General features: G+C 39.6%; 8 protein-coding genes across 12 annotated transcripts in view; 4 read left to right on the forward strand and 4 right to left on the reverse strand.

The window, feature by feature from the left end:
* The window catches only part of LOC143292470 (gastric triacylglycerol lipase-like), a 16,859-nt gene extending 3,693 nt beyond the window's left edge, over positions 1–13,166 (reverse strand). Inside the window, exons 1-7 of the mRNA XM_076602782.1 lie at positions 12,842–13,166; positions 10,444–10,561; positions 8,704–8,905; positions 7,629–7,872; positions 4,878–5,033; positions 3,922–3,993; positions 2,742–2,813 (exon numbers count right to left, since the gene is read on the reverse strand). Of these exons, the coding sequence (XP_076458897.1) occupies positions 2,742–2,813; positions 3,922–3,993; positions 4,878–5,033; positions 7,629–7,872; positions 8,704–8,905; positions 10,444–10,561; positions 12,842–12,970 (993 nt within the window). The 5' untranslated portion in view covers positions 12,971–13,166. The remainder of the gene's footprint in view (positions 1–2,741; positions 2,814–3,921; positions 3,994–4,877; positions 5,034–7,628; positions 7,873–8,703; positions 8,906–10,443; positions 10,562–12,841) is intronic.
* A 9,797-nt stretch (positions 13,167–22,963) lies between these two features.
* Positions 22,964–42,256, reverse strand: LOC143292472 (MOB kinase activator 1B). The gene is made up of 4 exons (XM_076602785.1): positions 42,080–42,256; positions 36,346–36,512; positions 33,188–33,415; positions 22,964–32,480 (listed from the first exon to the last, which is right to left on the reverse strand). Exons 1-4 carry the CDS (start codon positions 42,091–42,093, stop codon positions 32,230–32,232), a joined length of 660 nt encoding a protein of 219 aa, XP_076458900.1. The 5' UTR covers positions 42,094–42,256; the 3' UTR covers positions 22,964–32,229.
* Positions 42,257–42,429: 173 nt separating this feature from the next.
* Positions 42,430–59,459, forward strand: LOC143292474 (heterogeneous nuclear ribonucleoprotein F-like). 2 transcript variants are annotated; one of them, XM_076602786.1, is made up of 10 exons: positions 42,430–42,522; positions 45,053–45,143; positions 46,770–46,925; positions 47,517–47,660; positions 52,790–52,928; positions 54,962–55,131; positions 55,491–55,666; positions 56,212–56,347; positions 56,652–56,954; positions 57,476–59,459. In XM_076602786.1, the coding sequence occupies exons 2-10, from the start codon at positions 45,068–45,070 to the stop codon at positions 57,565–57,567; spliced, it is 1,392 nt and encodes a 463-aa protein (XP_076458901.1). In that variant the 5' UTR covers positions 42,430–42,522; positions 45,053–45,067; the 3' UTR covers positions 57,568–59,459. The 2 variants fall into 2 exon arrangements, with proteins under 2 accessions (XP_076458901.1, XP_076458902.1); XM_076602787.1 differs by having other exon boundaries at positions 42,458–42,522; positions 45,057–45,143.
* A 24,952-nt stretch (positions 59,460–84,411) lies between these two features.
* LOC143292475 (heterogeneous nuclear ribonucleoprotein F-like) lies at positions 84,412–103,563 on the forward strand. Its single transcript, XM_076602788.1, has 10 exons — positions 84,412–84,448; positions 90,570–90,696; positions 91,363–91,518; positions 92,165–92,305; positions 93,550–93,688; positions 96,417–96,634; positions 97,054–97,223; positions 98,027–98,162; positions 100,236–100,562; positions 101,497–103,563. Exons 2-10 carry the CDS (start codon positions 90,615–90,617, stop codon positions 101,550–101,552), a joined length of 1,425 nt encoding a protein of 474 aa, XP_076458903.1. The 5' UTR covers positions 84,412–84,448; positions 90,570–90,614; the 3' UTR covers positions 101,553–103,563.
* An 8,616-nt stretch (positions 103,564–112,179) lies between these two features.
* On the forward strand, positions 112,180–120,042 carry LOC143292476 (proliferating cell nuclear antigen-like). Its single transcript, XM_076602790.1, has 6 exons — positions 112,180–113,114; positions 115,439–115,536; positions 116,143–116,210; positions 117,495–117,639; positions 118,653–118,826; positions 119,491–120,042. Exons 1-6 carry the CDS (start codon positions 112,894–112,896, stop codon positions 119,568–119,570), a joined length of 786 nt encoding a protein of 261 aa, XP_076458905.1. The 5' UTR covers positions 112,180–112,893; the 3' UTR covers positions 119,571–120,042.
* Positions 120,043–123,822: 3,780 nt separating this feature from the next.
* On the reverse strand, positions 123,823–125,261 carry LOC143291839 (translation machinery-associated protein 16-like). Its single transcript, XM_076601956.1, has one exon. It carries the CDS (start codon positions 125,194–125,196, stop codon positions 124,609–124,611), a length of 588 nt encoding a protein of 195 aa, XP_076458071.1. The 5' UTR covers positions 125,197–125,261; the 3' UTR covers positions 123,823–124,608.
* Positions 125,262–125,488: 227 nt separating this feature from the next.
* LOC143292478 (large ribosomal subunit protein bL12m-like) lies at positions 125,489–134,998 on the forward strand. Its single transcript, XM_076602795.1, has 5 exons — positions 125,489–125,644; positions 130,129–130,321; positions 130,623–130,688; positions 131,789–131,926; positions 132,843–134,998. Exons 1-5 carry the CDS (start codon positions 125,586–125,588, stop codon positions 132,957–132,959), a joined length of 573 nt encoding a protein of 190 aa, XP_076458910.1. The 5' UTR covers positions 125,489–125,585; the 3' UTR covers positions 132,960–134,998.
* A 487-nt stretch (positions 134,999–135,485) lies between these two features.
* Positions 135,486–144,179, reverse strand: part of LOC143292477 (clusterin-associated protein 1-like) — a 17,241-nt gene continuing 8,547 nt past the window's right edge. Inside the window, exons 10-13 of one of the 4 annotated variants that reach the window (XM_076602792.1) lie at positions 143,913–144,005; positions 142,188–142,243; positions 139,466–139,498; positions 135,487–136,951 (exon numbers count right to left, since the gene is read on the reverse strand). In XM_076602792.1, the coding sequence (XP_076458907.1) occupies positions 136,787–136,951; positions 139,466–139,498; positions 142,188–142,243; positions 143,913–144,005 (347 nt within the window). In that variant the 3' untranslated portion in view covers positions 135,487–136,786. Of the gene's footprint in view, positions 136,952–139,465; positions 139,499–142,187; positions 142,247–143,912; positions 144,006–144,179 lie in introns of all 4 variants that reach the window. The other 3 variants (XM_076602791.1, XM_076602794.1, XM_076602793.1) reach the window with 3 other exon arrangements.

Raw genomic sequence — 144,179 nt, forward strand, 5'->3', positions numbered from 1 at the left:
ACTTTAAACAGTAATTTACTGACATATTTTGTGTTTTTGATGACGTCACTTCATTATGGCTGCACTACAGAAAAATCCTATTAACTGGAATACTAAGAACCTTTGTGACAAATGACAGGTTTGAAAAAATTTGCTGATCTTGTTTCTAAAGGACCACTCAGATTAGTAAGATCCACATATCTGCTGATCTGGGTTGGAGAAATAGGAAGAAACATTTTTAATTCACAGAATTTGTCTAAAGAAGACAGCAAAACTGTTGCTGTGCTCACAGACAAATTCAAAGAAATTGTCAAAGACAGCAGATATGATACACCTGACAAGATGATGTATGACAAAATTGTTTCGAGTATTCTCTATCAACACAGGTGATATGCAATGGACACAGCAACAGAAATAGCCACCACACATGAAGCCATGAAACCGTTCTTACAATCAATGGAGAATGAACAAGCATCAGCAGTTGCGGTCTCAAATTCAAAACAATGTTCCCAAGACAAATCCTTTCCATACCAAAAATTTACCAGAACGGACACAACAAAACAATCGGCTGCAAACATGGACCATGAGAATGCCTTGCTTTTGGACAAATTTGCTTAAGTACAACCAACGGTTTATAGTTTGCATGGCAAGGAAAAGACCAAAGCAATCCACTTTAAAGAGAACAGTCCGCACTATGGAGGAGAGCAATAGAGAGGAAGAAAATCTGTTCAAAGCATTTACTAGTCGGATAATACAAAGAAGACAATTTATGCAACCAACGCAGGTGATTCTATTAGGCTCTAGTCACTAGCATACAGGTTGATAGCCCTTGGCTATGTACAAATAATGACAAATCCACCACCAATGAAGCGCTGTTCTGATCAACCTGGATGGTTGCATAAGTCAACCACTGAAAATCAGTGTCTGCATTTCAATGAAGATGATGTACAAAGGAAAAATATATCAAGGTCTGATTCAAGTTGCTGACACCATCACTGAAACAAATGATTATCAAGCTTGTCCTGTCTGTTGAAAACAATCCAGCTACGAAAGTAATCTACGGAAATCAAAGTATTTTCAGGATTAAGATGCCCTGGAAGGTGAGATATCTATAGATCTGAAGCCCAAAACTACACCTTGTGACCAAGCATCCATCCAAGACGTTTACCACATGCAATAAACTCGAAACAGAACAACACAAGATAAGTTTCACAAAAGTGACCGAACCCACTGATTGGGTCAATTCGCTGATCATTGTTGAGAAACCCAATGGTAAACTTAGAACATTCTTGGACCCAAGGATTTAAACAATGCAGTCAATCCCAATGCCTACACTGTATGATGCACCTTCCAAAACAGCAGGAAATAAGTACTTCAGTAAGCTTGAGAGTCAATCCAGTTACTGGCAACAAACTGGATATGAAATACTCATACCTTACCACTTTCAACACACCATTTTGTACGCTACAGGTTAAACAGACTTCCATTCCACATCATCAGTGCCCAAGACAAATTTAAGAGGAAATGGATGAAATATTTCAAGAAGTCCCAAGCGTATCACCACTTGATATCATCATCAGAGGCAAAACAGTGGAGGAGCATGACAGAAATCCGCAAGCTGCACGAGACAAAATCACACCAGCAGATTTGAAATGGAATGCTGAAAAACTGTTGGACAGAAGAAGTTGAATACTTCGAACATGTCATCTCTGCAAAAGGCCTCAAACCTGATCCCTTCAAACTAAAGGCAATTCAGGCAATGGCTCCACCCAAAGACAAATTCAAACCATGATGGGTGTGATAATGTATCTTGCCAATTTGCACCAAAACCTCTAACTCACAAAACTGATCAGAGATCTCAAAGATATAGAATTTCTCTGGGACAAGCCACACGAAGATACACTGAAGAAAACAAAGGAGACTATACTCAGTCAACATATTCTGGCATACTTTGATCCAGAAAAGCAAGTGACACAGCATATTGACACCAGCAAGCATGGTCTTGGAGTTGTAATCCTGCAACAAGGCAGACCAGTCACATTCGCTTCAAAATCCCTCACCTCCACAGAGCAAAACTATGCCCAAATAAAACAGCTAGATGCAATTGTCTTTGGCTGCAAGCATTTTTATCTATTTCTTGAGAATCAAAAAGTCATCATTCAGTCAGACCACAAACCATTGGAAAGAATCTCAAAGAAGCCATTTCCCAAAGCACCACCTAGACTCCAGAGAATGCTCCTTTGATGGTCGGACCTATAGAAGAAATTGATGTTTCCTGAGACTGAACCAGACCCCATCCTAGACATACGTGCTATGCAACTTTTAAAAAAAAAACTTGTACATGAACAGAACCAGAGCCAGATGAGGATCACAATGAAAGCAAAACCAGCCCTTCACAAATAGAAAATGTGACAGTTTCATGTAACATCTTCAAAATAACATGTGGCCAAACTGTGAAAAAAAAGAAAAGAAAAAAGATCAAATTAGCCATAAAGCCCATTCTATTTCAATGATTCATGGTTTGTTGACAATGAATGGTTGATATAAAACAACTGCAATCTGCAAAGATCTAGTTAATACACTTGCACTTACCTAGTCACCCAAACAACAACACATTTTTAGAGCTCCCATCCCAGCTCAGTCACCCCTGACCTCCATAACAGCCCACTTTGTCAACAGGCACTCAACAACCCCTTTCCTCCCCCTCCACATATCACAGATCAACCCCTGATTAACAATCAAAACAGGAAAAATTACCATACCTGATGGTAGTGCTCCATGTTGGCTCTGGCTGACCCATAGTCAAACTTCTGGAAAGCATCAGAATTCACGCCCTGCAACCCATTTCATTATGCGTTACTCCATGCATTTATTTCATTTATTCACAAGCCTGACATGAAAATGCATCTTGTATGGACAGGAGTACTACAACTAAAATTGTGGTCTTAACAATATATCCTTTTATTTTTCACTTTTAATTTTCAGACTGTCGATATTCTCAATCACAACTGAACTTAACCCTTACATCACCAGCTATGTTCAAGCTGCTAACATCTGCTAGCTGGCTAAGTCAACTGCACAGTACAGTTGAAAACCGGCTGTGCAGCAGAGCAGCCAGTGGGGAATGTGGGGTACTCGTTTTTTCGCTGCCATGTGGCACAAACTTTTCCACTGTCACTGTCAGCAGCAAAATCATTTTCTGCCAAATACCTTTTAATTTGACTTGCAGTTTGCCGTCCTGTACAGTGTGGTCTAAAGCGAGACTGCTATTTACAATCTGAACTGGTTGAAGAACTCACCATCATTCAAACTAGTTTAAAAAAGCCGCAGAAAATCGCTCCAAACTGCATGAGAGTTCGTTCAACAATGAGAAGGATGTTTTTGGTACATGTAGCAGGAAGTGCTGACAATGTTTGTTATTATTTTTTGAAGAGTAGCGCAAGTTTGTTAACTCTAATGCTCAAGTCACCGACCAGTGACAGCAGCGTTCTCCCTTCAAGTTGCCGTGCGGCAACTGTGGTGTTCTCGCTGCAAGTCAGCGAGTGGCGACAGCAGCGACCAAAGGATTAACATCTGCTCCTCTTCGAAGTGAATCTAACATCTCATCAATCACAAGGCAAAATAAGTTAAACAGTTTAGTCCAAATGCTGTTATATGAAGAATGTTCTACTTTTTTAGTGTTGTGTGTGTATGTGTGGGTGGGAGGTGCTGCATGTGTGTGTGTGTGAGTGTGTGTGATTGTAAGCTGTGGTGTGTGTGTGTGTGTGTGTGTATTCTCAGTTGAAAGAAAACAACTGAATGGAAAAAAAAAAGAGTTAAAATCTTAATGTGAGAAACCCATCTGCAGTTACGGTCTTTATTCACAACAGTGATTTTACCCACAGCCCATTGCTACCCATGACACCATAAATAAAACAATTCTAGTAAACCAGACAAACTCACCTGAGCGAAATGCAGTATGTTCTGTACTGATGTACCCCCAGGGTTGTGGGCAACATATACTGGGATTCGAGTCTGAAACAAATGTCTTTTTCCTCCAGACACAAGCATATGCACCGGTAGCACTAACAACATTTTAACCTGACAAAACTGCAGAACACATTAGCGCCAAATGTTCCCTTTTGCCTTCATCAACAACAAACAGCACAGAACAATACTGTCAATCTTCATAACAATGAAATCATAACAAGGCAAGTAATGTTACATGGTAAACAATTAAAAAAAATATATATTTAATTGTAATTTTTGCTTCTTAAAATATACAGGCACACAACTTCAAGCCACTGCTATTCGCTACCCATTGTCAGCTTGCACATGAATGAATAAAAGGGGCAGAGAAAAAGAACATGAAGCCCCTATTTCATATGGATACTGTTATTTTTCATGTGCACACACCAACAACAGCAGAAGTTTATTCAAGACTGACATTGTCATTTGGGCCTAACACGCCAGACTTAAACAAACAAAACTAAACCAGCACACGCGCCGCTTCAATGTGCTTGACAATGAACCAAAATATCAATGAAGCAATGAAGAAGATAGACTGAAAGGGAACAAAGGGAGAAAAACAGGGGGAAAATGGGTGAAATATCCATCCCCTAACATACAAAAAACAAAAGACACTCAGCACATAAAAGATATCAATAATAACAAATTAACAAATAAAACTGAACTCTGCCTACACTACAAGATATATGGGTTAAATACTGTGATCTGAAGAATGAAAGGATTCAAAATCGAATTTGCCTTCTTTCTGTTTTTTTTCTTAATGGTTATATGACTATACAACTTCCCATACATGTTAGTTTGTTACACACTAAAACCATTTTTTTTCTCCTTAAGCAGACAACAAGCATAACACTGCTGAGAAAACCTTTCCTTCCAGCTCATCTTCTCACCTCATTTAAATGCGTTCGGTCAAAGCCGCCAAGTATGAACAGGATGTTCTCACAGAGGATGTCACTGAGGTCCTCACAGACGTCCACAGCCAGGAAATCCATGATCTTCTTGTTATACGACAGAAAGTCGTAGTGACCCAGAAGGTCAAAGGCCAGCTGCAGAATGAAAAAGGTATCAAGAAAACAATTTTTCATCTCAAATTATAAGGTTTCTTTTTTTTCTTTTTTTTGGGGGAGGGGTGGGGGGGGGGGGGGGTGATGGTGGTGGTAGCAGTCATTTATTTTGTTTGATATTGTGAAATTAACTATATGCTCATCTCCAATTGCTTGATAGCATGAAGGTCAGTGACATGTCATTTACCTGAAAAGTATATAAACCTGATATAAATTATAAGCTAGTTCAAGTGTAATCCTTTCTAAAAATCCAGTACCTCCTTCCTCCGCCTTTTTCTGTTTACTTTTAACCTCTTGACTGCGCTGTTGACGTACGGCGTACGTCATGAAATGTCGCTCAGCAATGCTGTATTGACGTGCGCCGTACGTCATGTTACAACGTTCTATGTTTCGAGTCCCGCATTACAGAAAATACAGTCTGCTAACCATTAAATTAGCTCCCCTGATAGCTCTTTATCTCCTGAGTTCCATAAGCTAAAATTATTCATTGGATTGTCATATTTATGGCGAAAGTTTTGCAAGTTTGTACGAAGCTCAAGTTGTGTTTGCAAAGCCATGGCTGAACGCAGACAAACCCCAACACTTGCACTTGTATTGAAAGAATTCTTTCGTGATGCAAACAGTAGAGATGAAGATTGTGGACTGAATGAGACAGAACTGCGTGAAGTTGATGCCGAAGACGCTGATTTTGACAGTGCAGGGGGGTGGGAGGTGGAGTTATTGACGAAACTGAAGACAGACAAGCTCAGCTGATTCAAGATGCAGGTGGGTGTTTTCGAGGTTTGTCAGTTTATTGTTTGCTTTCTGTTTGTTGTAACAATGAATATGACTGCATTGTGTGTGTTTTGAATGTGTTAGCTGTGGTAAGTGGCTTCGTCAGTCACTGATCAGTGAATGTGAGTGAGAGTCAGTCAGTCACGTGGGTACTGTGACCATCACAGCCCAGGGGGGCGTGGCTTGCTGGCTGGCTCATTGTTGATGACAGCGTGTGTCGCTCGCCTGCAGCTTTCTGTGTGTTCGTTCCTGAGTGTGTATTGGTTTGTTGTTGTTGTTATTGTTGTTGTTGTTGTTGTGTGTGTGTGGTGTGTGTGTGAGTGAGAGAGAGAGAGAGGGGGGGGGGGAGATGATGTTTATAAAACTGAAATCAGAGAATGATATACAGAACTGTATGCCTAAATTACTTTGTAAATGCAACACTTGTAGAAGTGTGTGTGTGTGTGTGTGTGTGTGTGTGTGTGTGTTGTCATTTTGTTTTGTATGAGAAAGAGAGAATGAAGGGGGTGTGGCATACCATGAACCAGTTTCAGTGTGTGTGTGTTTTGGGGGTTTGGGGTGGGGGGTGGGGTAGGTATGTGTGTGTTTGTATTTCAGCTTCTGAAAACAATGCTTCTGAAAACAATCAGAAATAAAATGGTACCATTTCATGATCTTTTTATATGTAAAAACCAAAAACCAAACCCAAAACCCAACAAACTTAGTCTTTTATGCAATGTGTTTCAGGTATGCAGCATGGTGATGATCATGATGTTCATCCTGGATCATCTGGAGTTGACAACTTGCCACAAACCTACAGCTGAAGACCAGCAGCAGCAAGACCAAAGGGCAGTAAACAAGCCTCCAGCAATTCTGGATTACAACAAAAACATGGGTGCCATGGACCATCATGACCAACAACTGCATCCCTACAATGTCACAAGGAAAACCCTGAAGTGGTACAAATAGCTGTGTGTGCATTTTCTACAAATTGCCATGCTGAATGCACACATCCTCTACAAAAAAGCAGGCAACAACAGTACACTCCTGGACTTCAGAAGGATGTAATTAGTGCCATGATTTTTGGTGACCAAGACACTGCTAAAGATGACCACGCTGTTTGTCTTGTGTGGACGACACTTCATCCCACCTACCCCACAGAAGGCCTGGCCACAAAGGAGGTGCAGAGTCTGCTGGAAGAAAGGACAAAGAAAGGATGTGGGGTTCTACTGCCCAGACTGCCCCAGCAAACCAGCACTGTGTCTTGAAGACTGTTTCTGCAAGTACCACACACTGGGTTTTTACTGGCGATAGATCCTGGGTGAGTACACCCTTTTCATTCTTTGTGTGGACTGTTTTGGTGTCTTATGCACCTGGACACTGTTGCTCAGCCTTGACAGTGTGTGTGGTTGATCACAACAGTCACAAGAAAGACAGATTGAGAACCTGGTTGATATTGTAGCACCTACATGGTGGAATGACAGTCCCAATTTTTTTTTATTAATGCATTTTATGGAATTTTTCTGTTAGATTGACTCATTATTTGAACATGTGAGTATCAAAAACAAAATCTTGGTTCATTTTCCTTTCATTTGATATATACTTTTATGCACTTATCTTCAGTACTTTTTGAAATATAAGCAAATTAAAATCATTGGCGTGTTTTTCTTGTTTTTCTGAAAATTTTCTCAGCATACGCCATAGCAAAACGTACTAGCAGTGAAGGGGTTAATGAAAAGCCAAACAGAAAAACACGCGCATACACACGCGTGTGCACGCACACACACAAACACACACACATGGACACACACACACAACACTCACAGCTATATCTTTAGCGATGGGGGAGAGAAGTCTAAGGGGGCTCTCAATGTGACGCACTTTGGCCACAGGGGCCAGTGCGTAGAATCGCTTGATGAAGGAAGCCAGCGTATGGTTGGTGCTGAAGCCAGCAAAGCCCATCAGAGTGCCCTGCGAGTGACCTGCATAATGCACCTGCTTTGCCCCTGTAGTTCTCACCACATGATCCACCATTGCCGGCAGATCAAAGGCTGCCATTTGGTCCCAGCTGAAATAAAACAATAAATAACTATAATAACAGAGATGGTCTGATTAACTGAACAGGTCTGGGAGTACACCGTACACATTTCAAATCAGTTCTGGCTTAGAGCACCTTAATCTCTACACTCAGGTTCATATCCAGATCAGCCTAAAAACAGATCACAAACTACAGAAGGAAAACCATTTCATACAGTAATAGAAATGTAACAGAAACCTGACAATATTATCATCTTTATTAATCAATAGAAATGATAATAATCCAAATTATAATAATATCATTTATTTTCAGTCTAATATCATCATCTTAGATGAACAGACGAAAAATAAATAAACGAACTGACTGTGGAAATATTTGGGTTTCTTTATATTTTTTTCTGCCCTTCCCAGAAGTGCATTATCAATAGAATGTGTGGAAAGAACTGATTTATTTTTTTGCTATTTGGAAGCATAATTTGATATTGATAAACTAAGTTTTTCCAGAAAAAATTAAAATTAAACTTTACGACACACAAATACAAACACAAACACATTCACAAACAAGCACATCAACACACACACACACACACACACAACTAAAATACTGTGTTGTTTCATAGATTCATGTTGTGTGTAAACACACAAGTGAGCTAAAAACTGCTTCAATATCGCAAATACCAGATGTGGTAGATAACTGCCAGCCATAAAAACCTTAGCGCCATTGCATTATACAAAATGTTAACTGAAGATCCACCATGCATATTTCTGTCAGTCACTATACAGCATAAAACACTTCCATTTTCGAGAAACTTATGACTTCTCTCATCCGTCCCTCAACACAATGTGAACTAGAGCCCTGTACCTCCATGCCCAAAACTCCTCCTGGTCAGGTTTGAGGTAGGTGTGATTGCTGGAGTACATGTTGCCTCGCACATTGCCCAGCCATACGTCAGCACCTGCGTCGGCAAGCATGTAGCCAAGGCTCTCATTGACTAGATTGTCCAGCCAGTTGGACGATGATGCCTCCAGCCCATGCTGGATTATCACCACTGGCTTCTCTTTTGCTGCAAAAAAACAACAGGTCATTATTTCCCACACCTACTGGAATGATACAAATAATAGATGATTATTTTCCACATCAACTTGATTATCATACTTATTTTTCACACCAACTGGAAAATGATATAACCAATAGGCAATTATTTTCTACATCAACTTGAATATGATACCAATAATAAGTAATTATTTTCCACACCAACTTGAACATGATACCAATAACAGGTACTTGTTTTCCACACCCACTGGAATATATACCAAAAACAGGTAATTGTTTTCTTGACAAACTGGAATATGTCCCCATAAGAGGTAATTAATTTCAACACCAAGAGGATTTTAATACCGACTTGAATTACATCCACCTTAGGCCAAAAACAACACACTAATGTAACTAGAGCAGCCCCAAAAGAAAGTCTGCATAAAAGTTAATCAACAGACTCATTTGCTCTTAATTTTTTTTTTTTTTTAAACAGACTTATTTGCTCTAGCAGACCTGGGCAAACCTCTATAGATATTAAGTGACCTGTCTGCCCTTTGCACAGTACACATCAGATTCAGCAAAGTTACCCAACATACAGTTGACTCCAAACCTAGGGACCATTGAAAATATTCAACTTCCACAATAGTCAACTTATCCACACCTCAAATAAGTTGACCCTTTCTTGCAGAAAGTTGACTTATCTGATGTATGTAAAGTTAGCCTCAGCTGCATGCATGCTGTTATAATTCCAATTTAGGTTTGGGGCATACAGGTTTGTTCTGTTTTGTTTGTTTGTTGTTGTTTGTTTTTGTTTTGTTTTTGGTTGTTGTTTTTTTGTTGTTTTTTTTGTTTTGTTTTTTTTGTTTGTTTGTTTGTTGTTGTTTTTTGTTTGGTTGTTGTTTTTTTTGGTGCTTTCTGCCTTTTCTTTTCCTTCCACCCACCCCTTTTTTCTTTTGTTGTTTTGCCCCCCAGACCCCATCCCTTGCATTTGTGTCACACTGGTTCATTGGTCCTTTTCTCTTTTTAGTTTTCAAATGCATACAGTGCTTGCACTTATGTGCAGTTTATTCATTTACTTGCAGCATGCAGAATTTACAACTCTCTCCCGTGGACAGTTTTGACTAATCTGACGTGGTTCACCATTTTCATTTACTAAATACAATGTATGTATGTACAAAAAAGAAACAACAAAAACTCTTTGTCTCTGTCTGTCTCTCTCTCTCTCTCTCCTCCCCCCTCTTTCATGAGTGTTAGGGTTTGATGCAGCAAATTTTCGCAAAATTTTTTTATTTTAGCTTGGTGCATAATGTCAGTGTTGACTTAACAGAGGGAAAACTTTACTGGGCACAAAAAATTACACTTACACGAGGTCAAGGGAAATTTACAGAGATAAAGAAGATTGTTGGCTGTGGTCAAAGCAATGTGTTGACTTACAAGATGAGTCAACTTAAAGCAAGGTCGACCAGAGCAGGGAAGACAGTATAAGTTTTGTATATAGCGCACATTCAATCATAACAGATGAAGAAATCTCCATAGCTAAAAACATGGGTCTGTGTACCAACACACCTGGTACAGATGTGGGATGGCGACCATGAGGAATACGCTGCATGTTGAGAATGAAGCCATCCTGGGTGGTAACATAGTGGTTCTCACAGGGGTACCCTTTGCTGGTGATCAGCTGTGTCTGTTTTCAAACACACACACACACACACACACACACACATCACTTTATAGTAATATAGGTTGTAATATTATTGCTAATATTGCCTTTATTCAAGAGATGTAAAATTATAGAACAACATATGTATTGGCAAAATCATGAATGTATATATATATATATATATATATATATATATATATATACATATTTGCATAAATGTATGCAGTATATATCACCAAGCACATGACCAAATATTAAACACCAGAATGTTAAAAAATACTATTTTGTGGTAATCAAAAGAGTAACACCTGTTGAATTTTATTCTTTTTGCTGTTTCAATTAATGAAACTAGTCTAAAATCCCTTAGAATTATTAAACAGATATAGGGGGGAAATATATACACAAACATTTCTCTTAAAATGCATGAAAATGCTAGTTTCCAATAATACTAACCAATATGAGAATTGGCTGACATAAAATATAAATTGCTCTGGCCTTATGCAATAGCAGCAACATCAAACAGCACTTGTATGCCTAGTAACAGTAATAGTAACACCATGAACAGTTGAGCAGACCAGGAGTGATTACAGCTTTTGTGGGGGAGGAGGGTTGGGTGGAGAGGCTCCCAACCAAATACCAGGGATATAGAGAATGTGATAACATTTTCATTGGTTTTACTATTGACACATCAACTTTATGAAAAGTTTCAGTTTTAAGTTTAATTACTTGATTTTTTTTTTTTTTTTTTTTTTTTTTTTTTAAAGAAGGTCAATAAGTTCATTTCTTTTAATCAGTTATGGTGAAACCTGTGAAGTCCTAACTGATAGCAATGGTTACATTAGCTAGTTTCACGTTCAGTTTCCTCAAAAAATGTCAGATGTCAAATACAGCACTGAACACTATACTGTAGTCATTCTTGTTGTAAGGCCAACTATAGTTTTATCTTCACATACCTAGCTATGAGGGCAAAGTCCACTGGATAACATATATATCTGTTTCAAAAGCACACTAATCTAGTACAATGTAGTCTTGCTCTATGACAGATTTATTGCATATGTGCACACACTAACTAACTAATTAACTAACTATAAACAGACACTCATAATCACATGAATAATGAATGTACAAACATATGCACCCACACAAATAAACACATGCCATAATACTGACTCAGTTAAGGTCTCATGGTATTTTATGGCCATTGGGGCAGTAATTTCATATCCACTGTGTATTAGGCTCCACACAGTAAAATCCTCTCCTTCCACCATTTTAATCTTCTCCATCCAAAGTCAGGCATCCATTCACGCCAGGGTGAAGTGAAGAAAACTAAAGTGCCTTTCCAAAGGACAAAAGACCAGGCTGTAACCGGGCATCGAAACTCCGATCACTGGTGAACAATGGATCAGATGTCCATTCACATGTGCTGAAGTTCATCAAGTTAGGCCTTATGGGTGTCTGTGGGGTACATATAACATGCGCGCGCATGTGTGTGTGTGTGTGTGTGTGTGTGTGTGAGAAAGAGAGAGAGAGCTCATGAACATGTGGCCAATGTGTGTGTGTGTGTGCGTGTGTGCGCTCATGAACATGTGGCAAATGTGTGGGGGGGGAGATGATCTGTGTGTCTGAGACTAAATTTGTGCAGTATTTTATGTGGCTTTGGAATGTGTGTGTGAGTGTGTTCTTCAGTTTAAAGTCTTCTCACATTGTGTGGTTTTTGACAAATATTAATTTTCTCCACTAGTCTCCACGCTTTGATGCCTTCTTGAAACTGAAACCGTATCCACAATCCCACACAGCATTCACCAACACCAACACACACACACATGCACATGCATGCACTGTACAACACAGTCAAGCATTGCTAAAGTTGTGCCCGCGGTATATCATATCATATCATATCAATATCAAGGCATGCAGGCCTGACAAGGCCTTTTGCCCGCTTGATGTGGGGAAGAAAAAGAGAGTCCCCACATATGTCTGGTGCATTTTTCAACATTGAGTGCGCAATGCTTGAAAAATTAATAAATATCAATATGTAAATGAGTTTTGTATTTAAATTTTTTTTAATGAATATCAAGTTAATTTTCAAATGTATTCACTGTTCACTGTTCCTGCGGAAACAACGTCTTGTGACAAATTATTCCAAACATTTGTCACTCTGTTAGTAAAGAAATGTGCAAATCTGTAAGTTTTTACTGAAACTTTTAATAGTTTGTAGGAATGGCCTCTTGTGGCACTATTCTCATTCAATGTAAACAAAGAGTTTATAGTTCTGCTGTCGTATAATCCCCGCGTTTTACGTACCGAATCCATGTACACCTCCGGGTCCACATATTTCAGCAGACGATCAGGAGGCCACTTCAACAAGGCGCCATCCACAACCACCAGCAAGGCTGCACAGTACAACCACCACAAGCACGTAGAATGCGACATCCTCTCAGCTCTCTGCGCTCTCGCCAACTGGCTGACAACAAACCAGTGTGCGAGCAGCTTGGCGAAGGCCGATCAGTCGCCTGATATCAGTGTTGCTGCTTTGAATCATGATCCGGCACGACGGCGGACTTTCACTGTTTTCCGCGTGCATTGTCATATCTCTACCAAGTCATTTTGACCGACGTTCACATGACCGGCATCTGCTCTCGTTGTCGGCAATAGTAGGTGGGGTCAAGGTTTACGACCTTTGCTCTTTTGGCTACACACCTTGTTTAAGGCAGAGGTCAATGCTACACACCAGTTCCAGTTTAAAGAAGGAGTGATAATGTGCTGATTTTAAACACTGTTGTAACCGGATCCCAAAGCTCCCGTTACTAACCCCGTTGTTTAGTGCAGCAGATTCAACTTAATGTCGATGGTAGAGTGGAGTTAAACGACCTATCGGCTTTACGCCCTTAAGGTCAATTAATGTCGATGTTGTCCCAAGAATTTATGTGGGAAAAAGTTGACTGAGCCAATATATATAGTTATCAATGATCACTCACTGGGTACAAATAGACTGGCTGTACCTGTGTAGTAACGATATTAAACATATCTATATGACTAAGCGCGTTGGGTTACGCTGCTGGTCAGGCAATTGCTTGGCAGATGTGATGTAGCGTATATGGATTTGTCCGAACGCAGCCGAGTGACGCCTCCGTCCATGAGATACTGACTAGTACTGATATGAGGCCTTTTCTATATGAATACAGATTTTGTAACTGATATTAAGCACAGCAATTATGGGGTTACTTCTCAGCCGGTGATTATATATAATTTTACATAGGTTTTTCAGTTTTTTAAATGGACAATAGACATTCATAACTATGGACGTGCAGCTCCTTCAGTCTTTTTTCCTTCAGTTCCTTCTCAGTTCCGTTACACGACCAACATCGACTTGCCGATGACTCTGTCTTGGTTCAGTCATGCATGCTGGATATTTTCGTGTCTCAATAACTACTGATGTTAGTGGAGTCTCCCGTCGGACCGACGGATGAGTAGGCAGGCGGCAGGCTTATCTGTCGGTGTGTGTCCTCATCGTATGGGAGAAGAGGCCGATTCTGGATGTGTAGCACTTCCCACAGGTGTTGCAAGGGAAAACTGACGTCTCCAGAAGTTGAGCCCTGCTTCTTTTGCTCACGCTTCTCCTTAATGGCCAGCGTTCTCTGCTTGTTTTCAAACGTCTCTATGCCACTAGAGCACAGCATTCTCCAGCGAGAGCGGTCAAGGGCATCAGTTTCCCAGGAAGCGTTGTCCGTGTGTCACACGGGCTTTGAGGTTTGTCTTCAAAGTGTCCTTGAAGCGCTTGCGACAGGGTCTTCCAAGTTCGCGGTGGCCTTCCTTCAGCTGGCCATACAAAAACATCTTTGGGATCCTGCTGTCTGTCATGCGGACAACGTGTCCTGTCCAGCGTAGCTGGCACTGGATCAGCAGGCTTTCGATGCTGGGCAGGCCGCTCCTCTCTAGGACCTAGAGGTTGGAGACCCTGTCTTGCCACTTTATGCCGAGGATCTTTCGTAGGCATCTCTGGTGAAGCTGCTCAAGTTGTTGAATGTGACGGCGATACGTCGTCCATGTTTCACAGCAGTACAACAAAGTGGTCAGCACAACAGCTCTGTAGGTTTTGATTTTGGTGCTGAGCCTGATGCCTTAATTGTTCCACAGCCTGTTGTTGACTGAGTCTGCCAAAGGCGGAGCTGGCCTTGGCGATGCGCACTGCGTCACTTCTGCATCAAGGACTCCGTTGCTGCTCAGGGTGCCGCCCAGGTAGCAAAACTTGTCAACTGACTTGATCTCTGTGTCATCGATCTTGATTGCACTGAGGTGGGGGGGAGGCACTGGCGTTCTGTGAGCTAGCTGGTTGGTACATGGACTCGGTCTTGCTGAGGCTCAGTGATGGTGAGTCCAAAGCTCCTGCATTGAGGAGGTTGAAAACCTGCCCATAATGAACTATATGTCCTCATAGGTGTGTACAGCAAGCACACAGTCATCGGCGAAGAGGAACTCTCTCAACAGTGCCTCAAACACCCTGGACCTGGCGTGGAGTCGCCGCAAGTTGAAAAGTTTGCCATCTGTGCGAAACTAAATGTAGACTAGTGCCCTGGTCACAGTCTTGGAAGGCGTCAATCAGCATGGCAGAGAAGAGAATGGAGAACAGTGTGGGTGCCAGGACGCAGCCCTGCTTCACTCCATTTACCACAGGGAACGGATCCGACATGTCAGTATTTTCCTGTACTCTCGCCTGCATGCCTTCGTGGAATGACGCAATCAGCTGGATTAGGCTCTCTGGGCAGCCGAACTTTAGGAGGATCTTCCACAGACCATGGCGGTTCACCGTGTCGAAGGCCTTAGCCAGGTCTACAAAGACCATGTGGAGCTCCTTGTTCTGTTCACGGCACTTCTCTTGCATCTGGCGTACGGCAAACACCATGTCATATGTTCCCCTGCCTGAGCGGAAGCTGCACTGTGCTTCAGGGATGACTGTGTTGGAGACTTGGTCAACCAGTCTGTTCAGTATGATGCGGGCGAAGATCTTGCCGGCGATGCAGAGGAAAGAGAGTCCACGGTAGTTATCGCAGGATGTCAGGCACCTGACACACTATAACAAGTACATGGTTCAAATATTGGCATATTGTGGTGGGTCAGGGTGAAATTTGTTTTCTCATGGTCAATTTCAACATGTATACAAACTTGTCAAATACATAATGCCTAGTGAATCCATTTGTTTACATGCCCTGCAGTGGCAGAATCCCTTGATCTTTCTCAGTGTTCTATGGGTTACTTTTGGGAATACAAACATATCCACTGGTCACAACCCCAAAACATGAGTGTATCAGCCGAAAATGTGGCAGTCATAAAACCAATTGAAAAGCTACATGTGAGCATAGTATGTCAGCAAGAACAGGTAGGGCCCTTGTGTGTGTGTGTGTGTGTGTGTGTGTGTGTGTGTGTGTGTGTGTGTGTGTGTTGTGTTGTGTTGTGTTGTGTTTGGTTGACGTCTTTTCACTGTTTAGTGATATTAGACAGGTAATAATAAAATTAAAAAAATTTGAAGTATGTGCGCATTGGAGATGAAGCATGGGGTACATGAGAAGAGGTGATGGGATGACTATGGTGAGTAGTGGAAAACGAAGAGCTACGAAGGACTGCGCTGACTAACAGTGAAATATAACATGAATTATAACAGTGAGTTAAACATCTACATAACAGTAAAAAATAAAAAAATAAAAATAAAAATAAAAAAAGCATGCTGATGATAATAAATACGTTACATAATTATCTCCTTTATACCCCAAAGGGTGTTGACAGCACTAAATTCAAGTTTACAGTTCAAAGTGGCACACATACACACACATAGTCAGATCTGACGTGTAGCTCATGACCCACTTAGACAATGAGGAAATGAAGCGATATCAGACAGACTGAAGTGTATTGTTAGAGATGATGATTGTGGTATGATGAATTTGTAAGCATGATCTGATCACCTCACTGTGACAAGTCATAACTAACAACCCCATACTGTCTGTGTACTCAATCCCCGTTCTCCTCTCCCCACCCATTCACACCCAGTAAAGAAGGGACACACGGACGGGACACCATTTATATCATATTATTGGAAATTGTTACGTACCATCAGTGGTAATTTATTACCATTGCCATTTGGAACAGGGTCTCTCTGGGTCTTCCCACTTTCAGCAGACTTAACAACATGCTGGACATTTATGGCAATGATCTTTTCCCACCTTCCTTGCAGAAAATGTGTGGCAGTATGTGTATGTGTGTGTGTGTGTGTGTGTGTGTGTGTGTGTGCATGCCTGTGTGTCATGTGAGTTGTGTGTGTGTCTATTGTGGGAGCTGCAGAATTTTGGAATGTGTATGTGTGAAATAAAGAGATGAGGAATGTTGGAACGTGTGTGTCAGTGTATGTGCACAAGTGTGTTGTATGTGCAATCATATATAAGTTTGTGGGTGTCTGAATATGTGGAGGCATAATCCCACTGAGTGACACTGAATGTTATGCGCGTGGTGTGTGTTCGCATTTGCCTGCATGTTTGTGTGTGTGTGTGTGTGTGTGTGTGTGTGTGTGTGACACTTTTGTCGGTGTGTGAGTGTGTTCGTTCGTTCGTTCTTTTGTTTAGCGTCTTTTCACTATCAGTGATATTAGACGTTAAAAAAAAAAAAAATTAAAGAAAAAAAAGGGGGGGTGGGCATGGGGTATAACTAACATGCAATTACATTTAACAGTAACAATTCAATAATAATAATTATAATAATCAGAAACCATTAACACAATTCTGAAGTGCATTAAAGGAATGTAGAAATAGGGCTATGAACTAATGCCTGTGAAAGTTCGACCATAAGAACCTCGTCAGAAATAACTTTACAAAAATCATCTGCAGAATTATTATTCTCTTTGAAATACTTGGGCAAGAAGGTACGTAACTGCTGGCAGTGAAACAAACAATGATGCAAGCTGAACTGCTTACCACAGATGCATGTAACATTTTTACTATACTTTATCTTCAGCGCATCAAGTTTTATACGGAAGAAAGTAGAGGTTATTAATCTTGTATAGCAAGCTGATGGACTGATTCGGTATCTTTTCTTTAATAATATTCTCGGGGAATAATGTTCCTTTATGGTTTAAAAACTTTAACTTCCATCGGCTATGAAATCGACCCCATGCTGATTTTTCTAACAAAGTGTATGCCTCTTTTACGGAGAGACGGACATGTATTTTTGTCGATTTTTCTGAATCGTGCGCTCCTCTTTTAGCTGCTTTATCAACAGTTTCATTGCCAAGAATGCCCACATGAGAAGGCACCCAACAAAAACTGACCTCAGTCCCTTTAATCCTTAAACAATGTACCAAATGATTTGTCTCAATAACTAAGTCAGGTCTTGTTTCAAGGCTGAATAATTCTAGAGCATAAAGTACTGATTTGGAATCAACAAAGAATGCTATTTTCGAGAAAACTATTTGATGGCTCACTAAGTAGTTCAGAGCTTGTATAATAGCAATTAGCTCAGCTGTGAATATGGAAAGGTGTTTTCCAATAAAGTAAGATTTTTCAACTTTAAAGGCAGGAATATAGAAAGCCGCACCAGCGTTTTTGTCATCAAGAACAGATCCATCTGTAAATATATGGAGATGATTCTGATATTTTTGTGTTATATGAATTCTGGCAGTACTTGTCGTGATATTGATGTTTTCTTCCTTTTTTGTTTCAGAATAAGTGATATCAAAATCTGCTTTCAACATTTCCCAAAAAGGAACAGGAGAATGATGTTGTTTTGCAGCTAACTCTTTCATGTTAACTTCAGATTCTTTTAACAGATTTGAAATGTAAGTTGCAACTGTTTCTTGTGATGAAATGACTTTAGCTCTTTTAGGAAAACCAATGTCTGATCTTACTGTCAGTTCATCAGCAATGAAATTTTTTGTCATTGAAGTGTACCTCACAGCGAATTTTGCTGTTGCTAACTCACGATGTTCATTTAAGGGAAGAATTCCGGCTGTTTTGTATGTTTCCTGATTGGATGCATGAGAGGGCACTCCGAGGGCAATTTTGATAGCCTTACAGTCTACACTTTGAATCTTTTGTAATAGATATTTAGGTGCACTGAAAAATATTTCTTGTGCATAGGTTATCTTAGATCTTACAAGGGCCATGGCAAGATGAATCAATGTTTTTGTATCCATTCCCCAGGCGGGGTAAGCGGCTTATAATTTTCATAAAATTGATTTTTTTCTTTGCCTTTGTTAAGATGTAATCAAAGTGAATGTTCCATGTCAGCTTTGAAGTAAGATAAACGCCTAAAAAGTTCACTACCTGTTTATAATCAATGACGTCACCAAGTAATTTAAAAATGGGTGTGCTAGATGGGTTACCACCTGAATTAAACAACATCATACATGTTTTTTCAGTCGACAAAGCTAGACCATTTTCAAACGTATAGTTACCAATGTTATCGAGATCAGACTGATACAAACGACGTATGTAATTCTGTGCTCTTTGTGGGGTTGACTTTTTTAGATTGACACCCATCCACATACATATATCATCAGCATACTGTACTAAAACTACACGATTTGACAATGCCTTTGGTAGATCCTGAATAAGAATATTAAAGAGAATAGGGGCTATAACTGAGCCCTGTGGAATTCCCATGTCAAGTTTATGTGGCAAAGAATAATGTGTTCCCACCGTTGCTTGAATAATTCTATTAGATAAAAAAGCTTTTAATATACTCATAGAGATTACCAGATATTCCAACTGATTTCAGTTTGAATAAAAGACGTTTGTGCCAAACCTGATCGTAGGCTTTTTTTACGTCAAAAAACGTTGCGAGGACACTTTTTCTGCGGGCAAACTGATGTTTTATTTGAGTTGTAATCTTTACTAGGTGTTCGACCGTTGATCTTCCTTTTCTAAATCCAGCCTGGTTCACTGGAATGATATTGTATTTTTCGCAGTAAGTTATAATTCTAAACAGGACTATTTTTTCCATCAATTTACTGACATGCGAGGTCAAAGCAATAGGCCTGTAACTATTTTTATTACGTTTAGGTTTTCCTGCTTTTAAAACCGGTACAACTATTGATGTTTTCCATATCTGTGGTACAGTTCCAGATGTCCAACATTTCTGATATATTTTGTGTAGGAAAACGATACAATTTTTTGGGATGTGTTTTAGCATCATAGTGCATCGATGCCAACTGAACTTTTTTTTTATTGCTAAGGGAAGCTATAGCGGTTTGTAACTCCTCATATGTAATAGGAGAATTAAACCACAAGTCATTTTGCGGAATGGGATCACTGTATAAAGCACTATTTTCTTCCCTGTCTCTGTGTGTTTTACACGCAGGTGATAAGCCTTCGTATTTGCTATTTTTCGCAAACATTTCAACAAAGATTTCTGCCTTTTCCTGATCTGATAGAAACTTGCTTTGTGAGTCATTTGATATTGGGCAACTTGGTAACTTTATTCCATTTTTCATTTCTTTCATTTTTGTCCAAACTTTATTAAAGCCTTTATGATCTGAAATTTCTTGTGAACAAAATGATGACCAATGATCTTTTTTAGCTTGGGCTACAGTCATATTACTCTGAGTGTTTGCTTTCTTCATTTCTTTGTGGTTTGGGGGCTTACTGTCCGCGAGGTAGTTCTTAAATGTTTCTTTCTTGTAATTAACTGCCTTTTCACATGCATCAATCCACCAGACATTGCCTGAACGGTCACCTGACTTCACAGCCTTTACTTTTGGGATCGACATATCAGCTGCTGATAACACAGCTTCTGTAACATTTGAATACATTACATCTACACTCTCATTCTCAAGTTTTTCAAAATCGTGAGAGGTAAGAATGTTTTGAAATAAATCCCAATTTGCATTTTTATATTTATATTTTGGAATTATGTCGACGTTATTATCAGGCTGATTATCATCATCAGCGATTGTAATGATGATAGGCACATGGTCGCTTCCCAATGTGTCTTTATGTGTTTCCCAGGTACATGATGGGACTAGCTCCGGGGATATTAGTGTCAGGTCAATTGCTGTTGGTCTGTGTTTTGAGACGTCAGGAATTCTAGTAACACTACCATCATTCATAAGATAAAAGGGGCTGTCAGTGATGTTTTCTATTAACCGATTGCTTGTCACAGTTTTACAGTCCTTTTCCCAGAATGGAGCGTGAGCATTGAAATCACCAGCTATTACTCATTTACCAGGCTGTTGTTCTTGTAATTTTCTAAGCCACTCAGTATTTCGATCGTTTGGACCTTTCGGAAGATAAACGGAAAGTACGTTAAGAATTAGCTTGTTGCTAAATTTTACTGTAGCTGCACAAGACTGTATGTCAAAGCTTGCAATAGTTTTTAAAACAGGAGACTCACATAGATTATACTGTAATTCCCTAAGTATATAAATAGCAGTACTTATCTTCTTGCCCTCGTTCCCAGTTTCATATACTGGTGGAAAATAATAATTTGGAAGTTTGGGAAGCTTACATGCACTGATATTAAGTGACTGCAGAATCAAAACATCACACTTACTTGATGCTAGAAAATGTTTCAAATAGGCCAGGTTAGATAGAATAGATCTGCAGTTCCACTGGAGCAGCCTAATTTGCAATTGCGTTTGTTTTTTCATTACTGATTATCTTTCCTATCAGATAGGAATATAATGTTATTAATACTATGAATAAATCAAACTGTATGATGGTGAAAATAAACAGTAAATGAAAGGAAACGGGGAAACAAAAATAATAGGCTAAATATTGTCAACGAAAAATGCACTTGCAAACAGCAGGAAGAAAGGTCACTCAGCAAAACAAGAATATCGCTCAGCACAAAAGTTTATCAGTGCCAGGCAGAAGTTGACGCAAATGTTAATAGAACACTGGCCAGTCCATCAGTGCGTCGTAAGGATTGTACCAGCCGTGATGAAAGGGGGCGGGGTTCTGGTGATGGTGGAACCTGGCTCTGCGTGTTGATTTCTTCGGTGTTTCCCAGAGAAGATCTCGAACATGTCGCCCGATGTTTCCTGCGAGGATGCTGGCTCCTCTGCCGTTGGGGTGGACAGCGTCTCTGAGGGCGTTGGTCTTGAGGTTGTTCTTTATAAATGATATGTTTTTTTCGTCAAACAGTTCCGAAGCCACCATTGCGTTGAACAGTTGTCTCTTGACCTCCAGTTTTGAATCTTTGACAGTGGTTGCTGAACTTACGATGAACTTTTTTGTTGGATTTTTCTTTGCAGTGTCTTTCAATGTTGAGGTAAAGAAATTACTGACTTCTGTTGTATCTTTTGATCTTAAGTCGTTGATGCCACAATGAATGACAACAGCTTCAGGATTTTTCTCTGTGGTGGTGACAGCTTGAGTGTGTGTGGGTTGGCATATGTTCACTGAATGCGGCCCATTTTCTTTCATGTTTTATCTTAATCTTTTGCCTTTTACATATTTTCCCCTTTACTACATTTCAATGTATTCACCTATTTTGTATTATTTCCTTGCATTCATTTTTTAATATTTTTATCTTCATTTTAGATCTATTTTAGCTGCTTCTTGTTCTTCTTTATAATATCTAGGATAGTTTTTTAAGGATTGATTGGTGCATTGGGTTATGGGAGGATCAGGCATTTGCTTTTTTTTTCCATTTCTTTTCAGCAGATGTGATGTTGTGTCTATGGATCTATCCACATACTCTGACACCTAAAAACTGAAATTATCACATGACATTAGACCAATTTCATCCACTGTCAGAAACAGACTGTTATGTCACTTCTGAAATCACAATTCCATGAACCACATTTGCTGTCACTGAAGGGTTTGATATTCATGTTCTCCTATCCTCCTCTTAACCACACTTTTAACCATTGTTATTTGCAGTGATTCAGTGGTGGTTGGTCCCCTGTGACAGTCAAGGGAAAATGTTTTCTGCACTTTTAATACTTATCATTGTTTATTAAAAGCATGTTGCAACTTTTCCCAAAAGGTGTGGGAAACTACTTCCACACTGGATCATAATTTTGTTACCCTTATGATGTCTCTGACATTTTGGTTTAAGTCAACACTACCAGTCTAGAAGATTTGGAACATGTTTATCTTCAAGACCATACAGTTAATTCAATGGAAAACTTCCATTTTCCTGTCCATCTTGAATGCCTTCTTGGTGTCATTACAGTCCTCATACTAACAATTAATGACGTTACATGGAGCCAAATTCAGTGAACATAATCTGTGCAAAAGAAACCATTACCATATTCATTCAACGAGTCTCCATGTAAATGCCAGCAACCGTGACAGACATAAGCTCATCCCTACCATGTTTGTCCAAAAATATAATACAAACAGAGCAAGAGTGACAGCCAGAGAAAGCGAGAGAAGAACAGCGACTGAGACTGACAGAGAGAAGTTCTAAAACAAAATCAACAAGTAGCATACAGGATATAGTTGCAGCTTTATTTTTTACAGGAGATAAAATCATCCTACCATTCTTTTTTTAATATGTGGTCAATCTACACAATTTGCATGCATAATTAAACATGAGAGATGACCAATGCAGTATGAAATGGAATTCATGCAACATAAAAAACAAAAATCATCAGTTCTCATTTAACTAAGACTGCAGAAATAGCACCCATATCCAAAGGCACACAATGGATCCACAAAACACAACTACGCATGCACACACATTCCGCACCCATGTGTCACTCTCAAGCAACCCTCTTTGGATGTGGGTGTCATTTCACAGTACAATCAACAATAACTAAGCACCTACTGTCTAATCAGTTCACAATAAAACTGTGTCTACATATGGCTGAGAAACCTACCGAATCAAGGACACTGTTGCAGACACTGCTAAAACCCTTCCATCCAAAACAGTTACTGTCCAGTGACACCTCAAAAATGCTTAAGCAGGCCTCAAGCAGCTTATCACACACAGTACAACCCACATTTTATCCAACACCACCACCCTACCCACCCATCCCTGATAGAGCAGCACCAAAAAAATACTCCATTTCATGAGTGAACTAGCAGAGGATCATGGAAAACCTATTGTTAAGTTCATTTTAGCAGTCTGTATGACAAGTCAAAGTTGACAGAACAGCCAAATTTTAGTTGCCCCAATTCCCCTCCCAGACATTGTCCCCCCATTTACACACGAGGCTTGAAGGGAGGCAGCGGAATTAGAAGACCTCAATTTGTGAAATGAATAGTAGCAGACAGACATGGCTGGTTGGTGCAGCATATTTATAGATTTATTACTTAAAAACCTCAAACACACTCATCCTAATGGAACTAAAAATAATCTAGTACAATAGAACATTCACGATCATATGGGGTTTGTGGTATAATCCCCCAGACAGCAGTAACTGTTTCAGTGGCTACATACACAGCAAGCCTATGGACAGTTTTTATATGCATTCTATACATAATGTATTGGATGAGAATGATAATGTATGGTAACTGATTTGAAGTTAATGTTTATCACTAATGTAAGTAAATGGATTATTATATTATCATCTTGTTTATCAATCAAGTTAAGGACTAACAAATAAATTACACTGCTTACTGATGATTTATTGTCAAATATATATCTCTTTGTTTTTCTTTATAGTCCAGCACAGCACACTGATTAGCAATGGCTGTTTATTCTACTGAATGGTCGAGACAATGAGCTCATAAATCACAGTTTGTTTTTGCCATGGAAGGACAGTTGAGGTGTGACATACAAGCCACAATTTGTACACAGTTGTACAACCCCTGACAGAGATGATCCCACAAGCTGACTACTGTGCATTAACTACAGCTTGGTCTCTGAGTATGGAGTGGTCGTGGTGGGAGTTTGACAACGTTTGGTTCAGCATATCATCTCCCATAAGAAAAGCAGGAAAAGCAAAGCAAATACTTAATCTGGTGACCTGAAATCATGGAATACAATGTAGGTAGAATTTGTCAATCAAATTCATACAGACAAATGTCATGTTCACATCCACTGCTCATCATGAGATATATATAGTACATACCAATTGGTGTTTTTTCTTAAAAGCCATCTGAAGATGCATAATGTGAGCTGAAAGTGATATGCCACAATAATTATTCATGACATGCGAAAAAGTCAAACCATACACTTTCCAAATCAAAGACACTGCACAAACAGGATACATCCATCCTATCAAAATTTTGAGTAGTTGAGGACACAGCAAAAGGTAAGGACAGAAAAAAGAACACTGATTCACAGTATCTATGGGCCTTAATGCATTTTGGGACACCCAACACAGCGAAGCTGTCAAATTAGATATAAATTTATGTGTACTTTGGGCAACCATATAAAGACAAAGTGAGGTCTGCTACATCTAAAATGTGACATGAACTATCCACAGACCTTACGATAAGAACCAAAAAAACTAAAACCGATACACTCTGATTTGTAGTATTCTCTGACCTTTTACTAGGAAGTCATCTAGGATGACTCCCCTACCCCAGAACAATGTTCAAGCTGTTTGATGATGAAAGGAATCCAACTCATCTGTGCTGTTTATAACCTGGCCATTCAAATGATCAGTCTTCAGGCTGGAGACACCAAAAATAGAATAATGAAGCTAAAATTAAACAATATAAAAATGTCAACATGCTTAAAGTGACCATACACACACAAAAAAAGACCAACCCAAAACTAAGTGTATCCTGATAATCACTTAAAAGAAAAAAAACCCACCTAGGTTTTTCTTTACTGTTTAATAACAAAATTAAAACAAAACAGCAGGTAATGAACAATTTTCATGTTTTTGTTTTTTTAAAACTGAAAACAAAATTGTCTTGGGAAGAACATCATGAAAGGGTCTCCTGAAAGCCAACAGTTATGTGCAGGTACGTGATATGTCACTCACCAAGATCAATGACATTCCAATCAATAGTGAGACAGGAATCTAGTCTGCACCTTCTCCAGTCCAATTCACAGTACATCATCTTCTTAACTTAACTCCATGATAATACAGACTGCAAATTTTAAAGAATCTGACAAATCTTAATTCTTATGTCCATCTGTTTCATCAATCTGGACACTGGCATTGACCGAGTCTGACCACTGGTATAAATGGTGTTTGTACACACCAGCCATATCAGTTTAAAAGAGACAAACCTTTCAACAACAACAACAACAACAAAAAAGCAAGCCAAACCATACTAGTTATACTGTCGTGACAGAACTGTTCTGCTACCAGCCAGCATTAAACAGTATTCATTACAACATTATCATGTGACTGCATTGTTTAGAGTGACCAAAGGTGGTTCTTTGTATTGTTTTAATTTGCCCTTTTACACAGTAACTGGGCTTCTATTCAACACAACAGATTCATATCAGCTTAACTGGTTGAACGAAAGCACAAAAAACAGGCTTACATGCTCTGAAGGGCCAAAAGAGTTATCACTCTCAGTCCCTCAATGTCAAATGTAAGGCATGAACCCTTCGAAAAGTAAATGCAAGGAGAGAGTAAGCATTATGATTATCCCCATTACGTAACACCATCATCAGACAGGGGCCTTCATAGGTCTGTGGTGTATTTTTAGCCCTGTTTACATGGTAAGTAGTGCAGAAATTTTTCATTAAAGAAAGCTTCAGGGTGACCTTCCTGGTTCACTGGGTGTGACCATGATCTGAACCAATCTAAATTTTTCTGATAAGATTGTAACAGCCTGGCAACATCACCAATCAGGCCTGAAGACACTACAGTAAACCTAAGGAGCAATTCTTCTGCATTAGCTATAACTATCAACAAAAGGTCAAATAGGTAATGACTGTACTATCAACAACAGGTCAAATAGGTAATGACTGTAAGATGCTCACATGTATCAGCAAACCATGCCATGCTTGGTATGTTGTTGAAGCACACACTGCTTGCTCATGCATAATAATTTTTCAGAAATTTTCTGCATAATTGAACAATTCATGTGCATCCACACTCACTCACAAGACAAAACAAAATAAAAATACAATCATTTAGCCAAGGCATATTTTTGGTGACCAAAATTAGAAAGCAAGAAAAGAAAAAGGAAACAAAAATAAAAGTCCACTCTTTCAAAGGCATCCACTTCGTTGCTGCTCATATGGCCAATGATGATCACCAAATCTACATCTTTATATTTTTTTTAGTCTACTGTGGGAAAACACAAGTGGGATGGAGGGAGAGATGGACTGAAGTTGAATGTACGTTCGAAAAATACTCTCTTCGGTTTTGTTTGAAACAGCTGAAAATATCAATTATAACCATAAGCTAAAGGCGTGATTCTGGGTGCTGGAATGTTGAACAGATGCTGAAATCCACTTTGCATAAAGAACTAAGGCAGAAAAAATGCATGTCAAATCTAAGCCAGTCAAGCAATACAACTTGCTCTCAAATGAGTATGCTGTCAATGATAGCTAAAATACAGTTGTGCTTTAAGTGCAATGCTGCTTCACTGTTGCAAGTAAACATGATTCTTGTTCACAGGAAAAAAAAATGTCAACATGAATAGAAATCAAACAGGAACAGAGAATCAGCATCCCAAATACTTCACAATTTTAAGCACACTGTACACATAGACAAGAACACATAGGATTTTCTTTCCCTATGGACATATTAACCAGTTCAGCGCCAAGAAGATGTTAGCTGACATCCAACAAAAAATGTTGCCAAAGTGCCTGTAAGACGTCCACTGACATCCTGCATCTGTCCTGATTTTTCCTTCATCAGTCTGGTTCAATGAACACAAACACAATCCTGCATCTGTCCTGATTTTTCCTTCATCAGTCTGGTTCAATGAACACAAACACAATCTGAACAGTTAGTTTAATGTGTCTGGATTCACAAACTGGACTTTGTTGAGCACACTGGAAAAGTGGGTTTGCGACATATGCGAAAAGAACATCAGAAACTTTGTCCAGCTAAGACAGTGGTCCCAGTCAATGGACCTACACAACTCTGCAGGCTGTGTAGATGATTATTTATGGCAATAATGATGAGAGATGAATTTATCTAGTCTGATGATTGGTTTGAATTCGAAGGTGATGACAACGACAGTGACGAAACTGACAACAATGTTCAACGCTATGTCCATTCTATCTTTCCAATCAGACATCAATTTTTAGCAGGTGACAATGACTGATGGTAAAGGTGCAGTACTTTTGTATTTTTAAAAAGAGGGCCAGGGGAAAGTGGAGTGGTGTAAGATGATTGGCTGAAGACTGGAACAGAAGGTGTGGTATGACTTCACTATACTGTCTCACAGTGTTTACCTGGCAGGAACTGGCCAACAGCCTATCATCCACAATTTTCATGACAACCAGGGTTGACAGACAGTGGACGGGAATCTCGTGAATTTTATTTTTTCGCGTTTTTTTGTCACTGATTTGTTGACCAATTCCTTTATAGAGCTGGCAAACTGGATGCACAGGTGACACTTTAACGGCTCATTACAACCAGGAGGGAGAAAGTATCATCAAAGAAGTCCCCCCTCTAAAGGGGGAACGCTCTTTGCTGTTAAAAAACTTAACTGCTCAGTTTCTGAGAACATGATTGAATTTTTATATTAATGGAACCCTGTTTTTCATTGTTTGGAGTAAATTCACTTTCATGTTTATAAGCGTTATGATTGTTATCATAAACATCTCACCTGTTTTATTTTCTTCTACAGGTGTACTGACTGCAAGCATGCTGCTTCCAGTTGTGTTTTGTTTGTTTTCTTTTGGGATGTCATCCTATGGAGGTGGTATTTGACTTTCTTGGTGCACAAAAATTATCAACATCAATTTGAAATGCCTGAATAGTTATCAACAATCAAAATAAATGGGAATAGAGCTCAGATTCAGAATCCATATTAATTGTCCTTCACAAAAGTGTTTCCTTTGTTTCTGCATTTTGTATAGTTTTTGCACTAGTAATATAAAAAATAAAAATAAAAAAAAGATTGCTCAGAATTCCCTGGCAAGTGGAGAGCACTTTTTTTTCTTTTTCTTTTTTAATACAAAATTTCCGGGCACTGAACTGGTTAACAAGACAATTAATGACAGTTACGAACTGAACTAACATTTTATCACTTTTAAACACTACAACAGGGCTCAAATGATTCTTTTCTCAAACACTGACTGTCCATATGTATTGAAATTTATTAGTAGCAGGCTTGCACACTGCTTTCAAAACCACATCCTAAAACAATCAACATAATTATATGCCTATGTTAAAAAAAAAATTTCTAAAAGAAAAAAAAAAAGAGAAAAATTAAAAGTAGAATTAGTCTCAATCACTATTTGTGGAATACAAAAATGAAGCACATTATCCAGTGATCTGTAATGTAAACTTTAAACAATACTGGAATGGTTAGCAAACCCATTCAAGGTTATTTCAATAATATTGTTTCAATGACATTATCTTGTCATGTTGCTATTCACTTGAAGACAATGGACCCGCCCTACCACATCCCAACAATGATAGCGGATACATAAAAAATAAATAAATAAATAATTTTTTTTTTTTTTTAAAGCAACAAACCTGATTCTGCAATATACAAATATCTGCAGTCTGTTGTACTAATTCACACCAACTATCAACATCACCTCATTTTCTCCAGCCAAATTAAAAGTAAAGAATGAAAGTAAAACTGATCTTAAAGGGAATAGTTTCATTTTCGCACAATGTAAAAGTACAATAAAAACAGGGCAAGAACTTCACTGTGTGCACAGCTTCTCCCCAAGTCTTTGACATAGACAGGGCTTAACGATTTATAGACCAAATTAATCAGTTTTACCATCTCTGACATCACTTTTCACTTTTAACTCTTTTCCTTTTTGAAGCTGACTGAATAGACTAGCTACACTGACAGTTGGTAAGAATTAGTGTCAGACTCTACAAAAGGTTTATTTCCTTCCTACTCTTTATGCTGAAGTATGCTGTCACTCTTTATTTCTTCTTTCACCAGTCCTCCACAGTCCATCTTGCTTCTTCACTGATTAGCTTACCATGTAACGTTCAATGATGTCTTCAGGTTTTTATAGCTAGGTATCTGTTTCACCAGAGCCCCACCCCACCCCCCTCTCTCAACTTATCCCCATGAAATCACTTTAGAGATCAAAGTCTGCCATCAAGTGAATCAACAATATATGATGGCATCCATCCTTTAATTAAGTTGAAGTTCACAACTGGCATTAACAGATACAATCTCCAACTGGCTAGCAAATGACTAGAAATTACCATCTACACAATGGACAGTTCACAAAACAGATCTTTTGTTCCATGATAATTGTTAGCATCAGACCACATCTCATAACTGCGGAACATTGAATATTATGGCTTCTGCCAAGATAATACTTTACAGCTGCAGCCACAGAAAATAACCAAAGTAAAAAGTTTTGTCAGATGCTGACACAAACACACTTTATACAAACATGCTCACACTGAAATAACACAGGTCAGACAGTGTAAAACTGCACAGCTTACAAACACACTTCTAATTCTGATCCAAAACAGAAGACTGTACATACAATGCCAATAAAGACATCTAACACGTGGTGTACTTAATGGCTGATAAAACCCAGACTGTAAATCATAATCAGCGATTAAGTAATAATACTTCATAGGAATTTTTTTCATTTTCAATCTTTATTAAATTAGTTTGCTAAAGCAGTATACAAGCAACATTGCAGAACAAATGAAACCAAGTGTTGGCGCATGCTCACAATTGTACAAAAACCAAACAAAGGAGGTATCATGTCTGAAGGCTGTGAAAAGATTATCTCTTTTTTCTTGAGCCAACAGTCAATCACATTTTACTAGCATAAGCCATGGTTACTGAACCACAGTTAGATTTTATCTGATAAATATTAGTTAATCACACTTTCTAAAAATCTACCTTGAAATCAATTGTATAAAAACTGAAGCCTGTTATTAGTATGATATGTATCCATTATGTTTGACTGGTTTACAAATCTAACATTTTGGTGAATTTTTTAAGCTTGACATTAAACAGAAATAATGCTGTTAATTCCAATAATGTATTTCTTGATCAGCCTTCTTCATTCTTATTCACACAGGTAAAATAATAAATTTACACACACACACAAAAAAAAAAAAACGATTCAATAGAGATAAACACTCACTGATTTTCCTAATTTTCTTTGTGGTATAAAAAATACAGCACAGATGCTCTTGCCTTCATGAAGTTCTTGTGATTGTCTCAACTTATTTTTCTTGTTTTGAACTCATACTCTTTAAGTTAAATAGGAAATTACAATGTACTATGCACAAATGATTTATTTTGTTTATCCTTTATGCACTGCACAGCAAACCAACTTCATCTGTGTGTAATTTTGGACAGGAATTGTGTGAAATGAAATTAAACACCACTGCTGGAAATGTAAGCAACAAATACTACACTCTTTCTACATGCTGTTTCACCAAATCTGTTGCAGTCTCCCTCAGTGAGCATACAACAAAGCTGCAACTATATGCAAGCAGTGTAAACTTAAGAATGAGAGTGTGGAACAGGGGACCCTATATGACATAGAAAACTACCATAAGTAGGCTGAGAAACATACAACTGCAAGTGTCAAAACCCCATTTAAATGAAGATGGCAAAGATTTATGAGGGGTCAAATGAAAAGGGAAGGGTAAGAGATACCAGGTGTTTGACCAATAGTATATACAAAAGTTGCAGGGGGTTGGGGGAAATCACTACAGACTGAAGACAATTTTGTGATACCACAATAGTAGGTCTGATATGAAAATTACATGTAAATCATTGCTGTTCATGGTCTCACAGTCTGTTATAAATAAAAAGTCAGAAAGAAAGTTGACCTGATGATTGTTCCCATCAACAGCATGATGTGTGTTGGATGCAGCTTGCTGTGATATCCCTGAACCTAAGATTACTAACTTTAATGGCACAGACATTACAATTTGCTTGTACTGTCTATCAGCAGCCAAAAAAGGCAAGCACATACAGACAAGTCAGCACCCCTCTTCTCTGTGCTCCAAGAACACATACAGATACTTACACAAACACAAATATATGAACACAAACACACACTGAACATTAATCAAAAATCAGTAAATTATATCACCCATTCAGTCAGGTCCCTCGGACAGCTAAATCTACAAGTGGACAAAATCAGTGTTTAAAGTCTGGTGTCCTTTCTCTCCCATCCCCTCTACAGATGCATGAAACAAAAATCCCAGTGAAGTACCTTCTCCTAACATGGACAAGGACAGATAATGTCTTGTGCTCCAAAAGCTGTGGTCACAGACTGGATAGCCCCATGCTGTTTGAGACACCAGCAACAGCATTATATCAGCAGTAAAGACAATGGGAAAGCGACTAGAAAGAACTCAACTCCACACTACAGGCACACAGGCAACAGGGACAAGAAAGCCAAGCGCAGAGAAGGCTCTTGGACTGGACAAGGCCTGCGATTCTCTGCTTGTTCACGCTTATCTCACCCTCACACTTTCTCTCACAAATATTTATGGCGCACAGAACCCCAAAGGGGATCCAGCAATGAGACGTAAAATCCCATCAGTTTCACATGCAAGATACAAAGTCATGGAGGGAGAAGGGAAGGGACATTTTGTGTGAGGGTGCAGGGGATGTGTGGAGAAAAGGGTTGTGGGGAGAGGTACAGGAGAGATGGCATGTTCACGTATGTATTAATCACCCAACATGCGCAGTTCAAGGGTCTGTTTATCTGTCTTTCATCTCCTTGGCAGTGAGTTTGTCAATGAGTTCCTGCAGAGGGGCCAGCTCCTTGCGATCGATGAGGTTGAACTCTTGCACAAAGAAGATAAAATGTTTGAAGGAGGTGTTCAGATGGGCCTCTTCACTCAGCTGGACCACCTCCTTAAAATGCTGGTGGTAGATGTGGGCATACACACGGAAAAGCCTTTTCAGAATAGTTTTGGCAATGGACAGGAAGTTCTTAGGAAAAGGAACACCTGGAAATGAAAATCATAACAATGTAAACAACACCTTCCTCGTTCACAACGCAAATGATCTTCAAACATACATCAGACCAGGTTTCAACAACTTCAAGATTCAAGGGTGATACTGAACCACTTCAATTTGTAAAAAGCTGATGTACTGTTACTATAATCTTCATCCACTGCATGTACTCATGAAGCAGAAAAGGAAATGGGACTCCAACACGTATGTGCTACTTTTTTCTTTTTAAAAAATTATCTTTATTATCATCAATGTAGCAAGTGGTAAGTACAAGAATGGAAGGGAAGCAGACAGAAGAATCAAGATTAACTGGATGAAACTACTGAGTATTTTTTTCCCAAACAGATTTTCTGCGAATTGTTATTATTTTCAAAGTGTTTACTAAAACTAAAACAATTTCTAAATATAATCTTTCTCAGTCTGTTTCTCATACGCCACATCAACAAATCAATGTAACTCTGCCAGCAGCTTTTAGTTTCTCTGAGAACTCATTTTGACATTTTTACACATTATCATGTCAATATTTTATCCACTCGATCCTCTATGGAATTTTGACTACTGATAAGTTACAGGTCAATTATTAGGACTGAACAATGACTGATTCTAAAACAAACATAATTTTTATCAGAAATGTTCAGTCAATCTTTACAGTCCACACATACTAGACCACCACACAGATAGAAAAATGGCAAACACTGACCAATTTTGGAAGGGAATAAGGTTTCATCATCTAGCTGGTCCTGTACCCAGGTCATCAAATAGTCAATGTACTTGGGAGCAGAACACTTGATTGGCTTTTTAATGGTCTGCCCATCTGCCCAGTGGTACTCGTACTTTGGGCCTGCAGACATCACTGGACAAGTCTCCTCCAGGCAAAATTCTGTGATGGTGCCGTAAAGCATGTTGATTTGATTGAAAAAGTCGACCGCTGAAACATAAATATTCATAAACATATAAATAATAACTCCACCAATAAAATACACTACCTGAAAATAAGTAAAGATCTAACTGGCAATTGTCAACTGCTGAAAATTAATAATCAAGAAAGTCCACTTCTGAAGCACATATTCATGAAATATCTATAGATCTCCTATCTATCTATCTCTCTCTCTCTCTCTCTCTACACACACACACACACACACACACACACATATACACACATATACGTAGTTGCTAAAAGCCAATCCAACCTCACAGGGCCATGTTAGGGCTGAAAAACTAAAAAATTAAAATACTGATCCCACAGAACCTGAAAACACAAAGAACAAAAGAACATGTGGAGGAGAAAATCAGGTCAGGTAGTGAAGTACAGTCACATTCATACTCTCAAATATAGGAAATGCCTGTAATATTGATCATTCCATCAAAAGATTTTTTTTTTAAATTCTAACCATTTGAAAAAAACATATTAATAAAACAAAAAACAAAAAAAAGAGATATATATATTAAGAGGCATACAAATCTGAAATTTGCTAACAGGCACCTCATACATTCCACTTCTACTAGGCACAAAAAATAATAAAATACAGTATAAGAGCCCAATTACCAAGTCCAGGGAGAAAACAATAGTTAACACTTTCTAGAATACAGACCAATGTACCAACAAAATGAAATATGAGAGGAAGAGATGAGAGAAAGAACATGGAAAAGCCAGAAACAATGGAAAAGAGAACATTTCTAGGAAGAATTTCCAGAGTTAAGTTAAAGATCTACTTAATCCCATAGTCCAACAGCATACATTCACAGAACACCACACTTACATACTGATCTTAAAACAATAAAAGAGTTTAAGTTCCTTCAAAATATTGTAGTAATGTATGTATATATATAGTAATCCAGTGTTATAGGCGTCGTGGACGAGGGGGTGGCAAGTCCGTTGGCTTGCCGTGCCGTGCATCCCCCTGTAGCTGAACGGCGGTCCAACCTCACGAATAGCCATATATCTATATATATATGTGTATAGATCTATATCTATCTATATATAAACATATATATATTATTATATATGTGTGAGTGTATGTATTATGTATATATTATATATATCTATATCTATGTGTGTATGTGTGCGTGTGTGTGCGTGTGTGTGTGTCTACATATATATATAATATTTACTATACATATTCTTTTTCATGATTTGAAAGCATCAGAGAACAGAACTGAACACGGTCTACATTTCTGTGCGATCAAATCAAGAAATCCGAGTCATAAGTAGCATGATGATGACCACCCCATGTGTTTCCAAAACAAAATAAAGAAGCAAAATAATAATATTAATATTATAATAATGATGATGATATAACAATAATAATAATAATGGTATTTATATAGCGCTGAATCTTGTGCACAGACAAATCGAAGCACTTTCGCACCAGTCATTCTCACGCACGCATAACTCTAAAACTGGAGAAACTGAAGATAAGGAAGAGGCAGGGAAGGGAGGCTATTTTGGGAAGAGGTGGGTTTTAAGGCCAGATTTGAAAGAGCTGAGTGTGGAGACTTGACAAAGCGAAAGAGGAAGTTCATTCCAACTGCAAGGTCCACAGAGAAAGAACGGCGGCCAACAGTCAAGAGTTTGAATCTGGGTATGCATAAATGGAGTGGATCCGAAGCTGATTGTAGCGAGCGAGATGGAGTGTAGAGGTGAAGGCAGCCACAGAGATAGGAAGGGGCTGATTTGTGAATACATTTGTAGCATAGGGTGCTGATCTTGTACTTTATTCGGTGTGAGACAGGGAGCCAGTGGAGATGTTGCAAAAGAGGAGTGATGTGCTCAGATCTTTTCTTTCTTAGGACGAGTCGGGCAGCAGAGTTTTGTATGCGCTGAAAGGACTGAATGGATGAAGCAGGCAAACCAGACAATAGAGAGTTACAGTTGTCAAGGCGAGAGAGAATGACTCAATGAGAGAAACGACAAGTCTAGATGTTGCGTCAATGGACAGATATTTCCGGATGGAACTGATGCGCCGCAGCTGACAGTAGCAGGATTGACATGTCTGACTGATAAATTTTTGCATGGACAGTATGTTGTCAAAGACAACACCGAGGTTCCTGACTGAACTGGAAAGAGGGATGGATGTACTGCTAAGTTTGATTGTGTCAGTTGTAATGGAAGAGAGTTTTTGTTTAGTTCCTACGATCACTGCTTCAGTTTTGTCCGCATTCAATTGTAATTTATTTAGAGTCATCCAATTTTGAATGTCCAGGAAGCAGTTTGATGTTCCTTGCAAGAGCAACGACAGTTTTGCAGGTGTATCACTCTTCTGGAGTTGAGTGTCGTCAGCATAAGAATGATGACTGACATTATGGCTGTTGATAATTTCAGCGAGAGGAGCAGTGTACAGTGTGAAGAGCACTGGGCCTAAAACAGATCCCTGTGGGACTCCATGTTCAATTTTAACGGGTTCAGACTGGAAATTATCAACAATGACAGACTGGAATCGATCAGTGAGATAAGATTTGAACCAGTTTAGAACAATTTAATAATAAGCTGATATATACATATATTTATATCTTCCAAAAGATGAATCAATCTGTAGTGAACAATAAAAACTGGACACGTGTCTGGTTAAGATGAAGAGCTACACCTATGTGTAATATCAGAATATTCAAAATCAATTAACACTCTGGAATTAATTCATGAAAAGTCATCAAATGGTTTATAGTTTTACACAAGGCCTGATTCTTTTTCTTTTTGTTCATGGCTGCAACTCACAGGTTCACACCCATGTACAAGTAGGCTTTTCTGTGTATTCATGACATTTTTACCCAGCCATGTTGGCAGCCATACTCCCATCTTCAGAGGGGTGGATCTGATTTTTCATGTAATAATGTGAAGATAAAGTTATTGTTTAGACTTACTGTTAACTGCTACCCACTCGTTGACATCCTCGCCTTCAGGAAGCATGACCGCCAACCGTAGATTGCCGCTGCCCAAAGTCACAGCTGCATGTTTCATCAGATCATACTGATGGCTGCCTTCTGGGATATTCTTTTTGGGTTTGAATGTTTTGTTGTTTCGGCTTCCGCTGAAACATATTATCGAACAATGTTACCAAACATATTGCATATCATAATGAAAACACAAAAGTTATTCTGGATCAGGTCAGAAAAGTCTGCTTCATGCCTGGGTCTGAAATTAAAATTGAAACTTTTCCCCTTAATATGAATCTTTTTAAATAAATTAAACTTGCACTAAGTTGCAGTAATTACTGAACAGAAATAAAGGCAACATGTACACACTCTCACCAATAAATATTACATAGGCATCTGTTTGTAGACTAGTGTATGTAAATGGAAGCAGAAGCAGTTGTAAATAATAAAATATACATAATATTTTCATAGTTGAAAACTTAAATTAGTATACTATTGGTATAAGAAATTTTAACAATTCTTTTGGTATTACTCCTTATCCCTAACTATATCAACACAAATACGGCCTGTGCAAACAGCTGGGTTGTAATTCTTGAAAACCTTCAAGCTAAAAATAATAACAATCTTTATATTAGATTCCCATTTGAATTCAAATGCGTTACAATAAATCTGTACTGTCAGAAAATTCACAGATTTCCTACATTGTTCAGGAAATATCAAAACATATATATATATATTGCCTGTGACCATCTGTTGATACAAGAGATAGCTGGAACTGACACTGTTAAAATTTTCATTAAATCCCCCATGGCCTACCAATCCACCCTCCCAAAATAAAATTTGAATGCTGGAAGCAAATGAAAATCTCTCGACTTTACCATGGCAATAATGTTTTTTTTGCCCATGCTGGAAATGAAGCAGAGAGGTAAGGACTGCAGACAATTTAACTTTGAAATCAAATGAAAATGTGACCATTAAGTATTTTTAACAAAGAGAACTTGTCCTGTTGTACTGCTTCAATAGGTTAGTCAGGTAATTTTACCTATAAACTTTAGAGCTAAAGATGACAAACCAACATCAGGATATAACACCACCCTCATATCCAGACAGTGGATTAAAAAGCAGAAAGCTAACCAGTTATGTATGACAACACAAAAACAATAATTACTTGATGATTACCATGTCAGTTGAACAAATTCAATAAGTTAAATCCTTTCTGGTATGTTTTACCTCTCTTTCGTTTTGTTTATTTGTTTACTTATGAAATCATTATCAAGTGGAAGAGGAGCAGGGAGGAATGGATGTGAAGTGTAAAAATGCAGCTTCACTATAGTTATAATTTTAATGATATATATGTATCCTTCCTAAATTAAGCAGTTATACTCTCTCCTGTACGTACCCACACAAAATAAAATGCGCATCACATATGCATACTAGTGATTCAATAAATGCAGGGTTTAGGTTTCATGTCGGTCACTGACACATGCATACAAATTACAATTTTGAAATGATTCTGACGGGTGCAATAGCCGAGTGGTTAAGGCACTGGAGTTTCAATCTGAGGATCCTGGGTTCGAATCTGCGCCTGGTAGGTAAAGGGACTGGAGATTTTTCAAATCTCCCAGGTCAACATATGTGCAGACCTGCTTGTGCCTGAACCCCCTTCATGTGTATACGCAAGCAGAAGATCAAATATGCACGTTAAAGATCCTGTAATCCATGTCAGCAATTGGTGGGTTATGAAACAAGAACATACCCAGCATGCGCCCCCTACCCCTGAAAACAGAGTATGGCTGCATAAGAGGGTAAAAAAGAAGAAGAAATGATTCATTTTTGCGGAAGACTGTCGATTACTTGGCATTACTTTTTCCCCCCATAAATCAGTTATGCTAAAAGGGGTTTTGTATACTTCTCTTATTTTCATGATTGCAGTTTCAAACTCATTCAGAAAAATATAAATTTATAATTACTGGTGTTACAGTTTGACATCCAGCATTAGATCAGTAGATGAACATTGTGAAGAAATAAAATCCAAATTGTATCATGCTGGAAAACGAAACAAGTTACACTGATTTACACAAAAGGGATCGTCTCTTGCATATTGTGCAGTTCACTGGAATTAGGTTCCAATTTTATCTTTTCACTTTCTCGCCACTCTCCTTGATTCAAATTGATACGTGCAGAATATTTCACTGAAAGAAATCATCATCCACATCATGGAGCATGCTATCCAAAGAAGCTGCCTAATATATAGTAATAACTCTAAAAGTTCGAATGAGTGTTCAGCACACTTGCAATCTTTTCCATTCTGCACATGTATGAATCTGAGTGATTTCTTTAGCTTTCGTGGGAAACTTGCATGTTTACTTCATTGACCAATGTTACACAAGATGTCCAGAGTGTGGCCCTTTCCAGTAAAATCAATATTCAGAGCTCTATCAAGATATGTTCAAGCACACTTTCGTTTGCAGTTCCATTTTCTTTTTGACATTTAAGTAGCAATATTTCGTTTTCAGGATACGTTCATGTTTTTGTAACCAAACTTATACGTGATACATACATACATATATATATTGCTGATATGAATTAATTTCAAGTGCATCTGATCTTTTCCCCTGTGAAAACACAAGAACAGAATTACAGGTGTTTTTTTGTTTTGTTTTTACACAGGTCCATTAAATAAGTCGACATGGTACTGTTTTTTTTATGTGTTTTTTTTAAGTTGTTCAACTGAAAATCTGGATTTTCACAAAGCAGATGAAAGCACTTGCCTAAAACAATGGAATTCTATCAACGCAATTAAGTGACACTGGAAATGATTTCTTTTGACAACATGCTTGCTCCTGTTTCTACATTTTCCTTTGTATTAAATGAACAATACTGTGAGCATTTCCTATCAAGAGCAGTTACTATAACTCAAGTGTTTCAGCATTGCAGTTTAGTAGTGACTTTGTTGTAATTTTGGTTATCATAATGACACAGCAAACATCAGCACAGTCTTTACATTCTGCCACACACACACAAATATCCATTTTGAAAGTGACCCATTGAATTTGTGGTGAACCAATCAATCATCAAATGACCCATTATGTCCTCAATCAAACCTAAGCTCTATGCATTGACATTTAATGACAAGTTCAATGAAGTAATGTGCATTTGGAAATTACTTTATCCTCAGGCTAAAAAGTTTGTTTTGTTTTTTTTAAATCCAAAAAGACTCCCATTATTCACTCAGTGATTCATCCCAACTCACACACCCCCACCCCCACCTCTTTCTTTCCCCCTTTCAGATTTGAGGATCAGAATGTCAGATCCTCTAAACATGGATAAATTATTAAATAACTTCCCCTCCACTCCTCTGTGTGACTGGTGGAGTGAATGGACATGGATGACTTGTGAACACTACTCTTTCGGTCTTAAGGGAAAAATTGTGAATACTGCCAAAAAATTAATTCTGAAAGCATTTATTTATATGATCCAATCTAATAATTATTTTCATACATTGTGGTGTTGGTTTTTGTTTTGTTTTTTTTTGGGTTTTTTTTGTGTGTGTGTGTGTGTGTGTGTGTGTGTGTGTGTGTGTGTGTGTGTGTGTGTTCTTTTAATATAAGTTCGTTTTATGCTAATTCATAAATAATATTGTCAACTGTTGATTTACATGTTTACTATCAAGTATAGATTTTCACTCATTTCATTTACTGACATTGGTAGTGACAGGCAATTCATATTTCCTGTAATAGATTATATAATTTTTGGTTACTACAGGCTTAATTCTGAGTATATATAAAATACAGTCTTACTCTTAGTAGCCAAAGTGTCTTTTGGTGGTTTTAACAATAAATTATATAATGTTAATTTGTTATAACTGATCTGACACTGGCAAACACATTTATCTGCCAATAAGTAATATAGTCTATCTTTAATGACACAATACAAGTACTGAAGTTTTGTTTGAAACCTGAAAATTGACTCAATATATAAGAAAGATTATGAGACAACCAACTAACCATAAAATACCTTCCCTTTTACCAGCCTAGTATAGGTATTTATATATATAAAGATCACGTATTTTAACATACAATCTTCTTCTCCTTCTTCTGCGTTCACTCGTATGCACACGAGTGGGCTTTTACGTGTATGACCGTTTTTACCCCGCCATGTAGGCAGCCATACTCTGCTTTCGGGGGTGTGCATGCTGGGTATGTTCTTGTTTCCATAACCCACCGAACACTGACATGGATTACAGGATCTTTAACGTGTGTATTTGATCTTCTGCTTGCATATACACATGAAGGGGGTTCAGGCACTAGCAGGTCTGCACATACGTTGACCTGGGAGATCGGAAAAATTTCCACCCTTTACCCACCAGGCGCCATCACCGTGATTCGAACCCGGGACCCTCAGATTGACAGTCCAACGCTTTAACCACTCGGCTATTGCGCGCGTCTTATCATACAACTGAAAAACACAAGTGTAAATGGAACAGGTTTTGGTGCGCGTGCGTGCGTGCATGTGTGTGTGTGTGTTTGTCAGTCTGTCTGTCTGTGTGAAATGTATTTTGTATGGAGATACATATTCTCTGTTCAAAATAACTTTTCACTAATTTCAGGAAAGCAATCCTCTCTCACAGACAGCGAAGAAGCATAACATCCTCACCTATTAAATCTTATATCAATATATCAGAGCTTCACAAGATGTTTCAAGTTTAAACTGATGTGCATTCTTTTTAAACCAAGATCAATCTGTCAACATTTATATGATCAAAAGCTTCTTTTTTTTTTAACAAGATGAGAACTTTAGAGAGTGTGATACTGTGAAAGTGTTCTGTGTGGGGTTGTGGGGTCTGTAAGTGGTTTAAGCTGTATGCATGTCAGGAAAACAAACCATCAGCAGAAATATTAGAATGGACAGATAAAAATTTGGCCTTGCTTTGTAACTTTATACCTGAAACTTGATCCTGTCATAAACTTTGTAAAAATGAACACACACACACACAAACCTCAAACTTAATATTTAGTCATTCACACTGAGAATGAGTCAGAGCACTCTCATGCACATATCACATTAATTTGTGGAAATTCTAATGCTATCAACCAATGAATTAATTATGTCTATTTGTGCAGAGGCTGAGAATGAGACAAACTAAGACCTGGTTTCCTGCTGAACAAACTCAGTTGAAAGTGACTGGTTCAGACTGACAAATTTTCAAGACTGCTGCCGGTTGCAATGCAGCAATCCCAAATGGTAAAAAATAATGTCTAGATCTTGAAGTTGTAACATTGTAAGTTAATGGAAGCAACGCAAACCCCCACCCTTCTGCATAGCTGAACCAACACATCAGATATTTGTTTTAAAATCGGGCTTGATCTGGTATGTAACAGCTCAAGCCTCTAAAAGGAGGATGGTAAGATATACTTCCGTATCTTTTGTAATATGCACTGTCTTCTCCTTACATTAAATCAGGATCTGTGATGGGATGTGACTCAGCAGTTACAGCAGAATTTATCGGTTCGTGTACAGTATGCATTGAAACAAAATGATGGCTTGAGATTGTAAAGCAACATGTGCTGACAGCGAAATGAAATCTTAGAACTACTATCTCAGATCACCAGTTAAAAATGGACAGAAAGAAAGACTCAAAGTTTTCTCATTAATTAGCATAGCAAAACTGTAGTCATCGAAGAGCGAAAGCGGAAATAAAATACTGCCGACAACAACTTACAAGAAAAAACTCATAGTTGTTCTTGTCTTCTTTGATGGCAATTGTTCGAAAAATGAACGTTTTTTAACAGAAAACAAAGCTTCAGCAGCTTCGATGAACTGTCATGCCCTCCGATGATTAACGATAATGTTCCCTTGAAAATATCCAGCAGACAACAATATGGCGTTCCAGTGTTTACTCTCCTTGATGAGTGAAATGAACGAGAAAATACGGTATTAGAATTTACAGACAATTATTTTATTTGATCGTATTAATCATTCATAAAAATTACCAGCAAATGTTTTCAGATAAATAAAACAAACATTCTCGTCGTTAAAAAAAATCCCGATTTGCCTTCCCTGAAGATCCGGTCAACTATTCCTTTTCCGGCCATCTTTGCGCGGCGTCTCATGCACGTGCTGAAGTTTAGATTGACTTATTTTAATTTATTAGCATTCTGAGTGGTAAGTTTCTGTTTCTGTTAGCAAGCATGTTGTTTAACGTACGTATAAGGCATCAGTCGTTTGTTTTTTGTCATGTGAATTTCTCTCAGAAATGTACTTTCTGAGCCACCCTCCGAAAAGCAACGGCGCAGACCAAATGGTCTTCATCTTAGTGGCTCAAAACAAAGGATAAGGTTCGATTCCGTTTAGCGTTCATGTGAGAATGAAACTTGATTTGTGACTATTTCTAAAGATATTATTCGCATGAATAATATGAACATTTTGATACTGTTGTAATATAATTTATCCATCCCGCATGCTGAGGCTTTTCGGGTAATTTTCTCAGCAGTGAGCACACATCGGGCCATGGACGCTATGACCGCCGTGCTGACTACTGAGCCAAGCAAAACCAGACATTTTGACATCAAATTATTGAACTTTTCTCAGATATAATTTCTGGAACGTGTATTCATATTATTTTTGACAAGAACATAGTTGAAATACTTGAAGGGATATACATTAAATGGCTGAATTATGTGGGTTTCCACTCTATTTTTAGGGTTATTCACTTATTCAGTTGTACTTCTTCAGTCTAAAGTCTTCAAGTCATGCTGTCTTGGCCTAGGCATTTGAGTTACATGGGTGTGCAAAGAATTTAGAGAGGGATGGGGACAAGATCAGGTACCTTTATTTCTCAGTATCTCGGCAGGGCCTCTCCAGCTTGTGAAGCTATCGACTGGAATCGCCCGGACTGGTACAGCTCTAGCCAGTTATTTTCTACTACTTTGAACTGTGGTCTACTCCCGAGTGTTTAAAAGGATGGGGTGCTGAGTTCCCTCCTGATGATAGTATCATTGATGCTAAGGAGGGAGCCTGAGTAACTGATGCTGGCAGGGAATTCCACATTGGAATGGTTTTTAGGAGAGAAAAAAACAAACTATGATTGTATGTGTTTGTTTTGTGATAACTTACCTGAACTTACAAGGAGTGTTTGCATCTAGTGCAGGTGGTGCCAGGGAGGTGGTTTAAGTTCTGTTATGATGTCAGTGATATTACAGAACATTAATAGTTGATAAATTTTCCTTCACAATTCAAGCAATTCCCACTTCATTTTATTGAGTATAGCTGTTATGTTACTGGTTGTATGGTAGCAACTGGTGACATATCTTGCTGATCTTCATTGAATGGCTTCAACTTGGTCATATCCTTGGTTTTTTAATCAAGACCATGCAGCAGTTAGGAAAGTGGGGGTGCACTAGGGTGCAGTAGGTGTCTTGCCAAGTACACAAAACCATTAATTATTTAATGTCACATTTATTCAGTCTGCCAACATTTGAGCTTTTTCTACTTTTTTACCCCCATGCAAAGGTAAACAAGAAACATTGAGAGGAACATTGAGCTTGAGTCAAGCGTTGGTTCGTGTTCATGATTATAGGTCATTTTGTGTCATTTTAAATTTATATATCATGACATTTATCTTAACCCAACTTAAAGTTTAACTTAAAGTACTTAGGATAATCAGATGTCACTGTGGATGTGTGTGTTTCTCAGTGTTACTTTACATTGATTGTTGAGTCTTCTGTTGAGAGTCTGCTGTATCATTGTATGGTTTATTTTATGCCTTTACCATCTTCACCATGGTGTTTTCTTCATCATTCATTGTATTAGAACTGTGCTGATGCTCATAAACAGGGGTCGCAGTGCTCTTTGCAGAAAAGTGCCGTCTGCAACTTCTAGGCGAAAAAAAAGTTTCATTGAAAAATTATGCAGTGATCCATAAACGTGTACATAATGAAACTTATTGTACATGCATTGTACGTTAAAAACATATTTGCCATCTATACTCACTGCCACAAACCTTGATGCCACTCTGTACAGTAATTGGTCATCTGCATAGGAACAACAATGGGTTTCACAACTGACTTCCAGTTCCACACGCATGGCTGCTGTGTATACACAGAAACTGGAACAGATGTGATCTGAGGAACCATAGCATGATTCATCCATTGCCAAAGCGGCCCTCTGAATTTGTATTAGGTTGCTGGCCATTTCTAAAACTGCTTGCACTTTTATGAAAGTGCAGTTAGAATTCTGTAGTAAATCATTTGTGACCCATGACAAATATTCCTGCTCTTTGTTTAGTTTGTTTCTCAAGGAGTTGTCTCTGCATTTGACAAATCCATATATGCTACATCACATCTGTCGGGCAAATGCATGACAAACAGCATAACCCAACACACTAGTTGGGTGTTGTATACATGGATATATTTTCATGTACAACATTTGTATTGCCATGGGTTCTTTTTCAGTGTGGCAAGTGTATGCTGCACACAGTACCTCGGTTTCTAGTCTCATCTGACTGACTAGATTTTCAATTTGATTTTACAGAAATTGCGATATATGGATTTAAATTCAGACCCTTCCAGACACTATTGGCACATAAGTATTTTATCCATTCTGCCACCACCTCCCTTCAATTACTCTTTGTCCTAGGCTTTCTTTTTATTTGATATGAGTAATATTCACAGCCAGATGTATATTTTTTTCCCAGACAGAAACCATCAGTATGGATGGGTGCGTTGTACGATTGCGTGGTCTTCCTTGGTCTACCACTACAGATGATGTCGCCAATTTCTTTGAAGGTAGTTGTTGCCATGATTTTACTGCTGCTTATACATTTTCTGTGATAGTTTATCATTGTGTATTGTGTCCATTATTTATTATACTATGTTAATCCTGTCAGTATATGAAGTCTGAAGAGAAACTGAAGGTTCTTAGATATATTGACAAATTTTGTTGGGTGATATAAGTAGTAGTAAGTAATGAACAGTTAATGTAGGCTGACTTTTAGAACTTTTTGACTGATGTAGTGGTGGAGCACACAAATCAGTTCAAAAACATATCTAAAGATTTTGCCATGAACAATAGATTGTGTGTATTTTGAATTTATATTAAATGTAGCTTGCTTGTTTTTCTGTGTAAGTAATTGTACTATGCTTAGCTTATATCACAGATTGACATAAGCTTACAGTTGTCCAACAGCAGAGCTGTATGATCAATGGTTTCTCCACTGCAGTGGGAAGTCATTTGCAGCTTAGTTTAGACAGGACTATGACTGAAATTAGAAGGCAAGATTGCACTGGCTCTAAGTGCCGCAGCCTTGGGGGCAACTCAGCCTTTGGGAACTGTCCCAACGCTGACAGTGCTAAAATCTTCTTAGCCAAGAGAGTGGAGATATAACTTGTGCAAGACACTCTCCACTGTAATCAAATTCCAACCCAGATAGTCAGGACAGCAGATGCCTTCTCTGCTGTTCTGGTGGTTGGTCATAGTTGGACATGACTGTCTATCATACAGGTTTACTAATTATTTTAATTCTTGAAAAACCTCTGATTTTATTCTTTAAAATTCTTCAGATGTAAATTGACTACAGATGTTAGCAGCTGTATTTATATTACTGTTAAGGTTGATTTTTCTACAGAATCATGCCAAGGACAGTCATTTATGTGTGTTTAATGCATACTACGCACAGGACCTCTGTTTATACAAATGACTTGCATTCAGATGAGAACACAACATGGAACTGATTTTTGATATAGTTACAAGAGTACTGATTCTTGAATGCCTAAAGTTAAGTACTAGAACTGATTCTTACTGGCACACAGGACACCAGCAGTAACTAATTCACTAATTGCATTTTGTTACTGACTGGTTTATTCACATTATTGCTGTTTGCCCATATGATGTGTAAAAATGCAGTGTATTGTGATTTGTATACTGTAGATTGGACCAGATTGAGAATATGACTGCTGATATCTTGACTGTCGAGTGTTGGCCTAGAGGTAGCATGTAAGAAGCAAGAGAATCTGAGCGCACTGGTTTGGATTCTTTAGTCACCAGTATTTCCTCCCCTTCCACTGGACCTTGAGTGGTGGTCTGGACACAAGTCATTCAGATGAGATGATAAACGGAGGTCCCACGCCATGTGCAGCATGCACTTAGCACACATAAAAGAACCCATGGCAACAGAAAGGTTGTTGTCCCTGGCAAAATTCTGTACAAAAATCCGCTTCGATAGGAAAACCAGTAAAATTGCAGACAGAAAAAAAAAAATTAATGGGTGGAGCAGCCCGAATTTCACAGAGAAATCTGTTGGGACAAAAAAGAGTTATACAATACAATAATACAATACAATAATTCTCTTGCTGTCCCACTAAGTTCATGTGGGAACTGGATAGATGTCAGTATCATGATGTTTCTTTCTGCAGGATGCGCGATAGTTGGAGATAAAGGGGGGATCCATTTGACACAGACCAGAGAAGGCAGGTCAACAGGAGAGGCCTTTGTTGAGTTTGTATCTGAGGATGATGTGGCAAAGGCCTTGGAGAAAAACAATCAGCACTTGGGATCTCGCTATATTGAAGGTAAGCCCCCACACCCACCCACCCACCATGTGCCCCCTCCTATGTGAATAACAATCTGGGGTGCATCATGACCACGATTGCTGTATGCAGATTTTTACTCTTTTTATTTAGGCCAAGGGTGAGAAATGATTTCCTGAATTGATTGGGGGATACAAACTGGAAAAAAAGAAGAAAAGAACTGTAAGCTAATACACTTTATTAAAGAGAAAATTTTATATTTCAGAATTCAAAGCCTTTTTAAATGATAAGGAAATCTGTTTTACTGTGATTTTGTGGTGTTCTCCCACTTAGGAAAATGTTCATGGGGTCATCAGTCACAAACTAAATTCAGAGGAAAGCCAAGCACTGTAATCTACTGAATTCAGAGGACTTCGCCTGATTTGGCATTTCAGAAGCCAAACATTTTTGGGAAGGGGATTGAAATAACTGTATTTTTGCCATTAAATGGAATTTAGTTTGAATAGTAAGATCAGTCATAAATGTTATTTGATTGCACCTTTTTTTTTTTTTTTTATTGCCCTTGCCAAGTACATTGAAGTCAGCTGATTTCAAAAAATAGTCTAAAAGCATATTTGTATGTAATTGTGGCAGTATTCCGCTCCAAGAAGAGTGAGATGGACTGGGTGGTGAAGCGTTCCGGGGGTAGTGAGCAGACCAACGTGGGAGATGCTTGTGTCAAACTGCGAGGTCTTCCATTTGGCTGCTCCAAGGAGGAGATTGCTCAGTTCTTCACAGGTACAGTGATCTGCTCTTTTTACAGGGATCATTATGGTGCAATTATTGTAACTGGTTTTTCATGGCATCCTTTGATGTACTATCTGTGCTGTTTTGCTCTGGCGATTAGGTAGTGAGATGTAAACACTGGGATGGGCAAAACTCAAGGAGGGGAGGGTTGTGGCCTCGGCGGGGTCGGGAAGAACCGAGGTGGTGGATATTCCGGCTTGGTCGGAATCAGACAGAATTTTAAGTACCAAAAATAGATATGCGGTCTTGGCCGACCTTGAGCCACTGCAAGAAGAGGAGCAGGGGGTAGCGATGGATTAGGCTGCTGCTTTATTTTTTTTTTTAACCTTTCTTATGGCAGTGATCCATTGAAACATCCGTGGGTTTTACGCCAATTTCCAGGAACTCCAGCTGCTTTGTCATGCCTTGAAACCTTCAGTGCTGGCGCTGCAAGAGACTCTGCAAAGAGATGCCAAGGTTTTATCTCTCTCTGGTTTTAACTCCATTTTTAAACCCGCTCAACCGAAGCAAGAGGGATTGACGGGAGGTGTCGCTCTTTTTATACATAAGTCCCTTTTATACAGTACAGTTCCTTTAAGCACCCCTTTACAGGTGGTGGCAGTCAGAGTCTCACTTAAGAAAACCATCACTGTCTGCTCTCTGTACCTTCCTCCTTCCGTCTGTGTTCTGAGGCAGGACCTCATGAACCTTGTCGACCAGCTCCCACGACCTTTTCTACTGTTGGGCGACTTCAGTAGTCACTCCCCACTCTGGGGAAGTGAGATGTCATCAGCCTGAGGTCTTCTTTTGGAAAAACCTTCTTTCTGATAAGGACCTGTGCTGTCTTAACGACAAGTCACCCACTTACCTTCATCTGTCCTCTGGAAAGCTCTCATGTTTAGATCTGTCGGTCTGCGATCCATCGTTGGTCCTGGACTACGAGTGGAGAGTGCACAACGATCTGCACGGGAATGACCACTTTCCTGTCGTCCTCCGCCCCACAGATGGGGAAGGTGACTCTCTGCCTGACCGCCTGAACTATGACAAAGCCAACTGGGGAATTTTTACCACGAAGTTAAGAGCGGAGCTGCAGGAAGAAACAGTCTTAAAAAGCAAGGATCCTGCTGACACTGTGACACAGATCGTTTTAGATTGCGCCAAAGCAGCAGTCCCATCGTCTACCTCCAAGCCTCAGGTGCCAAGAACGCCCTGGTTCAACACGGAATGTCGGGAGGCCCGTAAGTCTCGGAAGAGAGCGCAATGACGCGTCTTTTGGAGACAGATAGCGTTCGAACCCATCAACAGCTGAGGGCGAAAGCCAGGTATGTTTTTAAAAAGAGCCAGAGAAAATCATGCAGGGATTTTTGCTCTTCCTTAACCTCCAACACACCCAAGAAGAAAGCGTGGAGGGTTTTAAAAAAAATTAGGGCAAAAACGTCTGCCCAACTTTTCATCATCTTAAACTCTCAGACGCTCTGGTCACAGAGAAGAAAGCAGTTGCCAATTTGCTTGCCTCCACAATCGAATTGAACTCTAGATCTGCCAACAAATCTGCTCGGTTTCTCAAAACCAAAAACCTGAAAGAAAAATCACCCTACAACTTCTCTTCCGACAACACAGAGAGCTACAACCTTCCTTTCACTATGAATGAACTAAAATCTGCCCTTCAGACCTGCACGGATTCCTCTCCAGGAATGGACGAGGTCCATTATAAACTCTTAAAACATCTTCCTGAAACCTGTCTGGACACCCTGCTCAAAGTTTACAACCACATCTGGATCACAGGCTCTTTTCCAACCGCCTGGCAGAAAGCCCTCATAATCCCAGTGCCAAAACCGGGAAAAGACCCCTCAAACCCCTCCAACTACCGCCCAATAGCACTGACCAGCTGCATCTGCAAACATGATGGAGAAGATGGTCAACGGTAGACTGATGTGGAAACTAGAGACCGATGGCCTTCTGGCGAAAGAACAGTGCGGTTTCCGCAAGCATCACTCTACTGTTGACCCTCTGGTTCATCTGGAAACCACTGCAAGAAATGTCTTTGTAAACAAACAGCATGTGGTGGCCATATTTTTTTACTTAGAGAAAGCTTACAATACCACCTGGAAATTTGGAATCCTCTTGGACCTGCACAAGCTCGGCTTCCGAGGACACCTGCCCCAGTTCATCCACAACTTTTTGCAAGACAGACAATTCAAGGTGAGGGTTGGCACCACCCTGTCCGACATTCACGAGCAGGAGCTCAGTGTCCCGCAAGGGAGCATTCTGTCGCCGGCTCTCTTCAGCATCAAAATTAATGACATCGTTCAATCGGTTCAGAAGGGATCGGACAGCTCACTGTTCGTGGACGATTTCGCCTTGTATGCAACTGGGAGCATGTATGCCAGCATCCAGCGACGGCTTTAGCTCTGTGTTGACAAAATCCAGTGTTGGGCAGAGGAGAATGGTTTCACCTTTTCGTCCTCCAAAACTGAGTGTATTCATTTTCACAACTTTCGCCAGTTCTATCCGGATCCTGAAATCCGTTTGGTAAAATCCACCATCCCGGTGGTCAAGGAAGCCAAACTTTTTGGGGTCGTTTTTGATCAGAAGCTGAACTTCCTCAGCCATATCAAACAGCTGAAAATGTCTTGTCAAAAAGCCCTGAACATCATCCGAGTTGTGGCACACACGGACTGGGGTGCTGATAGGAGAACTCTCTTGCACCTCTACAGAGCCCTGATCCGGTCCAAACTGGACTACGGAAGTGTAGTATACGGCTCGGCCAGACCGTCTTACCTGAAACTGTTGGACCGTATACACACCAAGGGCTCTGTCTCAGCTTAGGTGCGTTCCACACCACCCCTGTGCACAGCCTGTATGCAGAGGCGGGGGAACCGCCTCTCTCCAGCCGCAGACTGGGGCTTGCCCTGGGCTATTGCTTGAAACTGTTTTCTGAGCCTACGGGCCCTGCGTGCGACGTTGTATTCAACAGCCCCTTCAGCAGGAGATTTGAAGACGGCCCGGGCTGCGTCCCTCGTCTTGGACTCTGCGTTCGACTGCGCATTGAGGGTGCCGGTCTGGATGTCGGTGGCATTTTGGACTTCTCCAGGTTCCCTAAAAGCCCTCCGTGGACCTTTGGAGCACCGGGGGTCTGATTCGATCTGGCCTCGTGCCGTGGGGACTCCACCAGTTCTCTGGCATACATGGCTTACTTTTCGGAACTCTGCCACAAGTTTCCCACTTTCCAGGGAGTCTTCACTGACGGTTCCGGGTCGGAGGACGGAGTCGTTGCGTCTGGGCTCTGTCCCGCCTTTCCTGGCCGGCCCTCGGCGGAGCGCGTCCTGTCTGGCGGCTCGGTGTGCACTGCGGAGCTGGCCGCGCTGGTTCTGGCGGTAGTGATGGTTCTCTCTTCAAGACAAAAGAGATTCGTGATCTTTTCTGACTCCTTGTCAGCCCTCGGGGCGGTCGCCTGCGGGGATGTCGCTCATCCCGGACTGCTGGAATTTTATGAAGATTTTGCTCTCGCAGTGGGGAGGGAATGCGGGGTTGTGATGGCCTGCGTTCCCAGATCTGTTGGTGTTCGTGGTGGCAAGGGGGCGGGCCTGCTGGCCAGGAGCACTGTGGAGAAGTTGTCCGGGTCCTTTGTGCCGTGCACAGGCGTGGGGCGGGGGGTGAGTGCTTGTGTTGGGGATCTTTGGCAGGAGGAGTGGAACACCCAGACGGACAAGCTCTTTCAGATCCGTCCAGACCTAAAAGAGACACTCCCTTCAGGGGTGAAGAACAGAAAGGAGTCTGTGCTGTGCAAACTGCATGCGTGGCACACTTTTTTTTTTTTTTTTTTTTTTTTTTTTTACTCATTCTTACTTGTTGAAGGGGGAAGAGGCCCCTCGATGTATTCCCTGTGATGAGCCTCTCACCGTGAAACACGTGCTCCTTGACTGTTGGGATCTGCATGACGTTTGACACAGACATTACACAGCGGTTTCTTTGAAGACCTTTTTTCGTGATGTCCCTCAGTGGGCGCTGATGAAGAAGTGAACATTTTTAACCAGATTTTGAAGGTTTTAAACTATGGAAGTTTGTGGGTTTTTTTAAACTTTGAGTGGAAAGTTTGAAGTGGTGACTCGTTTTAATTGTTTGTCTTCTTTTCACCCTTGTAGTAGTAATCAACGCGGCGATAGCCTTCAGATGGCTTTAGTGGTCGGCGAGGCTCTAAGCACCATAATTTCATTTCATTTCATTTCATTTGGGATGGGCACTAGCTGCCCATTCTGCAGTGTTATTTGCCTACATGGCCTTTTTATGTATTTTTTGTTTGACTTTGAAGTATTGTTTTTCCCTTTTTTTCACGATTTTTGGTAGTCTGGAGATGATAAATTAAGAAGGGCTGGCGTCCTCAGCATGGCCCAGTATTATTTGCCATAAGGAGCTAAATGGTTGGGATACTGTCATGAACTGGGTTTGTGTTAGTAGGGTTTTTTTTGTAAATATGACAGTTTTGTGTTGACGCAGTTAAGCATTTGTATGGTTTGACAGTCCAGATATGGCCCTGTGCGGTCGACTGGACTATAAGCAATAAGAATAAGAATCCTTTGGGCACATTCGACATATGGAAGAGGTTTCAAAATACTGAAGTGCTTATTCACATGCATTCATACACATACAAGTACAGGCACCCACATTGATGCAAACAGCATATCTGCACAGGCACATGAATCACAGCAGACTTCTTCACATGCTATAGAATTTTTTGGGATCTGTGTGTCCTTTATGTCTCGTATTAGTTGCCAAATGTGGGCACACAGTTGCAGAGAAGAAGAAAAAGATATACTTAATTCAAAATTGGATTTGTTTTTGGTATGAAAAAGATGTAAGTTTATGTATCTGCACACACAAAAATATATATTTATATCATACACTAGGCATCATGTTTCAGTCATGGGAAATGCAATAAGCTATTGGTTCTTTGTGTTCACTTGTTGGTTTTCAGATGCATTGTTATGTGTTATGCGCATGAGTGCTTATATAGTCAGAAATGTAGATGGATGATAGGATAATATATGTGGCTTTGGCATGTGTCATATACGATGACATTCTCTGTACTGCCTTTGGCTGGGTGCTAACTGGTGCTGGTGTTTGTTGGGTGGGTCCTGTAGGATTGGAGATTGTACCCAATGGGATAATGCTTCCTGAAGATCGTCTGGGGCGGAGCACGGGGGAGGCCTTTGTGCAGTTTGCTTCCCAAGCCATAGCAGAAAGGGCCATGGGTAAACACAAGGAGCGCATAGGGCACAGGTGGGATGGTCGGGCCTCATGGGCGCGCATGGATACCTTTTTCTTCCCCTTTCTTACTTTAGATTTTTTTCAGCTTGATTAGAAAGATGTGTAGAAGTGACACTGACTGGAGTAAAGTTTAGTGTTTAACTGTTTACGATACTGTGAATGTGGTATATAGCAATTTCTCGGTTGTAAAAAAATGTTTGTGGTGTTGTATAACTTGACACTTTGCATATTTTTCTGCACATAGATATGGAACAGTATGGTTGAATGTTATATTGTAGATCCTATTCAGAAATTAAGTGGAGTGCAGGCCTGGAACATCTTTTGAACACGGTTATATTTGACGTGAAAAGACTGGAAGGAATGAGTAGACATAAAGTTTTTTTTTGTGTGTTGTTTTTCCATATGATTATACCTGTGCACAGGTGTGTTAACAGGATATTTTATGTCGGTATGATTGCTAACTTCATACATTTATTTGTTTGGTCTCTGTAATGTCTGCAATCAAAGAATGGTAGGAGAGAGGAATAATTATATGACCTTGTTGGTCATTGTTTTTTTACGTTTTCTCTGTTTGTGTTCATACTGTTCCCTTCAGTTTGGTGAATACTTAACATATAATGCTTGATGGACCTTCCTGTTCTAAAGATACACATTGCTGAAGTCTGCTGAGACTTGGAAATGTCAAACCATTTTGATATCATATTGCATTATTTATCTGGTACGATCTTAAGTGTTGGATTTGTGTCCATCAGTTTTACTGTTGCGTAAAATTGACTAGCTAAGATGTTTCTGTCTGAAATTATTTATACATTGGGTCGTTGTTCGGTATTGCCTCTAAGAGGGATGAGAAAAGGGATAAGGGTCATGTCAAAAGCAAATTGTTGTTGTTCCAGTCTACTACCAGTTTCGACTGTGTATGTTTGAAAGAACATGAAAATAATGTTCACATAGTTATTTTTCTATAAGTTAATGGCTCAGGTATTCTTGAGCTATTACTTTGATAGGAAAAGTTAGATCTAGTGCATTCCATTTAACCGACTGTGTTAGAGGAAGGCTTTAACCATTAACTTTCCATTTGGTAATGGGTTGGTTTTTGTTAATTTTTGTCCAGGGCATCTTTTTGTTTAATCAGTACTGGACACTTTCAAAAGTTTCATAATTTAAAAAAAAAAACTGCTTATCAATTTTCTAAATTGCTGTTTTTAAAAGAAGCATTGTTTGCTAATTCTTTTAACCTTAGATATAAAATATATTCATATTCATTCACTCTGTGTGTCTCTAGCCCCCCATGCCCCTCTCTTCGCCCTCTTTCTCTCCATTCCCTTTTTCTCTGCCCATCTTATGTCCCTTTCTCCAAAGAGCCTATTGCACTCTTAATGACAAAAACATGTTTTTTCTATTTTGTGATGAATTAGTTTTCCAGATAAAATAATGGGTCTGGAGTGCTTCAATAGGCTTGTGCTGCTTCTGTTGTATCATGCCACCCTGCTTTGTTATTTTTGTAGAATATTCTTTTTCTCTTTAGATGTGTTATCGTCTGTAACTGTAATTTTGTGTGAGTTCTACACAAAAATGAAGCATCCCATAATCTGGGAATTTTCACAATCTTTCTCTCTTCTTTTTCTTCTTTTTTTCCCCCTCAAAACGTAAGGTGTTGGGTAACACTGCTGGTCAGGCACTTGCTTAGCAGATGTGGTGTATGGATTCATCTGAACACAATGAAGCCTCCTTGAGGAACTGAACTGAATCATGGTTATTTTGATGATTATATTTTTCTGTCTGAAACTTTCTTTGGTTTTTGCGGACATTTTTTTATTTTACTTACCATGATGTCTTGAGTAATTGTTTCTTAAGATAAGTTGCATGTATTTGTTCTTTTCAGAAGTGCAGGCAATATTGCTCAGTGTAACTTTGAAACAAGGAACTTGCATGCATTTTTCAAATGTGACACTGACACCAAGAGCTGTTTTGAATGTAAGATGGTGCATTTGGCTGTGGACATTTTCAGAGGACCCAATGAATAATTGGCACATCTGTTTCCCCAGGTACATTGAAATTTTCAAGAGCTGCATGGCGGAAGCCAATGCAGTGACATTTAGAGACCGTGGCTTTCGCTCCATGGGGCGACCAGGGCCTTATGATCGCGGCGATCGCTTTGGTGGAAGCCCCATGGGCATGGGCTTCAACAGGGGCAGAGGAGGCAGAAATGTTAAAGGTAAGTTTTTCTCTTAGCTTCAGTCAAGAGTATCAGGGTGTTTTGTTGTTGTTTTCAGAAGTTGCACTCTTTGCCATTTTTGAACAAACAAAATACACTCTGATGTTCTTCATACTTAAAACAGTAGCTTAATACAAACCCATAGCTAGATATTTTGACTTTCTTTCCATTTTCCAAAACTTTTCCCACAGAACTATCATTCCCAGTCAGCATATTGCAGTAGAGACACTCTGCTGCAGCAGTTGTGTGTATCAGTTTTCATTGGAACATCTAGATGCCCATACAGAGATAATTGTCATGCAAGGATTTTCTTTTAGTAAGAGGATGACATCTTTGAGTAATCTATCTGCCTGTTGCAGGGTTTTATGGTGAAGACTGTGACAGCTTCAATGGTGGTGGCTATGGATTTGGTGGTGGGCGTGGAGGAGGTGGAGGGCGCTTTGGCATGATGGGGAGTGGTGGCATGAACAGGACGGGGCACTGGGTGCGCATGAGGGGCCTGCCCTTTCAGGCTGATGAACGCGATATCTTTGAGGTAGGTGCAAATTTACATGACACAATCGGTTTTATTTTTTAATTCTGTAAAGCTATGTACACACAGGATGCAAGCAGGTTGGGGGTGGTTATGCAGGATTGTTTTGTCTTGAGAAAAATATGTATGTGCAGTATAGTTTGAATTGTTTTAAATCCTCCTGGAGAGGTTGAACAGTGAACAGTGGGAATGTGTGGGTCTTTGACTGGTTTATGAACATCTCTTTGTTGCAATGTATATTTTTCCCTTTTTCACAATCTGTTTGCATGGAAAATATATTTTTTGTGCCCTGGTAACATTTTAAATCCCCCACCCCCCCACCCCACCCCAGCCCTTTTCTTTGTCTGTCTTTTTTTATAAAAAAAAAAAATTATTATAATTCTTTATTTGTTTATTTATTATTTATTTATTTTTTATAAGCTTTTTGACAGTTTTATGTACACAGTATTTTGTAAATTACAGCAAACTGAATTGCAGAGATAAGCTAACAGGCCCAACATTGATGTGCATAAACCAGTGTGACATAATACTTTATCATTATCTTGCAGTTCTTTACTCCCTTGCAACCAGTACGTGCCAACATTGAGTTCACAGAGAATGGGCGACCCAGTGGAGAAGCCAACGTGGAATTTCACAGCCATCATGATGCATTAAATGCCATGAAAAAACACAGATCAAACATGCGTGAGTGTTTTCTTATTTGTAACCTCTGTGTGCTGTCATTCATTTGTCGGCTGAATGGAAAGTTAGTGATTAGTTGTGATATTTTTTGTGTGTGTGCGACACATGTTTAGCCCTTATATTAACCCTCTGCACTGTTGCTTGGGCAATATTAGTGGAAGAACTTGTCACTGTCTATATATCCGCAGTCATTTTGAAAGTATGTAGAAATGCCATATTGACAATCCCTCTATTAATGTTCCTGACAGGTTGCAGAAAAATCCATATTTTAGCAAAATTGTGAGATTGTGATGACTGTTGTGTGCAGAGCATCGCTACATTGAGCTGTTCCTAAACTCCTCTGACGATCAGAGTTTTGGCAACCCTGGCATGGGTGGTGGCTTTGGGGGTGGCAACATGGGGAATACCATGGGCAGTGGGGGCTTTGGCTCTGGCAACATGAGCAGTGGTTTCAACAGTGGCATGGGGGACCGGAGTAGCATGGGAGGATTCCAAGGACAGGATGGAGGACAGTATGGTGGGAACTCTGGTCAGTATGGAAGCAACGGCATGGGCAGCAGTGGCTACATGTCTGGCAGCAGTGGTCAGGGCTCCAGCTTTGGAAACCAAGGTTTGTTGGTATAATTTGTGCACTTAGAACAGTTTTTGTGTGTTGTAGTAGTTTTGCAATTTTCAGGTGGCATGTATGTTTATGTGTTTCTGCTTTGTGTAATCTTACAAAAGTTTGAGGAAGGAGTGCAGTTTGTACATGAGGAAAGATTGTACAGTATTGCCCTTGATGTGTTGTAAGGAGGCAGGGTGCGAATGTGTACTGTGGTCTCACATGCATGTATTTGTAGATGGTGTATTCTGATTTGGAAAGGAATCAGATTGGAGATTTTTTTTGTGCATTGAGTGCTCTGACAGTATTATGTGGAATTCATGAGGTTATGTGCACTGTGTGGTCGTGTATTAAACTATGTGACCTGTGTGCATTGTGTGACCTTGGTTTTATGATACATGTGGTGTGCTGAATACTCTGATGTACTAAGTAAAACGGAGAAGGAAGTATGGGTCAATTTTACTGCTTAGACTGGTGGTTACATTGCATATCTGAGGTACAATTGAGAGGTCTAGTATATATGATTTCAGGGTACAGCATGGGAGGTGGAGGAGGGGGATACAGCAGCATGGGAAGCAGCACAATGACCAGTCTGGCCAACCCCAGCTACACAGCTTTCTGAACACACTGTCCTCAACCCTATACACAGTCTTCAACCTTTTCACTCATAGCATCAGAGCATTCTGAACAGTCCTCAATTTTGAACACACTGTCCTCGCCCCTGCTAAACACAGTAATTGTGTCCTATTAAACCACACAGCTTACGAAATACACTGGTCTGTGTTCTTAACACTTCTCATACACACAGCACCCACACAACTTTATATGAATATACTGACTCTTGCAAAACCAGTAGTTTGACATGCACACAGGCACCTGTATTGGTGTCTTGGACTTGGGGGATCTCTTCACACATGGCATTCATTAGCTTTATGACTTTGCTATCTCATGCCTCTGGTGTCATGATAAAGAAGGCTTTTACTGATCAAAATATGTCGTGTTGCACCCCAACCCCACCTGCTCTGTCTCTTATTGCTGTTGTACTGTTACCAACCTTCACTGAAGTTTTTTTAATACCTTCATTGGAAAAGTGTATTTTGTATTGTGAAGTGTACTTAATGTTTTTGATGTTGTTATCTGTTGTTCACACACCCCTTCTTAAGGGGCTCAAGGTCTGTATACCCTCGTGCACATGCATTCAGAAGTCTGTCAGATTTTTGCCAGATTGGCTAAATCACAACAAAATGTTTTCTGGTTTGTAAGTTCAGGTTTTTTGGTTTTTAATCAGTGTAATACTTACATTGTGTGTGAAGGAGAGGGAAAAATAAAAAAAGAACATTCTCAGTGAACTACCTCAATTGTATTAGCTCCTGTTTATTGCTTGTCAACATAAAAGGAAGGGTTTGCAAGTACAATTTTTACTGGTAATTGTCCAGTCATACACACACTTAGTTACACGTCCACACATGAGCACCTCCAATTCCTCTTTTTTTTTCTTCTTCTTTTTCTATCTGGTTAGGAAATGAGGGCAAAATATTCCTACATCTGTACCCCACATTGGGGCTAAATAGGCTATGAAGCACTCCAGGATATTTGGTCAGATCACCTTAGTCTCCTCTCTCTCTCCAAGTGTATCTACTGTTGTCAAAGTCATGAATTTTTAGTTTTTCATCGCTTGATACTTCAAAAAAAACAAGGTCTGATGATTCATGGATTTACATCTGTTGTATGTCTTTACCTGTGCTCTCATGGATTGTGTTCAAATGTACTTAACTCCAGCTGTGGTTCTGGGCAGTTCTGGAAACAATGTCTATATTGTGTGTACAAACATTTGCAGAGTTGTTGCATGTAGTTTGAAGAGATTTGGAATGTCTGTTTTGTTACTACTTAGCGGACCAATATTTTAATAATTTTGCAAACTCTTATCGTAATTCTTATTTCTGTACTATTGACAATTCCATGTATTAATCATTTGATGCAACTACATATATCTGTGTGCATGTTTTGGGTAAATAAAAATGTATGGTCATGTGGTTCATTTTTCCAGTAGTATTTGAATAGTAAAATTAAAACTGTGTTGTCCTACTGTACTGCAAGTTAACTGGTATAAAAAATATGAAATCTGATAGCATTGAATGATAAATGGCAGCAGATAAACATTCAAGTGTACCAGTTTTGAAATGCATGAGATAGATGAGGCTTAACAACACACATCTTTCTAAGGTCTTTGTAAGGATTTGTCAGTGGCTACAGTCAAATAATAATATCATTGACCATGAGTGTATTTCACCATTTGCAGTTGTAAGGAGGGGGTGTGGGGTTACTGGAAATCTTTATCATCCTAACCTCTGTATATTGGTAATAGCTTGTTGGTTTATTGTGGATGAATGAAATGAATGTACAGATAAATGTGTGTGTTAGATTAATTGCAACCATTTTTTGGCGTCATTGTATTGGGTATGAAGTGAATGGAGACCGAGTGATGGAGAAAATAAAGTCCCATTTATGAATGTGTCTGTGACTGGTGTGTATTTATGTGGCAGTGAGGAAAGATCTAAGAGAAAGAAGACAGTTTGTTCCCACACTTCATTATTTAAGGTGAGACCCGACGGGTGAAATCTACATCAAGTACACACATGAAACTGCCCTAAAATTGCAAAAACCCAAAACATGTTTATGAACACTTTTTTTTTTAACCATTTTTAGCTCGTGGGGTCTCACCTGAAGCAGTTATTTCTATGTCATGGGTCTGACAGACCCTTACTTGCTTAAAAAAACAGTTAAGCACTACTCTGTTATCCGTATGTAATAGGTATCTCGGAGCCATACTTATTTTAAAATCAATTTACTGGAACTTCCATATCAGGACATGGTTCTTTTTTGAAAACTGCCAAGATTGGCTACTTTTCACTCACTCTGTATTGTGTGTGTGTGTGTGTGCCTGCGCGTCACTGGGAGTGTGAGGTAGGGATATAGGCAATATAAAAACACATATTGCTGATGAAATTGAGTTATGGGGGGAGTGTTAAACGGGTCTAAGACCCAGAGAGTGATTGTGGGCACAAGGCCAGAATTACTTCCCTCCTCTTCTCTGAATGTAGTATTACAACTGGACATAAGGCCAGAATTACCCCCGCGCCTCCCTCTTTTGTGAGTTTGATGGAGGGGAGTGTATACGAGCATAAGGCCAGAGTTATTTTACTCCTCTGAACCTAGTAAGAAAGTGGTGTGCGGTGTAGCATATTCGCCAGGCTGTGGTCATCACATATATACACACACACATGCTGTACATCAGTCTATTGGTACTACACCTTAACATTGGGAGGAGAGAGTACATGTACATGAAATCAGACTTGCTTCCCTCTTCTCTGAATTTAGCATTAGAACTGTCAATGTCAAGTTAACGAAAGGTTGGGGTGTGGGAGTGATTCTGTCCTTGTGCCCATTTAGACCCCACCCCCTCCCACTCAAGATCAGAGAGGAGGGTAGAAATTCTGACCTTGTAGACTAGGAAATTTAGATTAAAATTTGCATTTGGTCCAAAAGAGCAACCAAACGGTTTTTTTTATTGTAAATTAAATGAGTAGTGGTATGGTGACTTAAATCTACCGGTAACTCCAATGTCTTATGGAGAAAAAAAGTCATATTGCGTAATCATGCCTCGGAGATATTTCCCATGCCCATCACAAATTTAATAGTCAAGTTGCACCTCTTTTGAACAGGCATGAGATTTTTCCGACTATAATCGGATTTCCGACCGAAAACTGGCGCCAGAGGCCATTTTTGAGATTCGCGTAAATTCTCGTTTCCTCCCACCTTCCCCCTGATCTGTCTGTCTTTTTGTCTGCCCCTCTCTCTCCCTCTTTCTGTCTCTCCCTCCCTCCCTCTCTCTCTCTTTCTTGAATATACACACACAGTCGTATTGAACACACACACACACACGCACAGAGAGAGATCAACTGAATTTGAAAGCAGTGCATACACATGCACAAATTCAACTTGCATTCTTTCCCCCCACCTTCTCCGCTCTCTTTCTCTCTGTCTGCCTCCCTCTCTCTCTCGTTTACACTCAGTTGAATTGAAACCACACATGCGTGTGCGCATTCGTGCTCGCTTTCTGTGTCTCTCTCCCTCACAGAGTTTAGTTGAACACACACAAACACAGTCCATTCTGGGGAACTCTCAGCGATCCGCTATTTTCAGCGGAAGAGCAGTTGATTTCAGAGGGGGGAAAAGTCACTCTCCAACCTTGCCCCCCTCCTGCAGACTTCACTTTCGTGATTTGCTGAGGTACCCCTACCCTCTCTTGAGTCTGCTACAAGTGGTGAGAGAAGGGGGTTGGGGGGTAAAACCACTGTCAATGACTGTGGCAACTTTGGCATTGAGCCAAGACACTGACCACTATTCTAGCAGAGAATCCTGGACTGCTGAAAGTGATATAACCAGTCACAGACCCACTCCCTCCTCCCTCCAGTCATTCCACTTCATTCTTTCCTCAACCAACACATGTCTGTCAGTGGAACAGAGACTACAGCTGAAGAGACCAGATGGTCAGTTATATTGGTACAGCTGAAGAGACCAGATGGTCAGTTATATTGGTACTGTGCAAACTTGTGTGCTAAGAACATTTTCCTTGAAAACACCACACACGCGCACACACAAGAGAGGCCCCCCAAACCTCTTTGCCACCCTGGACCCTGGCCAATTTTCAGGGGAAACTCCTGGACAATTCCCCAGCCTCTCTCACACACAGACACACACACACACTCACTCACTCACTCACACAAAGAGTTTAACACACACACAGTTGCATTTAAAGTAGTTCACATACATGCACACACAAACTCTTTCCTCCCATGTCCCACCCGACCCCCATTCTCAATCTCTGTCTGTCTGTCTCTCATTCTCGCACACAGAGAGCTGCATTGAACACACACACACACACACACACATGAGATAAGATTTTGAAAATCATGTCCCCAAGGCTGACTTTTACAGGTTTGAAAGCAAAAACACTTCAGTTTAGGAAGAATTGGACTGATTTTTTGTCTCCTGTGGATTGGAATACCTCAGCAGCATTGGTGGCCCGCGAGTGCAGATTTTATGGTTTGAAACAGAAAAACCTTCAGCTTCAGAGGGCTTCGCCCCCAGACCCCCACCAGGGGCCTTGCGGGCCCCCAGGCCCCCACCTTTCAGACTCAATCACAATTTCCCAATCTCATGCCTGTTGAAAGCTCTCGTAGAGTGTTATTAAAAGCACATGAGATACAGATTAATCGTGGACAATTATCAATATACATGTAAATAGATGACTAAGATATTGATCTAAATCAGTGATATCACTCAAATCTTCAGTAAGGTGATTTTGCACAGCTTACACCTGAAATTTGCATAGGCTGCAGAACATGAAATACCATACTTTCTTACAAACCTGGAGTCACAAACTTATGAAATTGAATAAGTGACTGAAACAAAGCCTCTGGAACTGGCGGAAGATCAGGCTGGTATGGACAGAGACAATCATGGAGAAAAGACCACCCCCAGTTATCCACGTTTTGTTCAACAGGAACCCACAACTGCACCTGCAGATGGACGCACATAGATTTGAATTTCACTGCAGGTAAATTTATGGGAAGTGTATTAACCCAAACAAAGGTGGCTCTCAACTCACTTTGACACTTTTTCACAGAACCGTTTGTTGTGAAGGGTGTCAAGGCTGTCGGCAGAACTGCATCCAAGACATGTAGCTCGCCATCCAGCAGTAGCATTGACATCTTGTACCTCTTGCTGTTGTCCAGAGGGCATCAAAAAGGAATGAAATTTGTGCATGTTCCAAGAGCTCCAATGTGAAGTTCATATCTAAACAGGTGTTGCAAGTCCTCAGAATTTTCACTTGCTGCTGAAACAGGAGCTGATGATCAAAGGTAGTGATTTGCCACTCTGGCCAACTATATCCTTCGCTGGCTATCGTGGGTCGTACACGACTCAGAAGGGTACAAAAACGCAAATATCTCAGCCAATTCTTAATATTTTTCTACGAAATTTCAGAAATCCTTCCTATACCTAAAAGGCCAACTTTTGCCAAAAAATGAAAAAAATCCATCGATTAGTTAATGAGTAATTAAAGGTGGCGTTTTAACTACACACAAACGCTTGTGTGGGTCGTGTATGACCCATGCTTTTTAAAGAGAAAAAAACGTGGTCACCCCTCGAACGCTCATGTGGGTCATGCACGACCCATACCTTTTTAATAGTGATTTCAGAAGGTTTAATTTGCAATTAGTGAAGGAAAATAAAGAAGTTTTACTTTCAATAGCCTCACTACCCTACTACTCTCCCACTACCCCTCCCCCTTCCCGCCCCGTCCCTTTCGCCCGTTTTTAGCTATAACCCCCTTCCATCCCTTTCTCTAACAGCATGTACCTGTGTCTGAATATCTTTGATTGTGCGTGTATAGGATGCTATGAGTCATCTCTCTCTCTCTCTCTCTCTCTCTGTGTGTTTGTCTCGCTGTCCGTCTGTCTGTCTGTCTCTCTCTCTCTGTCTCAGTCTCTCTCTCTCTGTGTCTATCTATCTATCTCTGTGTATAAGTAGGGTTTGTATGTATGTGCATGTGGTGTTATGCGTTTGTGTGTGTGATCAGTTGTGTGTGTGAGTGTGTGTGTGTGTATGTACGTGTGTGTGAATGCGTGAGCATGTGTTTCTTCTGAATGTATGTGGTTGTGTGAGTCTGTGTGTGCGTGTTCGAACGCATGTGTGTGTAATCAGTTGTTACGATATGTTTTCCTTTTCTATATTTTGTTTTAAGCTTTGGGGGAATATACAGGTTTTTGTTCTTTACAAAGTATGGGTCGTGCACGACCCACACAAGCTTTGGGGGAATATACAGGTTTTTGTCTCTTTAAAGGTATGGGTCGTGGACGACCCACATGAGCTTTCGTGTGTAGTCAAAAGCGACAGCCAGCGAAGGATATCAAAATACGGCATTTGTGGTAACCACCTGTGTTCAGTTCTCTTCAGTATTTAGTCTAACACTACATTTCCTACCATGGACTGTATAATCTTAATCCCAGCTTCTTTGTTAGTGTCCATATGGACATGTTTGTCACATGTTTGAGAGAGATTTTACAACCTTAGCAATGTGACGCAGTAAAAAATCGGTGTCAGATGTTCCCAGCAGACAGTATGTTGTGTGTGTCCCTTTCGTCTCTGGACTGCCATGATTCAGATGCCCCCTTATTCTGGTTGCTGGAATAATGCTGTTGGGCTGTGACTGCTTGCATAGCACTGTTCATTTCAGCATATGCTGTCATTGGGAACAGCCACTATATACACAACAACTCTCCCGTTCTCCGACTTTTTTTTTTATCAGCCCCAACCATTGCTTTTAACACCTGCCATCACTTGTTCCATCACCAGGTAGATGCACACTGATTTTGTGTCCAGGTTGTGCCCAGTTACAGAAAAATACGGCAATATTTCCAGCAAACATTTTTAAGTGCAGAAGCCACATCAATAATCAGCCATCTCAGTCTTGCACTGTCAAAGTATCCGAGGGCTTCAGAAAGGTCATCTGGAATAATTTCATCTTTAAGGCAGCTTTGCTCTTCATGACTATCTGATGCACTTTATTTTGCCACCTTCATACTCCAGCCAGCTGCATTCTCTTTCATACACTAAATTGATGTCTGCTGCACCCGAGTTGATGAGTCACATTTGCAAATACTGGTTCATTTTCTAAGGAAAATATGTATGACATTCCATTCTTTTCACATCAAGATATGTTGGTCGATTTTGCCATCATCTGTCTTCCATACTTAATTGATTGTCAGGACAATGCTCCGACAGTGTTCAACCAAACAAATGTCATAAACACGTATTGATATATATCTATATTCTACTCATTAAAAAGCAAGAGCATGAAGTATTTATTGAGCTTGTGTAAAATGTCAACAAAATTGTACTAAACTAAATCATCTTTTGCTGCCTTCGTAAATTCACCTCTGCAGTCAGTATAATACTGATTTAATTCTTTATGAAATGTCATGACTGGTAAGAAACTGGAAAATTCATAAAAGCAAATTTGCACACAAAATGTTCTCTGGCGAACCTCTTCTCTGATCCAAATAATACAAATTAGGAGGGGCGTTTAAACAGACATAAGGCCGGAATTACGCTTTCCCACCCCCTTTTGCGAACTTAACTTTGGGAGGAGAGTGGTATATTTAGTCATAAGGCCAGAATTACTTCACTCCTCTGCTGTGATCTTTCCTCTTCCCTGAATGTATGATAGTCAGTCATGTCCAACTATGACCATCAGAACAGCAGAGGAGGCAACTGCTGTCCTGACTCTTGGCTAGAATTTGAATATAGTGGAGAGAATCTTACCCAAGTTACACCCCCACTTTCTCGACCAAGAAGGTTTTAGGAGAGTCGGCGTTGGGATGGTTCCCAAAGGCCAGCTAGCTCCCAGGGCTGCATCGTCTAAACAGTCATAAGGCCAGAAACACTCCGCCCCCACCCCTCCAAGCCCCTTCCCCTTATCTTGACTTTAGAAAGGAGGATTTAAACGGGCATAAAGCCAGTATAACTCTCCCCACTTTATGTGAACTTAACATTTGGGGAAGAGTATATATAATATGAGCCATATCTTCCCTCCTCCTCTCTGATCTTTGTAATAGAAGGAGGTAGGGTGTCAAAATGGGCATTAGGCCAGAATCACTCCCCACGGATTTATTGGACCAAACAAACTGCCGCGCAGCTGAGGCCAAGCAGGCCGCCATCTGCGGAAGTACAGACGAAGGTGTAGTCAACAAAGGGATGTCAACTAAGTAGCAGGCCTGTTTATGACTGTACTCATGACTTCACTTGTCTCAGTCTTTGATCATGGCAGCATCGCAGCCGCCTCTGCGTGTGTGTGTTTCTCCTGTGGACGTGCAGAGGTAAATTAAAAAAAAAAAAAAAACGAAGATGGTTAATGACCATCCTTATCTCCTTGACCATGGTGGCTTCACATCTGCCCACAGAAGCTGGAAGTTCTACACAGAGATGACTCATGCCACCCTAGGGGTATCACCGTCGCTTGGGTCAAGGACAGATTAGGTACTGATAGCACGGTCATAACATCAAGCTGCAGCCTTCCTGTACTTCCACCCATCCCACAGACACTCTCGCACAGTCACACACACTAACACAAACACTTAAGCCCATACACAAACTATTAAATTCATATTTGAAATATAAAATTTGCCATCCCACTTACACAAAACCCAAATCACACCCACAATTTGAACTGAATGACAGACCGACAGAGAAAGAAGAGGGGAGGAGGAAGGAGAGGGAGAGAAGGGGGCCAGTTGGATTATACATCAGAGTAAAAACACAATACAAAGCATAAACACAAATAAACTTGAGCTAACATGTAAAAAAAAAAAAAGCATGCAATAAAAACGACCCCGTCCCCTCTTTTCTGTGGGGGGTTCTAAAATAGGCATAAGCCCAGAATCACTCCCCAACCCCTCCCTCTGAAATTTACATTGGGAGTAGAGTGCATATGGGCATAGGGCCAAAATTACCTTCCTCCCCTTCTCTGATCTTAGTATTAAAAGAATGTGGGGGCCCAGGGGGGTTCTAAACAGGCATCAGGCCAAAATCACCCCACTCTTTATTTGAACTTAACATTGGTAAGAGAAGGGCTCGGAATGAGGAACAAAGGAAAGACCCGGTGACTGAGAAGACCTTCCAAGCTCTGATATCCGCCCCTGCCAATGAACTACCTAAGCCGCTGACTGAAGTGCCTCGCGCCACACCATCCGCCAAGCCGCGGTGGAAGAATGTTCCGATCTCGAATAAGACTCCTTAACCATCAGCATGCATGTGTTCGAAAATGACTAAACTGATGCAATACTAATAATAATAATAATAATAATAATGGATACTTATATAGCACACTATCCAGAAATCTGCTCTAGGTGCTTTACAAAAACGCTTTTGATAACATAAAACATTATATCTATGTTACATACACACACCAAAATGTGACCACACACACACACACGCGCGCGCGCGCGCGCGCGCGCGCGCACGCACGCACACACACACTGCATACATACATTTTAACATACATGTGTATCTAACAGCTACCCTAACACATACGCACACATAGGCAGGCACAAACTTACATAGACACACGCACACACAATACACATTCATATACATGCATGTAGTTGTGGACCTGCCACAATTGAACTTATTGCTGAGGGAAAAGGTGAGTTTTGAGACGAGATTTAAAAGATGCGAGGGAATCAGAATGACGGAGGTTATCAGGGAGCTTGTTCCACGTCTTTGGCGATTGAAAAGAAAACGATTTGTGTCCATAGGTCTTACTTCTGACGTGAGGTATCCTGAGAAGTCGAGTATCAGAGGAAGAACGGAGCTGGCGAGACGGGGTATAGATATGGATGAGTTCAGAAAGATATTTGGGGCCAGATCCGTTGACTGCAGAAAAGGTCAGAGTGGATAGCTTATAGTCTATTCGATCAGAAACAGGCAACCAGTGGAGAGACTGAATGAGAGGAGAAACATGGTCAAATTTAGAAGCTCTGCAAACGAGTCTGGCAGCGTTATTCTGAATTCTTTGGAGTCTGTCTAACAGGTATTTGGGAAGGCCGGCCAAAAGAGAGTTGCAGTAATCCAATCTTGAGAGAACCAGAGAGCATACAAGTGTCTTGGTTGCATCGGTTGAGAGATAGTGGCGGATAGAGCTGATTCTACGCAGTTCCAAATAGGCAACTTTACAGATATTCGAAATGTGCTGTTGGAAGGAAAGAGACTGGTCCAGGATTACACCAAGACTGCGAACAGAGGGAGAAAGTGAAACAGGTGTGCTATTGATCAGAACAGAGTCAGGAAAGGAAGGATGTTGACGAAACTTCTTTGGACAGGTTATCATAAATTCAGTCTTATCATCATTTAATTGCAGCTTGTTGAGAGTCATCCAGTCCTTTAGGCCAGCAATGCACTCCTGTGTTTGAGTCACCAGTGCATCAAATTCAGCTATGGAAGCCGACTGATAAAGTTGTGTGTCATCAGCAAAGCTCTCATGCGACATCGCATGATGACTGATGACATCCGACAATACTCACAAACATCTTCGCTTCCGAGGTCATCGCCAAATTCTGGAATAAACTTCCCTACCAAATTCGTCGCGCTGAAACCTCTGGAAATCTGGCCTCAAAACACATTTGTGCAAAATCTGTTCATGGATGTCTCGGTGTTCTCGTGGTGAGTGTGTGTGTGTGTGTGTGTGTGTGTGTGTGTGTGTACGCGCGCGCGCGCGCAACCTATCTTGCGTATATTTGAGTCTCGATTATTGTAATCAGTATGGGCAGCTTTTCGTGCGTGTGTTTGTGAGAGACAAGACAAGACAAGAGAAGACAAAATCTTTATAAACGAGGGTAATAGATAAGCAAGTAACATGCTTTTTTACATCCAGCCCTCGCCCTAAAGAGGGAATAAAGCTAAAAAAGCGAAAATGAGCACAAAATCAAAACACAATCAAAATGTACCATTATTTCACAATTCAAAGCCATTCCACAAAAGGGAGAAGAGAAGAAAAGAAAAGAAAAGAAAAAATCATGAAATACACACACACACACACACACACACACACACAAACGCACACAAATGCACCCACTCAAGAGAGAGTGAGAGGGAACTCACAAATTGTCGAAAGCAATGTTGGATTTCAGGTGACGTCAATTTTTGTGAATAGGTACATTTTTAGATTTTGCTTAAAGTTGTTGTGGTTAGTAATATTTTTTAAACGTGATGATAAATTATTCCAATACGTTCCCCCGCTGTACGTTAGGCTGGACTTAAAAAGATCAAGATTTGGACGAGGTATATGCAACTTATGTACATGTCTTATGTTATTTACTGGGAAGTTATTTATAATTGAAGGAGGTGCGTAGCCGCTTACTATTTTGTGCGTAAAAACAGCCTTATTATATTCTAGTTTTAGCTCCTGTGGGAGGATATCAAGTGACCTATAATCATTAGGAGTTAATGAACTTGACTTTAATAAAACTAATTTCAAAGCACGTTTGTATAATCTAACAAGAGGTTTTAGAGTATTAGCGCTAGTAGAATCCCACAAAGTAGAAGCATAATCTATTATCGACTGTATGTGAGCATTAAAGAATTGTTTGCGGGCATGTGTATTTAGAAAGTGTTTTATTTTTGATAACTGGAATACTTTTTGAGACATCCTTTTACATAAATAAGTAATATGTTCAGACCATGATAAATCATTATCAATAACTACACCTAAAACTTTGTGTGATTTGACTTCTTCAATTCTAACATTGGAAATGAAAATATTGAAAACATTTGTTGGCAATATCTGGTGTTTCTGTCGAGTTGTTACAGACATGCATTTAGTTTTTGAGCATTGAGAGACATATGGTTATGTTCTGTCCACTTAACTAATCTGTTCACACTGTCTTGTAAATTGGATGCCAGAACTTTAATGCATGTGTGGTCGGAGTGTATGGAGTTGTCATCGGCAAACAATTCACAATTAGATTTGATATAAAGAGGCAAATCATTAATGTACAAGGAGAAAAGAAGGGGGCCAAGAATTGATCCTTGTGGTACACCATACCTTATTTCTTGAAAAGTTGATTTGGAAGATTTAATGCAGACCAGTTGTTGTCGATCTGATAAGAAGGAAGAAAGAAATTGTAAAGTATTCTTAGCTAAGCCATAACAAGCAAGTTTCTTAAGGAGAAGAGAGTGATTTATTACGTCAAAGGCTTTAGCAAAATCAACGAAGACAACACCTGTGAATTTACTATTATTTATATTTAAGAGCCATCTATCTATCATTTGTGTCAGAGCAGTATGACAAGAATGGTTTTCTCTAAAACCTGACTGTACTGGGTGAATCAATTTATATTTGTTTAAGTGACACAGTATATGTTTTTGGATATGCTTTTTTCAAGTGGTTTTGAAAGAACCGATAGTATAGATATAGGCCTGTAGTTAGAAGGATCAGAAGGATCACCTGATTTGAAGAGTGGAAAAACTTTAGCCTGTTTGAAACATACAGGAAAATAGTTTTTATCAATGCAGAGATTATAAATGTAGGTAAGAGACTCTGTTATTACTGGTGCCGAAATCTTCATGATTTTGCTATCCAGTTCATGTATATCTTTGGTATTTGACTGTTTCATGGACATTAGAGAGGCAAAAACTTCTGGAACTGATAAATAAGGGATAAATCTTTTGAATTTATATTTTTGGATTGACAATAATCGTTACCAGTTCTAAATCATTATATTTCCATCTATCATTAGTAATTAACTTTTCAGCTATATTTACAAAATGGTTGTTAATTGTATCTGGGGTTATATCATTAGTATTGTTTTGTGATTTAGTATAGTGCTTGTTGGTTAGTCTGTTAATGGCATCCCAAATAGATCTTGAGTCTTTTTTGTTAGTCACTTTCTGTTGGTAATACTTGTGCATAGCTATTCGTTGCATTGAATTCACTTCATTCCTTTTTTTTAACATATTCTTCATGATTTACTGGTTTTAGAAGATCCCTAAGGTGCATTTCATTTTTTATTTCTTAGAAATCCATGGAGGTAACATACGGTGTTTCACTCGTTTAGTCCTGATTGGTGCGTGCTTACTATAAATATTACTAAAGGTTCTTATCCAAAAATCTAAAGCATTTTCAGGATCGGTATATTGATAGACATGAGAAAGTGGAGAAGAAAGTAAATCATGCAAAAAAAGTATCTGTGGTAAAGTTGTTGAAACATCTATATTCAATGATTTTGTGACTTGCTTTTGGAATTTTAATACCTTTTCTTTTCCAGGTGATGCAAACAGGTGAGTGATCGCTACATCCAGTGACTGGAGAACATATTTCTACAATGTTTTGTTTACATGAAACATAAATCTGATCACTGAGGGTACTGGAACTAGGGGTTACTCGTGTTGGTTTATTGATAAGTTGTTCCAAACTGTATGCTGTATATATCTGATTCCATTGCAGCTGAGGTTTTAATAGATTAATGTTAAAGTCACCGAACATAATAATTTCTTTATCTTCAAGCATGGCAGCATCCATCATTGAAATAAAATCATCAAACCAATTAACTCTTTCAGCCGGGTTTCTGTAAATAAATCCAATAAGTAGCGGACTGATATGTTTTATTTTAATTTCTAACCATATGGATTCAATGTCGAACTGATCTAAGCTCATTTTTCGCTTTAATGTGATTGCTTGACTGTAATACACTAACAGATCTGTTTCCTTTGAAGCTTTTGGATCAAGGCGGAGTATCTTATAACCTGGGACAGTTACATCAGAGTCACATATGCGATCAGATAAACGTGATTCTGAGAAACAAAACAAATGAAAAGGATTTCCGGAATTTTCTAAGATCAATGATATGTCATTCAATTTATTTAATGCGTGATTGATATTTAGATAACCTATGCGCAGTCCTTCTTTAGAAGGCCAAGTACAGAGTGTATGCATATTCTTAAGTGGTGATGCAAAACCAACAACTAAACACTCCAGGTTCCAGGTTTTGAAAAAAATAATAATAAAAAGGTAAAGGTTGTTTAACGAAAATCACAAGGTGTTTGAACAATTGCATAAACTAAAGTTAAGCAATTACACACACATTCAAATACACGCGTGTACAATATTAAAAATAAATTACATATATAGATTACAAATGAAGTAATGTGGGCACTTAAGACGACAGAGTCCAATTCAGAGAGAAAAGAAACAAAACAACAACAAACAACAACAACAAGAGCAAAAACCCCAAAATTCAAATACTGTAACAATTACCAAACATGAAATACAAAATTTCAAAGTAGAAACGACAAAATTAAGTCATAAGTAATTCAAAATATTACCAGAATGCGCATTGAATTCAACCAAGACTCAAATGCCCTGAGAACAGAAGAGAGGTTAATCAGTCACTAAACGAAGGTTTGAAGAAAGGTGAACTGTCACAATCACAGAAAGAAGGCATAATAATTTGTATACCAAAGGGTGACAAACCACAAGAATTTATTAAGAACTGGAGACCTATATCTTTATTAAATGTTGTTTATAAAATTGGAACTTCTTGCTTAGGAAATAGAGTTAAGTCCGTGCTCTCCTCTTTAATTAGTGATGACCAAACAGGATTTATGTCTAACAGATTTATTGGTGACAATATTAGATTAATATATGATATGATTCATTATTTAAATTCAAAGCAGTTGCCTGGTTTATTGATTTGTATAGATTTTGAAAAAGCATTTGACACTGTTGACTTCACCTTCATGATGAAAGTGTCAAAAGCATTTGGATTTGGTCCAGTCTTCTGTAGATGGATAGGTACTTTTTATCAAAATATTAAATCAGCAGTAGTAGTAAAGGGAACGGCGTCTTCTTGGTTTCCAGTAGAGAGAGGATGTCGTCAAGGTGATCCCATTTCACCCTACTTATTTCTTTTATGTGTTGAAATCCTTGGCTTAATGATAAGAGATAATAAACTGATTAAAGGTATTAATATTAGCAATACAGAACATAAAATTGCACAGTTTGCAGATGACACCCAATTGATGACCAAAGGAGATAGAATATCGTTTAAGGAGATCATAAGGACAATCGGCTCGTTTAGTAGTTTTTCAGGATTATTTATGAATACAGGTAAAACTCAAGCAATATGGCTGGGTAGAAGAAAACAATGTCAAATTAGATATCTACCTCATTTAAAAATAGTGTGGAACCCACCAAAATTTAAGATCTTAGGAGTGTGGTTTACTGTTGATTTAGAAGAATGTGAGGAATTAAACTATAAAGACAAAATATCTGAAATTAGAATGTTATTTAGAATATGCATAAAAAGATCGATTACCCCATAGGAAGGATAGCTGTTCTCAAGTCATTAATTTTATCAAAAATAACCCAGTTATGGATGTTTCTACCAAATCCACCTGATGAATATATTGATGAGCTGCAGAAGGCATGTTTTAAGTTCATTTGGAACAAAAAACAGGATCGAATAAGTAGAAAAATAGTAATTAAAAGTACAAGATAGGAGGATTAGGAATGTTTGACATCAAGCAATTTATTAAAGGCATTAAACTGAGCTGGATACGTAAATAAAAATTTTCAAACCATAAATAGACATTAATAATAAAAGCAATCAATCCAATTATTGAAGATATTGATATATATGGACCTGTCTACCAACACCTGATGATAAGAATAAGTTCTGGTGTTATAGTGTGCCAGCAGTGTCACCCCCCACCACCCACACTGTCCCCCTTCCCTCCCCATCCCTTCCCCCCCTCACCCCCCACACACACACATACACCCCCCCCCCACCCACCCCTCCTTCTTATCTCCCTTCCTGCTCCATTCAAAGTCCAGTCTTTGAGGTCGCGCCGACACTGCGCCACCCTCCCTCCTTCCACCCCCCTCCTCACCCCTACTCCCTAGTAGGCGCCTTTGGTCCGCAACACCGCGTCACCCGCCCCAGCTATAGGAACACGTGCAGTTACGTGATGTCTGCCACAATCCCCGTGTTCGAAACAGACGAGCACGGCATGTCGGGACATCCCGTGTGGCGGCCTGTCTTTCAAGTCGTTCCCCATCTCCCCCGTCACAAACACAGCTGACGTAGATGTCGGGACTTCGGAACGTAAGCGAGGGAGAATTTATGCTAATACGAACTTTGATCATGCCGGCTAACATGCCGAGAGTTGTATTGTCCTGTCTCCCCAATCTCTTTGTGACGTAAATGGGTGAACCTGTCATCACAGAATGCTATAGAAACAAGTGGGTTGAATTGTAGCGAATCAGATCAATCTGTTGAATTGGACGAATTGGGATTAAGCAGTGAATCTGTCAGTCATTCACATAGCGTCACTAGGACAAGCAAAGATTGGTTATTTCAGTTCAACTAGTTGGGGGAGTGAGTGTTGTAGCTTGCATTAGTATACACAGTATGTTGTGGGAAGGGATAAAACCAGTCAGCAAAGCCAGTTCTTAGCTGTCTCCCAGAACTGACTGACACAGGGTGACTGACTGATCAGTGATGTGAGGAGCAAGGAAATCCCTGTTGGGCTGCGAGTACATGACTTGTAATGGTTTTATGTTATGTTGATAACTTAGTTGTGTTGGGAAACTATGTTTTGTGTCAGGGAACAGCCAGTTTAAGTTGATCTTGTGGCTTGTGGAAAGAAAAGGGGTTAATGTGTGAAAGCTACCCACTGAGAGAAGTACTGGCCTAAATCTTTTGAGTCCCCCCCATCCCTCCTTCTATTTGGTTACAGATATCTTGTTCTGTATTTTTGATGTATTACTTACTTGTTTTGTATAGTAGGTGGTGTTGGTTCAGTGTGAACTGAACAGATATATAGGCTAACACATTGTCAGTGTGTGTTGAGGGTTTTTCATGTGTGTGTGTGTGTGCACATGGGGGTAACAGCAAGTGTTGTGGAACACATGTTTGATTTGTTGGTAGTTGTGGTAACATGTGTAGGAGTTGTGCTGTGTGTCAGTGGTTTACTTTGTTCAGACAAAGTGGGAAGGAACATTGTAATGTGATTAATGAGTTGGCAAACTATGAGAGCATTGAGGGTCAGTGCTATGTTGTTGCACATTGCTGTTTACCAGAGATATGTTGGAAGTAATAATTTCCTTACATGTACTTGTGTCGGTGGTACACCTTGTGAAGACAAAGAGATTTGTTTGGTAATGGTAACACACAGTTTAATTGAATGATGAGTAACATGAGTTGGAACACAGGGTTGTATTGGTCAGTGATATGTTTTGTACACAGTATGGTAATTGGTATGTCACTGCTGGTGGCAGGTAAGCTTGATGAAGCTTGTATTTCCTCACATAGATCTATGTGTGAGAGGATTGCATACTGGTGGACATGTGATGAAAGGTGCTGAGAGGGTATAGGCCTTTCATGTCAGTGATGTCCAGATATTTGAGATTTTATCTGACCTGGGTTTTGGTTGTGTGTTTGAGTTCCAGGTGTGCTGCTTTAGGTGTAGGATGATCTTTTTACTGTGTGCTGCTTGTAGGGAGTACGTGAAGTAGGCAGTGTGTGCTGCCTTAGTGTGTGTTGCTTTTGCTAAGTAGGGTGAACTGCTTAGTGCGTGTGCTGTATTGTAAAGTAAACACTCTATAAAAACCACTCCATGTGACCCTGCTATTGATGTGAGGAGAGAGTGAGTGCATGATCAGTCGATCCTATATCCCCCCTGCATAACTCCCCTCTCTCTCTTCTATTGAACGAACCACACACTCTCAGTTTTTACACTGGATTCATGTTTTCCAAGCCTACAAAGAATTTTGTCAGAAGGTCCCACTATCAAGCAGCAAAGAAGTTTTAGCAGAACCAATCTTTCTGAACCAAAATATGAAAATTGGAAGTAAGATTTTATCATACAGAAATAGGATGGGAAAGGGGGTCTGGAATATTTCTCATCCAGTGCATGGCGACAGTAGTTTCCTTTCCTATGAAGATTTTAGTCAAAAGCATGGAAATATAACAAATTTCCTTACTTTAAATGGTTGCATAAGGTCAGTTAGAATTTATATAAAAAACCTGAACACTGAAATTGATAATGACATTGCTTTGCAGATGAGAAAATCATTACAAATGATATATTCAGTGAAAAAAGGAACAAAAGTTTATTACGACACTTTAGTTAAAAGCAATATGACCCCTAAATGCTGTAACAAATGGAACGATTTGTTGCAACTGAACATTAATTGGAAACAGACATTTCACAAAATACACGAAATAAGTGATGTGAACTTGAAATGGTTTCAAATAAGAATAGTTCATAGGATTATTGCAACAAACAGGTCTCTGAAACAGATGAATATCTCTCATAATGATAAATGCAGCTTCTGTGGATCACATTCAGAAACCATTGAACACCTTTTTTGGAGATGTGAGATTGCGCGGAGATTTTGGACTGCTTTCCAAACTGATATTAATAACAAATGCAATTATGTATACAATGCCCAATTATGTGAAGAATTAGTTTAATCTGGAAACTCACACACATTTGCTACAGATGACATTTTAGATTTCATTATTTTACTTGCCAAAAACTTTCTGTACAAATGCAAATTCAATAAACAACCACCACAACTCAATGCATTTAAAACACAGCTCAGATACAGATACAAAATCGAAGAACATGCATCTTATATACTAATGAACCATCATGCTTTCCATACAAAGTGGAACAGTTACCTTCCAATTATGGAAACTGTTACTTAATCACAATTTTGCATGTCCCATAGTTATCATTCTGTATTACAATAACAGTCCTTACTTTGTACTAGCAGGTCTTTATTTATTTCTTATATTTTTTGTTTTGTTTTTGTTTTGAATTTTTATTGTTGTTGTTGTCTTTACAATGTGATTAACTACAAGCTTTCTTTTCCACTAATGTAGAGGTGGTTTACTCATTGCTCCTTATTATGATATTATAATGCTACCACTCGCTTTCACCTCATTCTTGATACCATTACTGTAATAGTTGACATAATTGATGCTGTTGCTATGTTACAACTGGCCCAGGCTATTTATTATTAATGCCATCTTAACTCATCATGATTACTGCAATCAATAATGTGTAAACATTGATTGATTGAATGATTGGACAAGTTTTTTTTTCTTCTTCTGTATTTGTTGATGTTATTGTTGCTGTTACTGGTTTGTTGTTGTTGCTTTTTTTTGTTGTTGTTTTGTTTTGTTTTGTCTTTCTCTCTGTAGTGGAGGATGCTACTGTTCGTTTTATATTGTTTGTTTCATACTGTTCTCTGTATTGTATACATGTCTTTGGAAAAAAAAAAAAGTAAGTTAAAAAAAAAAAAAGTCAATAAATCTGGCATATTGAGTAGAACTGTTGAAGAGAATTCGCAAGCCTTCATTCTTTCCTCTGTGTGTGTGAAGACTTCATTCTCTCTCTCTCTCTCTCTCTCTCTCTCTCTCTCTCTCTCTCTCTGTGTGTGTGTGTGTGTGTGTGTGTGTGTGTGTGTGTGTGAATGAGCTTGCTTGCCGTGTAGATATGTGCATGGTTACTTCTTTTTGTTTCATACATCATACGCCTACATTTGAAATCATGGAATTACATCACAGCAACACGATTCTGGCTAAAACGAAAGTTCACAGAACATGCACGAAAACTGCATTCAGTTAAACATTTGTAATGTTAAAGTGTACACGTGGTTAATGATTGAAGCTCGATCGATACTTAAGTTTAAATGGTTTTCAAATAATACAGAACAAAATGGTGTGGGTTATTTTCTTCAGATCAGTTTCCTGATTATTACAATTGAAGATACCAAACAGCAAAACCGTAACACGCAAATTTAATCTCTTAGAGAGAAAGGGCGCTATATAAACGTACATTATTATTATTATTATTATTATTATTATTATCATTATTATTATTATTAATCACTGATCCAGTCTCCCTGTGGATAAAGTGTTCAAAGTTTTTATTTGCTATATAATGTACATTATTATTATTATTAATCACTGATCCAGTCTCCCTGTGGATGAAGTGTTCAAAGTTGTTTTTTTTCAAAAATCGGAACTGAAGAGAAGGACGCTCAAAGAAAAAAATGTTCAATTACATAGACAACATCTGTGCAATCCGAGCATCATTGTTTCTCTAACTTTAATTCTGCACAACAACATATCTGTAGGACATATGTTGTGGAGTCAGTCTTCCACTGAAAAACCCAGAGTAGACTCTATTGAGTTGTTTGAAACACACGCGGCCATGTTTTCTCTTTGATTTGATAAATGATTTTTCTGTGCTAAAGTGCAGAGGTGCGGCCATGTTTTCTCTTGGATTTGATAAATGATATTTCTGTGCTAAAGTGCAGAGGTGCACGGTTCAGTGTCTTTGGCCTCATCAAGTACTTTCTGAAAATCACTAATAGATCTGATACTTTTTTTTTCCTGATATAAAGGAGTTTTCTCTAAATCGTAGTTGTTAACATTTTGCAGGTAAGCATTTTTGTTAGGATAATTTTGTCACGTATATTGCGTTGTGAACCACATTATATTCCCAAATTCTGCCATGTTAGTTTCCAAGTTTAAGTACATTCATCGTCCCGTGCTGGATTACATGGACAGTTCCATCTCATTCATTGTGATCACTTGTGAAAGGGAATGGAAGATTTTGTTTGTTTGTTTGTTTTTGTTTGTTGATATTCATGATTTCCTAGATAAAATTGATACTCTAGTCCCAGTGCTGGAATACGTTGCTTGTGTAAACTCAATTAAAAAGGCTTTTTTTCTTTTTCTTTTTTAAGAGGAAAGAATATAGCATTGGAAAACAACGATCAGAATGGACTCAGCTTTACTGAATAAAGCATACTGTAAAGATAAAAGCTCCGAGAAGAACGAAGTACTTCTATGATGTACTAGTTGGAAAACCAGAACTACCAAATGCCTGTAAAAATTAGGACTTGAAAATTAGTTTTGAAAACAAACTTGAATGGAAGAGTATATTTTCATATATTAAAAAAAATCCAGGAGAAATGATTCAATGGTTCTAAATGAAAATTAATCATCAATCGTATATCCCGGTTTAATATACATATATATATATATGCCCCTATATAATCCAGGAGAAATGATTAAATGGTTCCAAATGAAAATTAATTATCAATCGTATTCTTGTGACAAATTCTAATTTGATGAACATTGGAGTACTCCCAGATAACATGTAATTTCTCAAGGATAAAAAAAAAAGACATACTGAATTTTACTTCAAAGTTATCTATGTAGATTTTGTAAGAAATGTAAGTGTACATTGTGATAGACTTCCTCTCAGTGATGCACTGGTCGTTTTTGGGCACAACCAAATATAAACAGATGGATGTTTCTCACATAATTGAGCTGGTGCTTTTTGGACACAACAAAATAAAAACAGATGGATGTTTCTCACATAATTGACAGCTAAATTCTATGTGTTCAAAAGTAGACTGAATAAAGAAAGTAAAACAAACAGTATAACTGTTCTCAATAGATCTCAAACAGGCACAGTAGATAAGCCGCAATAACCGAGTGGTTAAAGCGTTTCAATCTGAGGTTCCCGGCCGGGTTCGAATCTCGGTTACGGCGCCTGGTGGGCCAGTATAGAGGAGATATTTTTTCCGATCTCCTGGGTCAACATATGTGCAGACCTGCTAGTGCCTGATCGAACCCCCTTCGTGTGTATACGCACGCAGAAGATCAAACCCGGCACGCACGTCAAAGATCCTGTAATCCATGTCAGCGTTCGGTGGGTCATCAGTATGGAAACTCGGCAACTCAGAACTGGAACATACCCAGCATGCTTACCGCCGAAAACGGATTATGGCTGCCTACATGGCGGGATAAATAAACAAAACGGTCATACATGTTAATTGATACATATCTGTCTGAGTGTGTATGTGTCGGCCGTATCTGAAATCTGATTGAATGCCGACACGGCCGGAAACTGACGAATGATGAGCGCCCAACGGCAGCCGTCAGTCGTCTCTACCCAGGTAGGTAGCCTTTTGTGCAAATAACCCCAAGTTTGTAAAGCGGCGCTCAGCGCTTGGTCTTCGACCGAGGATAGGCGATGTATATAAGTCAGTATCCATATCATCATCACAAATGATGTTTTCAGTAGCATAACTATGGGACATAACAACAAATCTGTGCAAAAATGCCGCCGGTGGGCACTATATACATAGTTAGTACACAATTAAGCTATACAATGTAACCATGGAATTAAAAAAGATACATTTTTGAATATGTAATGTTCTGCCTATATTAGATATCTGTTGTTGCTGAATTCAGTGTCAATATATAGAACTGAAATGGCTGTCAACATGGCAGAGTAAATCAACAAAACGGTCATCATTTTACGTAAAACAAAAATGTTACATGCCTGTCTGATTGTGTATGTATGCGTGCCTGAAATCTGATTGAATGACACAGGAAACGAATGATAAGCGCCCAATGGCAGCCGCCAGTCGGTTATACTCAGTAGGCAGCCTGTTGTGCAAGTGACCCCTCAAAAAAGCACGGGAACATGATAATGAATTTGTGCAAAAATGGGCACTATATACATGTTAAGTACAAGATTAAGCCATACAATGTATCCTTGGCTTAATACGTTCTTGAATAATTTATGCATTCAGTGTCAAAATATCTAAAACATCATATGTCCTCATAATGCATAAAGTATGTTGTTGTTGAGTTCAGTGTCAAAAATCTAAAACATCATTACATATAATATTATGTCCTTACCTCATAATGCAAGTATGTTGTTGTTGAATTCAGTGTCAAAATATCGAAAACATCATGTCCTTACCTCAAAGTATACAATTTTGCATCTGTAAACCTTTGTCTGCATGAAAATGTTCGGAAAAAAGTAAAGTTTTACACATGAGCGGGTATTTTTGCATGTAGCTGTCGATAGTCGTGTCGAATTACTAGAACAGTACATGGAGGAGACCAGTAAATGCTGTCCCGAATATTTGGGCTAGAATTTGATTATGGCAAAGAGTGCCTTGCCCAAGTTACATCCCCACTCTCTCGGCCAAGACTGGAGGGAATGACAGGTATAACTTGGAATATAATCGGCTGAACTTTTTGCCTGTCTGTAATCATTGTCATCAAGTCAGTACTGGGAACATGGCACTGAAAGGTTGAGATGAAGGCCCTGCTGTGGGACGTGGAAGTGTTATCGCTTGTGATATCAAAACGACTCCATTCATGTACAGCATTGATCAGCCAGAGTCGTTTATTCTCAGTCAGCCAGAGTCCTTTGTGCTCCAGTCAGGCAGAGTCCTGTATGCTCTGGACAGAATAGCTCATTTATATGGCTTTCAGCAGTCAACCGGTCGTATCACCTTCTTGATAGGGGTTAAAGACTAGATAATCCTAGACTGGCTTTTCAGTAGAGCCGGTCTGGGGCTAGCCTACTAGCTTCTGCCCAGGGGGAGATGGCCGGCAGAGCTGTTCAGTCACAATAGAAAAGTCCAGGGTGTACTAGCAGAGAAAACACCCTGAGATAACACCTCACTGGCCGACGTGTGACAATCACTGGCTCAGTGACTCGAGGAACACTGAGTTCAAGTTAACGACGATCAGTGTGGATACACGAGCGCTGGTTAACAGAGACGTAACATAACAACACAATAACAGTGATGCGCGAGCGACGACTGATATATGCGGCGCAACGCGTCATCACACCTGGTGGCATGGCATCAGATCCATTTTGAGCGAGCACGCCGCTTCATCGCACACTCACTCCGGTAACCGTTATTCTGATGTTGCGCCCTCTCGCCGTGCAGAGAAGAATTACAAAATGACGGGCGGTGGTTAAAGCGTTGAACTTTCAATCCGGCTGAGGGTCCCGGGTTCGAATCTCGGCAACGGCACCTGGTGGGTAAAGGTTGGAGATTTTTCCGATCTCCCAGGTCAACATATGTGCAGACCTGCTAGTGCCTGAACCCCCGGCCTTCGTGCAGTGTGTATACGCAAGCAGAAGATCAAATACGCACGTTCAAGATCCCGTGTAATCCACTGATGTCAGCGTTCGGTGGGTTATGGAAACAAGAACATACCCAGCATGCACATCCCCGAAAACCGCTGGGGTCACCGGTAAAAACGGTCACTGACGGTCATACACGTAAAAGCCCGGTGGCCACTCGTCAGTGTAGCCGGGCCACTGATGATCAGTAGGCTACGAGTGAACATGGGAGTTGCAGCTCACGAACGAAGAAGAAGAAGACGAAACTGAAGACTGTAAGAAGACTGAAGAATTACAACTGAAATGAAAATACACATTGATACTTCGGTTGCTCAGTTCCGAATTAACTTATCACTGATGTACTGAGTAATCGAACCTCAGCTCAGTGGCCGCGGCCGCGGCACCCGCCGCCGGCGCTGACGTCGTGAATAAGAAAAGCCTGATTAGGGCCGGGTAATCTTTGATGAGATACAGTCTGCTTTGATCTGGATGTTGTAAATATATTACAAATGAGGCCGCTAGCCAAATGGCTTGATGGTTTAAAGGACATTATCAAACAAACAAGCAAGGTCAGGTCAGGGGCATAGCCCTTGCTACTGGTACCATGTAACCCAGTACTACCTGCCGCATGTGAAGTCTCCCAACGACGGACCAGGCGGAGGAGGAAACCTTTCCCAACGGCTGTGGAGGCGGAAGAGGATGACCAAAGGGCAGGGGGAGCTCTTATCCTTGGCAGGAAGTCCCCCTAGGAGAAGGAGCTCCGAAGACTGAAAAACCTGCACCTGCCGAGGCCCGGTCCTCAGTGACCATCTTGATGCAGCCCAGCTGCGCTGGGCACGGGCCATGTAGTTCGTGGCATGCCAGACCACCGGCTCCCCAAGAAAGTGCTGTACGGCGAACTCCAACATGGCAAGCGCTCCCATGGAGGCCAAAAGAAGCGCTTTAAAGACACTTTGAAAGCTTCTCTGAAGGCTTTCAAGTTCAACATCAGCCATGACACATGGGAGCTGAATGCAATGGACAGACCAAAGTGGCGTTCAGCTGTCCACAAAGGCGCCAAATCCTGTGAGGCCAACAGAATCGCTGCAGCAGAGCAACGCAGACATGCCAGGAAAAGCAGTGCCAGCATCCCCTGTGCACACTGCGTCAGAACCTTCCGGGCGCGGATTGGCCTGACCAGTCATCTGCGCACCCACAGAGCCCAACCCACCCACCCCCAGGATGACTAGATGGTCCTCGTCGATCCCGACGGACGAACCACACACCGCGCTGAACGCTTTCCTCTGGCGACCCCTTATACCACGCTTGCGTAACCTTCGCATGTGCTTGTCTTGTGACTCTGTGTAAGGCGCTCTCACACAGCCAGAAGTAATAAAAATATTCGATTCTGGACGTTAAAAATCAAAATCTACTATGTTCCTATAGTGGTCAACTTTATATCAGTGTGATCAGTATGATTTATTCTATTTTATCGTAAAAAGAACGGTTTTGTTGCAGACATTTTGACCTAACGCAAATTTTAATCTAAATTCCCTGGCCTATATTCTTCAACACTGACCAAGAAGAAACTAAAAAAAGAGAGAGAGAGGAAACAAAAGTTTGACAGCCACACCACGCAGTAAAAATGGATGTGACAGTTCTTCCAGGTTTACAGAGCACTGAGGAAGCTTTCAAAAAGACGAAAAGCATATCTGGTGCACAAAGTGCAAGTGCAAGTTACACCCAATGAAAAGACAGTTTCAGTTTGGGTTTTTTTGTTAATTTTTGTTCTTGGTTTTTTTATGTGTGAGTGATAGAGAGAGTGTTCATATGCATGTGTGCACACAAAACATGAGAATGCCGAGATCTTGTGTTTGATTTTGTGGGATTGTAGTAGTACATCAAATATTTATTTATATTGTACATCAAATATTTATTTGTATTAAGTTTTCTACCCCAATGATGGATTGTTGGTTGTGCTAAATTGCTGGAGTGGTGGAATCAGTGTGAGGGTTTTGGGGTGCAGCTTTCGGCAGGCTCTCAAAAGCCTAACCAGTGTGTTGGGTCTGTGCGTAGGTCTGGCATCGCCCCACCCTCCCCCTCTACCCCGTACCCCCTTTTTTTTTCTTTTTTTTTTTTAATAAATTTTTCAAGCTGATGTGGTGTGGCTTATGTGGATAAGTTCACATACTTTTGAAGCCTGTTTGAAACTGAACTGGAGATGTTTAGTTGTTGTTCTTCTTGTGCCGCTAATCCCTGATAATCTTGATTACATAGTCTAGTTGGGTTCTATAAAGCATCATGTTTGTAATGTCTCTCAGGCAGGTGGGGTGCTTGGGGTCATTCTGTATAAACAGCATCCCTGATGTATGGAAATTATGTGCTAGAAATTTCCGCTTTTTCTATATGCTTTCTTTTGTTTCTGCCACCCCCCAACCCCTCCTCCCTCTTTTTTTTTCTTCATTTTTGTCTGCTTTATTTTATTTTATTTTATTATTATTATTTTATTTTTTATTTTTTTTATTTTCTCAATTCCTGACAAAGCGCGTTGGGTTACGCTGCTGGTCAGGCATCTGCTTTGCAGATGTGGTGTGGCGTATATGGATTTGTCCGAACGCAGTGACGTCTCCTTGAGCTACTGAAACTGAAACTGACTTGTAAATATTCATTTCGTATATTAGCATTGAAATTTATCAGCTTCGATACCACCAACATTATTTTGTCTTTTATGTGTACCAAAGGTAATTTTTTGATACACTAAATGTTCTCTTTATGACACTTTTTTTTTCCACGTTGCAATTTTGTAGGGTTTTTTCCCCTTCTTTTGAAACTACTATTTTGGTGAGCTCGTGAGCGTGAAATGTGTGCGTGATCCGGAAGTTGTATTTTTACCCATGAGCCACTTCCAGAGCTGCACTGACAAACTTCCGTTTATACCGGTAAGCGTGCGGACAGTGGTAAATTTTATTGAAAATTTCATCTTGTGTCCAAACTTTATTACCTTTGGAATGTAATCATTTGATTTCCAAGCGTTCCCAGATGTAAATACTTGATGTTTTGTTTAAATTGCTTCAGGATTTTAAGATTATAACTTATTTCTCTTCAAGTGATCTGACAGACGCTTGTCACGTTGATCAGGGCGATCAGCGGCTCCGTCCTTCAGTGTGTTTACTGGGTGATCTGGCCCAGTCATAGATGTTCGCAAACTACGGTTTGTTAGCATATTTTCGTGAGTTTTACTATTAATATTGATATTGAGACAAAGAGTTCCGAATGTTGCCTTTTTGTACCCCTTACCGAAACTGGTCTTATGTGTTTTTTTTCTGCATTTTGCCAAGCGTTCATGGTCTCTGTTCGCGCATGCGTTACGGGTTTCAAAATCGAATTTGATTCAGGAAAAAAAGAGAAGAAAAATAGAATATCTCCAATTGCATGAACACCCTCTGAGCACCCCGCCCCGGTTAAATAGAAATCCATTTGCTTGTTTCGGTTTTGGGGCCACCTTTCGCATAAATCAACCAGTTTGAACCATTGATTTATACAACCTTACATTTTCCATTGTGAATGCCTTTGTGTCAGGCATAGATGGAACATTATTTTCTCAAATTTCTGAGTACGTTCTCATGTTGCATGAATAGGTATAGGTACAGCCTTAGTTGAGAGGACAATTTATTTCTTTAGAAATACCTCACAAGATTTTGTTTTGTGAGTGCAAATTTGCCCTGTAATGCTTCAGGAGAGTTCCCTGCCCACATGACTTAAAGAGGCATGTCACATGATATGTTCTAAGTTGATTGGCTCTCCAGATTTGATTTGTGAGCAACGATCGAGAGACACAACTTGTGAAACAGCAGGCTTCTTTTTTCAGCTTTCGTTAAGTGCAGTCGCTGAAAGAGGTGACAAGACAGAAAAGGGATAGTTCAACTCGCAGTACTTGTTGATAGAGCCCAGTCAAGTCACCATTTCCATTTCATTTATACATGTATTTAATAACGTGGTAACTTATCTGACTTGATTCTACTGATACGTCATAACTCATATCACATGACATCTTCTCGGAGACCTTTTGGGAGTTGTAAAGGAATGGTTAAAAGCTTTAAATCCAAATACCAAATTAACACTGACTGGATAACATTTTCTTTTCTTTTCCTTTAACAATCCCATTGTTATTTCTTTCTTTTTATATTATTTTTTATTTTATTTTATTTTTTAAACATTTGTAATCAATAGTTAATATTGTTCTGGGTAAGTGATGTCCTGTGTAGTTTGTTATGTCCTGATTGTGAATGTTTGTAGAGTGTATGTTCATGTGTTGTCAGTTTGTATACAGTCACATTCACCCTGAGCCCAGGGTTCTCACAGGTCACCTCTGTTTCTGGGTTTCACTGTTCTGCCTGATCTTATGTTTATGTTCTTGGCCGACATGTCCTGCGAGGCCCCAGGTGGAAAAACACAGGTTGTGGAGTCTTGAGGGTTGTAGCCATGATGTAATGGCGAGGGTGTGTCACTGGACTCCTGCGTCACTGGATCCTGTGAAGATGGTGTGGGTGGTTCTTCTGAAGTTTGCCCCCTGTTGTTTACTCGTGATGTATGGTCCATCTCACCTTTGTAGGACTTTCGACTGTCCGTCAGCCGTCTTCCTGCATAGTTGTGGGAATGTGGAAGTGGGGCGTAGGAAGACCCGATAGCGTCGAAAAAGCCGTCCATCACTGGTCTGAATGTCTTAGGACCTGCTGGTTCTCTTCTTGATGACCATGCCAGTATGGCGTCCTTCTACATCCTTCCACAGTGTAGTGGATTTGTCAATTGGTTGTATTTTGGTGTATTGAGCAGCTGCAGGTTTCAGCATATTGAATGTTTTTGGTAATGTAGTCTTGGCACGTCTTCCATGAGTTGCTGTATGGGACTTGCAGTAAGTCCTTTTGGAGTATTTTTTTTAGATTCAGAAGCCCTAAATATGGATCCTCTTTGGCATAAAGACATTTCTTCATGAAGCTCTCGGCCACTTTAACTGCAGCTTCAGCATCTCCATTTAACTGTGTCCAAGGCTGGAAGTCTTATGAATGAAACCCTAGCTTTTAGTAAAAACCCTGAACTGTTGTGACATGACCTGTGGACGTTGTCACTGATTATGATGTCTGGAATACCATGGCGTGCAAAGTTGATGCCAACTTCCGCTGTAGTTTCAGGTAGGCATTCAAGTTCAAAGAAATGGCTGAAGTAATCCACGGTGATGAGGTGGTTTCTTCCTTGCATTGTGAAAATGTCTGTGCTGACCTTTTCCCATGGCCAATCAGGAACATCATGCATGTACAGTGTCTCTGCTGGTTGTTTTGTGCTGTGAGAAGTACACACATTTCTCCAGTGTGAGGTTTCTAATCTTCAAGAGTTCAGTTTGTGTGTTGGAGTCTTGAATACTAAGCACAATCCTGTCATGGGTCATAGAATCTACACAGTCTGGGCAAAAAGCACACGGCTTGGTGATGCCTTGTATTATGCAGTAGAACTTTTCAAATAATTCCCATTCTTATTATCTTAATAATAATATAATAATAATGTACATTTATATTGCATCCTTTCTCTCTAAGAGCTCAGGGCGCTTTACATGGAAAGAAAAATATTACAAGTTACATAAAACATTCATGACCAGTCTCTCAAAGTCAAAAACTCCCCCCCCCACCCCCCCCACTCACACTCTCCCGCTCTGCATACATCCAAAGTGAGCTGACATTGGTGGTGTTAGAGAACAAGGAAGCTGCATGCTTATGGATAGGTTTTAAAAAGATAAGTTTTTAGTAATGAGCGAAAAGCACAAATAGAATCAGATGCACTGATATGATGAGGAAGGTTGTTCCAGATGTGAGGAGCAGCAAAGAAGAAAGAATGTTCACCATAGGTTCTTGTATTGACACGAAGTTTCAATAGGTAATAGTCAGAGGAAGAGCGGAGATTTCTTGCGGGAGTGTAAACACTGTCAGAAAGATATGTAGGTCCTGCGGAGTGGAAAACAGAATAGCAGAGACATGCAACTTTGTATTTAATTCTCACTTCAATGGGGAGCTAATGTAGAGTGCAGAGGTGAGGAGAAATGTGATCAGTACATGGGGCTCTGAGAGTCAGATGGGCAGTGTTGTTTTGAAGTTTTTGAATTCACTGAAGAATATTATGTGGACAGCCTGTGAGAAGAGAATTACAGTAGTCAGTTGGTGACAGCACAAAAGCAGAAATAAGAGTTTCAACAGAAAGGTACTGACGGATAGAGTTGATGCGATGAAGTTCACAATTGACTATGCATATCAGATTTACTACCTTGCTGTCTTCGATTAAAAAGGAAACGTTTATAAGTCACATAGACTTGACCGATGGAAATTTCTTCAAACCTTTCAATTATTTGTGCCACTGTAGGCATTTTGGTTTCAAAGTGAAAACCATTGAATATCTTCAAAGCTTCGTCTGACAAACTGTACATAAACATTGCCGTTCAGTATTTTACACGTTGTTTGTCCAGTTGTGTCAGAAATGCATAAGTCTTTTAGCGTTATTTGAACATTACCAATTTTCTGCTGGATGAGATCCCAAAATCAAAGGCTTGGGGTTTTTATGCCCTGGATTACAAGAACTTGCCCAGTTTTGGAATCTGAATCTCGCATATCGTTGGTGGGACAAGGTCAGTCACAGTAACGGCAATTCTAACTAATCTAAGTATGTTTCCAAACTTCTGGAAGCAGTCAGTCTTGGTATGATCAGAATTTGTAACATGTAGATCCCACTGCTGCCACAATGTTATGTGCAGCTGCTGAAAGAGGTGACGAGACAGAAAAGGGATAGCTCAACTCGTAGTACTTGTTGACAGAGCCCAGTCAAGTTGCAATTTCCATTTCAGTTATATTTAATCATCATGTGGTAACTTCTCAGACGTGATGCTACTATTTCGTCATAACTCTGAGGAAATGGAGGACAGCAAACAGGAACTGTGAAATCCATGACTTTTGGCACAGAGCTCCCACTCAGTCCCAGTGCTTACGCGATGCACCTTTTAGTAATCATCTCTGTAAAATGGTAAAAAATTAAAGAGTTAACAGATATTACACAGATGTGGAAGATATAATGACTTGAACACAAAAAGCTCAAGCAATTTTTTTCCAAGTAGTATCCTGGAGACTGATGAGACAATGTAAGTGGCCAGATATGATAAAACGCAAATCAGAAATCATTCTCCGTGTTCTGATCACAAAACACACAAACAATATCTTACCTGGCAGCAAATTCATTACATGAACTCACCACTGTCTTTCTCCTCACGTGTAAGAATGATTTCAACGCTTCTGGGGTTCAGAAACCTGATCACAAAACACACAAACAATATCTTACCTGGTGATGAATTGATCAAATGGACCCTCCACTCTCTTTTTCCTCATGTGTTAGAACAATTTCAATGGCTCTGGGGTTCAGAAACCCATGGAATAGAATATAGAATAGAATATGTCTTTATTACCAAGTGTACCAGGGTCACAAGGAATATTGGGGGGGATAGTACATAACAAGATATGAACATAAATCGAAAATCATACACACAGATACAGTAGAAATAAGATGCATACAAGTGCATATCATTATCAATATAAAAACTTGTGCATACTCACGCATACACGCACTGTACACACGCACACACACACACGCACACACACACACACACATTTGAACAGAAGCTGCATATTACATGTGGATGTGGCTGATGACTTGATATTCAGGTAGATGGTTGTTGGTTGCACAATTCTATTTATCACACTGGATTTGTTCGAGAGACAGGGCATTGACTGCTTTGGGGAAAAAGCTATTGGCAAAGCGATTGGTTTTCGTCCTTATACTTCTGTACCGTCGACCAGAGGGGAGCATCTCAAAAATCCCAAAAGCTGTATGTGATTAGTCCTGACTGATTGATTTTGCTTTTTTGAGTAGCCGCTTATAAGATATTTATTCTGGAGAAGGTAGATCAGTCCCGGTAATCTTGGTGGCAGTTTTTACGATTCTGTTAAGGGCTGCAACTTCTGCCTTGGAAATGTTTCCGTACCAAACAGTAATAGCAAAGGTTAGCACACTTTCAATGACTGCTCGGTAGAAATCAACCATGAAGTGGACTGAAGTGTTGAGGTGCCTGTTTGCACGTTTGCTTTTTTTGTCAAAATGTTCGCCTTTGGCATTGCTTGCAAAAAGGATGAAGGTTAGATGCGCATGCACAGGATCCATGATGGCCACAGAACTCTCCATGGATCTATTTGTCCCATTATTTTGATAATGGTTATGAAAAATTTGTGTCAATAGTCATGTTTTTGCTGGATTATCGATTTTATGTTTCTGTGACATCAGTAGGAGTGTTTCCAGTTTGCTAATCCTGTTCTGTTTTGTTATGGCTTCATGATAGCATGATAAAAAAGATATATAAATGATAAAGTGATGTACTTACCATGTTGAAATCTACTGCTTGAGAGTTCCGTGTTTATATGACTTAATGAGGTCTGTTATATGATATGTGCTCTTGAAGTTGATTGGCTCTCCAATCTCGATGAAATTTAGGATCTCTCCAGAGGTCTGTTGTGCAAGTTATGCCATTTCCTCTGTTAACAGAGTGTAGGCCTTATTTTGTGGCCATTACTATGACTGTATCAGTAACACAGTTATGACCAACATCTAGATCTGGCTCAACAAATTAGTGTAACTTGCTCCCCTCATCATTTAGTACTGTAGCCATTATTTATTTTATGGTCAACAGTGACAGTTATGCTCTATCTTGCCTTCAGCCATTTTTGCACTATTTATGTTTTAGCTTTTGCATTATTTACTTGCTTTTTTTCTGTCTCAATTCAGTCTTTACCTGGCAAGAACAAGTGTCATCTGGGCGAGTGAGTTTGGGCAAGTCAGTAGAAAATTGATGTCTCTCCCAGTATTCCTTGGTGACTTACACTGATTATAGGGTTCTGTCTTGTGAGTGATATATTAATGTAATGATATGCTAAGTGATAATGAAGTATGATGAAAATATCATTTTCTTGTTGCTTCCAGAGACAGTAACAGAGAGTACAGCTCCACTGAACATAAATCAAGACAATGGAAGACGATGGGTTTTGTGTGCGTTTAAGAGGCCTACCATGGTCAGCATCACCCGATGATGTACTAAGTTTTTTTAATGGTAAGTATTTAAATTTGATTTGTCAGGCTATATTTTAAAACATTTCACTTCCACCTTGTATTTTACATGCATGTGTACACACAAACAAGAGATGCTTATATTTGTAATTTTATTCACAAAATAATGTTCCCGAGCATGTAGACATAAATTTGAAAACGAATGATACAAAATGATGTTTCTGAGCATATATTACAACAACAAATGTAGACATCATATTTTCAAAGGATTAACATTGACAGTTTAGTTCTATTGTGAATAGTTTTCATAGTTCTGAATGGTGGAGCTCGTGTGGCTGCAGAAAGTTTTAGAAGCAGAAAGATCACAGTTGTCGATAACAGAATTGTACGAACATCATTACATCTCCATATCTCCATTATGAGACAGTATCAAACTGAATAGAAATCTTCCAGTCATTCAAGATGAGTTTGACTTGGAACACATTAAATCAATTGTCTGTATTAGTGTATGTCATTATTTATTGCTAATTATAAAACTTTTCTGGTATAAGCATTTAATTTAAAAATCTTTATGTTTTCATTGATTATTCTGAAATGATGAATTCAAAATTGAATTCTTGACAAATATTTTTTCTCTCCCAACCCTATTAATGGAGATTGCTTTAATTTTTCCTTTTGTTGTGATGTAAATAATGAAGTGTGGTTGCAGAGAGTCAAATAATGGGAGGAAAGGCTGGTATTTACCTGACCCAGTCCAAAGAGGGGCGGCCTAGTGGACATGCCTTTGTGGAATTTGTGTCTGAGGACGACTTGCAGAGGGCACTTAAGAAGAATAAAGAGCATCTGGGTAACAGATACATTGAAGGTAGGTTGGGAACAGTTGAAAAGTTAGAGATTAATCAAAAGCCATCTGACTCAGATGTGTGTTAAATTTGAAGATTCCACAATCCATTTTGACAGTTGGTGGGTTATACTATAGAAACATGAACAAAGCATGCAGACCCCCTGAAAATAGAGTATGGCTACCAATGTAGTGGTGTTAAAAATGTTATATATTATTTTTATATGTAAAACCCCACTGGTTGATATGAAGTTGTGTGTGAGTTGAAGCCTTCTGATGCAGAAAATTATGGCTTAAGGCAGTAACTATAAGTGCTTTAAGTGTTGGCGGTTTCTTTCCTTTTTTTTCAAGTGGAACAAATGAATTGACAGCCTGCAACGTACTGTTTGCATATTAAAAAAAAGAAAAAGAAAATAAGTTTCATGTATGTGTAGTTTAGTGGGTGTTACTAAATTACAGTTTCACTGATGTGTGTGGATTTTAGTATGGGCATGTTTCATTTGCATGTGTGAATGTTTAGTGAAATAGTGGTAAGTTGAATGAAGTTTCAATGATGCGTCTGTCTGTATGTGTTCAAGTGTTTGGAAATTCACATCAGTGGTAGCTTTGATGTGTGTTCAGTAGAATGTATTTACATGTTTGTATGGTTTGTCTTTGTGCGTGTGCTCAGTATTCCGTTGCAAGAAGAGTGAGATGGACTGGGTGGTGAAGCGAGGGGGCATGGACAACAACAGTCTTGGTGATGCCATTGTCAAGCTGCGAGGACTACCTTTTGGCTGTTCCAAAGAGGAGATTGCTCAGTTCTTCACAGGTAGGGACAGAGGACTTCCACCAGCTGTTTTCACTTCTATCAGCAGCAGATGAGCAGCAGTATGGTTGGGTGATAAACAGATGATCCAGTTTGTCCCACACTGCCACTGTATGCTGGGTTCAAACAAAAGGAGTTAAGTATTTGGGGTGGTGAGAACTTAAAACAGAAAATCATTTTTCAATAATTTCATAGTATCCTGATAGGGTTTGATTGTGGGTCACATTCTCAGATGGAAGTGCATTGAAGATGGAATTAAGAAGTGGATTGTGGTTGGGATTCTCACTGGAAAATTGATTGTGGGTTGTGCTCAAGTCTTAACTTGAAGTTTTTTTGATGAGTTTCTTTACCTTACCCTAACTAGTCCAGCTGATTGGAACTCACTGTCTCCCAGTCTGTGAAACCTCTCTTTACCTGTCATCAGAGCACAATAAGACATAAGACATAGTTTTTCAAACAGTTAATTCATATAATCTTGTTTCCTAGATGTTTATATACAATGTATCATACTGTAAGTTCCTATTTTTGAGTAAGTGAAAGAATGAATGGTGAATTAATGCACAGTGACTGATATTTTACTAGAATTGAACTATATAAATGTTTTTCATTATTACTGGATTGCAGGGGAGAAAGTGTATTGTGGATGGGATTGGATTATATGGGATAGGTTAGATTGTGAAAAGGGTTTTGTGTTGGGGTGGAAACTTAGGGGTACTGGTAGGGATGTCGGGTGGATTTTTGAATTGGGATGAGATTGCAGATTTACTTTGTCATGGGAAATATCTGTAGGGGACTGCCCAGTACTAGTTTATTTCATTTTGGAATTTGATTGGAGACATTTGCACATGCAGTTAGTATTGAGCCTAAGAATTAATTGTGGAATAAATTGCTTAAGATTATGTTACTGATGGATACTTGCAATAGAATGTAGACAGGCTGTTAATGTAAATATTATGTTTATAGAATGCAGAAATGAGACCTTGGGATTAATGAAGATAGGACTGAAGAATAAATATGGTTGGGGCAGTAGCCTGAGAAATTGAGTTTTCAGTAGATGTGTGGGATTGTGGAAATGCTTTTGGGTTGTGGAATATATGTGGGTGGGATGTCCCAGGCTGGAAGTAACTTGATAGAACAAATATGGCTGGGAATGTGGAATTCATGTGGTTCTTTTGCTTTCAGCATTGGTCCCTTATATAGCTGGGTGCTAACTGGTGCTGGTGTTGTTTGTTGGGTGGGTGCTGTAGGATTGGAGATTGTACCCAATGGGATAATGCTTCCCGAAGATCGTCTGGGGCGGAGCACGGGGGAGGCCTTTGTGCAGTTTGCTTCCCAAGCCATAGCAGAAAGGGCCCTGGGTAAACACAAGGAGCGCATAGGGCACAGGTGGGATGGTCGGGCCTCATGGGCACGCACACAGAACTTTTTTTTTCCGCTCTCTTTCTTTTATGTGACTTAGTTGTATGCATTGTTTTAATTGTATCATTTATTGTTAACTAAAGTCAAAATCATAAATCTGATATTATTTATGTTACTCTTTCATTTAGTGGGTGATGAATTGGGTAATAGATTATCTATGATGGGATGTACTTGGAGATGAATCCATGTTTTTTCATGTGTTCTGTGCCCTTTCTCTGCTAAGGAATGTTTCAGTTAACATTGTTTGACCTTCTGATGTTGAAACATTAGATATTTGTATTTCTTATAATCTGTTATTATAGTAACCTGATGTGACATTGAAATGATCAGTTAAGAAAAAAAGCCTATCATACATGAATTTTGTGTAATTGCAGGAAAATTAGGTAAGGTTGAAGCTGACAACAAACATGATGATTTTCTGAAAATCAAAGCACTTTTTAAAAATTTACAAGCACATTGATGATATGTTTTGCACATGAGTGTTACTGTATCAGAGAGAATGTTCAGCTGAATAGCAGTTTGTAACAAATTCATCATCACTTCCCCATCAATGTATCGGTAAGATTCAGTGTAAACCCATGCTTCTGTACATGTTTTGCTCCGCTTTTTTCCCCTGTAAATTGCTATTTCTGATGATAAAAAACAAGTGAAAATTTATTCTTTCCTGGACTCAAACTGTTCATCTTCATGTTATAGGTAATTGCTTCCTTATGACCTTGAACAAGTTTTGATTTGACAATCTGGCATATTTCAACATTTCATGCCATTCTCTGATTTTGGACCAAATGCAATGTTAACCTTATGACTGCCATGTACGCTGTTCTGAAACAGCACATAATTCACTCCGCTGCCATGAAAGCTGTACCCAAACAGCGGCTAAATGTCTCCATCTTGTAAAAGCTTTGACATTGTTTTGGAACTGCTGTATTGGTAGCTTTAGCTTTGCCAAAGCACCCCTGACTCTTGTAATAATCTGGAAACACTCTTCATCACCCAGGAATGTGATTTTTCAAAAGATTTTGACTGGAGCATGTCAACAACTCATCAGGGCGCAAAGAAACGACACTGCCTTATCCCAGCTAAGTGTTAGCATAACTAAAGGCAATGACACAGCTTTTAGTCACTTCTCAATGAAAATTAGAATGAATGCTTGAAGACGAGGATGAACTGCAATCAGTTATTTGGAAGAGAAAGTTCATGAATACCAGCCGACTCTTTCACCCAGTCCAGAGAACAGAACAGAGTTCAACCTTGCTAGCAGACTGTATTTAGTGGTTTGAGAATAGAACACATTGTGTGTGACAGTCAGGCCTGTGAGAGGCAGGGGTAAGGGAGGTATCATATTTAAGTGTGCAGAGGAAATCAGGACGCAAAGGAGAAGGGTAGTGGGGTAGGCGTGGTAGTGTGCCTATTTTAAAATCTGTGGGTTTGACAGTGGGTTGACAATTTTGATCCAGACGTTTCTTTTTGGGGGGATGGCGTTAGTGCGTCTGTGTGTGTGGTGTATTTGTTAATGTATATGTGCAATGTTTATTGCTTGAATAATCCTTGTTGGTCACATAATCATTTAATCACAACTTCTTTTTCTGTATTGTCTGTTCAGTTTCCTTTCAGAAAATACGTACTTTTTGTACCTGTGTAAGTTATGAAAGTAATCCAGAATTTCTTTTTTTTCTACATCTACCCATTTTTTTGTGTGTGAAAACTCCCAGGCAAATAAGATTTAGTTATTTGCCATATGCCTAAGAAGTCAAAGGGTTAATGAAAATATAAATGAAAATTATCGTCAGTTGAAAATGACAAAAAACACTTTAGCAGACTACTAAAAAGATATTGAAATCTAGTTTTGCAGTAATGTGTGAGATCTCTGGTCAGTATGCATGTTCTGTGGCCTTTTTAAATCCATATTCCCCATAGTGACTTATTTGTGAGCCACAAGCGTCATTCTTCTATGTTCGGATTCTGATGATTCATGACAGCATTTTTGACAGATTTTAACCATATTATGAGGCACATGGATGGAAGTTGCAGAAAAAGTATCTCCTTGTAGTAATAAAATATGGTAAACCTGTACACTGCTGGGCCATGTTTTGTTATTTTGTGTGAAGATAGATTCCAGGTGCTGCTGAGCTGTGCTGGGCTGCTTGCTGTTCTACAATTGTCCCAGTTTGTCAGCAGAAACCTTCATGTCTCATTACTGTTGACATTCACATTTCCTTTATTGTTGGTGTTTGCATAGTTTTTTTTTATCCTTTCCTATAATTTCTTCTTATTCCCGAATGTTTCAGATCTGGATCTGAAGTGTGTGTTTTATGTCACTGTGTATGTGTGTGTGTGTTAGTGTGCCTGTGTTTTTTATTTTCTATTTTTATTTTTTATTGTGTGTGTGTTTTGAAACTTTATTTTTTGAGTTCACCTATTTCCTCTACTCTAGAAAAATCTGTTATACTTCTCTTTTTGTTTTCCTTCCTTTATCTCTTCCCAGCAGATTTTCTCTACACGTACTCTGTTATATTAATATTTTGTTATGCTTCTTTTGGATGGAATACGTTTGAATAATTTTTGATCAACTGTCTGTCTCTATCTTTTTCTTTTTTTAATAATTTTTTTCATGTATTGACTGTTGATAGATTTGAAAAAAAAAAAAGCAGTGATCAGAGATGACCTGATGAAGGCGATTTGTGTGTGAAAACAGGTACATTGAGGTGTTCAAGAGCAACCTACAAGAGTGCAGGGCCATCTTTGGGAATGAACAATTTGGCATGAGGGGTCCAATGGGTATGGGCATGGGCATGGGACGTCCAGGCCCCTATGACAGAAACGACCGCTTTGGCAACCCCATGGCAATGGGGGCAATGGCTGCTGCCATGGGGGCCTTCGGGGGCCGCGGCCGTGGCAGAGGAAACGTCAAAGGTGAGAAACATGATGGACATGTGCGAATGAGCTTCATGGGGCTTTTTCAGGACAAGGGTCATGCCAAAGAGAGTGTCAAAAGTTGGTAGCTATTTCAGCTACTCTGAGGACAGATTTGGTTGATAGGGTAGTTTGTGTGTGGATAAATGTATATATTTAGTATATATTTAGTTGATATGGGGATATCGACAGTGATGACAGATGTACCTATTTGCATAATATCAATGCATTAATAGATGCTGTGTAGGACTAGAAGGAAAAGGCTTATGGTTTGGAGAACAAACTGAAGGATGATTCAAATTGCATTTCTGAGGAAAAACGAAGCTTGATTTCAATGATTGTCATGAACAGACGTCTTCCATCATAGACCCCTCTTAAGCGTTTGTGGGTGGTTGTGTGATGTCTGTTTGTGTGTGCAGGTTTCTATGAGAATGACTTTGAGATGTACTCCATGGGCTTTAGTGGCCAGGGAGGAAGGGGACGTGGAGGCGGACGAGGTCCTCCAGGCAGTCATTACATCAGCAAGACCGGCCACTCTGTGCACATGAGGGGCATGCCTTTCTTAGCCATCGAGGAAGATGTCTTGGATGTACGTCTGGTGCACGGGCATATTTAAACATACATACTTACACATGCATTCACTAGTATATGTGTTCTTGCGCACATTCTGATATACTCACACACTGAAAGATTGCTGTAACATGATGAAATAATGTATGGTTGTGTTAACATATAAATCATTGGATTAAATATCCTAATTTTTGAAGTGTCTGTGTATCTTTCTGAGTTTCATATGTGTTTGTTGTCAATAAGGTTTCTTATTTTTTTGGTGTTTGTAGTGTCTGTCATTTTGTTAATATGTAGTGTCAGAATCAGTTGGGGCATGTTAAATTGGACATAACTGGAATCATGTTTTATTTATTGTCAAAAAAAACAAAAGGAAAAAAGGGTAATGTTTTCTTCAGAAAAGCTTGTCAGTTGCTGGGTTTGGCAGCTTGGTGAGTTTGCACTGTTTGTTGCCTTTCAGCAATTTTTTGTGGTTACCAGAATATATATATATATATATGGCTTATGAGTAAGTATGAAAGGTTCTGTTCTATTTTCTTTTGATTGTGGTGGTGACTGTATTGTGTGTTGTCACATAGTTGTTGACTTTGCAGATGACTTGTTATGTAGTAATCTCTTAACTGGTGTAACTCATCTGTTGGTTTTGACTGTGGCTGTTGTGTGGATAACTGTTGCAGATGACTTGTTATGTAGTAATCTCAACTGGTGTAACTCATCTGTTGGTTTTGACCGTGGCTGTTGTGGCGATAACTGTTTTGTCCAGTATAGCTTTCTTTGTGGTGGTATATGGGTCTGTTACAATTAATGGATATTGATCTGTTACAGTTCTTTGCCCCATTGAAACCACTGTCAGTCCAGTTTGAGTATGGTGAAGACGGTCGCCGAACAGGAGGGGCGGATGTTGACTTTGCCACTCATCAGGAGGCCTTGGAGGCCATGAAAAAGCACCGCTGTAACATGCGTGAGTAGAGCCATTCTTCCCTTGTAGCGTTAACCCACTCTGACCTCCAGGTCACCCTGCACTAGTCAACTGTGAATTAGGTACCGGCAACCTTTTTAAAAAAAAAAAGTAAATTATGTTAAAACAACATTTAAAAAGCTTAGATTAAAACTGTAAGTCAAAACAAACATCCCACCACAAAAATTATGTTTCTATGTGTATTAGAACCAAAGTTACAGTCAATTGAAGTTCATTGAAATTGAGCCTTTTTGCTTGTCATTTTGAGCTTTTAGACAAATCTCAAATTTTACAGCTTCACTGCGTGTATACTAAACAACAGAGACAGCTAGAAATTAAGGAAAATGATATTCAGTTTTTAATAAAGATGCCTAATTTTTTTCCAGCTATATTACCTAATCGTTTTATTGATACTGATCTCTAAAATCCAGTTTTTTTGGAAATTCTCACATGGCAAAATTTGTCAAAAGCAATAGGCGCAGTTTCTTCATTTATCAAGCTATTTTTATGAAATAAAGTGATTTGTATTAAGCTGAGCAAGGCCTTTAAAACGGGGTACAGCAGTAATTCATTTTGAAGACATTTTTTTTGGTGTCATACACTGTACCATGTCAAACTGATGCAAACCAGGCCTGTCTGGTTTTCTCGGCCAAAATTTATCGCGGAAACTCTGATACGACATCTCGCCATTAGGCCACCGCCTGCTAGTCTTCCATCACAATTGACACAGTCAAACTTGGCAGTACATCCATCCATCAGTCCTGTCAACTGCGGCGCATCAGTGCCGTCCGGAAATATCTGTCCACTGACGCAACATCTAGACTTGTCGTTTTTCTCATTCTCTCTCGCCTTGACTACTGTAACTCTCTATTGTCTGGTTTGCCTGCTTCATCCATTCAGTCCCTTCAGCGCATACAAAAACTCTGCTGCCCGACTCGTCCTCAGAAAGAAAAGATCTGAGCACATCACTCCTCTTTTGCAACATCTCCACTGGCTCCCTGTCTCACATCGAATAAAGTACAAGATCAGCACTCTATGTTATAGATGTATTCACAAAACTGCCCCTTCCTGTCTCTGCGGCTGCCTTCATCTCTACACTCCATCTCGCTCACTACGATCGGCTTCGGATCCACTCTGTTTACGCATACCCAGATTCAAACACTCGTTGTTGACCGCTGTTCTTTCTCTGTCTGTGGACCTTGCATTTGGAATGAACTTCCTCTTTCGCTTCGTCAAGTCTCCACACTCGGCTCTTTCAAGTCTGGCCTTAAAACCTACCTCTTCCCAAAATAGCCTCCCTTGCCTGCCTCTTCCTTGTTGTTAGTTTCTACAGTTTTAGAGTTATGCATGCGTGTGAATGACTGGTGCAAAAGCACTTTTATTTGTCTCTGCACAAGATTCAGCTCTATATAAATATTATTATTATTCTCCCAGGTCAACATATGTGCAGACCTGCTTGTGCCTGAACCCCCTTTGTGTGTATACGAAAGCAGAAGATCAAATACGCATGTTAAAGATCCTGTGATCCATGTCCGCATTCAGTGGGTTATGGAGACAAGAACATACCCAGCATGCACTTGTCATTCGGATGAGACGATAAATCGAGGTCCTGTGTGCAGCATGCACTTAGCGCACGTGAAAGATTCCACGGCAACAAAAGGGTTGTCCCTGGCAAAATTCTGTAGAAAAATCCACTTCGATAGGAAAAACAGTAAAACTGCACACAGGAGAAAATACAAAAAAATGGGCGGCGCTCTCAGTGTAGCGACATGCTCTCCCTGGGGAGAGCAGCCCGAAATTCTCACAGAGAAATCTGTTGTGACAAAAAAGAGAAATATAATACAATACGATGCACACCCCCAAAAACGGAGTATGCCTGCCTACATGGCGAGGTAAAAACGATCATACATGCAAAAGTCCACCTGTTAATACGATTGAGCATGGGAGTTGCAGCCCGCAAATGAAGAAGGAAAAGAGAAGAACACACCTTTTCTCTGTGAGTGAAAGGATAAGCATTAATCTGTGCGCTTTGTGGTTTTTGTGTTTGTTCACAAATGCCCCTCATGTGTGTTACAGAATACCGATACATTGAGCTGTTCCTGAACTCTTCCCCAAACCCACAGAGTGGAGGTGGTGGCTATGCAGGAGACATGAACTGCATGGGAGGGGGAGGAGCCAAGTTTGCTGGCAACATGGGTGGTGGATTTGGTATGGGTGGTGGAGGTGGCTTTGGCAGTGGCAACTTTGGCTCCATGCAGGGACAGCAATTCAGCAACAGCAGCAACGGCTATGGCATGGGAGCTGGCAGCATGGGAACTGGCAACATGGGCGGTGGCAATATGGGAGTTGGCAGCATGGGGGTTGGCAACATGGGAGGTGGTAGTGGCTATGGAGGAGGATCAGGTGAGTTATAAGGTTGGACAAGCACTTCTTTGCATTTCATTGCTGTATTGCGTGGAGAAATCTTGATTTAGGGACATTGTCTGTGGTGGTGTGTTGATGTTAAGATGTTGCTAACGATTTAGCTCTGTACATGGAACTTCAGCATGCTGTACTTATGATAAAATGCTTTGTTGAAGAGGCCAAAATCAAAACATTCATGCTCAGTCACAAATGTTTCACTGAAATTTTTGTTTCTTAGTACACCAGTTGGAATGCCACACGTATCTGTGTTGAATGTTTGACAAAATTTGATTGTGAAGTATTGAAGCCTGAAAGTCATGATAAAGACAGGAAAAGATTGAAACACTGAATATTACTGTGAGATTTGTCTGGATACAAATAAAACAGTGACATGCAGATCAAGTTTAGCTGCCTTAGTGGAAATGTTCACATTCCAGCACACAGCTTTTCGTTTGGTGGATTTATGCAGTTTACACTGTTCTTTATTTTATTTTTTTAAAGAAAATCTGTAAGAATTTCACGATTAATAAAGAATTATATCTACTACACCCTTCAGTCAACAAGGATAACCCACGCAATTTAATTTGATTTGGCCTTTTCATACTGTAATTTGAATTCCAGTCATGATGAATGATAGTGACATCTTCTGAAATTTTGATTGTTTTGGCATGGTGAACACTGGTGCTGATGCACTCAAATAGTGAAAATGGGACTTAGGGTTTGGCAGGTCTGTATAGCACTACATTGATGTTGGTGTGTAGTGATGTACTGAAATTTCTGTACAGGGTAATAATGTTGATGCTGGGCTGTGTGGAGGTGTACTGATTTTCTTTATTGCGGTAATGTGGGTTGATAGACTGATGTTGAATTGCAGTATAGTCTTTCACAATGTTTTGCTTTGCGGTGATGAAGTGACATTATTTTATGTTTGCAGGGATGAACAGCAACTTCATGGAAGGTGGGGGCTATAACCGGATGGGGGGATGGTAACGCGAGCAACTGCACATCTCCAATTACATTGATATCTGAAAACATTTCTCTCCACATCATCACCCCTCCTCAACCCTCCTCTCCCCCTATTGATCATGGACACAATGGCTGGCCTGCTGACAGTGAGGTGCAAGTGAACAGTGAACTGATCAGTGCAATGCGTTGAATTTATAGTTGTGGCAATGACACACCATAGGCAGCATACTCCATCTCTTCTCTGGTGACCATTCCTCTCTTTGCCTGGAGAACAATGTTCATTGATAGCAAGAAAGGGTTGTTATTTTTTAAGGACAACTGTTAGTGATGGGGATGAACGAAGGTGCTTCTTTGTCACTGACTCTTCATCAGCAACAACCACATATATAAGGCCTCTGCATGTCCAGTCTTCCTGTGTGTTTTTTTCTTCTTGTCCTTTCTTTCTGCAGCAGAACTCTTTACAAGAATAACAAGTCTCAAACATCTCCCATTTCCAATATGTCATTATCTTTTTTTTAGACCTTGAGTAAACATTAAAAACAAGGCCCACTCAGATTAGGCTGTTTTCATTTTTTTTGTTTTTTTGTTTTGTTTTGGCAAGCTTATTTGCTTCTACCAGTAGCCAAAACAACAGGGCCAAGGCATGTCCAGCCTTTCCAACTGTTGTTCGTCAAGTCCTATGTTGACATCATCAACCCAGGTCTTAGATAAGGGTTATAAGGATGGCTCTCTTGTTGGTTGATACTGTGGCTGATAAGTATGTCAAGTGTCTGTTCTGTGCTATTGGTGTGACTGATGATTTTGTCCTGTGTCTTCGTATCGTTTCGTGGATGAACAGGATTTGTTATGTCACATTGTTCTGTGCATGACCCTGGCCAAGTCACGGATGTTATACATATTGTAAGGTCACTTTCTTCTGCATGAAGGTCAGTCTTGGTCTGTTATTCATAATGCAAAGAAATTTTTGTCTTTTTCCCCTTCTGTAATCCAAAATAATCAATTTTGTCATAATACCAGATCATTTTTCATCATTGTCTTGTGGAATAACTGATTGTCATGGACTATTGTACATCAAATTAGATTACAAAATTCTGTGTGTAATCCTGGAAAGCTTTTGAATTAATGTACTTTATCATTGTGACATTACTGTTGGCTCTGACATTGTCATAGTGTGGGGTTGAGAGGTTTATAAGTGGATGTGTTTGGGTTGATAGGTAGAAAGGAAGTCACCCAGTATTTCCACTTAGATCAGTGAAGGACTACAATTTCATAATGTGGACTTATTTGTGTACTCACCAATGATATAACCATTATTGATAAACTGTATTTGTTTATTGAGCAGATTTTTCTTAAGTAACATTATTATTGCAAATACAGGTAGATGAAAAAGTAAATACCTGTTCCAAGTTGTGTTTGTAATGAACGGTCATTTTTACAATAAATGACCTGGTTATGACCAGTCTCATTTGGTAACACTTATTTGTGTTGTTGTTGTATTGACCAAGTAGTTTTGAATAGAACTTGGTTCGTGACAAAGTTCTTTTGTTAATGTTGTATTTTAAACTTGTTTGATATGATGTTGGGTCATTTGTTGGAATGGGAGTTGCATTTGGCTCTGATACATAATCAGTGTTGAATTTCCGGTATCTGGGTGCTGGTTTGGGGTTCTTGGAGAATCTCAGTCCTCTCTCATATGTGTAGACATACAGTATTTCTGGCTATTTTTTTCAACATGGACAATCATTGACAAGATAAAATTTCCAAGCATTCACTCGTAGGTTAGTGACAAGATCCAAATCTGCAAGGAAACGTGTGAAGTGTTATTCAATATTATGCTCTGTCAGCAGTGTGAAAGTCATGTCAGTGCAGCAGTGGTGCTCCTGCAGCAAAACTTACAAGTTAAAGCTGCAAAAAATTGTCATTGAAATAAAGGGTGGAGTGCGAGGGTAATGTTTAAGCAGGATTTGGAGTTTGGGTATTTTAGTTAATGACCAGATGGGGTGGAAAATGTGACAAAATAAAGTACAAACATGGATGCATGGTTGTATATTTTGATTTTGTGTGCATGTGTTTTTCTGTTCTTGTTTTTTTTCTTCTTGATTCTAGTTCTCTTTGTTTGTGGACTTCACATTTAAAAAATGACAGCACTGGTATGTTGCCTATGCATAGAATGGCAGACATTTGGCAACAAAAGACTTGATGTCCCTGGTGTCTCTGTGACAGGGTTGTGTAATTGCCCAGGTAGGTATCACGAAGGGGCTTACGGAAGGCTTGGTGGCTTCTCTGGCACACCGCCGGTTGCTGCTGTTTCCCATCTACTAATGGCGTCTCAGCAAGCTGCTCAACCAAACAACCAGCAACCCATTGGGAACTTTCTGCGGCAATTATGCACTGGTGCCACACCTAGCGCCTGCTCCACCCCTTGCGCACAGAGCAGATGTGTGCACAGCCCATTGAACTTCGGCAGGGCCAGTTTTTTCTGCCCCACTGCATATCTCCACTGTTACCCAGACTGATATCGGCAATTCCACGTCGGAGTGCCTCTTGATAACTCGATCCTGCTGCTCGGCAGTGCTCGGGCCGATCTTGTCTGGTTATGGCGCCATCATGCCACATGTCCCCACCGTCTCGCGTCCGATGGCAACCGATTTGGGTCGGAATTCCCACGGCACTAAGGGACATTATTATTATTGGTTAAGGTGGCATAGAACCACGGACTCTCACACGCAGCATGACGCTCCTCTCTCTACAGCGAGGAAACGTCACACCGGGGGATATGTGCTCTAAAGACACCATCCTTTTCGCCGAATATCGGCGCCAAGGGAGGCAACTCCGCATTTGTAACCGACACAGCACGTCACTCCTGCCCCCCATGCTGTCCACCAACGATGTTTCTTCGAATTCTCATTGGGTCCTCATGCCCATTCATGGACTTTACACAACTTTGCACAGCAACTGCACCTTTCTTGCTGTTTCTAAGGCTATTGGCGACTGAACTTTTGGGTTCTTCATCCCCCACAGAGGCACACAGCCCTCTGCAGGCAACCAGTCCTATTACCATTCTCTTCTTGTGATACACAATAACGGGAAATAAATCACAATATTTCCCCTTCTGTCCTTTTGATTTTTATCACAATCAACAATCACAATATATATATATATATATATTTAAAAAAAATAAAAAAAATACACACACACACATATACATACATATCTATGAGATATCTTGCCACATTTATTCACTTATAGATGTATACTTATCCCTCAGAATACACATGCGTGTGCGCTTATGGGATAGGTTCAGACAACTTTCTTATTAACATGTACAATTATATTTCTATCTCTATTCATTGACATCTATTCATTGAGATTCCCTACATAGCAATATAGGCACACTTGCATTTGCGGCCTTCTGTCCACAATGCCCTGAACTCTCTGCACCTACGTACTTGCACTTTATTCATATGTGTATGTACATCTCATATTTAGGTGCATAAACAGATTCCTTTCTATTACTGATTATGCACACTTACCCATTTACTTGGCTATATCTGTGCACGCTACACGTATGCTTATGCATCCGCTTATTTCTTGTGTTTCGATCCCTTGTCATTGGCATATTTCTGACATCATTACTTGAGTTGATGGAAGTTTATAATCCCTTTGCACATGTATGTATTCATTTTCATAAATTCATCCCTACCTTGCTTTCGGAGGACGACTGCACTCGCAGACAAAACTGCCTCATTCACGCCTGAATGTATGCTCCTTCACATTTTAGTAGTGGCTGGTCCTTAGAGACCCACACACCCCCTTCCCACCCACAGGGCTAAGAATGCCCTCTCTTGGCGCAAGGAGGGACAAGGCAATCCAACTCATTTGCCTACAACAATCAACCATAGGGCTGGAGATGCCCTAACTTGACACAAGGAGGGATGAGGCAGTCCAACTTAGAGGTGCCACTCCGGACACACATGCCCTTCATTCCTCCCCAGTTTGTAAGGCATCCCTTCTTCCCCCCCTTGCCTATAACAACCTTTGGTTTGCACCACTGGTTGTGAGAACAGCTCCACATGGGCCCTACATCCTAGCCAGCCTTCCCATGAAGAGGTGTCAATCTTTGATTCCCAAATTTCTGCCCACTGGGCAGAAGACAATCACCCTAAGCCCATCTCTTCCACTCCTCTCTAGTAGCAGAAGGCCTGGGTCATAATTGTTTTCCTCTACATTTGGGAGAAAGGCATATTGATGAGGACGGATGCGTCTCACAGAGCACAATGAACCGTCCATTAGCCACAGGGGTGTACCTTACTGCCCACTCATACCAGCACGGCAGATGCCGCATTCAAGCACATCAGTTCGCCACATCACCTTGCTTGAACAGAGATCCAGCATCAACGTCTCAAACAATTGGCGTTTGAAAGCACTTTCTGCACTTGGTCTTCCCTGCCCGATCCTTTCAGCCTCAACACACAACCACTGCTGTGGTTACAGATGGCCATTCCTTCTCAAGCACTGTCTTTCCAATGAGACACTTCCAGGGGTTTCTAGCCTAGGCAGGCTATCCCATCATGGAGCCCCAGCCTTCAGTCAAGGGCCTGTCAGAGGATGACTTTGTTGTCACTTCGGAAGCAAGCACCATGTCTTTCAGACACATGGTTGCACCACAAGACCCCGTCAACTCTTTCCGGCTCCCTTACATTGCAACATAACCTGCATGGTGGACACCTTCATCCCTCAAGCACACAGCAGCTGTTTCCTGATTTACCCATGCTGATTGGTGTCCTAGGAACAATATATGATAATCAGTCGTGTACGACAGTCACCATCAGAACAGCAGAGGAGGCAACTGCTGTCCCAACTATTCGGGCTGGAATTCGATTATACAATTTCCAGTAGAGAGTGTTTTGCCTAAGTTGCATCCCCGGTCCCTCGATCAAGAGGGCCTTAGGACGGATCCCAATGGCTAGTTAGGCCGAAGGCTACAGCACTAAGTCCCAGTGCAATTTGACTTCCAGTCTGAGAGACACAGTCATTCATGAAAGGCTAAGCTGCAAATGATTTCCCTTTGCAATTAAGAAACCACTGATAATACAGCTCTCACTTTGCAGTTGGCCATACTGGAAACGTATGTCAGATCAACTTTCTGCAGGTGTCTCCAACATGCCACACTCGGGTAGAGAAGCCACCAAGCCTTCCGTAAGCCCCTTCGTGATGATACCTACCTGGGCAATTACACAACCCTGTCACAGAGACACCAGGGACATCAAGTCTTTTGTTGCCAAATGTCTGCCATTCTATGCATAGGCAGCATACCAGTGCTGTCATTTTTTGGCAATGACAAAAAAGTGGTGGGGGGAGCGCCCATTGCCTGTCAGCTCGCATGGAGGAGCTCTACAGATCTGGCTGTCATGCCTAAGGCAAGCCCAACATGGTGACATACCTCTGTCTCGTGCCACAGTTTCCTTCAAAAACAAAAATCACTTCCACTATCGGCCCACATCCGATGTGGAATCATCAGATCAAACCACATGTGCACTGCTTGCATTGACGCTCAACGTCGCTCAAATGAGACAACCCTATAAGGGTACGTGTTTCCTTACCTTCCTTTGATTCAAAGGGCTCTCAGTAAAGTGTGGATTCAACCCACCGACCCGATTTTCCTTGCCCTAGATTTATCAGCACAGCTGTGGTCCACAGACCTCCCCCACAATACAGCTGCGGACCTCTGTCTTCTTTGCCCGCACCAATATCCTTAGGTGACATCTATCGCTTTTGGGATGATGGCTCATCGACTTCAACCAGAGAGACGTCGCACGCCTTCGGGATGATGGCTTAAGAGGCATCACTTCTGTGGTAGTTGCACAACAGGCCATCACAGCACACAGACAATAGAACAGGCGAGCCCTCCACCTTGTCACGCTATTCTGCACTACTTGGGTCACGGTTAAGTATGTGTAATTAAAAGATAATTTTCTGTCTAAAATTACGTTTAAATAACATACGTACCGTGACCCAAATTTAAGACCCTCCCGTCCTCCCCGCTTCCTGTTCTCCCTGCTCGCTGCGCTGGTGATGGCATATTGCCGTCAAAAGAGGGCGCTAGCCAGCGGGACAAAGGGGAGGTTATCGGCCGTAGTTTCGTTTTCTCCGCATAGGCGGATAGTAGTTTGCACAGGCAGGAATGTCAGACCCCTGCCGGAGTCTGCACTAGTTGGGTCACGGCAAGTATGTTTAAATTTTAAACGTAATTTTAGACAGAAAGTTTCCTTTTGGTGTGCTTAGTCCTATATTTCCTTGACTTGTATTATTCTTGTGATACTTAACCCATTCAGTGCCTATAAGATGCCAACAGTGGTTTCTGCAGATTGGCGGGATAAGTTGTGCAAGTCACGGGTCTTTTATAGCCACTATTCTCTTATTTTCTTTTACAGGTATAACCAGATAGTAAGCATGCTATTTCCAGATGCATTTTTTTGGTTGTATTTCTGTGTGTCATTCTGGGGAGGTGGAAATAGGGTAGGTATGCCTAATTGTGAATGATCCAGTCAAAGCAACAAGCTCAACATGTGTACTGTAAAGATGACATGTCATACGATAGTCAAACGCAGATCTTTTGTTTTTGACAGCTTTCTGTGACTGGTTGCACCAGGAAAAGTTTGTCTGCACATTCTTTTCAAAGTTTTGTTGACGTTTGAAACAGCAGGGGTGCCTGAGGGTAAATCAAAATGCGAACGGGCAAGTCTAATTGCGAACGATGGCTTTGGGTGCATGGAGACAATAACAGAAGCAGGTCTTTTACTCATTAGGCAGAACATATTGGAACATCACACCAGACTGTTGTTTTGTTGATTTTGATCACACATGCACACACACACACAAAGTGACATTCAAACACTCACACCACACACAAACACACCTTTTGAGAGTGCTTAATAACTGTGCAGCATCGTTTGCAAATAGACTCGCGTCAAAATATAGTCTAATTGGAAACGACACAATTTTGCAGATTCCTGTGAAAACTGACGTTCTGGTCTGTCACGGATATGCTTTCTTATATTCTCCCAGCACTGGTAATGTGCATTCAACATATCCAATGAAATCAACTATTTCAAACTGTGTCAACATTCAAGTCCTACAACTTGCTTTCATTGATTTTAGGATTTTGAGAGCATGTGTGTAACCTTGGTTGGCAGTGGTGTGTGAAGAGAAGAAACAGCATGGAAATAGCCAGAAATAGCTGATGTTTGACTGGTTCTTGGAAATGGATATTCATCAAGGTATTAGAAAAAGGTCAAAGCAGACGTTGAATTGTGAAATGCAATTGTTAAGAACGCTCCAAAGTGGGGTGGTCTGCGAATCATTCGACGAGTGCAATAGCTGAATGGTTAAAGCGTTGGATTTTCAATCTGAGGGTCCTGGGTTCGGATCTCGGTGACGGCACCTTGTTGGTAAAGGATGGAGATTTTTCTGATGTCCCAAGTCAACATATGTGCAGACTTGCTAGTGCCTGAACCCCTTTTGTGTGTATACGCAAGCAGAAGATCAAATATGCACGTAATCAATGTCAGGTGGATAATGGAAACCAAAACATACCCAGCATGCACACCCCCAAAAACGGATTGTGTAAGATGTTACATGTCTGTCTATGTGTGTGTGGTTGAAATCTGATTGAATGACCCAGGAAGTGAATGATGAGCGCCTAGTGGCAGCCATCAGTCCGCTCTATCCAGGTAGGTAGCCTGTTGTGCAAATGACCCCATGTTTGTAAAGTGCTCAGAGCTTGGTCTCTGACCGAGGATAGGTGCTAATATAAGTATCCATATGAATCAATTACAGTTTGCAGTTACACACACCTACCATATACTCTTTAAATGCATAAAATTATCTTCACTTTGAAATGCCTTAATAACTAGTTATCTAGATTCCACATTCATTTTCCTTTACAAAAGTGTTTACTTTCATTCAGTATCTCCTATAGTTTTGTGCTAGATTTAAAAAAAAAAAAATTAAAAAAAAAAGTTTCCCCGAATCTTCCAAATTCCTGGCAAGGGGAGAGCACTTTTTGACTCACTTGTGTAAACAAAGTGAGTCTATGTTTTAACCCGGTGTTCCGTTGTCTGTGTGTGTGTGTGTGTCTGTGGTAAACTTTAAGATTGACATTTTCTCTGCAACTACTTTGTCATTTGACACCAAATTTGGCATAAAAATAGGAAAAATTCAGTTCTTTCCAGTCATCTTGTTTAAAACAATATTGCACCTCTGGGATTGGCACAAAAAAATAATGAATCCTAATTATATGCAAACTGCATTTACTGTTATATTTATATTTTTTGTATTCTCTAAACTTGGCACTTTGATCTGATATTCTGACCCAACAGCTAGAGCAGTCATTATTATCATTTTTTGTTCAAACAGGAACTGCTTTTGCTAAGCATGGAAGTTTTATTTATTTTGCAAACGTTTTGGTGCAGATAGTAAAAAAAGGGAAATTACTCTGTAATGCTAGGGGAGTTAATTTGCTTTAAACTGATCTTTCTCATCTTAAACATTACATTTTGAAATTATACTCAATACATAAAAAGCTTGGATTTTTTTTATTTTTTATTTTTATAATTTTTTAAGTGTATCACAAGTGAATCTTTTATATTATTTTCATTTGTCTTTTTAATACAAAATTCTCTGACACTGAATAGGTTAACTGAGTATAAATATTGAGGAACCCAGTCATTTTCAACAAAAATAAATGCAGTCAGGCAATAAGAACCGGACTGGGAAAAACCTTTGAACTGACTTAAAGTAAAAGCCACATTTTAACACATGTAAAGAACAAAAAAAGGTATATATTATGAGAAGTATGATACTGTACAAACAATTGCCCTTTGTTCCAAAGGAAATTAACTTACAAATGAAATACAGGCATACAACAGAACACAGAGCTGAAATTAAAACCATGCATACCAAATTCCACATTACTGGTACTTTTACACATTCTATTTTGAACCTTCTGAACCATTCTGATAACTGTTCATGGTTTTATGTCTCTTTTCACTTACTGCAGCTGTTTGTTAAAACTAATTGTTCATGTGAATTATGAATGTAAATCTGCATAGAGTGAAGAAAAACAAGTCAAAGCTACCATCCCTGAGCACCAGTTATGGAGGCAAATCATGCAATTCTACCACTCTAAATGAACTTCACCCTTTAAGTTAAAACACTTGTTAAGTTGGCTGCAAGTTATTGCCTGCGTGAACAGCCAATATGGCTGTTGTTGAGAACAAAATGTCTGCAAAATACTGATATTACCAGTAGATACAATGTGCCTGTCACCAACACCTAATTTAATTTGGGGTAAAAGGTTGTACACATTCTGCAATAATATGCCAGAAAGTAAAATGCATTCATAACAAAGTTACGTAAATGTCCATGACAACATCATAGTTGATACTCTCAACATAATATGCACATTTCACTGTTTTTTCTGTCATCTGTTGTATGTGATTCTGTCCTTTGTGTTATGTAATAATTTAATAAAAGATTCTTTTAAATGCATGCAATAGAAACTACAAACATAAGACGAGCAACATAAGCAAAACATGCACCAAAATTCAAAGGTGTGGACAGAAATTCTGCAGTCCACAAACTGAGCACTGTTTCAGCTGAAGAAATGATACATGTCACCCCCTTTCATACATAAAAATAGATTATGTAAGAACACAGAACATATAACCAATGGTCACCTTGGAATGTAGACACCGTTATTCGTTAAAGTATAAGATGGGCTGAAAAGAGATCCATGCTGTTCTTAAGTCATACCAGTATATATGTACTGTTCAGATAATGTGGAAACTGGTTAACGTTAATGGGTGGAATGAGGATAATGGGAGTGAAAGAGTCTTTCCTAAGGATACACCACCAGGCTGAAATGGGACACTGAGCCCTGACTACTGGATCAGAAGCCACCTAATAGTGGAGACACAAATAATGAAATATGGAACATGAAAACAGCACATTCCACACCTCAATAGACAGCAGCAGTTCGGATCTAGACACTGCATATCGGGAAGACAACAGAGATATTGATGTTTATCTCACATGCAGTCGACTAAGGACACGTGGAAGAACATGGGTGAGCCTTCTAGTTGGGTGCTCAGATATGAACACATGTGATGAGGCAATTCATTTGTGGTGTTCTTTTAGTACAGGCAGGTTCATAAGGCTGACAGAGGTAGGGATGAGAAGGGTGATTTACACTTATCAGTGACTGATTTCCAGGTTCTTGACATACATGTTTTATGTCATGTTTGGAGAACCAAATATATGAGAAGAGATTGGTGTCTGTTATAAACGGTATGTAATAGAACCACAAAAAGACAAAATGGCTTTGTTTCCGTTGTGGATTGTTGCCCTGTATAGGGATTACCACAGGATTATAGACAAGTCAAAAAGCAGAATGTAAAAGAACAACAAAGTCAAGATGCTGCAAAAATGGAGTACATCAAATGAGAGTATAGGGATTACCACAGGATTACAGACAAGTCAAAAAGTTAATGTTCGTTGGCACTGATAAAATTCATTACAGAAGCAGAATGTAAAAGAGCAACAAAGTCAAGATGCTGCAAAAATGGAGTATATCAAATGAGAGCGAGTAATCTTCGAATTAATAAATGTAAATTGTTTTTCTCCTATGTTTGGGATGAGTATTTGTATTTGATGTCTATTCTGGAGACCAGTATAAATAAACGAATTTAAAAAAGAAACAGCTGTGTGTGTTCTGATTGTTTCTGGGCAGTAAACAGATTACAGGTTGTTTTCATTTCCTCTTTAAAAACGATTTCCCCCAACTCTAATCACATACAAGGACGGAGTACAGTCGAAAAATGTTTTGTTTTTTAAGTCCTGGTTCTGTTTTGCTTTGTAACAAGAATGCCCCTACCACATACAGGACCGGGTTAAAGAGATGGTGTTGGGCATAATCATTATGCTACTGACTCTTCGTCGTGACGTGCCAGCAACTTTGAAATTCGTCATGACTCCTTCTCTTGAGCTTCACGGTTTTTGTCTGATCGAACTTTTTACAGTGCGACAGCGGTTGGGCACTTTTTTGACCAACCAAAGGAAGGAAATATTTCACTGCAATGGTATTATGTACTTCCGCTCTTTCAGCCAATCGCGTTAGAAATTAGAGGTATTTCCCGCCGTCTGCTGGCAATATTGGGCGGGAGTGACTGTGCTGCCAAGAAAAGCGCGCGCCTGATCGGCACTCACAGGTCTTTCCACTAGTTACGACACGCTGCAAGAACAGCAGTTTATTGCACACCGTAATTCATTTCATCGATCGCTACTTAGCATCTTGAAAACAACCATGTTTGAAGCGCGTCTCGTTCAAGGCTCTCTGTGGAAGAAAGTGTTGGAAGCGATCAAAGATTTGCTGAATGATGCCATCTACGACTGCTCCAGCACGGGGATCACACTCCAGGCCATGGACAGCTCTCACGTCAGCTTGGTCTCCCTGAGTTTACGAAGTGATGGCTTTGACACTTTCAGATGTGATAGGAACCTTGCCATGGGAATCAATCTGCCCAGGTACGTACAGCACGGGAAACTTCACACACGCAGACGTCCACGATATTCTGATTCACTTGCACTGAACATTGACAGGCACGTATAAGTAGTTGCGCGCGCGCACACACTCATTTCTTTGGCTGACACTGTGACAAGCGCACTGACATATTAATGACACTCACCCCGTGTGCATGTACTCATTCTAAAGAATTACTTTAGATGACATGTTATGAAACCCCCCCTCCCATTCCCCCTAATAATACGAAAAGGGACTTGGACCATCATGTACTGTTAGTGCGTAAATGAAGAGCTAAAAATACTTTAAAAAAATACTTTTAAATGATTGCTAACAAGTACTTGTATGTAATTTGTCTCATTTAATGCCAAACAAAAAGTACCTTTTTATTGTAATAGGGAGACTTGTCTAGTTTTCCTATGATAACATGTGATAATTGCATTTAGAGTGAAATAAAGCAGAAATGAAGAAAAGATCAAGAAAGAAAGGATGACAGTAATCTGCTACAGTGAAGACTGATTAAACTTCCCTCTGTTCCACACCATCCCAGTTTTTCTGGGAATGGAAATCCAGTAGAAAGCAGTCTCACAGGGTCAAGGTGTGTGTTGAAATGTTCTATCAACTCCCATTATCTCTGTCTCGGACAGGAGACACGTTTCGAGTATGCCATTGTTAAACCATTTTAACCAACTGGCTTTGTCATCAGAGCAGTCACCATGTCCAAGTTTGTGTTGTCCTGCTCTGGAAATTGTGAACTTTAAACGTCACAAAGTAATGTTGTGTCATTCTTTTCCAGTAACACTAACAGACTGCTGTGTCATTCTTTTCCAGTAACAGACTGCTGGATGAGTTCTATGGTCATTTTGGATCTTGCACATGCGCATCTCTTTTTTTCAAAATCGAAGCAGTGCTTGATTAAGGCAATCAACATAAGCAAAAGCAGTAGACGTGCTGTCCTCCGTTTCTTCAGTTGATGGTCACCATGCCCACAACCAGTCTGTGTCCAATAAGTACCATTGTAAAAAAAGTATGCATATTATTAAAATAATAATAATAAAAAAGAAAAAAAGAGGCCTTCTGTTTTGCATGTTCTGGCATTCTTGATCGTCTTTGTAATTTGCACTTTCAGAGTGCCAGTCAACTATGAGTGCATAGATCATGTAAGCATGGAACTCTCCAGCAGTCTATTATATGCTTAGGACTTCAACTGACTTGTCAGTGCAATATCAGAAGTTACTTTTACCTAGACAACTGGAGAGTTTCACAGCCATCTTGAATCTTGCGCATGTGCATCTTTTACTTGAAATATGGAGTAATGCCTAAGATGATCAGTATGGACAAAAACAGCAGATGTGCTGTCCTCTATTTATTCAGTTGATAGCCTCCATTGCTACAACTAGACTGCATTGAAGTGCCATTGTATGCATAAAGAAAAACAAACACACACATACCAAAATATGAACCAAAAAAGGTGAAAAAAGAAGCCTGCTGGTTTGCACGTTCTGTCAATCGCCTTTGTTGCTCGCAATTTTGGAGAGCCAGTTAACTTAAAGTGTACAGGTCACGGGATGTACTTCTGAAAGTTCAGAACTCTCTACTGGTCTATTAACAATCTCTTTAGTAAGGGAGGGCTAGCAGACATTTTAAAAGACATGTAGATTTAAACAAAACTGCTGAACATTTTCAGGGAATTTCTAGCCCTGGTTTGGAAGGGGCAAAGTTAGTAATAGACTGCAGTTCTTGGGTAAGAAACTGATTTGCGTTGGATTAGCATGCCAGTCTGGCAGTCTTAGTGCATGGCTTAGAAACCTTTTTGTGTTGGATGAGGAAGCCATTCTGCATTAAACATGAAGTGAGAAATGTAATTGTCAGCAGTAATTGATGGAAACAGCTAATTTGGAAATAGTTATGTTACCTTACTCTGCCTAAAACTAGTAAGGAAAATGAGCACCTCATGGAAATCTTTGATTTAAAGTAGCAAGAAATACTGAGTTGTAATCAGTGCTAAGTGTAACTAAATAATCATGGGTTGCAAAATGCCAGTGATACATACTGCTGTGTTGTTCACGAGTTCAAAGTGCCGTATAATTATATCAACTATTATGACCAAAATCTGGTCTTTACATTTATTGTATACTTGCACACAAGATTACATGTTTATTTTATTTATGTATGCACCGCATACTCTGAATTTTGAATGATAGATTTTGATCCTTCTCCAAAACATTTTTAACTGTAAGAAATTTTTACCTTTAGCTTTTTAGCTATAGTTTCTTTTTCAAGTAAAGGGAAAGGCAGCATACAAAAATACCAGTGTTGTATGTTGCAGCATGTCAAAGATTCTGAAATGTGCTGGCAATGATGACATCATCACCATCAAGGCAGGAGACAATGCAGACACTGTCACTTTTGTCTTTGAATCCCCAAGTGAGTTGATTAAAGTAAGATCAGTAAAGTTAAAGTATGTATCATTATTTTTTCTTTTAAAAAAAAAACATTTTCAGATTGTGTAAAGCACTGATCCACTTTTCACAGAAAAAGAGAGAAAAAAAGATTATTGGTTTAATCTAGGATTTTCATTTGTTCTGTAACTGCTTTATATTCTCTGTTTACAAGAAAAATGAGCTCATTCAGTTATTCATGATGTTTGGGCCAAAAGGAAGGCTGAAGTTTCTGATTTAAGTTTAAATAAGCTGTTTGTCAAGGCCATTTCTAGTTTGTGTTGTTATACTTTTATTACACTCATTTAAGTATTGATCAGTTTTACCTTAGTAATTTGTAAGTTTTTAATTTTATGGTGACAGATACACTACTTTATAAAGTATTTTGATTGCTATTTAATAACATACAAATAAAAAGCCAATGAGGTTTGCATACAGCCACTAAATTTATATGTACATACACTTTGATACAAGTATAAAAGTAGAATGATTTTTTTGAATAATCAGTGTTGTGATGAACTTTAAAAAAAAACAAAAATTTAAGTGTCACATGGGCTTAGAAAAAGGTGTTTGTGTGTTTTTGTTTTTCCAGATCAAGAAAAAGTATCAGACTATGAAATGAAGTTGATTGACCTTGACACAGAACATCTTGGGATACCAGTAAGTAACTTATTAATGAAAGATGTGCATTGCTTATGAGTTTCAGTTTTAATGGGGTGTAAAGTGTGCAGACTGATCCCTTATTATGTTACAGAATCTTACTCTTTAAAATATATTTTTTAGCCTTTCACTTCCGACCGTGGATATAGCTGCGGTTTGGAGATAATCGCACAATCAGGTATCCAGCCAGTCTTTGCATATGCTTACCTCCCTTGCAAATGGCAACTGCCTTGATGTGTGTTAGAAACAATTGCTCGGCAAGTTTTGGCTTTATTTTGATGCAGTTTTTGTTAATAAATTGAAAAGTTGTTGAGTGTGCCAACATGGCTGCCAGAACGCACAGTACAGAAGAGGTGGTCTGAATTTTATTTGATTTTCCGTACAACGTTGACATAAGCAACTACGAAAATGTGATTGAAAATGAAAGTAATGTAATGTTGATCAACTGAAGTGATTCTGGTTATCCTGATGATGATTGCATACTACAGGGTACATCAACAGGAAGGGGATGGGGAGGGGAGGGTGGTGGTGTCAGAAGTGGGTATAGAAAAAACCCAAACATTTTAGCTTGAAACCTTCATTTTGGGGGTTTCATTTACTGCGAAGCTCTCCAGATAAAAGCTGTTATCTTCCCCTGATTGGGAGTTATCTCTTCTCAGCATTGAAGTTATGATGATATATATCTGCTCCATTCTCAGCATTGAAGTTATGATGATTATATTCTCCATTCATTTTTCTTCAGGAAAACATTTACAACTTACGAGCATGATTTTAATTTTTGTGATAAAAAAAAAAAGTGGTGATTATTTTGTACAAATCACCGATGGTTATGGAAGTGAAAGGGTTAAAGGGGCAACAGTACGGTTGCTTTTAAGTGTAAAGGAGACTAAGGCAGGCACTAGCCATTGTTGCTAAGCATTTCCCAACAGCTTGCAAACAGGCACTTGGAAACAGACCTACAACTGTTCCTTAGATGTGCAGAGATCTTGCTCACAGGTTCTCATTTTTTTGTTTGAAAAAGTTGGTGGCCAAGCCATTCGGAGTGGGTCCCTAAGTCTGATGTAAAAAGTTTTTGGAACCATCATTCGTGCAGGACATTTAATCTATTCAGTAGGTCATATTAAAACTTGGAAAAGTTGTCATGCTCCTTGATCATTTGGTTTCTAATTTCTGCAAGATCATTTCAGTTACATAACCTATAGTATTTATAAAATTTAAAAAAAAAAAGAAGAAAGGAAAAAGATGTAGTTTCTGTGATTTAAAACTGACAATTTGTTGTTCCAGGACACGGAGTACAGTGCTGTTGTGAAGCTTCCATCAGGAGAATTTCAGAGGATTTGTCGTGATCTGAGTCAGATTGGGGATTCCGTAGTCATCTCCTGCACCAAGGAGGGTGTCAAGTTTTCTGCCAGTGGAGATCTAGGCACAGGTAACACTTTGTTGTTTGAGACAAGTGCACTTTCTTGAGTAGATATTGAAAGTTTTGTATTTCATTGTCACAAAAAGAACTTTGTGTTATATGAGTTTTCTGGCCGTGCTTGTTTTTCACAAGGTCTCACATGTAAAGAAAATACACAAATAAGAAGTAAAAGCTGTTGAAAAGTATGTGGAGAAAGGCTTTATACAATGTGTTCTATTTTGAAAGATATAAGTTTTTCTCGTATGTAAAAAGAATGTCCTCAAATGATTCACTTTTTTCATGCCTGTCAAAAATTAAGATGCCTTATTTTTTGGTTGCCTTTTCCATGATGTTTATACAAGCCTTCTTAAAACCTTGTTGACTTATTTGTGTAAACAGTGTCTGTTTTTAATCTTTTTTCTTCGAAATTCAAGATCCTTTTTATTGCAGTGTATGCAGTCGGCAAGTGATTTTCATTTAGTAACTGCAGTAGACCTGGCTGCCTGCATACATTTGTTATATCTGCTCAAACAAGGCTTTCGTTACAATTTAGAATGTGTTGTTGGAAGTGCATTTTGAGTTTAAAGGGGATAAAGTATGATTTATGAAAAACATTATTGTATATCCCTGACACAAGTGAATGAGAAAATAAAATTGTCAGGGCAAAGCACTACAGTTTACAGCTGAATGATGTGAGGAGTAATCAAGAGTTAACTCCAGAGATGCTTTTCATTTTCTACATCTCGTAAAATGTTTTCGTTTGTTTCCTCGTTGAATTGGGTTTGGCATATAAAATGGATGAGTATCTCTACTGTTGTCTTGTCTTGCGCACACACACACACAAAGGAGGGAAGCAAGCTTTTAAGACTAAATCATGTGATTCCTTAGAGTGGAGACTGAAGTCTCAACTGAAGAATGATGGACAATTCTTAATTCTTATGCACAGTTGTGGAATTGATACTAGGATTTCAGACTAAAACTGATAATTGGGATTTCATCCATGTTGGTAATTTCATTACTTGACCAGGGAATTATCTTGACAGGAAACATCAAGCTGGCCCAGACCTCCAGCACTGATAAAGAGGAGGAGGCCGTTGTAGTGGAGATGAACCAGGCAGTGTGCCTCACTTTTGCCCTGCGCTACTTGAATTTCTTCACCAAGGCAACACCCCTGTCTCCGCAGGTCACCCTGTCCATGTCCCAGGATGTTCCATTGGGTAAGGTTTGGGTGAAATTGCCCTGATACTCTAGTAGGCAGTTTTGTGGCAAGACATTGTTTTGTCTAATGCATGATTGCGTTGACTGTCTTAGCAAAACTGAACACTAACATTTAAAAAAAAAAAAAAAAAAAAAAAAAATCTACAACTCATTTCAGTTCTTCAAAGAAATAATCATCCAGCACAAATGAGAAAAGGGGAGAGAAAAAAAAGGTGTTATCAGTTCTGATAAACTTGTTCTAATCTCTAGAGATAAGTTGGATGATTTATTTCACCTAACATCTCAGAAAGATATGGTGATCAATTGAATTTCATTTACAAAATTGGTTTCAGTTTCAACTTATCTAGATTGTAAATTCCTTATGATTTATATTTAAAAAAATCAAAAAAAATCTTGACTCTGTGAGGGGTCATTTGGGTGGTGAAGAGAACTGTTTAACGCTTGATTCCCCATGGTGGTTTGTGTATTGAAAGTCTGGGTCTAACTCTTTTTAAATTCTCTTTAAAAAAAACAACATATATATGTGTGTGTGCGACTTTGTCTATTGACAGTTTTGACCGTATATGAGAAGGTAACAGTTAGTGTATCAGTTATGATTATAGATTAGATAACCGAGTGTGTATCCATTATGTATCTACTGCAACAGGTTTGTGTCTGTTTCAGTGGTGGAGTACAAGATTGCTGACATGGGATTTTTACGTTTCTACCTAGCTCCGAAGATTGAGGATCAGGATGCCGAGTGAAGTGGATGAGCAACAGTATATACATCACCTGTCTGCTCTGAACATTTCATACATCAGCACTTGCTAAAACCGGTTCACAAAGACAATATGGTGTAGCAGTGTTACTAGTTTACTTCTCCAACCATTGTAGAAAGATCTCTCAAACAGCAGTGGAGCCACTCACAATTCAACTTTCAGCAGGTCGCCCTTCGAATAGCAGTGGCTGCAACCCCACAACCAGCCACTGCAGTGGAAACGACTGGCTTAGTGGAAGCATGTTCCCAGTTACCTAGCAAAAATAACACCTTGTTTGCAGTGCACCATACTTGGTGATGGAACAGGTCTTGAACTGAATGTTAGACCTGTGATGTCAGCAGACATTTTTATGTGTGTGTACATGTTCACCACTCATGTAATATAATTTCATCAATGCATATTTCTAAGTCATGTCATATGACTGTCATGTTCATGATTAAAGGATATTTACATATGAGTTCGTCTGTTTTTCCTCTCTTATTTTCAAGTGCTTTTGCCAAGTGGGAAATGTATTTTATTAGTAAAGTTATAAGTACAAGTAGACAGAAAGGGACTACAGGTATAATGGATAGTACATGAAATTTGAGTGGAGTTTCATCTGGTGTATACATGTTATAAGGTGCAGTAACATCAACTGGAATCAGTGTGCACTAGCTGATGGCTGAACATTTCTTCCATAATGGCATGTTGAAGGGGGCGAGGGTTCACTTTCACAACCGAAAATTAATGAAAATAGTAAGTTCTTTGTGTTTCATGTTGTACTACATATTGGTTTGGCTATCAAAGTGGATTTTTCTACAGCATTTTGCCAGGGACAACCCTTTTGTTGCTCTAGGTTCTGGTTCTACATGTGCTAAGTGCATGCTACACACGGTACCTCAGTACATCAGCTCTTCTGAAGACTAGTGTCCAGACCAGTACTCGAGGTCTAGCGGAGAAGAAGACACTGGCGAGTGTGTAATTTGAACCTGTTTGGATTCTTTCGGCTTCCCAGGAGGATATCCACCACTGGGCTATCATTCTATTTTTGAAAATTCTGTATAAAAAAGATTGGATTAAATCACCTCAAATCAAATATGTAGTTTGATACTATAAATCTTCACACTTTGTATTTTGTCCAGGTTTTTATTTTTTTTTTTATATGAATGATACATTGTTTGAAGTAGGAAAAAGGCAAGTACATGCTCTGTCACTAATAATAATCTTTTGGTTGTACGGTAATCCAACAGTGACAAATCAATACTATATTCTCCATGAAACTCTTTTAAGGGCGATTGTCAGAAGACATGATATGGTCAGGATAACGTGTTGATTGTGGACAGGGTTAACCTTCGCTGGCTGTCGCTTTTGACTACACACAGAAGCTCATGTGGGTCGTCCACGACCCATACCGCTGTCACTTTTGACTACACACGGAAGCTCATGTGCGTCGTCCATGACCCATACCTTTTAAAGAGACAAAAACCTGTATATTCCTCAAAAGCTTGTGTGGGTCGTGCATGACCCATACTTTGTAAAGAGACAAAAACCTGTATATTCCTCCAAAGCTTATAACAAAATATAGAAAAGGAAAGCATATCGTAACAACTGATTACACACATGCACTCGCACAAACACATACACTCGGAAGAAACGTGCTCACACACGCGCACATACACAGATTGCACACGAATGCATAACACCGCATGCACATACATACTAACCCTACTTAAGTATGCAGAGATAGAGATGACTCCTAGCATCCTAAACACGCACAAAGATATTCAGTCACACAGGTACATGCTGTTAGGGATAGAAGGGGGTTATAGCTGAAGACGGGTGAAAGGGATGGGGCGGGGTAGTGCGAGAGTTGTGGGGTAGTGAGGCTATCGAAAGAAAAACTTCTTTATTTTCCTTCACTAATTGCAAATTAAACCTGAAATCTATTAAAAAGCATGACCCACACAAGCTTTCAAGGGGTGACCACGTTTTTTCCTCTTTAAAAAACATAGGTCATGCATGACCCACACGCGTCCGTGTGTAGTTAAAACGCCACTTTTAATTACTCATTAACTAATTAATGAATTTTTTTCATTTTTTGGCAAAAGTTGGCCTTTTAGGTGTAGGAAACATTTCTGAAATTTCAAAGAAAAATATTAAGAATTGGCTTAGATATTGTTTTTGTACCCTTCTGGGTTGTGTACGACCCATGATAGCCAGCGAAGGTTAATAGTAATAATAATGGACATTTATAAACTGTTCAATTTACATTTTGTTCCCCACTCCCCTATCAATACCTCACCCCGGCCCCTCCACACACACACACACACATGAAATCACATGCCAGAATACATTCATGCAATTGTACATTGGAAACCACCCACCCATGATGACCCCTTGAAAACGCATCTCTGCAACATGCACTCAGGCATGTACATCCACTTGATGCATGGATGCTTGTTAGCACCCAGCCATGCACACTTGGCAAACGGCTTCACAATAAAGCTTGCATTTAAAACCAGATAGAATCAAGACCAGCATTTAAAACCAGATAGAACCAAGACCAGCACCAAAAAGCAAGGTTACAGAAAAGATCAAGAAATTTTGTTTTGTACAGCCAACCAATGGGCCTACTGAAACTATTTCCATTGCAACAACCAACAGTACTTCTCTGGACACTTCCTCCTTGTTCACTCTGCACTCACAACAGTTTCAGATTCTGCATGACAACATAGACAGCACGCTGCAAGTGTCTGTCTCAAAACACATCTAAGTTTCTGTGTGATGGAACAATTATTACATATTCACAAATGAAATTTCTCAGATCAGTCATAATTTAGGCAAATGTTTTGGTCTACAATTAATTACAGCCTGCTGTCCTCACATTAGTAAAAGTCTGACAAACTCGCATCCAATCCCTCCTGTACATGAATAAAAAATTTTGTCAAATTTTAGTCCCAACTTTGTAGGCCCAATAATGAGGGTCTGAAATAAAATAAACACCAACCTGAAAATCATTGTGTCGCACAAAGAACTTTACCCAGCCAAGAGAGCAATGTAAAAAAAAAAAAAAAAAAAAGTTCCAGGTCATTGATTTTCCAGTTAATGAATTCGGAGGTAGAAAGAACAAATCCATTGAAAATGTTATCGGGATATTTTAGTTCAGTTTCTGAAGGAGGCGTTGCTGTATTCAGACAAATCCATTTTCACTACACATCTGCTTGTCAGATGCCTGACCAAGATGTAACCCAATGTGTGTAAGCCTTGGGGGGGGGGGGGGGGGGGGGAGATAAGGGAAACAAGTACACATTACATGAATAAATATGCAAAAAAAATTAATATTTGATATAGACAAAAATTAGAATGAAAATAAAGCAGATAAAACAGAAAACAAAAACAAGAGGCAAGGCTTTAAGACTCACTTGTGACACACTTTAACCAGTAAAAAAAAAAAAAAGTGTTCTGAATTTAATATAAAGCTTTGGGGAGGGGGGTGGGGGTGAAGAAGAGTATGAACCAGCACATTTTGTTCATTGGAATATCTGTTTATGAAATTCTTTGAAGTCTGTGGTAAAGGAGACATTGCCATTGCCTCGAGCGCACCATAACATGTAGCTTTTTCTGGAGATCTGCGTGTTCGACAGGCTGACAGAAACTACATCGTGGTCCGTTTTTTAATTTCTCTTTCATGTTCACTCAAGTATCCACTTTAAAATATTCATATGCAGTAAACACGATGATGGTGTCGTTAGTATCACATGAAAAACAAGGTCACACCATCTTCAAAACCCCCTTTTTTTTTTTTTTTTTTTTTTTGAATTGCCAACCAAATATACAGCTGGAAGACTACAATATATTATTGGTCTGTCTGAAGATTTTCTTCACAGTCATGAATGTTTTATGACTTCTGAAGTTGGTACTGGCAGAGTATTTACAGAAAAAATGTAAAGTTTACCTCTGGACACAGACATATACAACCAAACATCTGGTTATACACATACAAGTGAGAAAAAAGTGACAATAATAATAAATATATAAATGTAATCAAATGGTATTTTTATATTTAACATCTTTTCTTCACCCATTGCAAAACAGATTCACCCCCATTTCCCCCTGACATGAACACAGTGAGCCAACAAATGTGCTGAACTGGAGAGGTAGTGTCAAACAGATGGCATAGGGGTGTGGCAACTCAGTGGTTTAAAATTGTGCACTTCCTGGCTTCCAGTTCCACAAATGAAATCATGCACACATGCAATACAATATAAAACAACTTTATTAATCTGAAATAGTAATTATATATGCATTCAATGGCCTGTCACATGGCAGTTTCTCAGCCCAGTCATCCATTGCACACATCAATATAAAGTAACTTCAGTAACTTGAGTGAGGTACACAGTGGGAATGTCACTGTGTACATGGTAGATTAAAATTATTTGCAATTGCATCATTTGTCATTCACACATGCTTAAATGAGAATTTACAATCTGTTCATACAAATATGTGTACAATAATAATTGATCAATCAAAAAGATCTAAAATAATAATAATCTAGAATTAATTGCGTCAGCTGGAACACACTGGCAAGTTGTGTTCTGTTGATTTTTTCCCAGTGGTAAAAAACCTTTAAACTGGATCAGACATTCAAACTATTTTTTACTACTGATAACACTATAGAAAGATAAGTTCTGGAGTCAATGATCAACTGAAAACAACACATAATTATTACTCATTTACTGTCAGGTCACTGATGGTCAATTTCACTGAAAAACTGGTTATATTTACATGGCTGCTATTGATTCCCACACTCAATTTGTAAGCTGGAAACAGTTCAGTATATTGATTCGCCGTCTCAATCATCAATGATGATGAGTCCCTACAGATATGAGTGTACATGCTTCAGTACTGCCTACAGATGACACATCAGTTACTTTTTGAAGTGTGATTATGTTGCTGCAATGCAGTGCACGGGGTTCCATGGAGGAAATGAAGGTCTGCCGGCATGTTTTATTAAAGTCAAAGGTGATTCAATATCTTTTCTTCTTTATTCTGATTCAGTGACTGCACAGCCAGCAGTTTGGTTGATTTCACTGTCATTAGTGACTGGAATGCAATCAGCTGCAGAATTAGCAGCTTCAAGCTTTTCTTTATCGCGCACACTGATCCGTTTCATTTTTAAATTCTGCACATACTTCATCTCCCCACCCCATAGGCGAAAGTTTCGGAGGTTGTCCTTGCTGCAGAGATCGGGAACTTCTATTCCCACGCTCTCAAACTCGTTCTTCTCCATATCCTGTGTCATCTTGATGGCCGCCTCTCTGGAGGCGTGCTGCTTGCTGCCTTTCCTCGACCCCACACTATTTACAATGGCGATCTGCTCCAGCTCATCATCGAATCGGTTTCGGAACTGCTCCAACATGTGCAGCAGATCGGACTTGCTGTAGCACTGTCGCTCATCGAGACGTTCGTGGAACCACAACAACCTCTCGGCTTGTGTGTCCAGTTTGCTGGAACGTTCCTGTCGACCTTGGTCTACGCGGTTTTTGTGGAGAAGTCGTCGTTCCTCCTTCATGGCCTTGCGGCTGTATGGGTGAGCAATCTTCTCCGTCTTGGTCTTTTGTGTTTTAGGCATGTTTGTTGAATGAAGTTTCCCTCACTGACTGTGGAACATGTGCGTGACGACAGGAAGAAGGCAACAGGAAATCGCCCTAGAATTTTGGGAGTCACAACAAATTAAACCATTTACTGATTAAGTCAATTCATACTCAAAATACATTCTATCAGTATTCATTATTCTTCATAATCGTGAAGTGAAAATATATTATACTGAATATCGATTTGCACGACAAATACGCCAAATTTAAATCGAAATTCTAACATATAAACTTCTCATATGGCTCAATTCTGAGATTGCTCTTCGATTTGCGGGTCACCTCGTGTGTTGGATAACCTCTGTGCAAAAAGCGGACAACTTCAATGAACAATTGCATGCCAAGGAGATTTTTGTGAGGATCGCCCATCATGCAGTCGACAAAGGCTATACTTCGTTCAGTTGGAGTCGTTTCCAGTTACTGTCGAAGGTTACTTGACATTACATTAGGCCTATATTTTAATCAGATTGTACGGCTATGAGTATGACGATGTTTTATGCATGAAAATTAAAGAAATCTATGAAATCAAGATCAGCATAAAATCTCAGTTTATTGTGCCATTATGGATTCAGCTTCACTGTCAGTTGTCAGTTATCTTCTCCATCTTTCATGCCGTATTGAGCTGGGTTCTCTGCGTGTGTAGCCCGTGTGTACAGTTCTCAACTGTTCTGACTGTGGTTAACGACTGAGGCTTGGCAGCCGGTCTCATGATCTGATTATAACACCAGGTACCGTTACCAAGGCTTTTCTGAAATGCATCAGGTAATGGGTAATGCAGTATCGGTGCAGGTGGTCAGCGCTGGTTCCGATCTTGCCTGGTGTGAGAGGGCATAAGGCGTGAGTGATGTCAGCAGCAGAAGACTTCTGCTGATTAAGTGATGGAGCAACTGGGGTTCTTCGGATCTTTGGGTTACTCCACTTATGTACATGTGTCACCATCATTGAAAGAAGTATATTGTTGATCATGTGGAGTATGAACTTGTTTTGTGACCACCTTATTTCCAGTGGACCCCATTTTAGATCGAAGTATTTAGCATGGCCTCCAGCCTTCACACAGGCCAGTGTCCTCTCATCATAATTCCCTGAAGTGAAGCTTGCCACTCTCCTCATGTTGTCTTCAGCTACTGCACTTGATTCTTGAGGTGTGGGTCCCATGCTGACAAAACTTATTGGAAAGAGGGGGTTGGAACATAGTCTGATAGTGGTACAGGCTCCTGCTGTCATCTTAAGACTACAGTCATGCAGTTTTGCTGAATGAATGAAACCTAAGGACCTATCTCTGTGTGCATTGAAATCTTGGTTCTGTACTCTGCAGAATTCAAGGGATACAGTAGTACTTATCCAGCTGGCTGCTCCATATAACTTGATAATACATGCTATTTCATTCTGTTGGCAAAGGCTTTCTTTTTCTAAGTCATTGATTATGAAAACAGAGATGAAGAACATCTGTAAAGATGATCACACATGTGTTTAATAATGTGTCACAGTGCATGTGTGTGAAAGAGATTGAAAGATAAGACAGGAAGGATTGGATTGGTTAGGAAGAAGTCATTTTACAAGGGATATTCATTAAAGATTTCCACTGACCCACTTCACATGGACTGAGAGGAATGAAACTTGGCACAGTTATTAATTTTTCTATGCTTAGGTAGTAAGGTACCACAATGGGGTGACACTTCTTCTTGTGCTTTATGCAGAGCTCTGTGAAGACATTGCCAGTTGATCATAAATGTCTGTAGGTTGCACTAGAAGTCATGACTTGACCTCGGAAATAAGCCTTTCATCGTCTTGGAACTGGAAGTGCTAGCTCTTCAAAAATGAATTCATGGTTGGAAAAGGGTGGAAGTGAGATGGTGTGAGGTCAGGAGAATAAGGGGGGTGGGGCAGGGTTTCACAGCCACAGGACTCTGCTTCCGTCTGAGCAACATGCAAGTTACGAACTGGGGCGTTGTCTTGCAGGAGGTGGACACCTTTGGTCAGCATGCCATGTCTCTTGGTTTTTATGGCCTCCCATGATTTCTGCAGCAATGAAGCATAGTATGTCCTGATAATTGTGGTACCCTTTGGCGGGAAACCCATCATCACTACTCCATGCTGATCCCAAAAGACTGTGATCATGACCTTGCAGGCTGAGGGTTGGACACGTGCCTTCTTTGAAGTTGGTGGGTCAAAATGCTTCCACTGCTTTGACTGGTCTTTGTCTCCAGATCATAGTGATGGACCATTGTTTTGTCCTGCGTGATTTGCCTTTCAAAGAAGTCCTCCAAGTTTTCTTGGCACATGGCCAAAAGAACTTGGGAGCACTGACTGGTTCCTGCTTCTGGAAAGTTGTGAGGAACTGGGGAATCCATCACGCAGACAACTTCTATTATTATGATATATGTACAAATGGTCATGGATGATTTTTTTCTACAGACCCCACACTAATCTTGACATCATGGGCTAGTTGATCACTTGATGGTTGGTGTCTTCATCAGTGGTGGACTGTGGTCACTCAGGAATGGGAGCCGTTTCCAACAATGTCCAACTATACTTGAACTGATGATGCCAATGCTTGACTACGTCAGACAATGGTGCATCCTCCCCATAAGTCTCTTTCGTCTCTTTGAACGTCTCCCTTAGTGTGCAGCCTCTCATGTGCAGAAATTTGATGATGGCTCTGCATTCAGCTGGCTCTGTTATCACACCTTACTCCTCCATAGCGCCTGGAAAAGAGAAACTGTTATGAGTTCAAAGATGCAAATTACCTCTTGAACTATAGATATGTAATATGTATTATTATAAATGTGTAATTTCAGCCTCCTACAGTAAACAGAAGTAAGTCAGGAGAAATCTTTAATGAACATTCCTTGTATACATATGTGCTATCATAAACTGCTGACTCAAACTGAGTGATGTTAATGATCTGAAATGATACAGAGTTAAAAATCATCATTGACCGTCTCCCCAAAGGTCTTGGGCATAGGTTGTCAACAACATTCAACCAATTTCCTGTCTTTGGCCGTGTTCTCAATCTGCCCCCAGACCAGCCTATCTCATCTGTTTACCAGTTTACTGTTTAGTGTCAGCCTTTAGGTCAAGGCACTGGTATTCTTTGGTTGGCTGTATGTCCGCTTTCCATTGTTATTCCTTATCAGACTATTCAAAGCCTGTCATTGTCATTTTATGTTACTGTTAGAGGCTTGTTTTGACATGGTGCGCGAAATCCACCATCATCTTCTCCAGAACAACAATATTGTCACTGTCTGAAATAAACTTATAGAGGGTACTGAACATGTATGATGTTTGCACAAGACTCTGTTTACTTCTGCATTAATGATATTTTTATTAAATATTTTGATAATGGATCTCTGAACAGAGATTAATTACATACTCTTTTTTACTTGACTAAATACTAGCTATGGTAAGCACTTGGCACAGTGATTATTGGATACTTCTGCTATGGAAAAGGAGATGGAATCCTTAGAACTGATGATTTGAAGATCGAGTGTTTCTTCTTACGACTGAGACAAGGTGATAAAAGAATAGATAACTGATAAGCCATACTGAGATGAGATTTTAATGTAAATTTATGGATATTTATAAATCTGAGAGCCTGAAGGGTCGATCCTGAGATTCGTGTTAATCTGTTGAGAAAATGATGGGAGTATATAGGCCTATATGTCTGATAGATTTGTTGATGTATTCCCAAGCAGTTTGGATTCTGGCTTGGTTCAAAAATTCAAAACTGTATGTTTGAGTGAACCTGTTTCAAAATGCCTCTCAGTCTCACCTCCATACCTTTGAACTTCACATTTCACACTTGGATCAGATATTGAAGTACTCTTTTGAATGTGCCAATCTGTATTTTTTGATGTAGACCATGTAGTGAAGAGGCTTTGAGAAGAGAAAAAACGCTCAATGTCTCAGGTCACGGTTGATCGAAGTCAAGCCCGCTGTTGTCAAACTCAAAGTTCAGAACATGGCAAAAGGCAATCCATCCATGGCACTTGTTGATGCCACCATGAAAAAAAAGGCACACACACTCACACAGACGCATGCGCATGTGATACACATACACGAGTGCACATACACACATGTGTGTGTATGCATGTAATATCTTCTTTCCTATCAAGTGCCTGAGGCTGTAGGTACTTTGGGTTGACACTTTTGTAGCATTTCATATCATTGCTTTCTTTTTGGTGCTGAAATTACGTCAGCAGATGCCTGCTGCAGTATACTTCATGACTGCAGATGTTTGTTGTTGTTGTTTTTTATCAGGGATCTATAGATGGAATACCAAAGATTCATCTGCATTATGTGCATGAAGTGTTATATTTTGTTCAAACAAGTTCTTTCTCTGTCTCTCATTTGGACGTTGGTATATTTGTCAGTCATATTATCTTTGTTCTGGCATGGCACCTTTTCTGTATTGCGCAATGTCACTCTTGGCTTTCTGGCCACCCTTTCTGTAACTCTGTGTGTGTGTGTGTTTGTATGTGTGTGCGGTGCACATGCAAACTCTCACACAAAGTTGAACAGAAAACATACACACAGACATGCAAACACACACAAACTCACACGCACACAAAAACTCGCCCTCACACACACTCTCCCCTCTCTGTGTGTCTCACATACACATGGGAGTGTGCATTATCATACAGAGGTTAATTGAAAGCACACACGCACCACGCACGCATGCACAATATCACTTAAAGTGGAAGACGTTAAACTGAAGACTACTAGTACTACTACTACATACACACACACAGAGTGACACACATGCACACACACTGTTGCAAACATGCTCACACTCACAAACACTCACATACACACACACACATAAAACAACAAGAACAACAAAAATAAAACCAAAAAGAAACAAAACAAGACTTCAAATTGTTTTTAATTATAGAAAATGTTTGTGTTCACAGGTTGGCACAGAAACAACTCAAGACATGCCAGTGCCTAAGTGCCAACCATCTGTACAGCACCAGCACCGATGTGATTCCTTCACCTCATGTGGAGGGTCAACCCAAGATCTATGCCCCCAAAATAGAGAAGCTTGTGGAAGATATTAGTCAGCTGACCTTGCTGGAAGTGGCGGACCTCAATGAGCTTCTCAAGGTGACACATTGTTTTTCAGCTAGTGAGCTTTCTTATAATCTAGCAGTTTGGGGGCTTTAAAGAACCCCCACACCCCCTCCACACCTCCCAAAAACAAACAAAACAAAAAAACACCCATGCCAAATATGCTGTTTTTTTAATTTTTATTTTAAGTTCTTCATAAAGTGTTTTGGGAACTTAAAAAAAAACACCTTGCATCTGTTTTATCCCTTCATTTTGATGGAGTGACTCTTTCAAGTTTCAGCCAAGTGAAGTGATGTGTACTACTTGGTCTGAAACCAGTGTTATATAACTGTTCCAGAAAACGCTCAACATTCAAGACACACCTATGATGGCCATGGGAGCAGTAGCAGCACCAGCAGCAAAGGTAGGCACAGTCACTTTCTGTGGGAAGGATCAGGATGAAAGGTGACATGAAGTAGAAGAAATCAGAGAATGAAAAGTGACATCAGGTGTTGGTCAGGTTTGTTAAAAGCCTGTTCACAGATCTGTGGAATGGGGTATTAAAATAGACATTGCAATAATGTATGTACAGTTCAGTGGCTACAGTATGCCACAGCCATTGGCTTTCACGTCTGCTGACATCTGTGATGTGGTTCAGAATAAACAGCCTAATGACATGTACTATATTGTGACCTGCACAATGCAGAACACAATAGCTTTCAAGCCTGCTAAAAGATCATTGATGTGAAGAAGTGCAGGAGAATTATTGGTGGGAATGAGGTCTTCTTCTTCTCCTTCTCACTTCCGGAAGAGTGATTGTGGTGCCACACAGAAGAGCTGTTCTCCACATTCCTCCAAGTCTGTAGTTCCTGTTGTGTGTCAATGTCCAGATCTCTGCAGATAGTTGTACACTACAGTGTTAGGTGTGTGTCAATGTCCAGATCTCTGCAAATAGTTGCACACGACAGTAATGTGAAGTGGAGGGAAGAAAAGGGACTGACAGTGAGGACTCTCAAGGAACTGTAGGGGGGCAGTCCTTGTAAGAACAGTATAACATGAGAGGGAAAGACTGCTGGCATAAATGTACAGAAAAAAGAGTGATCGGAAAAACAGCAACATAAAAACCCAGCATGACAGGTTTTGTTATTGTTTACAGCATACATTCTGTTCACAACATCACTAAATATAAGTTGTTTATAATGTACAATACATATAATTTGTTTACAACATACAATAACTTGAATAAGTACAGTTTATTTCCAACATAGATAAATATAATTTGTTTACAGTGTGCAATAACTTTAATGTGTTTACAATGCACAATATTTATAATTTGCTTTCAATGTACATTATTTTTTGTTCACCCTCCATTTGAAGTGTTATTGACCCTCCATTTTATGTTATTGATACAGAGTTATGCTCAGTATTTGTTCTGACATCCACTTCTGTGGGGTATCTTTGTGTGACTCTGTGTATGTGTTTGTGTGTGTGCATGCATTTGTATGTGTGTGTGTGTTTACACAGGAGGAAGAGGAGGAGGAGGTGGCTCCCCGGAAGGAGAAGATGGCGTTCACAGTGAAGCTGACCAAGTTTGACGATGCCAAGAAGGTGCAGCTCATCAAGGCCATCAAGGGATTGATACCTAACATGAACCTTGTGCAGGTGAGGGGAGTGTGTTGTGGATGTCAGTGTAAATTTCACAGTTTTATCTTTCTTGTTTTATTGCCCTTTGATAGCTCCTTTACAGTCACCTTGGTTATAAGTTAATGTAAGCAACTTGATTTTAGAGAAACAAATACCACTTTGATAAGTAAAAAAAAAAAAAAAAAAAGAAGAAGAAGAAGAAGAAGACTTAAATACAGTTTAGGAGATCATCACAGTAGAAGATATAAAAAAGAAAAAAACCAAAAAAACTGAGTAAATAGATACTGTATTCAAGGTGATCAAGCCTCTTTTTTTTTCTTTTTTCTTTTTTCAGTTCCTGTCTTCTGAAAGATAAATACAAAAGCAGCATTACTTTGATACTATGATTAATCCATATGAAGGTTGGCATTTTCATGACGCAAAATGCTGCTCCACATCCTCATTTATGGTGACCTGGTCATGCCCCAAGTTATGTCATATACACTGATAGTCAGTAATGAATGACTGAAAAGATTTTACTGGTCAGGTCTTTTTTATGATTTGACTTTGTGATTTAATGTGATGTTCTTCATTCATGATTTACTGCTGGTAGATGACAGTGCACTGGTGTTGGTTACTTCGCATCTGCAATCAGTTGTTTATATATTACATGTATATGTGATGATGATCATGAGTTTTGTAATTGTAATCCAGTTGTAATAATCATGGTAAAGGTGATGATCATAGTAAAGGTGGTAATCATGAAAATGAAGATAATCTTGTGGTAATATTCATTATCACATGGTGATTATGATTTGTGTTTCATGATTGTCATGTGTTTGAAATAATAAATGATTTGTGCGATGCTTATTGCAACATGGTGATGGTGTATAATGATGGTGGTTTGTGTGGTAATAACGGTGGTGATGATGATGGTGCTGTGTGATATTTGCAGGCCAAGAAATTTGTCGAGAGCAGCCCTCAAGTGGTGAAAGCAGACATCCCCAAAGACGAGGCAGAGAAGTTGAAAGAGGAGTTGGCTGCTGCAGGGGGTGTGGTGGAGGTGGAGTGAAGTGTATTCTCAGGACCTTGCCCACCACACTGCTGAATGTGTTTGGAAGTTAAAGTGATACCAATATCAGTTGCTGTCTGCATCAACCACAAACTGCAGACAGACTGTGTGCATTATTGGAGTGTATAATATGAGGTATTTTAGTCATGTTTGTGCAGTTTTATGTTTTTCATTTCATGTTTGTTTGTGCAGTTCCATGCTTGTTTGTTTGACATCTCATGAGCTCACTTTCATCTCATATTTCTTGATTTCATAACTTTTAGAATATGTTGCATGCACACCTCTATTGCTGGGTCATTTTAGAATGATTAAATCAGATTTTCAGAAGAGAGGGGTCACAGGTTTTAATATTTACTTTAACACTGTGGAAGTAAGATAACAGCATGGGAGTTTTGGATTAGACATTGAATGTGGTCTTGCTGTCTTCCTTTAAAAATATTTTGATATATAGAGAAATGTTAAAATATGTGGATGTGAGAAAAATGGGGAGTCACTGTGACCACCTGTAGCAAGGACCATAACTCCCTGCAGTCTTCAGTCTGTCACTCTTATCTTCTGCTTTTGTTTCAATTCATAACAAAAAGAGCATCAGTGGAGTCTGCTCATATTCTGTCATTAGAAGTAGGAGGACTTTTCCTTAAAGTTGTAGTTGTTATTTGAGTCTGTTAGAGCTATGATAAAAGTTTTCCCCATGTCTCCACCCCTGTTTTCTGAACTATCATAAGATCAGTGATAAATGTACAACTATGCATTGTGTGTATGAATAAAATATCCCTTGAATGAAGAACCTATCCTAAGCCACTGAAAACATTTATGTGAAATGAACCAGAACCTCTATGTCATGATGGATTAAAAAATAAAACATGCATATGAAGAGCTATATGCAGTGTGTGCCAGTTATTGAAAAAGTGGATAGTAAATGGCCTCATAAAAATGCAGCTTAGCATTTTCATTAATGAATGGATAAAACTGCATGAAGTGTACCATCTTCTTTTATTGCCTAATTGAATTCACTTTAATAGGCAAGAGGAGTGAACTTCTGATCTTCTTTCTTCATCACTCATAATGTTCATGATTAGATCAGTGGCATTGGAACTGCTAACATCAACATTACTGTGCAGTAAAAAGGACATTGAAATAAGCAGCCTTTCTTTGGTTTTCAGCTGTTTGTTTAGGTGTTGGAGTTAAAGCCAGGGTTTGTGAATATGAAAAGTGATGTGGTCAGAGTGAAGGATTAATTTAGTTAAAGTGCCTGTATTCTGTATATGTAGAATACTTTTTATCCTTACAATATAGTTCCTTATATCTGTTAAGGCTTTATTCTCTCTGTGGTTCTGTTCCTTAGTTAATGTGCTGACAGACTGGATCAGGTCTTCCGAACTTTGTTAAAAACCTCCTCTGGTGTTTGGTTGAAAGTTAGTTTTGGCCAGCTGTGGCACAAAATGCCAGTTTGTTTACTGGCTGTACAGGGCATATAAATATGAATATCAAAAGTAAAAGATAGAGGTGATAGCTTGAATTCAATGTATCCAAGCATTGAATGACCAGGTTGATTTGAAAAAAACACTTTGGCATGGTACAAACACATTTATTTGGGAACAGTAAAAATGATTTGGGGAGGAGTAAACCAAAGGTAAGGCAATTCCAACATGATTCCTTTCCAACACCTGTGGCAATACTCTCTGGCCTGGTCAGATGAATTTAAAAAGAACAATGCACCTTTGCTTGGTGTCGCTTGGCAATAGCAGTGACTTAAAACCTTTAACTGGCTACAGAGGCTAAACATGTGGATGGCCAGCTTGATTGCTTGTATTTGGAATGGATCACACACTGACATGCACTTACAGATATTCCAACTTTGCCTTCAAGTGTGTTTGAATCCCCAGCCTCTTTTAAAACACAAAGGGCTAAGTTCACATTGACATGCAATGTGTTGTTTGATGGGTTGAAATTGTGTGCTAATGTCCATAGGTGATGAAAGTGGAAAAAAGGTACTGTGTACATGAGAAAGGGAAAAAATTAAAGGAAAGAAAAACTGACTGTTGGATATGTTTTCCCTGGCCTAGAAGAAATTGTGGAATGTGCCTGTTTTTTGTTTTTTTCCAGTGTTCATGGAGCTTCATCTTCAGCAGTCTTTTTCATACATGTACTTGTACACCACACACACAATCACACTTTTCGAGGAAGGTGGTAGAATGGTAAGACGCTCAACTGCCAATAAAGAGAGTCCCGCTTACCCTTTCTTCCAAGTTTGACTGGAAAATCAAACTGTCTAGTCATTCGAATGAGATGATAAACCAAAGTCCTGTGTGCAGCATGCACTTGGCACACTGAAAAAGAAGTCATGGCAGCAAGAGTATTGTTCTCTGGCAAAATTCTGTAGAAGAAATTCACTCTGATAGGTACACAAATATATAAACATGCACTCAAGGCCTAACTAAAAGTATTGGGTTATGCTGCTGGTCAGGCATCTGCCCAGCAGATGTGGTGTAGTGTATTTGGGTTTGTCCGAATGCAGTGACACCTCTTTGAGAGACTGAAACTGAAACACACACAATCACACACATAAACATGCACATGCACTCACATAATCATTGTGAGGATACATTCCTTGAGAGACTGAAACTGAAACACACACAATCACACACACAAACATGCACACGCACTCACATAATCATTGTGAGGATACATTCCTCACATATTGCACTAAACTTTCATGCTGTCCAACAAACCAGAACTTGGAAAATCATGTGGAATATAATAATGCATTCAATGGACAGGACCCTACAGAAATGCCAGACATGGTAAAGACTCCACAAGACATATTGCATTCCAGACATGCTGTACAGAAAAGCCCACTTGTGAAATGTTTAAGGGTGTGACCTTTCAAAGTTCACACAGTATCAGTAAGCCTTTTAGAAAAAAAAATCATTCATGTTTGTTTAACAAACTACAAAGACCAATAAATGTCTCTGCCTACTGCAAGAAGTGCAGGTATTACTATTATATATATGATTATTAACCCCTCAGAATGAATACATAAATATGTTTATGTTCTGCAAATCTTTATTCATATTAATGATATCCACAATAGTTTACCCCTAGAATTGATAATACATAAATGTAATGATATTCTGCAATTGTTTCTTCATATTAATGATAATATTCTGCAAAAAATTAACAATGAAGAGATAACTTTGTTGAAAGCACGAATTAAACTGTTCATTACACTTCTGTGGCACAAGACATAGACATTTATAATTTTGTTCTGGACAGCATCTTGTTATACATGTTGTGGATGGAATGTAGAAACTGTGAGAATTGGAACTTGGGCAGTGAATGAAGAAATACGCATATAAATGAAATAAATAAATAAATGAATTATGTGTTGCAAAACAGTTTTTAATGATCTGCCAAATAAGTAGCATAGAAAAATCTATCATTTCATTGCAAATGCAAATGTTTCCATAGCACAATATGGATTCAATACAAATTAAAGATCTAAACTTGCTCCAATGAAACATAATTGAAGGAATACAAATTTAATGAAAAAAAAAGAAAAGAAAAAAAGATAGAAATGCAGCAGTCGCACAGAACTGAAATAAGAAGCATGTCAGCTGAAATATGAGGATCACAGTTTTTTTTGGTTTTGTTTTGTCTTTTTGTTTTCAGTAAATCATCTGTCATCAAGATTTCCTTCCTCATAACATTTTACCCCTCCCCCCTCCCTCCCCTCCACCATCTCCCTATCCCTTTTCTCGTACCCTCCATTCTCCCTCTCTTCTCAAAAATCCCAGCCAGTGAGCAGGTTGACAGGGGTAACGCGATCAGAAGTCACTGTCATCGCCGTCTTGCGGCACAGGCTGTGGTCGCCCTCTCTGACCAGGCACACCCTGCATCATGGCCCCAGCTCCCTCACTGTCGTCTTCTTCATCTTCATCGTCATCATCCAGGTCTATCTCGGAGTCCCCTGACCCCTCTGATTCGCTGTCCTGTGGACACACATCAAATGTTGTAAATGTGTGACAACGTGCACACAATACCATCAACATGATGATAAATCAAGCAGCATGTTATGCACTTGCTGCCTTACATGTAATAATTATGTTCATGCAATTCACTGGTAATGTACATAAATGTCATCAACTCTTGTCAACATTTTGAAAAACAGACCCGCTTACCCTTACACACTGAGCATAATTTATCATACATACATTGAAGATGTGCAGAAGATAACATTCAAAATGGAAAAGAAAAGCACATATTTGTCTTTATTTTTAAAAGAATGTTAGAATGAGTATGAGCAGAAATACAACACTATATGGCTGAACTAGAAGAAAATGCTAGAAAAGTACCAGTGTATAATAATAAACTGGCTCAAATCAAACACAATGCAGCATACATTCTGAATTATTCAGTCGCCCATGCACATGTGTTTGACAGTGAAGGGCACATAGAATACAGAGCGTTGATTCCAGTGAAAGTCATTCATTAACCACCATCATGTTGGAACAACATGAAAACTGAGTAACTGAAGTTTATGTCAGATTTACATATGGTGTGTCTTTATTTCAAATACAACCATACATATATGTTAATGAAAATACGATGAAAAACTCAAATCAAGAAGCTGCTGTTCACATGTAATGCTGCCAAACAGTCAACTGTCTACATGTTTAACTGTCATGTCAGAAAGCTGTTACATGCTTTCCTGTCAATTAAGGAAGCTGTTTACATGTTCTACTGTCAGGTCAGGAAGATGTTTACTTCTCCTACTGTCAAGCATGTGCTTTACTGTCAAACCAGAAAGCTATTTACATGCTTTACTGTTGCATCAGGAGTTTGTTTACATATTTTTTTCTGTAAGCTGTTTTCACGCTTTACTGTCATATCAACAAGATATCTCTCTGCATTACTATCATAACAAAAAAGCTGTTTAATTACACATACTTAACCGTGACCCACTAGTGCAGACTCCGGCAGGGGTCTGACATTCCTGTCCTGTGCAAACTACTATCCGCCTATGCAGAGAAAACGTTTACATGCATAACTGTAATGCATTATTGTCAGATCAAATTTATTTCTGTTCTCTGAGGTAAAAAAAAAAAGGAAGACATTTCCATGCATTACTGTCACAAGGCTGTTTCTATGCATTAGTGTTCTCAAATAAGAATGCTATATGCATCACAAAGTCTTAGCAAGTCACTTCTGTATGTACTATCTGTGTGAGTACAGTTCACCATCTTAAACTGATGGAGAAGTCAACATAGTAACCTTTACAGTATGCTTTTCACAAGCACATTCCCTCACCTGCCTACTGGACTGGACTCACTGACTCACTTGTGTAAACAAAGTGAGTCTATGTTTTAACCTGGTGTTTGGTTGTCTGTGTGTGTGTCTGTGTGTCCGTGGTAAACTTTAACATTGACATTTTCTCTGCAAATACTTTGTCAGTTGACACCAAATTAGGCATAAAAATAGGAAAAATTCAGTTCTTTCCAGTCATCTTGTTTAAAACAATATTGCACCTCTGGGATGGGCACACAAAAAAAAAGAAAAAAAGAAAAAAAAGAAGCCTAATCATATGCAAACTGTGTTTACTGTTATATTTATATTTTTGTGTATTCTCTAAACTTGGCACTTTGATCTGATGTTCTGACCCAACAACAAGAGCAGTCATTATCATTTTTTGTTCAAACAGGAACTTCTTTTGCTAAGCATGGAAGTTTAATTTATTTTGCAAACGTTTTTGGTGCAGATAGTAAAAAAGGGAAATTACTCTGTAACTAATTCTAGGGGACTTAATTGGCTTTAAACTGATCTTTCTCATCTTAAACATTACATTTTGAAATTATACTCAATACATAAAAAGCTTGGATTTTTTTTTTTTTAATTTTTTTTTTTAGTGTATCACAAGTGAGTCTTGAAGGCCTTGCATCTCTTGTTTTTATTCTGTTACTGCTGCTGATCAGGAAATGTGGCAAGTCTCCACAAATCACCCTTCCCACAGCACTCATATAGAACCATGTTCCCTCCAAAGCTAATAACATGATCTGAATAAAAGCAGCTGTCTACTGTCTAACTGAATCAAGTAAACACTCAACTAAATTTGTGGTGCAGGAAAATACATATTGAAAGTTCCAGTATGAAAGCCAACAGCCAACTCAATATCCAATACATGAACTGGGTTAGTCATGTGGTGATTATTTTCTTATACAAAAAAATGGAAAGAAGCAAAGAGCAAGGAGTATGACATGCGGCAAACAATATCACTCAGCATGCATCATAATTCCTCACACAGATTTATTGCCCTAACGCCATTTTTAATGATCCAGTATACAGCACAATGCAGAACAACAATGAAACCAAACAACAACCCTGTGCAAGTACAGGCTTATTCTTCAAGTCCCAGTACACAACCAGTTTACAATGGCACCACACACCACCATTACCATTACCATTCACATACAGCCCAAGCAAAAGAAAAGCCTGTTCAATACAAGTACCTCTGGAAAAACAGGGGACATGATCCTCTCGGTCTAAGAAACATTGGAAAAAATGTCAGATTTTTTAATCAACATTGATTATATTATTGTCACGACACCCATCACTTACATACATAAATATCAGTGCTAGATGATTTTTTTGTGTGTGAATACACAAACCACTTGCATTTGGGCAATGTAACCTCAACTGAGACTTGCTAAACTGACTGTGTATAAGTGATATTCCTACATAAAGATTTCTGTCAAGCGAAGCTGGGGTTCACAAGTGGGTCTTTTGGCAGAAATAAATTCACCATACAGCATATCCCTGTCAGCCAAATGACTTAAACCCTATGCTGCCTGCATAACAATATAACATGTCAGTGCAGCTGTGTACACTTCACTGCAACAGTTATGAGAGAACTTGTCACTGAAATACCCTGAATTTTCCTTGGTTTGTATTGAGTTAGTTGACAAAAACACTGGTAGCTTTAGCTTGGGGAATCTTTCTAGATTTTATTTATAGCTAGAAATTCCATCTATGTCATAAGGCAATCCTTTATTTGAACAATTTGGTTGGATGACTGGCTGTGTTTGGCTCCCTCGTTGTACGCTCATCAAAATGGTGACACACAGCTCAAAGCGTGTGATCAATGTGCAACAGAACAACCAAAAATTGCTTTCTTTAGCTGATGCTCTGAAAGAATTGAAGCATCAACTTGAAGAAGAAGCCAGGGATGAACTTTAATTGGATGATTCAATAGAAAAAGGAGCAATGAAGAGACAAACAGTGGACGACAGTGGCTGTACAGAACAGACTCTGCCCACATGACTGACAGTGACACGACCGAAATCTTGGGTCTGACTTTACTGATGGGCATGATGATTTCTTCAAGAAAACTGATTTGACTGAAAGGACTAGACAATCATATCTAAGTTGTTATTACTCAGAGCAGTCACAATGATTCGCGTATACATTTCTTTTTATATTTTTTCATTGTGGTAGTTCTAGTATAATTTGTGTGAACAGTTATTATCCATTTGTCCAGAAAATAAATGACTGTACAAATGACCAGACAAATGTTCATAATAAACAAGTTGTAAATCTGACACCCCCGCCCCCCTCCCCCCAAAAACCCCCCCACTGATTTCAAAACAATCACATGTTTTTGGAAAAATGCAAAACTGGAAAACATCATGTGTTTTGTATTCTTTATTCATTTACCTTTCAGAAAATAATTACCTTTAAGGGTCTCTTTCCAATAACAAAGAGCAATTTTTTTTTCTGAAAATATATACCCATTTTTTGTGTAAAAAAAAACCCTGGCAAATATATTTCACATAAATCTAATTTCCCTGGCAGCAAAGGGTTAAGACGGTTCCACCTGTTCTGAGAGTCACCAGAACTACACGACTTGTGACAGACACACATGTTCTGTGAGTCACCAGAACTACATGACTTCTGACAGAAACACCTGTTCTGTGAGTCACCAGAACTACATGATTTCTGACAGAAACACCTGTTCTGTGAGTCACCAGAACTACATGACTTCTGACAGAAACACTTGTTCTGTGTGTCACCAGAACTACATGACTTCTGACAGAAACACCTGTGTGTCACCAGAACTACATGACTTCTGACAGAAACACCTGTGTGTCACCAGAACTACATGACTTCTGACAGAAACACCTGTTCTGTGAGTCACCAGAACTACATGACTTCTGACAGAAACACTTGTTCTGTGAGTCACCAGAACTACATGACTTGTGACAGACACACCTGTTCTGTGAGTCACCAGAACTACATGACTTCTGACAGACACACCTGTTCTGTGAGTCACCAGAACTACACGACTTGTGACAGACACACCTGTTCTGTGAGTCACCAGAACTACACGACTTGTGACAGACACACCTGTTCTGTGAGCCACCAGAACTACATGACTTGTGACAGACACATGTGTTCTGTGAGTCACCAGAACTATATGACTTCTAACAGACACACCCGTTCTGTGAGTCACCAGAACTACATGACTTGTGACAGACAGTCTGTAACCTGGAGATCCCAATGGATCCCAATGGCCAACTATGGTCCGCACCTTCATTCAGCAGACACAGCACAAGATTCTCTCCAACCCTGAATGAAAGAAACTTTTATGGCACAACACTTAGGTGACAAACAATCCTAAGCGAAAAGAGTACAGAGAGGCCAAAGCACAGCCATCGTTCCACAGCTGTAGTATGATCATGATGCAGCAGCATCAAAGGCAGCTGTCCTCTGGGATGAGCAAATCATTGCATCAGTCTAAGCAACCTCAAGTTTGCGTACGGTTTAGAAAATGAAATGGAAAAAAAAAGCTGCGGACATGACAGAACAGGGCCAGGAGTCTGTTGGCCAAGAACCAAGAACCAACAGGTAAAACAATAAAAGTACAGGTTGGTTATCTGAGCACGTTTATTCGCAATTGTCTGGATAAAGTACACAGTAAGGTTATCTACTTCAGACAGATAAACGAACATCTAAAAATAACAGATTTATCTAAAAGGTTATGAGGAGTAAACTGGACATTTAGAATGACAGGGAGGTAACTGATTATAGCCAATTAGTCAGGTCTGGTAGGGGGGGTGGGTATTTATTAAAACATACTGGGAAATAATGGTGCAAGAGGAACTTTTCTAGGGACAGACAGGTGGGGATGATTCATTACTGACAGGTGGGGCAGGTAGGAGAATGTCAACTGACCTCACTGATGTCAGGGTTCATGCTGCCGGCCACTCTGGCTTGACCTCTCTGTCCTGCTGCTGTACACACACACACACACACACACACACACACACACACACCACATCATCACCATTATCATCATTAATAACACAGAAACATGCAGCAGAAAACAACACAAATTGCTGGAGACAGAGAAAGTGAAGCCACTATTACAACAAAATAAGCTTGTGTTGCAAACCACAGAATAAACATTTCAAAATACAGAACCTTTATTACTTTTTTTTCTAAATGAAGCATGCTCACCCAGACTGGCAACCTAAAGGACTGTTACTGGTAGCAGAGGGCAAAATCTAACATTATCTGACTCATATGGGTATCATGTCAGAAAGTATCATGTAGAACCTCCCCTGGTACATGACCTGGGCTAAGGACAGAGAACAGCAGTGAGGAACAGAGCAGTGGAAAAGACAAAGACAACTGAGTGATGAGCATAGCAGACTGAGTGAGTGATGAGCATAGCAGACTGAGTGAGTGATACTGAGTGAGTGATGAGCATAGCAGACTGAGTGAGTGATGAGCATAGCAGACTGAAGTGAGTGATGAGCACAGCAGACTGAGTGAGTGATGAGCATAGCAGACTGAAGTGAGTGATGAGAACAGCAGACTGAGTGAGTGATGAGCATAGCAGACTGAAGTGAGTGATGAGAACAGCAGACTGAGTGAGTGATGAGCATAGCAGACTGAAGTCAGTGATGAGCATAGCAGACTGAGTGAGTGATGAGCATAGCACACTGAAGTGAGTGATGAGCATAGCAGACTGAGTGAGTGATGAGCATAGCAGACTGAAGTGAGTGATGAGCATAGCAGACTGAGTGAGTGATGAGCATAGCAGACTGAAGTGAGTGATGAGAACAGCAGACTGAGTGAGTGATGAGCATAGCAGACTGAGTGAGTGATGAGCATAGCAGACTGAGTGAGTGATGAGAACAGCAGACTGAGTGAGTGATGAGCATAGCAGACTGAGTGAGTGATGAGCACAGCAACTGAGTGAGTTATGAGCATAGCAGACTGAGTGAGTGATGAGCATAGCAGACTGAAGTGAGTGATGAGCATAGCAGACTGAAGTGAGTGATGAGCATAGCAGACTGAGTGAGTGATGAGAACAGCAGACTGAAGTGAGTGATGAGCATAGCAGACTGAAGTGAGTGATGAGCATAGCAGACTGAGTGAGTGATGAGCACAGCAGACTGAAGTGAGTGATGAGCATAGCAGACTGAGTGAGTGATGAGCATAGCAGACTGAAGTCAATGATGAGCATAGCACACTGAGTGAGTTATGAGAACAGCAGACTGAGTGAGTGATGAGCATAGCAGACTGAGTGAGTGATGAGCATAGCAGACTGAAGTGAGTGATGAGCATAGCAGACTGAGTGAGTGATGAGCATAGCAGACTGAAGTGAGTGATGAGAACAGCAGACTGAGTGAGTGATGAGCATAGCAGACTGAAGTGAGTGATGATCATAGCAGACTGAAGTGAGTGATGTTCAGAACAGACTGAAGTGAGTGAAGATCATAGCAGACTGAGAGAAGAGCAGAGAGGAGAAAAGTGGAGGAGAAAATACAGAAACAAACTGGAGAGAAGAAAGGGAGAGGGGTGGAGAGTTGAGGATCACTTTGTGTGTTGCAGACAGCCCAATAGGCTGTGCCAGCCATGACCAGACACCAGACACGCTTCCCCTTTTACCTTCCGGCCTCATCCTGTGGTGTGAGGGGCGTGTCTGTTTTCCTGTCAGCCCCTCCTCCTCCGAGTCGTTGTCATCTTCATCCCCATCAGGCCCTGCCGTCCACCAATCATCAACGCGTCAGTGTCACTACCCAACAGTCTAACAGAATGTCAAACTCACGGTCACTATCAAAACTACGAATATCATCTCTGAATAAGGCACATGAAATGTCTGGGTTCAGCGATGAAAACGTTTTTGTCTACATCATTGTGCAATCTTCTTCTTCC

Source organism: Babylonia areolata, chromosome 18 (genome assembly GCF_041734735.1).
Source record: "Babylonia areolata isolate BAREFJ2019XMU chromosome 18, ASM4173473v1, whole genome shotgun sequence".
Classification (NCBI taxonomy): domain Eukaryota; kingdom Metazoa; phylum Mollusca; class Gastropoda; order Neogastropoda; family Buccinidae; genus Babylonia; species Babylonia areolata.

Bases quoted from the DNA above. Each gene is read 5' to 3' on its own strand.
- LOC143291839 (XM_076601956.1), bottom strand. From the start codon at position 125,196: ATGCCTAAAACACAAAAGACCAAGACGGAGAAGATTGCTCACCCATAC.
- LOC143292476 (XM_076602790.1), top strand. From the start codon at position 112,894: ATGTTTGAAGCGCGTCTCGTTCAAGGCTCTCTGTGGAAGAAAGTGTTG. The intron at 113,115-115,438 runs GTACGTACAGCA...TGTATGTTGCAG, and splicing joins ATGGGAATCAATCTGCCCAG to CATGTCAAAGATTCTGAAAT. The intron at 116,211-117,494 runs GTAAGTAACTTA...TTGTTGTTCCAG, and splicing joins CAGAACATCTTGGGATACCA to GACACGGAGTACAGTGCTGT.
- LOC143292475 (XM_076602788.1), top strand. From the start codon at position 90,615: ATGGAAGACGATGGGTTTTGTGTGCGTTTAAGAGGCCTACCATGGTCA. The intron at 93,689-96,416 runs GTGGGATGGTCG...GTGTGAAAACAG, and splicing joins AAGGAGCGCATAGGGCACAG to GTACATTGAGGTGTTCAAGA. The intron at 97,224-98,026 runs GTACGTCTGGTG...GATCTGTTACAG, and splicing joins TCGAGGAAGATGTCTTGGAT to TTCTTTGCCCCATTGAAACC.
- LOC143292472 (XM_076602785.1), bottom strand. The intron at 33,416-36,345 runs GTAAGTCTAAAC...TTTATGTTTCAG, and splicing joins CGAGTGGGTAGCAGTTAACA to CGGTCGACTTTTTCAATCAA. The intron at 32,481-33,187 runs GTCAGTGTTTGC...TTTCATTTCCAG, and splicing joins CTTATTCCCTTCCAAAATTG to GTGTTCCTTTTCCTAAGAAC.
- LOC143292474 (XM_076602786.1), top strand. From the start codon at position 45,068: ATGGATGGGTGCGTTGTACGATTGCGTGGTCTTCCTTGGTCTACCACT. The intron at 47,661-52,789 runs GTACAGTGATCT...TGGGTCCTGTAG, and splicing joins GATTGCTCAGTTCTTCACAG to GATTGGAGATTGTACCCAAT. The intron at 52,929-54,961 runs GTGGGATGGTCG...CTGTTTCCCCAG, and splicing joins AAGGAGCGCATAGGGCACAG to GTACATTGAAATTTTCAAGA.
- LOC143292478 (XM_076602795.1), top strand. From the start codon at position 125,586: ATGCAGTCGACAAAGGCTATACTTCGTTCAGTTGGAGTCGTTTCCAGT. The intron at 125,645-130,128 runs GTTACTTGACAT...TTGTGTTCACAG, and splicing joins GTTTCCAGTTACTGTCGAAG to GTTGGCACAGAAACAACTCA. The intron at 130,689-131,788 runs GTAGGCACAGTC...GTGTTTACACAG, and splicing joins TAGCAGCACCAGCAGCAAAG to GAGGAAGAGGAGGAGGAGGT.